Source organism: Mesoplodon mirus, assembly GCF_964341445.2.
Source record: "Mesoplodon mirus genome assembly, chromosome: 9".
In the NCBI taxonomy this organism is placed as follows: domain Eukaryota; kingdom Metazoa; phylum Chordata; class Mammalia; order Artiodactyla; family Ziphiidae; genus Mesoplodon; species Mesoplodon mirus.
Genome location: NC_138985.1, coordinates 40,171,961 through 40,313,054, shown reverse-complemented (window position 1 = coordinate 40,313,054; position 141,094 = coordinate 40,171,961). Strand labels below are relative to the sequence as shown.

Here is a 141,094-nt window from a genome sequence, read left to right as displayed (position 1 = left end):
ACTTCACTAACATGGGAAGGAAAAGAGCCACCCAAGCTCAGGAAGCTCAGAGTCCCAGGCAGGATAAACCCAAGGAGAAACATGCTGAGACACATAGTAATCAAACTGACAAAAATTAAGACAAAGAAAAATTATTGAAAGCAACAAGGGGAAAATGACAAATAATATACAAGGGAACTCCCATAAGGTTAACAGCTGATTTCTCAGCTGAAACTCTACAAGCCAGAAGGGAGTGGCATGATATATTTAAAGTGATGAAAGGGAAGAACCTACAACCAAGATTACTCTACCCGGCAAGGATCTCATTCAGATTCGACAGAGAAATCAAAAGCTTTACAGACAAGCAAAAGCTAAGAGAATTCAGCACCACCAAACCAGCTCTACAACAAATGCTAAAGAAACTTCTCTAAGTGGGAAACACAAGAGAAGAAAAGCACCTACAAAAACAAACCCATAACAATTAAGAAAATGGTAATAGGAACATACATATCGATAATTACCTTAAATGTGAATGGATTAAATGCTCCAACCAAAAGATACAGGTTCGCTGAATGGATACAAAACAAGACCCATATATATGCTGTCTACAAGACACCCACTTCAGACCTAGGGACACATACAGACTGAAAGTGAGGGGATGGAAAAAGATATGCCATGCAAATGGAAATCAAAAAGAAAGCTGGAGTAGCAATACTCATATCAGATAAAAAAGACTTTAAAATAAAAAATGTTATAAGAGACAAGGAATGACACTACATAATGATCAAGGGATCAATCCAAAAAGCAAATATAACAATTATAAATATATATACACCCAACATAGGAGCACCTCAATACATAGGGCAACTGCTAACAGCTATAAAAGAGGAAATCGACAGTAACACAATAATAGTGGGGGACTTTAACACCTCATTTACACCAATGGACAGATCATCCAAAATGAAAATAAATAAGCAAACAGAAGCTTTAAATGACACAATAGACCAGCTAGATTTAATTGATATTTATAGGACATTTCATCCAAAAACAGCAGATTACACTTTCTTCTCAAGTGCACATGGAACATTCTCCAGGATAGCTCACATCTTGGGTCACAAATCAAACTTCAGTAAATTTAAGAAAATTGAAATCATATCAAGCATCTTTTCTGACCACAATGCTATGAGATTAGAAATTAATTACAGGGAAAAAAACATAAAAAACACAAACACATGGAGGCTAAATAATACGTTACTAAATAACCAAGAGATCACTGAAGAAATCAAAGAGGAAATGAAAAACTGCCTAGAGACAAATTACAATGAAAACACGATGATACAAAACCTATGGGAGGCAGCAAAAGCAGTTCTAAGAGGGAAGTTTATAGTAACACAAGCCTACCTCAAGAAACAAGAAAAATCTCAAATAAACAATCTAACTTTACACCTAAAGGAGCTAGAGAAAGAAGAACAAACAAAACCCAAAGTTAGCAGAAGGAAAGAAATCATAAAGATCAGAGCAGAAATAAATGAAATAGAAACTAAGAAAACAATACCAAAGATCAATAAAACTAAAAGCTTGTTCTCTGAGAAGATAAACAAAATTGATAAACCATTAGCCAGACTCATTAAGAAAAAGAGGGAGAGGACTCAAATCAATAAAATTAGAAATGGAAAAGGAGAAGTTACAACAGACACCACAGAATACAAACCATCCTGAGAGACTACTACAAGCAACTCTATGCCAATAAATTGGACAGCCTGGAAGAAATGGACAAATTCTTAGAAAGGTATAACCTTCCAAGACTGAACCAGGAAGAAATAGAAAATAGGAACAGACCAATCACAAGTAATGAAATTGCAAATGTGATTAAAAATCTTCCAACAAACAAAAGTCCAGGACCAGATGGCTTCACAGGTGAATTCTATCAAACATTTAGAGAAGACCTAACACCCATCCTTCTCAAATTCTTCCAAAAGATTGCAGAGGAAGGAACACTCCCAGACTCATTCTATGAGGCCACCATCACCCTGATACCAAAACCAGACAAAGATACTACAAAAAAAGAAAATTACAGACCAATATCACTGATGAATATAGATGCAAAAATCCTCAAAAATACTAGCAAACAGAATCCAACAACACATTAAAAGGATCAGCTACATGTAAAACAATGAAATTAGAACACTCCCTAACACCACACACAAAAATAAACTCAAAATGGATTAGAGACCTAAATGTAAGACTGGACACTATAAAACTCTTAGAGGAAAACATAGGAAGAACACTCTTTGACATAAATCACAGCAAGATCTTTTTTGATCCACCTCCTAGAGTAATGGAAATAAAAACAAAAATAAACAAATGGGACCTAATGATACTTAAAAGCTTTTGCACAGCAAAGGAAACCATAAACAAGACGAAAAGACAACCCTCAGAATGGGAGAAAATATTTGCAAATGAATCAACAGACAAAGGATTAATCTCCAAAATATATAAACAGCTCATGCAGCTCAATATTAAAAAGATAAACAACCCAATCAAAAAATGGGCAGAAGACCTAAATAGACATTTTTTCCAAAGAATACATACATTTGTCCAAAAAGCACATGAAAAAGCTGCTCAACATCACTAATTTTTAGAGAAATGCAAATGAGAACTACAGTGAGGTATCACTTCACACCAGTTAGAATGGGCATGAGAAAATCTACAAACAACAAATGCTGGAGAGGATGTGGAGAAAAGGGAACCCTCTTGCACTGTTGGTGGGAATGTAAATTGATACAACCACTATGGAGAACAGTATGAAGGTTCCTTAAAAAACTAAAAATAGAATTACCATATGACCCAGCAATCCCACTACTGGGCATATACCCAGAGAAAACTGTAATTCAAATACACACATGCACTCCAATGTTCATTGCAGCACTATTTACAATAGCCAGGTCATAGAAGCAACCTAATGTCCATCGACAGACGAATGGATAAAGAAGATGTGGTACATATATACAATGGAATATTACTCAGCCATAAAATGGAACAAAATTGGGTCTTTTGTAGAGACGTGGATGGATCTAGAGACTGTCATACAGAGTGAAGTAAGTCAGAAAGAGAAAAACAAATATCGTATACTAACGCATATATATGGAACCTAGAAAACTGGTACAGATGAACCGGTTTGCAGAGCAGAAATAGAGACACAGATGTAGAGAACAAACGTATAAACACCAATGGGGGAAAGTGGCAGGGAGGGGTGGTGGTGTGATGAATTGGGAGATTGGGATTGACATTTATACACTAATATGTATAAAATGGATAACTAATAAGAACCTGCTGTATATATGTAAAAAAAAAAGGCCATTATGCTCAGAAGAACTTGACAGCTTCATATTGCTGATGTCAATGCAGCAGTATTGCCTCCGCAGGGGCAATGTGCCCCCTTTCTCAAGTAGAGTTTACTAGAATAATGTGTAACTGGAGACTTACCTAAACGACTCTTCTCTCTCTTCATCTGCCTGGTGCTTGCGGTTCTAGTCTCTTTCTCCTCATTTCCAGAATTTTCGGTGTCATTTAATTCTCCCACCATTACTACATGTTGGGGAAAAACGGTTTCAAATAATGAAAAATATATTTAAACTGGTCATAAAGTGGTAGAAGTCAATGTGTTTTAACTTAATTCCATTGGATTCCTCAAAAACCATTAATATTTCATTCATTTTAACTGCAGAAAGTTAATTGTATAATCTGTTAGAAGGGCCTTATTGCATATGAATAAAGTCATAGCAATTGCTTGTGAAAGTTAGAGGTTTATTATTAATGCTCAAAACCCATTATTCTGGGGGAAACATTCAGCCAGCTCTAATCAGAGACTCACAAACTTATCACACCCAAAAAATGGTTAAAGATATGTTTTGACTAAATTATCTGTGTCACCATTCAACCCAGGAACAATGGTATAAGTAATTTCTCCCTCTTTAACATGTTATTTTTCCAACTTTTTTAAAAGAGCACATTTCTTAAGCTTGAAATAACTAATGCAAGTCATAAATAAAAGCTTTGTTATGTTTTCACAAACATATCCTCAAGAAACAAATGTTTGCTTCTGCTAATGAATATTTTACCTCTAAAAGGAGTGAAAGCAAGGAATTTCTAAAATTTTAACATTCTGCTTACTGAACATAGACAACAGGAAGGTTTGGATCCCCTCACTGGACTCCCAGAGACCGTGTAGAAAGATGAATCACAAAGCAGTGCCGTCAACAGCTTGGGAACCACATCCGGGCATTGCTACCATGGGCCACTTTGTGCAGAAAGTGTTAGACACGCATATGTTTCCTGTGGGCTGTGGAAAGAGAGGCCAGCAGTTTCTGCCACCCGTGCCCTCCCAGCACAGTGTGCTCTGACGAGGCCCTTCTGGGGCTGTAGGGTGCTGCACCTCGCCTCTCCTGCCTCAGCCTGGGCAAGGACAAGAGATGTCCAAAACATCCCTGTCGTAGAAAAACCTAGGACACACGCAGGAACATTCGTTAAGATTCTTTTTTGTTTTGATTTGTTTTGTTTTGTTTTGATTTTGGTTTTGGGGGGGTTTTTTGGCCACACCACATGGCATACGGGATCTTAGTTCCCCGACCAGAGACAGAACCTGTGCTGCTGCAGTGGAAGCGTGGAGTCCTAACCACTGGACTGCCAAGGAATTCCCTCGTTAAGATTCTTAAAGAAGAAAGTTTGATTTTGTGCTTGGAAATATATCAGAAATCACTTAGAGGCAAACAAGAGCTGACCCTCTGCAGAGTTGAGCAGCCACCCGTCTCCTGATGTCTCCACGCTTAAAGTGCTCTCTTGAGGCTGGGGCTTTCAAGGCCTTTCCAGGCAAGGCTGCCCAGCATCTTTCTCTTTCTCCCTCCAGGCTTTGAACCAGTGATGCTCACCTGTGATGTCTCATTCTCTCGGCAAACCGTGCTGGCTGGGCCCTGCACACATGAATCCTAGGAAAGGTTAAAGGCAAGCCCAAGTTTGGGGATGGTCCTCCTGGATTGACTGACCCTCTTTCCAAGAGCGATGCTAACTTAACCAAAGGATTTCATTTATAATGGGAATTTCAGGACTCAGTGTTTTTTCTTGGGTTGAGGAGGGTGGGATCAGGGATGTTTCTTGTTCTTTGGTTCAGAATGGGTAACACTTAGTAGCAGCTGTGGCCCAGCAAAACCTCTTTTTTGTTATTTCTGTCCCAAGAACTTAGAGCAGGGTTCCCCAACCCCTGGGCCATGGACCCGTACCCGTGTGCAGCCTTTTAGGAACCGGGCGGCACAGCAGGAGGTGAGCGGCGGGCCAGCGAGCGAAGCTTCACCTGCCGCTCCCCATCACTCCCCATTGCTCGCATTACCGCCTGAACCATCCCCCACCCCCCCATCCCCATCCATGGAAAACCTGTCTTCCACGAAACCGGTCCCTGGTGCCAAAAAGGTTGGGGACCTCTACCTTAGAGCACTGAGTAAAAAATCCTTCAGATCCTCCTGATTCACTTCAGTAATGACCTATAATACTTCTCTCATACAGGCTCAGATTCTTGGGACCATCTCCCTGTTTAGTCCATACATCTTGTTTGCAGTGACTGGCAGAGAGTTAGTTGAGAAATCTAGGATAACAAAGCTTTTACTGTATAAATGTTCTACCAAAGAAAACCAAAAGGATATCATAAAGCATTCAATCTGACACATTCCAGATAAATTATTCAAATTTTACTGCAAATGTTTCAGCCTAAAATAAATGGCTTTGTTTGCAGAACTGTGTATGATACTGCACATTTGTCTCCTTACCCATCCGAAAGTGCTGTTGCCCTGGTAACTGGGGAGCTTGGCAGACAGAGCTAAGAGATCCTGCTGGCGGCAGGGGTAACATAAACTCCATGAGGGCAGGGTTCACGTCCATTATATTCATCACCCTCTCTCAGGTCCCAGATACAGGGCCAGGCACAGAGAGGGCACTCGAGACATGAGCCCATTTGCTGTATTTACAAGTGTAAGAATATGGCAATAGCATCAGGCCCTGAGCTTGTAGGGCAAAGAATAAAAAGGACAGGTCACCACTTCATCTTTCATGTATGCATGTGTGACATCACATGGATGAAAAACGAGCAGGAGGAGTTGTTCTTTTCAAAAGGAAAATATTCACAAAATATATGGAAATAGTAACAGAACTTTGAGACCATAGGTGGTTTCCCTGAGCAAGATTTGGCAGGAATCAAAAAAGCCAATTTAGCACTCTAGGCAGAAACTTGATGGTACTTGGGAATGCGAGGAGAATTTTACGGTACCTCATCAAGTGGCATACACACACACACACACACACATTATATTACAGATGTATATATACACAAAAACATACATAGTATATACATAAGTATATGTATACATATGTATACATAGTATACAGTATAAGTATATGTATACATAAGTATATGTTTGTGTATTTCTATCAAAGATCCCTGTGCTCTACCTCAGACTTTCCATGATGAAATGAGATACTTTGGTCATCAACAGAGAAATAATAAAATAATTCCCAAAGTTTGGGGAGAAGGGGAGGCTGGGGAGAAAACTGTTCCATATTTAGCATAAGACGACCAGCTTCCTAAAAAGTATCTTTCTCTACATAAACTACAAAAATCATTTCAAAATTTACCACTTTATGCTTTCCATACCTTTAACAAAACTGACATATCCAAAGTCAATATTGGAAGAGAAAAGGGATTATTTACTCACCCCCAGAGGAGCAGCCTTTCTCTCTCTTAAAAGAGGTTTCTACTTGTTGGTGGTGGTTTAAGTAAGAGGAACGGGTAAGTGGGAATCGTAGGGAGATGGGTTTTTACTCTCCAAAGGAGAATATTTTCCCCCTCACCGTACATTGCCGGTAGAATGATGCACTTGATTTAGTGCCCCAGCGGCAACTGAAGCCTTAAAGGCTCAAAGGAGTTCAAGGAAGAAGTGATGGGGAACCAGATTAGACAGAAGGTCTCTCCAAAAACATACACATTCAGTTTAGACCAATCGTATTTTCCAACCCGAAGCACTCTTCCTACAGACTCTGGCGGTCAGCGTCCTCCCAAGCACAGGAAATGCTGACATCTGTGTGCAGGCACATCTGCAGGAGTCACACTGCCTGGGCTCAGACCCAGGCTCCACCCACCGGCCATGTGGCTGCAGTCAGGGTCACTGATTTCTTCAAGCCTCCGTTTCTCAGCTCTAACACGGGCATAACAATAGTACTTACCTCACAAAGTGGTTACGAAGATGAAACAAGGATGACAACGCATGAAGGGTCTTAGGAGAGGGTCTGGGGTGAAGTTAGTGCTCAAAAAAGCACAGCTATTGTCATTCTGATTGGCAGTATTGCATATTCAGTTATCATTATTATTATCAGGAACAGCAGCATTGTTATACTCAAGGAGTTTGGTCTGACTGAAAGTGAAAGTGTGAAATGGTGATCAATATGAGGGAGAAGGTGTAACTGAACCAAAACCTGGCTCAGCTGGCCCGTGCATGCAGTAAAGTCAATCTACTGACACCAGGTTGTGGTGAAGGAAAGGGCAGTGTTTATCGCAGGGCGCCAAGCAAGGAGTCCAGGTAACAAGTGCTCAAAAAGCCCGAACTCCCCACGAAGGCTTTCAGGGAAAGGTTTTTAAAGACAGGGAGAGGGAGAGGGTTGCAGGGTATGTGATCAGCTCGTGGACATTCTTCTGATTGGTTGGTGGTGAGGTAATGAGGAGTCAACATCATCAATCTTCTGGTTCCAACCGGTCTTGGCTCTTCGTGCTTGTGGGCAGCGTGCAGTTAATTTCTTCCACCTGGTGGGGGTTTCAGTATCTGCAAAACAGCTCAAAGGATTTGGCTCAGAATATTATCTATAGCCTTTGAGGAGGAACTAAAGGTCCTCGACTTTGTTTAATGGCTAAATTATTATTGTCTTGCTTGACTGTTTTCCTTTGCTTCTGCATTTTCTCACTTCTTTAATTAAATATATTCTTTGGAACTCTGGGAAGGCCTAGGAGGCTAAAGTTTTTCTACAAACAAGAGGCAGGTAGAGGACATGTGCCAGGGGAGGGGGTGGGGGTGGAATGGGGGTGGTGTCCGGCTGTCCCAAGGAGGCCCCATAGGGTCCTGCTGAGTTATAAAGGCAAGAAGTAATTTGGGGGAAGATAAAAATTAAACCCACAAACACACTCTCACTCCTTTCCCTCTGTGCCAGACTGTCAGCCCCTACAGCTTTGAGATTAATCTAGGTATTGTCCTGAGATTAAGGTAACAAGCTGAGTTCCTCCATGCATGATCCATAGTGATAGAAACAAAGCCATCAGAGTGACACAGAGCACAATAAAAAGGTAGTTTCACTCTTTTAAACTAATTCTTAAAATAATTAATGCATAAGTAGATTCTCCTCATAAAAATACAAACAATACAGATAAGGACAAACTCTCCCTTGACCACTATCCCCAATTCTAGAGCCCTCCCCAGAGGTAAGAACTGTTATCAGGGTGGAATGCATCCTCAGACTTTGTCCATAGAAAATGTACACTATTCATTTTGGTTCACATAAATGGACTCTCTGTACTATTGATATTTGGCAACTGCTGTTTTAATTCATGAGTGTCTGGAATGTTGCCATATTTGTATATATGAACAGTTCTACCTTATTCATTCTTTTCAAAGTGTGTCTATTCCCAGTAACTGAGTGGATAGCTTTCACAGTGCTGACGAGATTCCATCCCTTGCCCCCTTCTGTCTTTTGCAGAAGCAGTTACCTCGCGGGAGGAAATGTCACTGCTTGAGAGTTTGGAGATGTGTTCTTTGGTTCTACCACTTCTGACTAGAAGTAGACCTAGAGAACTCAGTTTGCTTATCTATTAAACAAGAGAACTGGATCACACAGTTCTGATACAGCTACAATAATCCATGTTTTGGGTATTGAAACAAAAAAGCTGTTCCTCAGAATGAGGAAAGTTGTGGGAGTGGGCAAAAGCTGATGATTTCTAAAGAAGTTCTTCTTGCAGAGGTAAATGCTTTCCACAAAGTTCAGCCCACTTACAAACTAAAGTCTGATTTACCTCATTCTTTTAATGTTCGCAAACTATTCAATAGTATGTTGGCTTTATTTGAAAATCACGAGAGTCGAGATATTTTTGAGTAGCCACACATACAGAAATTCTTCTGGTGGAATTTAGCTGAAAATATTTGCATCTGGGCTGTTTGCTGGGTAGGGAATTAGGATGTTAGAGGGCAGATTTGGATGAAAGCTAAAAGGGAGAGATTTCAGTGCCCTAAAAAGGTTCATTCAATTGAATGAACACCCACATGTCCAGTGGTGAGGACACTAAAATAAAAACCAAGACAGTTAGATTTTGTACTTCCAAAATCTTCACCATTGTCTGTTCTCTACCCAAAAGATGTCTGTATACTGGAGTAGTTCTCTTGTTCCCAGTCCATTACCCAGGTACTTTGCTACTGGAGATTTCAGTCCATTACCCAGGTACTTTGCTACTGGAGATTTCAGACGAAACCTTGAAGAACTATTTGTCAGCATGGCTTTTTAACAAGGTTCCCTTAAACCCCACCATTAATGGTTTAACCAGTAAAAGAGAATGAGGCGGTTGACAGTAACATTTTCATGGCTCTTATTTATTACTCTTTATTATTTTATCCGGAATATATTTAAAATTACCATCACTGACACCAAAAAGAAATATTCTTTCACCAGAAAACAGGTAACTATTATGCTGTGGATGAGCAGTGATAAAATTTGGAGTGTGTGGGGAGGTTGAACGTGAAGTTTGCCATATGGGATGAGGGGGAGGGGAAGACCCCAGCAAACCATCACCTACCTTCTTTCCTTTACAAACCATCACCTACCTTCTTTCCTTTACCCTCTGAACTGCAGTAGGTGGCAAAGACTTGGGGAGTCCATAGCATGACTGCCCACACCCCCTGTTGCTGAGCCCTCAGGAAAGCTAAGTTCTGCCCCTTTGTCCCACACCACCACATTCTGTTGGACCAGTTCACACCCCCAACCACATTCCCACTCCCTAAATGTAGTCCCAGGGCTCCAAGGTTGAGGGGCTCCAGAACTGATTTCTTATTTCCCTCCCAGGATCAGCCTTGTCTATGGAGTTAGAGATACAAGCTCAGAACATCCCAACCCCAGCTGGCTCTCCAGTTGACTTTTAAAGAGGTCAATTCTTAGCCTCCAGTGCTTAGACTACCTGCCTGCCTGTGTCCAACACAGTTATGGTAAAGTGGGTATTGGAAAACCCTAGTTTTCTTTCATAGAGTGTTGAACATAAATCCATGAAAGGCTAAGCAAGTCTTCCCCTCCTCCATCTCCCAGCACCTTCCTCCAGCCTTTCTACACGAATCACAACATTTTAGAGCCTACAGAAATCAGGACTAGTAGTCCTAAGGACAAATGTAAGGTAGTCCCGTTGGCTTTTTTGCAGCCCCTTTTCCCTTGTGGTGACTTTCCTCTGTGCCTTCCCACTGCCCCTGATGCCAAGGGTCCCGATTCTAGGGCTCTCCACAGCAGGAGAACCTTCTCAGTTTCACCACTTATCACAGTGCCCCTTGCCAGGGTCCTTGTTAATGGTCTAGACCACAAAGAAAAGGATGGGGTAAACACATGCAACCTCATCTCTGAGCCCTGGGACCAGATGCCTGCCCTATACCTCCCAAGGAACTGACGCTGTTTAAGAGGGTCCCTGGAGGCAACAATGTTTTTAAAATTTTGTTTTTAATGATAGATCTCAAGTACTATCAGGACAAAGGAGGTCCGAGTTTTTCAAGTGGTAAGTTTTTTCTGAAGCATCCGAAATCTCCCCACATTACCCTGCTAATATCATTATTCTGTGAGTTTCTTTAATATCTCTTTTCATTCTCAACATTTGAGGGCTGAAATCAGGTAATGAAATTGCCTTATGCCTCCACTTCAGTAAAACAGAACAAACTACAAGCTATAAGTTATCTTATATGTAAACCGAATACAAGTTAAATTATCAGTAAATTAAAATTGGATTATATGGGCACTTGGCAAAAACACTTGGGACTTTAAAAAAGCAGACATTAAAACTACTATATCTGTGTTAGGCTGAAATTCTCAAAAATATCCCATGTGGACTGTTTATGTGTACATACACTCCTTTTCTTTGTTTCTTTTTCTTTTTCTTTCTTTTTTTCATTCAACAAACTTTTATTGAATGCTTACCCTAATCTAGGACAATTCCAGGCACTGGGGATACAGCCTTGAACAAGAAAGCCCACTTCCTGCTCTCAGGTTGCTGACATTATCTTTGAAGAGAGAGAAAGAATAGGTAATCAAGTAAACAAGATGATTTCAAATGGTGATGAGTGTCTCCAGCCAAATAAAGCAGGTTACTATGATGGAGTGCCTGGGCAAGGGGCCTTTTTTGTTTTTGTTTTTTTAGGGATATAAAAGATTTTAATAAATGGAGAGTTATACTATTTTTGGATTATAAAATTAAATTTGTAAGGATGCCAGTTCTCCTCACATTTATAATTTTAATGCTTTGCATCCGGGACCCCTCCTTTGCACACACTCTCCCCCCCTCCACTTGGGCCTAGGCAGCCGGTGCAGGGCCACACTCCACAAGGAGGTGTCACCTGGCAGCTTGGACTCTGCCACTCTGCTGTGGAGGCGCCCTCCTCCCATCCCACTGGTTCCCACAGTCCCTGTCAGGCTGCTGCTCTGAGGGACATCCTCTTTTCCAGGTGGCCCATGCATTCCTTTTCTGACGAATCATTCCATATATACTAATTTGATGTCAGAAAAAGCTTGGACTAGAATCTTGAAACTTCCCTTTTAAGTTAAAATATTTGAATTCTCAAAAACTTTGTTCTCAATTTCATTTTAGATAAAGAGATTAAAACGCACATGTATATTGTATATGGGTGCGAATTTAATAAAGTAATTTCTTTAGAATTATAATTCGTTTCCATTGTGACTAAGAGCCTTCTAGGTGTGGTGGAAAGATGAATATGTGAAATTGAACAGAAGGTCTAACATTCTTTCTTCCTCATTTTCATACATTTGCAACCCTTTCCGGGAGCAGGCTCTGGAAAGGGTAGTTCTATTAGAGGCGTTTACATGTAAATGCTAGCTTGCCAAGACGTCTCCAGAGGTACTGGGACCAGCAAGTCAACATCAACAGGTGCTGAAACTCACCAGGTCATTCCTCTGGGAGCCCGCAGGCACGAGGGCCATCTCAAGTTAACGGCCTTTCCAAGTTAACGGCCTTTCTTCCATCCTTATCCCTACCTGTGAACTGCTTCCCCTTCCTTTTTGTCTTAGTCACTATGTGAATTTCAGGCATTCTTATCATTTTTTTTGTTCTCACATAAGCTTGTTTTGCCCCCAACGTTGAGGCAAACAACCCTGAAAAGTTCTGGAAGCATCATTTCCACATTGTAAGTTATCATATCGTCATATTTCATCTGCTGAAATCCATTGATCACTACTTAGCTAGTCATCATGATTTAATTTTCCACCCTGCAGAGCTCTTTTGCACACTGCTATTTCTCTAAACAATAACACGCAGGATATGGTGTAGGGCAAAGATAGAACCAAACACCGGCAAGACAGAGAGGCTGTTTTTATTATTGTGATTTCCTTATGTTGAACACACTGTGATACCCAGCTAGCCGAGCTCTGTAGTTAATATTATATTTGAAATGAAAAAAATTCCAAGTTCTTCAAAATTTGCATTCTCAAAGGCTGTCTTCTTGAATTTCTACATTTTAAAAACAATCTTCTGACAACTAAGATCGTACTTAAATCGGCTTTGCAAATTCCAGCAAGAAACTGAGTCCACATCACCTGAGGATCTATTCTGTCGACTTCCCTTGCTTCTCCCTAGCCAAAAAGATAAACCATTAAAAAATTTTATATAATTACTTTAAAACTATTTTAAGGATTCAACATACAGCTAGCTAGGCTCCCTGGGAGTTATGGTACAGAAGGAGAAAGTGACGAAAGGATACAATACCAAGAGTTGGAAGAGGAAAATTTCTCAGTTGAATATTATGCCTGTAAAGCAAAGGAACAAAGCAAGCATTAGCGGGCAGACTGCCATTCTGGTTCAGCGGTATGGTTCATGTGGCAGTACTCCTTTATAGAAGATGGTTGTCCAGAGAGTCCTGAACAAGTGTGTATTCATTTGTCTAGATTATGAACAAAAGCCAAACATAAAATTTTAAATGTGATCAAAGAAAGCTTGCAGCCACTCCCCCAAGAATATGGTCATGAAAGTAGCCAAATTTGAGGAACACTGTGCTAAATGATTTTCTCTCTCTCCTTTATTTTTCTCTACTCTATGAAAACTTAACCCTTATTTGGAAGTTTGTTCTAGAATTGCAAGATGAAGTTCTTTTCCTTCTGCAGTCTCTAGTGTGAATGGATAATTTCTTTCCTAATTAAGAAGTACCCATAGATGACACAGTGATTTTCTCAAGATCTTAAGGAATGATATTAAATGCAAAATACACCAATTTATTATTGTTTGTTCCCTGCCATTATAAATGAACGAACTAACCCTGAATTAATTTGTTCAAAATGACCCCTACAGAGCTATTTTAAGGTCCCATAGTTCAAGGTTGTATGAATTCCTTTCATATGAAAATTAAGTAGCAAGATGAAAGCACGTAACCATCTGGCATAACTCTGTAGCCCAGGAAGAGAAGTGGGCTTTGGAGCCAGTTTACCGGCATACTCCTGACTTGAAATCTCTGAACATGTCTGTACCTTAGCTCTGCCTTTTGAACAATTCTCTTCGGTTATATAGATTAAAAAAAAAAAAATTCCATTGAGCATTTCCTGGCAGAAAGGAGAAGAAAGGCCTGTCTCATTCCCATCTCCCATCCTAAGCTTCTCTGCCATCTGTATTTTTTTTTCCTTCCCAAAGCGGAGTCTGCTCTGACAGTCTGGGAGTTCAAAGTACAAATCTACCATTTGTTAGCTCTGAACATTAGGCAAATGACTTAACTTCTCGACACCACATGTATTCAACAAATATTGAGTCAGTATGTGCCAAGCCATTTCCTAAGGGGTGAGGAAGACAAAGTCCTAACTCACTAAGCTCCCATTATTATCAAAGGAGAAATAATAAACAGATAGATAAAGAGGCATTTGATAATGTCAGGTGGCACTAAGGCTGTGCAGAAAAGTAAGGCATGGTGAAGGGAAGAGGGAGGAAGGGAAGTTATTTTAGATAGAGCCATCCGGAAGGGCTGTCTGGGGTGTGAGGTTGGATCAGAGACTAAACGAAGTAAGGGAGCGAGTCTGATCTGGGGGAGAGAACAGTGACTGCAGATGGCAGCAAGCAAGGAGCCAGGGTGGCTGGAGTGATGCCCATGTAAGGTCAGGGAGGTACGTGGGGCCGGGGCATGTGTGCCCTGTGGCCACTGTGGGACTTCAGATTTTATTCAGTGCCAGGAAGCAGCTGGAGAGTTTTAGCAGAGGAGTGACATGATCTGATTGCGTGTCATAAAAATGGCTCAGGTTGATTTCGAGAATGGACTATATGGGGGTAACCTTGGAAGCAGAAAGACCAGAAAGGAAGTTACAGTAATGGCTGCAGCAAGGGATGATAGTAGCTCACTAATCTGCACCAGGAGGGTAATGGTAGCGACAGCTGCATGGTGCTGCGGTGAGAATTAAATGGGACAATACATATGGGTGGTTTGACCTAGCGCCTAGTGTGGAGCAATAACTCGGTGTTACCATCGTCACTGTTATCATCATGATGATTTTGAGGTGATTCTTCTACCCCAACTGGTAGCTCCTTTCCTGAGCTTTGGCATTCCCCTTGCTCAGGGGTTCCACACACTCCTTTATCCCCTCTAAACATTTCTTCTTGTGTCCTAGAGCAGCCTTACATACAAAAGTGTTTATCTGTTTGGTCAAAGACATTCAAAAATGCTTTGTCAAGACTGTTTTTATTCTTTGTGCTTGTACGTCCTGCTGTTTATGACCGCAGAGAGTCAGGCTGGTGGACAGCACTGGAAGAGTACCGCTTCCCAGGGGTATCTGGTAATGGGGCATTCTGGATGTCACAATGACAGGGGGCCAGTACAAGTACTTAATGGGTGAGGTCCAGGAACGCTAAATGGGACAGCCCTGCACAGTAAATGACTTCCTACCCAAACTGCCCACGCTGGCCCCCTGGGAAATATTTAGGTGGCAGGAGAGTCTCCACGCAAGTTGTATACAGCCAACTCCAGGGAGGTAGTGCAGCCAGGGAGGGGAGACCTGGGGATGCTGGGGCAGAGGAAAGAGCATCAGGTTGAGGGGCAGCTCTCAGTCTCAACTCTGACAGTACAAGTCATGTGAATTTAGATCTTTCATTCATCGTTGTTGAGCCTCAGCTTTCTTATCCATCAACTGGGGGAATTTTGACTACCTCCTTGGAAAGTTAAGAAAATTCAATAAGATAATGCTGTGTATGCATTTATTAAATTGCAAATCATCATGAGGCTAAACAACCTGTCTCTCTGCACACACAAACTGCTAATACAGTCTCTGCCCTGGAGAATTTATAATCCAATCATCATCAATGGACAGCTACTAGCTCCCATTAGAGAAGAAAGTAGGAAATGTGCTTTCAAAATCACAGGTCTGGTTTTCACAAGCCAAACATTTTAAATGTAATTAAAGTTTGCAAATGCCAATTATTTTTCCCCTAATTAAGCATATTTCCCAAGAATATCCATATTCTACTAAAACATATTAAATAAGACATACTCAAATGCTACTTTGACTTTTTAAAACAAAATTATAAGTAACAATTTTTTTATGACACTTACCTTCTTTTAAAAATGGAAGAGGAAACAACCCAATAGCACAAATTAAGCTTTTTTTTTCTGTTTTGCTTTGTTTTTTATTTTAATTAATGATTGTCTCTCTTTTTAAAATTTTTATTGGAGTATAGTTGATTTACAATGTTGTGTTATGATTGCCTCTTTTATGACAAAATAATCTCATTGGGAGAAATTTTTTTCTGCTAGAATAAAATTGAACTCTCCTTTTATCAAATTTCATTTTTTTAGTCAGAAAATAGTAACTTCTATGCATTCATTAATTATTCACTTACTCACTAATAGAATATAATTATTACCTACCATAGACTCATTTTGTACAAACCTGCAAAATTTATTATAAAGGGCACTCCTAGCCCAAATAAATAATAAAATGGAAATAAGAGGTATAGTGCAGCAAACACTAAAAACTAGAGTTCATGTAATTGTTTGAAGGGGATAGTTTTCCTTAGTAAAATAAATTATGAATGACAAAAAACAAAACAAAACAAAAAAGAATTATGTTAAAGTGTACTGAGGTTAAAATTTTGGCAAAGTATATTAGATAAGATTAATTACTGTGACAGACACTGATTCTTGTTTACCCCATATTCAAACCCCTTCTTTCCTGCTAACAAATACCAACTTACTTAGGTAGCAAGCAGAGCCCCTCTATTTCACTGTAGATGGATTTCTCCTCTATTTCCAGAATATGAATCTCAATTTGTCTAACTCAGTCACTACCTGTGGACAATGACTGCCATAAAGGTAGTGATGAGACCCAGTTTTGGCCAACAAGATGGTAATAAACATCTGCTAGGTGTGGTTCCAGAATAGCTTTTGATATACTGAATTAAAAAGACAAACTCTGGGGGCTTCCCTGGTGGCGCAGTGGTTGAGGGTCTGCCTGCTCATGCAGGGGACATGGGTTCGTGCCCCAGTCCATGGGGATCCCACATGCCGCAGAGCGGCTGGGCCCGTGGGCCATGGCCGCTGGGCCTGCGCGTCCGGAGCCTGTGCTCCACAGCGGGAGAGGCCACAGCGGTGAGAGGCCTGCGTACCGCAAAAAAAAAAAAAAAAAAAAAAATGACAAACTCTGATTAGGAATGCATTTTGTAATTCCTAGAGTAACCACTAAAAATAATAATAACACAAAGAGGTGGCTAAAATGCCAACAAATAAATTACAATGGAATAGTAAGAAAAAAAATTTAAAGCAAAGAAGTGGGAACAGAAGAACGAAAAGCAGAAGGTACAAATGATGAGATATTGAAGTGGTAGACCTACATCTAACCATATTAATAATTACACCAGGTTAATGATCTAAACATATTATTTAAAAGGCAAAGACTGGGACTTCCCTGGTGGTCTAGTGGTTAAGAATCCACCTTCCAATGCAGGGGACACGGGTTCAATCCCTGTTTGGGGAACTAAGATCACACATGCTGCAAGGCAACTAAGCCCACACACCGCAACTACTGAGCCTGTGCTCTGGAGCCTGCATGCCACAACTAGAGAGCCCGTGCGCCACAACGAAGATCCCACGTGCCACAGCCAAGACCCAACACTGCCAAATAAATAAATAAATATTTTTAAAAACGGCAAACATTATCAGAGTGGATAAGAAGGCAAGACCCAAATATATACTGCCTACAAAACGCATATTTTATTTTATTTTATTTATTTTTTTGGCTGTGCCCTGTGGCTTATGGGATCTTAGTTCCCCAGACAGGGATTGAACCCAGGCCCTCAGCAGCGAAAGCACTGAGTTCTAACCACTGGACCTCCAGGGAATTCCCCAAAAGGCATATTTTAAACAAAAAGACATAAACAGGTTTGAAAGAAAATAGAATGAAAAAATATGACATGAATTCTGAAACAATGTTTAAGCAACCTAAAGTCAGACAAAAGAAAATAAACAAAAAAATTCAGAGGGAACTAATAGAAAACACTGTCTACCCTAGATACAGACCACTGGATAAAGGCCAGGAATGCTACTAAACATCCTAGAATGCACAGGATAGCTCTCACCTATCCAACAAGGAATTATTGAGGCCAAAATTTCAATAGTGCTGAGGTTGAGAAGCCCTCAGCTACAGTAATCAAGACAGAATGGTGAAAAAAAAAAAAAAAAGACAGAATGGTATTGGCAAAAAGATAGACATATAAACCAATAGAAGAGAATACAGTCTAGAAAGAGATCCGTACATATATGGTTAACTAATTTTTTTTAAGTCCCAAGGCAATTCAATGGGAAAAGAAAATTTTTTTCAACAAATGGTGCTGGAATAATTTATATCTATATGGGGAAAAATAAACACCAGCTCTTTCTTCAAATCACACACAAAAATTAAACCAAACTGTTTCATAGACTAAATGTAAAACCTAAAACTACAAAGCTTCTAGAAGAAAACAAAGGAGACAATTTTTGTAATCCTGGGGTAAAACAAAATTTCTTAGATAAGAACACTAAAATGTGAATTATAAAAGGAAAAAATGACAAATTGTGCATCAATGACCAAAGATATATAACTAGTCAATAAGCACATAAAAAAGATGCTCAATATCATTAGTCATTAGGGAAAGGCAAATAAAAACCATAATAAGATAATATTTCACACATACTAGAATGGCTGGAAGAACAAAAACAGACAACAACAAGTATTGGTAAGGAGGTAAAGAAATTGCAACCCTCATGGACTACTGGAGGGTGTATAAAAGTGCAGCCACTATGGAAAAGAGTTTGGTGATTTCTCAAAAGATTAAACATAGAGTTACCATACAACCCAGCAATACCACTCTGCTATGGTCTGAATGTTTGTGTCCTCTCCTTCCCCAATTCATATGTTGAAACTTTAATGCCCATTGTGATGGTATTAGAAGGGGGAGCCTTTGGGAGGTTATTAGGTCATGAGGGTGGAGCCCTCATGAATGAGATTAATGTTCTTATAAAAGAGAGCCCACAGAGCTCCCCAGCCCCTTCCACCATGTGAGGACACAAAGGGAAGTCTGAGACCCTGAAGAGGGTCCTCACCTGACCATGCCAGTACACTGACCTCAGACTTCCAGCCTCCAGTGTGGTAGGAAATAAATTTCTGTTTTTTATAAATTACCCAATCTGTAGTATTTTGTTATAGCAACACAAACAGACCGACACACTCCAAGGCGTATACTCAAGAGAAATGAAAACATATGTCCACATAAAAATTTGTACACAGATGTTCATATCAGCTTTATTTGTAATATCCCAAAACTGGAAACAACCCAAATGTCTATCAACAGGTGAATGGATAAACACATTGTGGTATATCCATGCACTGGAATACCATTTAGCTATCTTAACTACAAAAAGGACAAACTATTGATTCATACCATAACATGGATAAATCTCAAAATAATTATGCTGAATGAAAGATGCCAGGCCAAAAAAAAAAAGTATTACTTTATGATCCCATTTATATAATACTAGAAAATGGAAAAACTAATATTTAGTGACAGAAAGCAGACCAGTGATTGCCTAAGAATGCAATTGGAGGGAAGAATAGGTTCTAAAGAGGCACAAGAAAATTTGTTTAGTTTTCTTTTAAGGAAAAGAAAAAGTATGACATCATAGCAACAATATTTAAGCTTATATACGGATGGAATAATGTGAATGCAGAGGAATTGATTAAAATAAGAAATATGATTTGGCTAAACCTCCTCTTAAAAAAGATAAATATCTGGATTGAAAAAAATCCAACAAATCTGATGCTTTCAAGGAGCATCTTAAACACCAAAATACATAGAAGAGCCAAAAAAAAAAAAAAAAAAAAGGCAGAAAATTTTATTGTTCCAGAGGTTTCTAGTACTAAGAAATAAAAAGAAACATCAACTGGGTTCCCACTTTAGTTTGAGAAAAAACTAACTAGCAAGCCAAGAGAAAGTAAGGAAAGGGAAATAATAAAATTAAGAGTAAACATACGCTAAGGAGAAGAAAAAATAAAATTAATAACACCAATAGCTGATTCTGCAAAACAAAATTTTTAAATGAAAAAGCTATTAGCACAAATAATGGAATGGGAAAAAGAAAATACAAATTACTAGAATTAACTGATGCATAATAGATATTTGTTGAAGAACAAATTAATGAAAAAAGAACAGAGAAAACAAATATAAAAGAGTTCAAAACAGGAGAACTATAATTTAGATGTGTAATATACATAAAGTGAACATGGCAAAATATTAACAATTGTTAATTCTGCAAATCAACATTTCTGTTATATTTGAAATTTTTTATTTTAAAATCTTGGAAGAAAAAGTAGGGGAATATGATTTTCTTCTATTCTAACAAATTTTATTACGACCTAGAGGGAGACAGCTATAAAAATACTAAAAATATAATATTAAAACCGATAAAACAAAAGCAAGAAAATAAATATTGATAATATAGTAAGACCAATAAGATACAAATGTAAAAATTATAAAATCCTAGAGAAAACTTAGTAATTGAAACTTTAAAAGAATTTGTCTTTGGGATCCCATAGCACTTATTGCTGGACTGCAGAGTAAAATAGGGCATATTCATCATGCTTTCAAGAGGAAAAGGGAATAATCCACATCTTAAAAGAAAATCTTTTGTATAAGCCATCATCTTTAATTTCTTCTCAAAAGAATTAAATAATACCTTTAAAGAAAATTTGCCAAAAAGAAAAAAAGTAATATAATCTCACATCTTTATTTTATATAATTCTTTCTAATCTTTTCCCAGATGTAGATATATATTTTACATGGCATTATATATTCTGGTTTTTCACACAGGATATCAAATATGTTTCATTTCTACATGTTACTTAATAAAAATAAAAATTAGTTATGGAGAATTTCTTTAACATGACTAATAATTTCACTGCCTAATAGAAGAAATTTATTTATGGGGAAATTAAACTCTAATAGAGGGTGGAAATATACATTTATGAAGACATATACCTTGTTTCTGCCTGAGAAGACTTAAGTAAAATATTAACATGGTCACTAAGTTAGATGAAATTAAATACTAGTTAAGAGTCTCCAGCCCACTCTCTTGATAAATTAATAGCAATATTTGGAAAGGTTAGTGAACAAGACTCTCACACAGTGCCTTTGTTATTATTTGATTTTGATGATGATGACGATTAATAGTAGTAGTAGCAATAGCAATATCATCATCATAATCTTAATGCTGCCACTGCTTTTTCCAGAATGACACTGATACTCACTGACTCAGATCAATTAGTATTCCCATCTCCACTGACTCCTTATTCAGGAAGAAAAAGTTCACATACCAGTATAAACAAAGAAGCAGCGTGGGGCAGGAATAAATCAAGAGGAGGGATGGGAGATTTTTTAATATATCAGAATCTGATACATTAACTCTGAAAGTGCAGTTGACCTTTGAACAACGTGGAGGCTGAGGCGCCAACCCCTGCTAAGTTGAAAATCCACGTATAATTTTACAGTCCACCTCATGTATCTGTGGTTCCACATCCACAGATTCAACCAACCTCAGATCATGTAGTACTGTAGTAGATATTTATTGAAAAAAATCTTCATGTAAGTGGACCCATGTTGTTCAAGGGTCAACTGTAATTCCAAATAAACACTGAACACTATTTTAAAATCTAGAAAAAAATGTACTGGCATATTTACCTCAGCTATAGAATGATACATGACAAGATGGAGGCCATTTTCAGATAAATATAAAATACAAAACTTTTGTAACTATATGAAATATTAAAAGAAAAGCAACCAAAGAGAGAAATATGTAACAAGCTATAAAAGTTTACTACCCAAATTATCAAACAACAATTTTAAAGGTATAAGATTAGTGCCTTATTCTACTTGATTTATAGTTAACGTCGACAAACTATTTACACATGGAGACGTGCAGACATCAAATTACCAAAATGAAAAATGCACAGCCTTGCTGGCCTTCTTTAATAAGAAAATGGACATTCTGGGGCACAATTAAAATTTTTAAATAAGTTAAAGTTCAAGATTGGAAGTACTGGTTGGTGGAAGTTGGTTGGAGGGCAGGGAGAGTAATGCATAGATGTAATGCATAACTTAACAGCAGTGCAAAATTTTTTCATTGTTCAGAAAATCTACTTAGCAATGAGCCATAAAAGAATTAATGTCTTTAAAATGGTAATTCCACTTAGGGGACTATACAAGAAATAATTTGAACTAGTATGTTCAAAGTATTGATACTACGCCGGACAAATCATTTAACTGGTCTTGGTTTTGTTGCTCTAACTATGTGTGATGGTTGGGCTAAAGCAATGGTTCTCACATTCTGTGTGCAAGTAAATCACCTGACAAAGGCTGGTTCAAGCTCCCATCAAAGAAGAAGATGTTTGGACTTCCCTGGTGGCACAGTGGTTAAGAATCCGCCTATCAATACAGGGGACACTGGATCGAGCCCTGGTCCTGGAAGATCCCACGTGCTGTGGAGCAACTAAGCCCGTGCGCCACAACTACTGAGCCTGCGTGCTGCAACTACTGAAGCCAGTGTGCCTAGAGCCTATGCTCCGCAACAAGAGAAGCCACCACAATGAGTAGCTCACGCACCAGAGTGAAGAGTAGCCCCTGCTCGCAGCAACTAGAGAAAGCCCATGTGCAGCCATGATGACCCAATGCAGCCATAAATAAATAAATAAATAAATAGAATAAGATGTTTAGGAGAGGTGGGGAAATTTTCCTTTTCTCCTTACTTAGTTCAGGTAAGATATGTTAGGATTTTTTTTAATTAATTTTTATTAGAGTATAGTTACTTTACAATGTTGTGTTAGTTTCTACTGTACAGCAAAATGAATCAGCTATGCATATACATATATCCCCTCTTTTTTGGATTTCCTTCCCATTTAGGTCACCATAGTGCATTAAGTAGGGTTCCTTGTTCTACACAGTTGAATTTTAAAAAATAAACTTTTATTATGAAAACACATGTTAAAAATAACAAAAAAGTATCATCACCTAGTGACATCTAGTCAGTGATTGGCTGAGTGGCACATTACCTTAGTCCCTCCAGGTATCCTCAGTACAGAATCCCTCAGCCCTTCCATCTCAACCCTTGAATCTAGGAGATCTGTTGGGACAGGAAAGTCCAAAACTATTTGAAAAACATTTATTGAGGGCTTTCTAGGTGTCAGACACTTCACTGAAACAAATGTTTTCCTGGAGTTACTCTAAACAGATCATCATAAGGAAATAATTGTGAGTGTGTAAAACATTCTGAAAGACATGAGGTAGATCCAGATGGACACGCCTGTTAAAATGCAGATTTCTGTGCTCCACATGCCTCACCTATTGAACCAAAATCTCTGTTGATGAGGCTGATAAATCTGCCCAGAAAATTCTCATGCAGGCAGTTTGAGGGCTACCATTAAGATAAAAAATGGACTTAATGGAGTTTTAAGATCTTTCTTGCTCCCAACGTTTCTGAGTCTATAATTTTGTTTTTAATAATTTAAAACTTAAAAAATTTTTAACTTTAATAATTTAAAATAGCCTAAATGATGAAAAATGGGGAAATGAGTAAGGCATTATTAGTGTACAATGGAGTAGCAAAAAGGTCCATTAGACAAATTTCTTTTGGAGGATTTGGTTTTCTTTACTTTACTAGATAACAAGAGCCTTGACAACCATAGTTTCCTTTTTGCTGTGACTTCCATCGTGTGCTCAATTTAAGTAGCTTTTCTTGGTTAGATATTCTGGTGAGGCACTGTTGTGAAATACATACTCCAATGCTCCAGCACACAGACAAAACTTGGCTCTTCTTTTTCTTATGATTTTGGTTTTATCACAGCCTATTGTGGTCCTCCTGGCAGTATGTGGAAGCAAGTCATGATAAAAACCACATTCCCTAAATATGCTGGTTAATTCCATCTATGTCTTTGATCTATGTCTTCTGTTAACGATTTTTATTCGTTCTTCATCTGTCACCCTATCTGGATTCTCTATTCTGCCACTAGCCACCTTTCCAGCCTCTAAATCATTTTGTACTCCAGCCAGAATGGAATCTTCATGCCTTGGGTAGTAAAAATTGACCTTACCCAAAGAGAGGTCTGGTTTTTGCCCTAAGCTCCTGGGAGGTGATCTCTAAGCTGTTGGAATGCCCTGCCTGATAGGAGTGTCTTTGTTTACCTGGGGGCCTTGGACCACACTGTATAGTCTAACAATGTGATTTTTGGTGGGATCTTCAGGCAATGCATTATCAGGTTGACTTCCAAAGGGACTAGAGACTAGAAGTTAGCCATGCAAGTGGTCAAACATATCTACAGGACTGAGCCCTAGTAAAATCACCATATACCAAGGCCAAAGTGAGCTTCCCTGGTTGGCAATACTCCATGCGTGTTGTCCCACATCATCACTGGGAGAATTTAGTGCTATCCAGGACTCCACTGGGAGAGGACAACTGAAAATTCCACACGTGGAATTCTCCTGGACTCTGCCCCATGCAATTCTTCTACTGTCTGAAGTTAATCCGTTTCCTCTTGCTGTAATAAACTATAACCACGAGTTGAACAGCTTCCAGTGAGTTCTGTAAGTCTCTCTAATGAATCACTGAACCTATGAGTGGTCTGGGAACTCCTTAACTTTGCATGCCTGTATCGCTCTGAACACACTGAGGTCTCTAATTCTTCCCAGCCTTTCCTCCCACACTTCCCTCTATCTAATAATCCCTTCCCCATTACCCTCATCTTCCCTACTTATCTGGCAAAATCTTGTTCTTATATTTAGAATAATTAAATGGCATCTCTTGTTGAGTCCTCACCACATCACTCTTTCCCACAAAATTAGTCATCCCCCACCCCACGCTCATTGTGCTCCCATAGATCGACCAGGACACCAAGCACAAATAACCATGTCTTTCTCATCTCTGCATTATCAGTACACAACAGAGTGCCTGGTACATAGCAGGTCTTTAGTACATGTGTATGGACTGAATGAGCTACATATGGACATGAGTATTTGAAACAGGGGGAAAAAAACAGACTAGAAAATATGCACAAATAAAGTACAACTCAGTGAAAAATACGTAAGGCCATTAATAAGCATAAGTGAGAAATGTCAAATAAGGTCTATTTAACATTTACTATTGAGGGACTTCCCTGGTAGCGTAGTGGTTAAGAATCTGCTGGCCAATGGAGGGGACACGGGTTCGAGCCCTGGTCCGGGAAGATCCCATATGCCGCGGAGCAACTAAGCCCGTGAACCACAACTACTGAGCCCGCGCTCTAGAGCCCCTGCTCTGCAACAAGAGAAGCCACCACAATGAGAAGCCCGTGCACTGCAACGAAGAGTAGCCCCCGCTCTCTGCAAATAGAGAAAGCCTTCACATAGCAATGAAGACCCAACACAGCGAAAAATTAATTAATTAATTAATTAAAAAAAATTTACTATTGATTATCTTCATCACCCTGAAAAGGCTAGTTTTCTGTTAGTACGCAAAATGAGGGTAGGACTGCTATGATAAAAATTATTTAACAAAGAAGCACATATATAATTGCAGGATTAGGAACTCTAAAATATGAAGTGTAAAATGTTACAAAAATGGATACATTTTCATATTTTAAATTCATAAGCAGATTTGTTTTAGCAATCAAATTACTTTGGGAAATAAAATATATCATTACATTTTCCTGTTGCTTTCCTGGCCGACTAATTTTAGCTAACTTCTAGTGAGTTACTATAACAAAATATTTCGGGAATATGCTTATTCTCTCTGAAGTATGTTCACTCAGAAAAAAAATCCACAGAAATTATGTTGCTCTCATTATTTCACGTTAGTGTTTATGTTTTATTATGTTAAAGTAGCTACTCAGGGCTTACCTGTTTAGACGTCTACATTTTGAGTACTTGGGTTTTAGTTTAACCAAAGCCTACACCTGATAAATTTCATAGAAAGGCTAAAAGAGTAACCATGCAAAGTGCTCATTTGCATGGGTTTGGGCTTTAGGAACAGAGAGGAAGAATTTCATGACCTTTTGGCTTTTTATGATAGCATCAGGGGACAATTACTGGAACTGGATCCTAGTGGTTGCCATCAATTTGGTGGCTGCTTAGAGATTCTTAACCCTAGAAGGTATCAGGTAAACAGAGTCCTTGTAAATAAGAGCAGCAGTATGTAGATTGGTTTGTTTTGTTTTTGTTTTTGTTTTCCTCCTTGGCTCACTTGTTAATTTTTAATCACAACCAATTGCCCTGGTACTAGAGTTCTGACTGGTTTTGTTTTTATACCAGATAATCTTTGATAATCAGTCTTGATGTTTGAAAAGAACACTTCAGCAATGTCTTTGGCAGCAAGATAATTTACCCCTAAAATAGACCCTAGAGAGAAATTATTCATTGTTTTCATATCTACATTGAAGTTCAACATTTTTGAAATGTTCCTAATCCTAGTATTATATCTTTGAAGTGTATTCTAACTAAATAGCCCCAACTTAGCAAAGCAAGATATCCATCCTTTTTTCAAAAGAAAAAAACAGTGACATAAGAGAAGACAAATGTATTTAAAGATTGGCTGGTGATTTTATCATAAAAGTACAGTGACTGGCTTCACAGGAGAGTACAGAACATTTATAAGTTGATGGCAAAGTTGTTGGCATTTTGCCATCTAAACTTAAGTGAAGGTTCCACTTCTGGGATGGCAGCATGAGGAGTTCTGAGGACCTACTCCCCAGTATACAAGCATAGCTGGTAAAAACTATTTAAACAAACAACCAGTTAAAGTCTCTGGAAATTGCCCTAAGTGCATACAGCAAGTGAAGAAAATCTACTAAAACTCAGAAAAAACAGAGAAAGTACGTAGAATTTGAGTTAGGACACTCTCCCTCCCTTACACCTCCCAGATTATCTTAACGGAAGCTCCATTCTAAGTGGATATGGCCAAGAATATGGGGGCTCCTCTTTCCTAAGTTCCCAATGAAAGGTTAACTTATCTTACCAGGAGGACAGGCCTCTAGCATTTCTCATCTCCTCCAACTCCAAGTCCAAGAGGAAAAATTCCTGGAGAGTGCAGCCAAGAGGCTGGGGCCTCCATTCCACCACTCAGCACACATCTATAGCAGAGAGACTCTACCCCAGATGTGGCAGGCCAAGAACACTGGGACCCCAGTTACACTTGTTCCAGCTCACTCAAAAGGCAGTGATTCCATGCCAGGACAGGCAAGTCAAGATCACAGGTTACTGCCCCACTCAGCACTCAGAGTAGTGCTTCAGAGATTTTCTTCTAGGGGGAGAAGTAATTCATATGGAAACAGAGCTCCAAAGTTTTCCCCAAAGTAACTGACTTTATTTGAAAAAAGAGTGCGGGAAAGTTCAAGCCTAGGTGCTCTAGGAAACAACAGCTCTCTTAATTAAGAGCAATAGTTAAACCACTGGCCAGCTAGTTCACCAGAGAGAATCAAGGAAAATGACAGCTAAGAAGGGTACCCCTGGGGTCAGAAAAAAAAAAATCTGGCCTGAAAAACTGCTCCTGCTTGAAAATAAATAAATAAATAAATAAATAAATAAATAAATAAATAAATAACTAAATAACTAAATAAATAACTAACTAACTAACTAACTAACTAACTAACTAACTTCGGGGCTTCCCTGGTGGCGCAGTAGTTCAGAGTCCGCCTGCCGATGCAGGGGATACGGGTTCGTGCCCGGGTCTGGGAGGATCCCACATGCCGCGGAGTGGCTGGGCCTGTGAGCCATGGCCGCTAAGCCTGTGCGTCTGGAGCCTGTGCTCCGCAACAGGAGAGGCCATAACAGTGAGAGGCCCGTGTACCGCAAAAAAAACCCAAAACAAAACAACAAAAAAATTGCTCCTGCCTGAATTTAAGCGGATCAGACTGAAGAACGATTTATGCCCAGGGCATTGTTGAAAACAATAGAGGAATTATCCAGTAACTCATGGAGCCTAACAGTTGGATGTGATATCAAGTAAGGCTGACAGCTTAACAGAGACCAGGGAAAAGACAGTTAAAGAAAGCCCTGTTAAAACCATTGTCATCCCAACGTGACCGTGTGCACATCGAGGCAGTGTCTTCCAAGAATTGATACCACACAGTGGGAGAAAGAATCTGAAAAAGTATATGTGTGTATATATATATATATATATATACACATATATATATAACTGAATCACTTTGCTGTACACCTGAAACATTGTAAATCAACTACACTTCAATTTTTAAAATTATTTTTAAAAAAAGAAAAAATAGCCTAGATTGCCATCAGAGGGAACACAGTCCTGCTGACACCTTCATTTTGAACTCCAGAACTGTAAAACAATAAATTTCTATTGTTGTAAACCATATGATTTGTGGTAATTTGATACAGCAGCTCTATGAAATTAATACATCAACCTTGAATTGCTAGGATAAATTCTTATTGATCTGCCTCATGGCTATATCCATTATCGAAAATGGGGTATTGAAGGCTCCAACTATTATTGAGCTATCCATTTCTCCCTTCGATTCTGACAATTTTTGCTTCATATATTTTGGAGCTCTGTTGTTAGTGTGTGTTTATAATTGTTATATCTTCATGATGGATTGACCCTTCTATCATTATAAAATGCCTCTCTTTATCTCTAGTTACATTTTTTGTTTGTTTTAAAGTCTAATGGCTTGATATTAGTATAACCATTCTGGCTGTCTTATGGTTGCTCTTTGCATGGTGCATCTTTGGATCCTTTTATTTTCGATATACGTGTGCCTGAATCTAAAGCATGTCTGATCTTTTTAACAAATCCAGTCTAACAATCTCTTTTTGATTGTTTAGTCCATTCTCTAATCTGCTTAAATATATATACTGAGTTCTTAATTTTAGGTTTTGCATTTTTCAGTTCTAGAATTTTGAATAAAAAAGATTCTAGTTCTTATTAAATTCTCAATCTCGACTCATTAATCAGAGCTATTTTTAAATCCATATCAGATAACACTAATAACTGGGTCATCTGTGGATCTGCTTTTAGTGTCTTTTTCCTCATGGTTCTACTCTTTGGTATGCTTCATAATTTTTGACTTAATGCTAGATATTGTATATGATACACTGTGCTGTCTCTGGAATGTTATTTGCATACAGGGAGGGATCACCCTATTCCCTGGTAGGAAGATAAGAGTGGTGGCAAGCAGATCACATTAATCCAATCTATAATTCAGTGGATGTGAAACTAGGTTGTAATTTTTATAAGCTTTACTCTTTCTCCTGTTCCAATTTTTGTTTCTTAAATACAATGATGAGATAGATAGATAGTAGATAGATAGATAGAAAGAAAAGATAGACAAATAGATATCTTTGCTTTGGCTTTCAGGTTTCTGCCTTTTTTTTTTTTTTTTTTTTTTTAATCTTTCTGCTCTGATCAGTCCCAGAATTCAGCAAGTACTCAAGGGGAAAACCAGCAGAGTATCAGGCTCACTTCTCTGAAACTTTCTGCCTTATTGGGACCTTAGGTCTTTCAAGTGTTGGTTGGCTTGATGACCCTAAGCTTTTTGTCTCTCTAGTTCCTTGGAGTTGCTATAATTTGTTTGCTTCTCTGATTCTTAGCAGAAATTCTCTTCCTGGGCCTTCTACCCAGATTTTTGTCCTAAACTGGCAAATTCTATAAAGGAAAAAGTAGCTGCACAAGGTTTGCTCACAAGTTCTCTGGTTACCTTCTGTGTTGAGAGTCCACAAGAAAACCCTCAAATTCAGTGATTTAGTAGAACGACTCACAGGACTCAGCATACAGTCAGACTCATGGCTATGATGCATTACAGCAAAACAACGCAAAGCAATATCAGCCAAGGGAAAAAGTGCATGGGGTGAAATCCATAGGAAACCAGGCACAAGCTTCCAAAAATTTTCCCCTGTGGAATCACACAAGATGTGCTTAATTCCACCAGTATTGAATTGTGACAACTTATGTGATATGTTATCTGCCAGGGACACTCTTTAGAGATCTACTGCCCAGGGTTTGTATTAGAAGCTGTTCATATAGGCACCTTCTGCCTAGCATGTATCATAATTACAGACGCCCAGAGGAAAGTAGATGTTCAGCATAAACCATGTTGTTTGTATAATGAGTTTATACATAGTAAACTACCTTATCAGTTAGGAAATGGTGGGAACATTCCTGTAATCCAAATTCCCAGGTGCCAGCCAAAGGCCAACATTGCAAGAAGGGCTTTCTAAGGATAGTATGTCAGGCCTGCTCTGTAAACTCTTCTCTGCACACCTTCTTTCTGGGATTTTGGCTCTTGGAGTCCTGTTTGCCTAAAAGTTCTTCAATGGTTTCAAACAGAGGTTTTAAATTATTTTATCCAATGTCACTAGTTGTCCTCAGCGAGGGCTGCTCTGCTGTAGTAGTGTCTGGTTATTTCTTCTTCTCTGCTGAACATTTAATTTCAAAAATTATGGAACTTGAAACTTAAGATGTTTTTTCTTTCCTCAACAGAGTATTTGTTTGTTTGTTACCAGGCACCTAAGGGATTACTTCAGTTCAATTTCAGGATTTGAGATGATTTGACACTGCGCTGAATTCCCTGTGAATTTGGAGGGGTGGGGGAGTGTACCTTCAATTCACTTTTCCTTCACTGGTGAAGCTTTTTGGGACCCCAAACCAAAAAATGGGAGTTTTCTAAGCCCCTCCCCATGAGATGGCATGCACTAGTATCCAATTTTTGTCCTCCTAGCCTTCTGGGCTAGTAAAAGCACTGCTCATCCCCTTAAGCGCTTCTTCTAGAATCAGCCAATACCTCCAGGTAAGAAGTGGCCACAATGCTGGGCTTGCCTCTCTAGATTTTCGTATTTTAAAAAGAATTCGTTCAGATTATCTAGATGTCCATGGAAATCTTGATGTTATTACCCACTCTGCCATTAATGGAAGTGGAATTCCCCCTCTACCTTGCTTCTTACGCTATAAAGCAAGTTCCTTAGATGCAACATTTTGAGGAAAATCATTATGGTCAATAGGGCACTTAGTGTTGCACACAGAAGCATGACAGACAGGGAAGGCAAATCTAAATCCAGATTAACAGTGTCTACTCTATGAACAAATAACTGCGTCTCCATGACAAAAGAGATTTGATATAATTTGTCTGCCACTAGGCAACTATTTGGTTGCCCTAGGGCACGAAATCTTAGGGTTTGTCACTCCTGCCAGCAGACTGGGCTCTTAGCAGTGGCAGTAATAAGGGTAGCCTTGATGAAAGGAGGGCCATATTGTTTGTCTGTTATTTTATAAGTTTTTTTAAAAAATAAATTTATTTATTTATTTTTGGCTGCACTGGGTCTTCGATGCTGCGCGCAGGCTTTCTCTAGCTGCAGTGAGTGGGGGGTACTCTTTGTTGCGGTGCGCGGGCTTCTCATTGCGGTGGCTTCTCTTGTTGCGGACCATAGGCTCTAGGCATGCGGGCTTCAGTAGTTGTGGCACGTGGGCTCAGTAGTTGTGGCTCGTGGGCTCCAGAGCGCAGGCTCAGTACTTGTGGCGCACGGGCTTAGTTGCTCCGCAGCATGTGGGATCTTACCGGACCAGGGATTGAACCCGTGTCCCCTGCAATGGCAGGTGGATTCTTTTTTTTTACATCTTTATTGGAGTGTAATTGCTTTACAATGGTGTGTTAGTTTCTGCTTTATAACAAAGTGAGTCAGCTATACATATACATATATCCCCATATCTCCTCCCTCTTGCGTCTCCCTCCCACCCTCCCTATCCTACCCCTCTAGGTGGCCACAAAACACTGAGCTGATCTCCCTGTGCTATGCGGCTGGCAGGCGGATTCTTAACCACTGCACCACCAGGGAAGTCCCAGGAGGGCCATATTTTTTTTTTTTTTTTTTTTTTTGGCGGTATGCGGGCCTCTCACTGTTGTGGCCTCTCCCGTTGCGGAGCACAGGCTCCGGATGCGCAGGCCCAGCGGCCATGGCTCACGGGCCCAGCCGCTCCGCGGCATATGGGATCCTCCCAGACCGGGGCACGAACCCATATCCCCTGCATCGGCAGGCGGACTCTCAACCACTGCGCCACCAGGGAGGAGGAGGGCCATATTTTTGAAGTCCATGTATAGCCCTTTTGCTTCCAGTATCACCACTTTGTTCATTAGCTGATTGAACATGGACTGGAATATGAAAGAAAGATCTGCTGACATCCTCAGAATCATCTTGACCATCTGAGTACTTAGTATCTCCTTCAAATGGGGTCTTTGTTTAGTATTTATGTAGAAAACAATTATTCTTACAACCTGAGCCCATCTTGAGAAGTCCAACCATACATTTAGTGCCTGAATTTTATCACTCATCCTCCAACCTTGTTACTTCCATGTCCTCTACCACCTGGCCAACTATGACTCATAAAATGGGGCAGATCTGTACCTTGGGATATCTTTACCTTCTGTGCAGAGCAGACAAGAAATACTGGTCAGATTTATTCTCACTGTAAAGAGTTCCTCTCCTAAGTGTCCTCCACCACCATTGCTGAGTGGGGTTGTAGTACCACAGTTTACCTCTAACTACTTCCAGCATACTGTGCTGTAGTGCTTGTATAACCCAGCTCAATTTTTTCCTGCTTGGCAAACTGTAATATTCTCTCCTATTGTAAGTATAGTTCATGGGTTTGCTTGCTTGCTTGTTTTCTCCTTTCAAACATACCTTGCCTCATTAAATTCAACTGGGTGGATGTAAATGAATATTGAAACGAGATTCCACACTAGAATAGAATTAGAATAGAAGAGGAAGTGGTGACATGTTGTTCCAGAAGGTTACATTTCAAGCGATTTGGAGAAGAAAATGTTAGTAAAAATTATATAGCACAGCGGGCAAGACAGAAGTAGAAGCATCCTGGCTAAGTAAAGAGAACACAAGTTTTAAGATAAATGCACTACAGGTCTTCAATAGGTAGTAATGGACCTGGGATACAAAAGTTAAACATACTTGTAGCTTCTATAAAAGGAAGCAAGTGAAGCAAGAAGTGAGAATTTGTAGTGTTCAAGTTAAGTCTTTCCTACTTCATTTTCTAAAGAGTCTAGATATCACTTACGTGCACCACAGAAATATTGAAGAGAATATATAGAAAAAGAAGGTCAAACATAAGTCCAGAAAAATCTTCATGCTATTCATTAGTTTAAGTAAAAAGAAACATGATGTATCATAATTTATTTCTCAAAAACTTTTATGTAGATACTCGTTAAAGAACCAAAGTGGTCGGGCCTCCCTGGTGGCGCAGTGGTTGGGAGTCCGCCTGCCGATGCAGGGGATACGGGTTCGTGCCCCGGTCTGGGAGGATCCCATGTGCCGCGGAGCGGCTGGGCCCGTGAGCCGTGGCCGCTGGGCCTGCGCGTCCGGAGCCTGTGCTCCGCAACGGGAGAGGCCACAACAGTGAGAGGCCCGCATACCGCAAAAAGAAAAAAAAAAAAAAAAAAAAAAAAAGAACCAAAGTGGTAAAGTTTTACAACCTTCACCTTCATCTCTGTACAGATGTACATTAGAGAATCAAATGAGTTTCAAAGACTTTTCTTGAATGGAAGAGGAGCAACACAGTGTCCCTACATTGCCACTCATTTCCTGGATTGGATTTACATTCTATCTAGTAAAACAAATCTTTATTCACTATCATGTATTAGGTATTATACTAAACTCCCACAGGGCAATGCAGAAGACAGACATGTGAAAAGATAATCGCAGTACAATGTGATGAGAATTATTATATTACAGCACTTTACAAGTATAAATCCAGTGTGATAAGGGTCAAGAAGCTTCAGAAGAAATCTCTGAGATCTTCTGTAGAACCCTAAGAAGTCATTAAGGACGTCTCAATATGCTGTATTTATTTATTTATTTATTTATTTATTTTTATTTATTATTATTTTTTTTTTTGCGGTACGCGGGCCTCTCACCGTTGTGGCCTCTCCCGTTGCAGAGCACAGGCTCCGGATGCGCAGGCTCAGCGGCCATGGCTCACGGGCCCAGCCGCTCCGCGGCATATGGGATCCTCCCGGTCCGGGGCACGAACCCGTATCCCCTGCATCGGCAGGCGGACTCTCAACCACTGCGCCACCAGGGAGGCCCAATATGCTGTATGTATAGTATTGACTTACAATCTTTGAATGGGGAGAGATAAACAGACTTGAAACTATCAGTGTCAGTATGGCTTAGATAAGACTGTAGGCCCTCTACTTCAATATGAGATAGTTGTTCATTCCAGTAAACCTTTGCCCAGGAAAGAGAAGATGGTAAACAAAACAAAACAAAAGACAAACAGGAACAATCTCTAATTTTTTGTTTGCATAAGGAAGTTCCTATAGGATGGAGACAATGACCTGCTGACCTGGGCAAACAGCTAGCTTATCAAACAACAGTTTACTTATCAAGATTCTTCAAGGTCTTTATTTGTCCACCAATCCTAAACCATTTCTTAACTTTGCCAAATCCAATCAGTTCCCTGTCTTGACAGACATGTCTTAAACCATCTGGGCACAGGTCTCAAAACTCAACAAATAGCTAATTTTCTAGTTCTGAGAGACAGGTAAGCATATCAAGGTGGTACACTGACTTACTGCAGTTAACTTTTAGTACTTAATTTTGCTTTATTAGCAGGTCATCAGATGATATTTGAGAGAGTTAAACAACAGCAAAGGTTTTTTTTTAAGGATTACTCATTTAATTGGCATGTGCTATACAGTAGAATCATTTTTGTGTGTCAGGTCAATTTACCTTTCACTAACAGGTCTATGTTGATGATGTTAATCAATGTTAATTGGCTTTATCTTAGGGGGAGCCCCATTTAGAACACAAGATCTGGTCAAGAAATTTGTCCTTGCTGAAACAACGTTAAGTGTCCATCAATAGATGAATGGATAAAGAAAATGTGGTACACACACACAGGAATATTATAAAACCATAAAAAAGAAGAAAATCTTGCCGTTTGTGATAACATGGATGGACGTTGGGGGCATTATGGTAAGTGAAATAAGTCAGAAGCAGGGCTGGAAAGGTGAGCAAAATAGGTGAAGGGACTCAAAAGGTACAAACTTCCAGTCATAAAATACATACGTCATGAGGATGTAATGTACAGCATGATCACTACAGTTAATAATACTGTATTGCTTACCTGAAAATGGCTAAGAGAGTAAATCTTAAAAGTTCTCATCACAAAAGAAAAAACATTTTGTAACTCTGTATGGTGATGGATATTAACTAGACTTACTGTGGTGATCATTTTGCAATATATGCAAATATTGAACCATTATGTTGTACACCTGAAACTAATATAACATATGTGTCAACTATACCGCAATTTAACAATTAATTTTTTAAAAAACACATTTGTCTTTCCTAACTACAAACCATTACCAGAGACATAAAGATAACCAATTCATTGATGTCAGCTACTAAACCAAATGTTAAGTTTGTATAAGAATCAACTGAAAAACTTGTTAGAAATAAAGGTTTTCATGCTTCACTCAGTGATTCTGATTTGGAGGGATCAGCACAAGGCCTAGAAATCTCTATTTTAAAAAGCACCATTTTTTCCCTAATGCAGGCTGTTTTTAGATCATACTTAGAGAAATAATGCTTTCCTCCCCGCATACCAGCAAACATACATGTGCTGAACATATGTACATATATGAATATATAAACATATATAAACACACATACACCCATACTAAATGTTCTACCCAAGTCTTATAAAAATGGGATTGCTCTATGACATGTTTTTTTCAGGGAACATTCTATTAAATAATCTCTCTGAATCACCACATACACATCTGCATTGTTTTCCACAGCTACATCATATTCCACTATATGTGTGCACCATAATTTATCCAGTCCTCTATTAACAGTCATTTAGATTGTTGCTTTTTTTTTTTTGCTATTACAAGCAATGCTGCAATGAATACCTTTATACCTTATGCTAAAACTTCTGTAAAATATAGAGAGTGGAATAAACATGGAAGAGCAGGATTGCTAGGTCAGAAGGTACATGCACTTTAAAGTTTGATAGATCCTGCTGAACTGCTCATCAACTTAGTTGTACCCATTTAAGTCCTGCCAAAGGCCTCTTAAACTAATGATTTCCCCACACCTATACTAATACTAGTATCAATCTTTTTAATCCTTACCTATCTGACAGGTAAAAAAATAAACAAAATCTTAATTTAAATTTTACTATGCTTTTAATATCAGAATAACTAGCATTCAGTTTACCACTGAAACACAATTACCTAAAGCTCTACAAAACATATCATAATTTATTTTTGGAAAACTTTTATTTTGACCTTAAAACTTAACTCTGTCACCTATGAGACAGATGGAAGGAGTGAATATCAAACACATGTCTGTTATGTAGTATTCACTTAGTATGTTCTTTTACCAAGTGATAGAAAAGTGAGAGTCACAGGACCTATGTTTAAGCTCTAGCTTTCCACCCAGCAGCTAAGTGACCTTGGGCAAGTCACCTGCCCTTTTGAGAGCTTCAGTTTCCTCTTTTGTAAAATGGGAATTCTAATCATTTTATAGGACTGTTTTGAAGATTAAATGAGATCATAATTTTAAATACAAATATTAGGTATCTACCGCCACAATAACAATGTGAGGGAAATTACCAAGTGACTAGAATTATTTGTAAAAGCCTTTCTTAATAATTATAAAATAATTATATGCTGGTATTACAGATTCTATGAAGTGAATCAACTATTTATTGGGATTGCTAAAATCACTAGAAGAGTTTGTATTCCATAGGGCTAACATACTGCCTACAAAATCGTTTCTCTTGTTTTCTATGATTGCTTCTCTAATAGTAGTCAGAAAATATTTCCTAAATTACTTACTTCCTTAGATGAAATGGAATTATCCAAATATATAATCAACTATACAACAGGATTTTTTTTCAAGCTTCTAAGAGGGTTTTGTTTCTAAGCACACACAGTAATCCTATTCAAGTAATGTCATGGAGATTTCCTAGAGTCAGTAAATGAAATTTTAAAATTTTACCATAATACAATACGTTGGAGACCTTATCCTTGATTCTTTCCCAAAACTAATGTCAACCTAACTCACACATTCATTGAATGTCTCAATACCTACCATGTACAAAGTCCTATGCTAGGAACTAGGGGCATATAGTCTCTGCACTCAAGAGATAAAGACCCATATGAAAGATAAAAGGGCAAAGCACTGTTATCTAAATTTGCCTGTACTTCTGGTATGACAAATAATCAGTCACTGGTGCATGACCCATGGAGCTCATCTTCTTTTGGATGGATACTAATGAACTTGTCACACTTCTCATCCATAGCCATGTAAAATGTAAAGCCAGGAATGAGATGTCACTGTCCTATGGCTTACTCCCAAAAGCTCTCAATGGCTCAACTCACCTAAGTCTTCCTCCTTTAATTTCTTCCTCCACATCATGACTTTTGCAAAATTTTATGATGATTTTTTAATTAGTAAAGTGATCTGGAAAAAATATTTTTTCAGTTTTTATTTCATTAAAACAAGAGGCAACACTGCTGTATAAAGTATTGCATATGGAGAACATTTACACAAATATACAAAACTTCAAAAAACTAAACTCCAGTTTATTTCCATAGCCTTAAAAAGGTAGAGAGCACATAAAAATATCCAAAGTCATAATTTATTCTTTAGGAGTGTAAACTCTAGGAACACGGTTAGAAACAAGTCAATTTACTATGAAAAGATTAGTATCACTACGTGATTAGAAATAAAGATAAGAGGTACACAGTAAACTCCACATAAGAGAAAATAACTGTATGTGAAATAGGACCTTCAGTTTACTAGTAGAAACTTCATATCAAGACATAAGTACTCTAGAACTCTACTATTAAAAAACACAAAAGCATCTTCTAAAACGTTCACTGCTAATCTCTTTAGGTATGCACAAGTTACAAAATACAGAAGACGACATATTTCTGTTCTCTGATGAAGAATTTAACAATATTAAATATAAATGTGAATAACTCAAAGTATTGAGTATAATTTTACTAAGCAATTAATCTAAAAGTATAAATTCATGCTAATTAAAGGACTAGAGAGTTTATTTTTTATCCAAAGATTGGGAAGACACTATTATACATTAACTTCTATCTACAATGATTAATTAAAGTACCCATCAAATTATTCTTTTTTTAAATGGCTTTTTAAAAAATATTTTTTCAGTTACGTTATTTAACATATATATTTCCTTGATGTGCTTCCCTTTAACAAAGTGTAGACTTATTGTGCCTATAGACTTAAACGTTAAATAGCCTTACTTTAAATATATGCTGAAAATTAGGTCTCAGGGTGTATTTTTCTTTACAATTTAAATGTAAAGGTTTCAACACTTTAATTTTATTCTTCCAAAATAGACAAAACCTCTTAAAAATGGGATCATTTTTCATCCATTTTGGTTTAAAATTTTTATTTCCCTTTATTTTAACTTATTGTCTTTAAAAGTTAATAACTTTTATAATTATTATTGAATAATGTTTGCTAAGCAGTTACTTCATAATTGAAAAGAGCAATGAAATATTGCTTTTTCAAAACACACTGAAATCATTTAAGGACTGAGAATTTCTACTCTTCAAATCTACAGAGCTGCCTTTAAAAGTTCCATGGTGGTATAATAAGGAATTCCAGGGTGCTCACCTGCCCTGGGACACTCCCCTGAAGTCTTTGTTTCTCTCTGCACTTGGATTCTAAAACGGAAAAGCTGGCACCCAGCTTCGCTAGAATATCCCAGATAGTCGCGTATCTGAAGAGTGAGAGGTTGGGTAATTTCAAGAATCTTTTAGAGGTTTAAAATGTGGAATGGGACTACAATGTCTGCACAGATCCTCTGAGCTATGGGGTGCAAGGCCCCAGTTTTGTGCAGAATCCTTCTTGTGGTAAAATGTATTACTCTGGATATACAGAAGGTCTGTGACCAAATGGTCACATCAGCATCTTCTTAAGAAAATGACCTACAAAAGCCACTCCAACTTTCAAATTTGGAAAAGTGAATGGGACAAGAAGAGTAGGGATAATTACCATTGTTACCACAGTTAGCATTACCCAGTATTAATAACTGCTATAAAAATTTTCAAATGTATAATCTTTATTTGAAATAGTATCAAAGGTACTACGAAAGAATTTTACAGTTAACATAACTCCACATTCCAGAAAATTAACTGGGATAAACTACTTGAAGCAAAAATTCAGAACCACTCCTTTGAGTAAGCCTTCAGGGTTTTTAAAAGAAAAAACACATGCAGATTTGTTGTGCATTGTGTAAAAGGGTGGTACCCCTTTCATACTTAAAATTGTAGGCATCTACAGCTCTGACTCCATTTTCAAATAATAGAAGAATATAAAATGTTAACATTTTTATTGTAAAAATAAATGAGATTCATTAAAAATTTAGAATTAGGGGACTTAAGTCAGTTGACACTTAAAAAATTAATTAGCTTTAAAAACAATGAAGATTATAATGATCTAGTATCCAACATATTTGATCTAGGGCTGTGAGACCACTGAGAATTCTAAATATTATATAAGTGATTTGTTTGCACTTTGATACTGTCTTCTCAAACTTTAATGTACATAATAATCACCTGAGATCTTATTAAAAGGCAGATTATGATTCAGTAGATCTAAGGTGGCTCTGAAATTCTGCATTTTTAACAAGATGGCAGGTAATGCCAATGTTCCTTACTGGTCCTCAGACCACAATGATTTATAACAGCAATGATCTAGAATAGTAACAAAATGAGGTTCCATTACAACAGCTGAACATTAAAATCTGATCTCTTATTTGTGCCAGCTAATGTTTCCTCAAACTTATTCTATAATGTTTCCTAAGCACCTTAACTTGCCTCCAATGCCAATCTTTTAAATTAGTTCTTAAGACTATTATTAATATTGTCAGTAGCTATGCCTAGGGGAAATTCTTTGTTAAAGAATTACAAAAAGACAATAGGAAATTCACAGTAATTGTACGCAGGATTTAAATTGTAGACAGGATTTCTATTAAGTTAATACTTTATCAACTTTCACTGTCTGGTTGCTTTGCTTTTTTTTTTTTTTTCCCTACAATGTATGCCAATAGATCTTATTCCATTTCTATCACTGGCACTAAAAAAATCAAATTCACTTACATTAAAAACCATATTTTATTCAGGGTTACTGAATAAAAACTAGTTCATGCTTTTTGAAGAACTGGATTTAAAACGATAGCCAAAGCAGTTATGGTCAAAACTGCATTCATAGTGAAAATGCTTTAGCAGTCTTCAATACATAACAAATTTTTCACATATTTGAGCTCTGCATAAGCAGGTACAAGAGGAAAACTAGCATTTTCTCTGTGTGACCACAGCTAAAGACTGTGAATAAGGAAACTACTGTGTACTAACCACTAACAAGGGGACAGCTCCCTACATCTTCCTCCCCAGTCAACTTATTCTCTCATCCTCAACCCTGCTTTCTCTCTCTTACCCTAGATTATTACTTAAGTATACTTGATTTATAAGGAACCTCAACCATAGCTGAAATGACCACCACTAGCAAACATCAAATTTTTACATCCATCTGGACGTCACCTGACTCTCTATAGCTACATACAAGTTTGTTTAGCTTCTGCCATATTGCCTTTTTATTTTTATTTTTTGGTTGGGAGCAACTACATTGATTATTCTTTCTATCATAACAGAACATTTCAAATAGGCCTGTTCACAAAACAGGAAACACATTTAATATTTTTCACACTTAAAATTTTAAATTTAAGAACACAAACATATATAACCCTAAATTAGTTAATATATAAATGTCCTTTGTCCATATTTCACTATTTTTATTTTCTTTCAACGATATTTTATAGATGAAAAATTTACCTAATTTCCTTCATTTGTAGACAAACAATTCAATATGGTAAACACTGGTATCTTGAGAGATGGGTTGCAAAATTCAATGATTTCCAGAAAGTCTTCAATGATGTGTGCTCTGAATTGTGGGAATCCAAACTAAGTAGGATTTCCGAAGTCCAGCAGCAGGGTAAGTCAGTTTTATGGCCTATTACATCTTAGGAACTGAAAGGGATCTTCACCTGCTAAATCCAGATCAAACACTTCAAAACAGCACATCTACTAGCAATCTGATTTCTGTTATAAAAATGTTCCAAAGATAACAATGGAAACCCCTCTTCCCATCCCCTGGAATCATGTAATATTTTAGGTTACGGAGTTACCAGGCATTTTCCAGTGCTTTATATAAACTGTTCTACTAATCTTAAAGATGATCTGGTTACAAACATTTTTAGCAGGCACTTTTCATACATATCATTTTTGTTTTTTCACATGCCTGTTTTTCAGACTGGCTCGCTAAACAGCCAGCTGTAGAATTCCTGGAGTTGTACCGCAGCCTCATCCTTGAAAAAACTGTTCTCATGCAAGGAGATTCCCTTTTACACTGAAGGTCAAACATACAGCTACCAAAACAGGAGTTATTAAAGAAAAAGACTCATAACCTCTCATGAGCTGTAACCAAACTGATCAGACAACCTGCCAAAATGTATTGTCACACTGACAATCTTAGGGCAACAGAAACAAATAAGAAAGTAAGAAAAAAAAAAAAAAAAGACTCAAGCCAAGGGGAAAACACACAACCAAGAAATAACAAAACCATATTTCAACTTACTGTAACCTAGACATTATTCCCTTCATAAAGTCAAGGTAGCCTTCAGAATTTAAGACATCAGGGCTCCTGTCAGGAACAGGGATGAAAAGACGACCCTGGGAACTTTCATGAAGAAGCAAAGTCATATTTTCTGATTCACTGGTTACGTGAGAAAACTCTTATAGATTAATCTGTGGACAAAGTAATGCTAATACTAGGAGGTCCCTGCTGACCTGCTTGATGCTTCACTGGAAGTTCAGTCCTTTCAGAAACGTAAATAAGCGTTTCTTCTTGCAGACTACAAGCAGAAAACCTATTGGTATCTGTCCCAGTCCCACAGCCAACAGCAGATGATGGGTTATATGGGACTGTGACACCACTAACTTGTTCAAAGGATTTACTGAATACGGTCGCAGCGGTCTTAGCCAAACCATGACTACTAGGTTTAGGCAGAGATTGGCTGGTTGTTAATGTAAGTCTCTTCAAGGAGAGAAGCTCGAGGTTCTCACTTTGGGCTCTCTGAGTTTGTTTTCGAGCAAAGTGATCTTTGCAAGACTCCCCTGCAGTTTCTTTTTCTTTTCCTCCAGTTTTGTTTCCTCCTGACCGTCTCTGAGTCTTTCCTACACTTGCCTTGTTACTACAATTTTGACTACTGTTTGATAAACCCGACTGGCTGGTACTAGACGCAGCCCTGGAATAAAATCCCTCGTCAACTTCAGATATCTCCATCAGTTCTTCTTGACCTGTTAATTCTGTATTTCCTAAACAAAGAAATAACAAAGATTAATTAACATTAAGCATTTTAAGTAATTGTTTTTTCATGATTCATACCAAATCAAGTATACTTTAAATACATTAAATTTTAGCATAATATGTAAAGCAAAAGATTATAGACCAAAATCAAAGGATAATCAAAACATTCTATAAAATGTCAACAATAGTTCATTATAATTAAATAAGAGTAATTTAGAGTGTATTAAACGAAAAGCATGCCATAAACCACACCCCACTGTGTTTTTAGAAAAAGTTCTCTTACTATTCATGCAAAAGATCAGAAACAATTAGGAAAAATACCACACAGTAAAACTAGAGGTAAACTCTCCCCCAGTAGCAAAGCAGTGTAAAATCAATGATCATACAAAGGAACTTTTTAAAAAATGGTATTAAAATGTTTCAAAGATTTTTTTAAAGGTTGCACTACACATTCTAGATTATTTTACTAAGAGAAAAATATACAGACCATAAGTATCACAAGCTCAAACTTGTTAAAATTCTTTATACGTTCTCCTTCATATCAAAGATGGCAAAAATACAAAGATAAAAAAGTAATTTTAAATCTCAAAACATAAGCAGAAAATTATTTTGGAAGCAATTTTCTGCCTCATTTTCATAACTGTTTACTCAGAGAGCAGAGCTATGACTATTCCAAAGAGCATTAAGAGTCATTGAGAAACTGTGGTACATAATTCATGCATTTTGATTAGGTGGCATGCAAAATTTTTGTGACTGTGCAACTGTTGCTTAAAACATGCAGCAGTGACCCTTTGCCATGAGATACCTTGGAGTGCAGTTATAAAGTGCTCTGCTAAAACTGCACTCTGCCAGGTGAGTTTATTCCATCCTCCATCATTTTTCTTACAGATTTTTGCCTCCTGATCTCTGGCAAGCCTTTGCTCTCAGTTCTAGGATCTGTGGTTGTTTCCTGTACACCCTGTATATGCTGAGCATCAATCTCTCCTAGTGTTCTGCCTTTTTCCCCATTCCCGGTCCTCTCTCCGGCCACATTTGTGACACTAATCTCAGGAATGACAAGGATGCCCAATTCAGTAGTATCATTATTGTTGTCAGGTTGCTCTAGAATTGAAGATGATAAGACAAAATGATGGCTGAAAACAAAACAAAATAAAAATGCAAAACAAGAAAAGCAAAATGATCCAAAACAAAAATTGGACGAGTGAATGTTAGGTGTTAAGCCAAATATTTGCACTGTAGAAATTCCCATAATTTACCATACTCTGACAGCACTGGAGACAATGGGGTCATGTTCTTTAATTTCAAATGACAATGACAAAACTCAGAGCATCAATTAATGTTCTGTATTTTTTCACACACATATTTGATGTGGACTATGAAACAGAAATTTTTTTATAGTTTAAAATAGAATTTCTATTATTTTTAAGATAATATTGTGACCACTTGAACTTATGTCAAGCTTTAGGCAAATTTTCAAGGATTTACAGCCAAAACTCTAGCTCTTCTTAACATGAGGAACCAAGCCACTTAGGAATTCCCCTTGCACAATTTTTTTATTAGATTACACTGAGACTGCCTTAATAAACCATGATATTGGAAAAATGCTTATGCACTTATATCATGGTTAGTAATGCTACAGGTATAGTTTTTGTTTCACACACCAATCATCTTGTATATTAGTAAATATTAATGTGGCTGTGACATAATTAAACAGTCTATTCCTTCAGACTCATACTAATTCCATAAATTTAGGCTAATTTGTAACCGTTCATTACTAAACTGGAGAAAAATAAAAATGGATTTGGAAAAACAAATTGGCTATTGGTCCTTTATTCTGAAAATGGTCATTTGGAATCAAAACAAAGGAATGAAACTCCTAACGAGTTAATACTTGTAGACATTTTATTGTGTCTCAAATCACAAAGCCATGGTTTATTTGAAGTTGTCAAGGAAATATCCGTAACAGATGGGGAAAAAATAACATGAATATGTCTACCATGGACCAGTAATGAAAGTTTAAGTTCAAAACACCATAAGACTATGTAAAACAGTATATACTCTTTTAAAATGTAGAACACAAATCTGTGTGAGGGACATTACCCACTATTTTCAAATATTTTTCATTTCAAGGTCTCCTGAATGGTGCTACAACATGTGAAACAGTAACAGGCAAAACACTGGCGGCCAGAACCATATATTCCTGTGGGTGCCTACTTTGCTGTGCATCTTTAAGTACTACGAATGCCTGGCTCTCACCCTAGACATTCTGATTTAAACAGTATGAGGTATGACCTGGGCACTGGGATTTTTAAAAGTTCCCACATGACCAATGTGCAGCAAAGTTTAGGAACCACTGCTCTATTCTGATTCTTTCAAATTTTGAAAACTTAAAATGAAAGTTATTATGGATGCTCTGGGTACTCCATACCCAGCAGCAATATGCACCTCCAAAGGTCCTCCAAGCTTCATATTGCCCTGTGCTGGTAGGCCAATGCGCTGGTATATTAATTTCCCAATTACCTAGCGCTTCATAAACCTTTTTTTTTTAATTGGGGTATAGTTGCTTTACAATGTTGTGTTAGTTTCTGCTGTACAACAAAGTGAATCAGCTCTATGTATACATATATCCCCTCCCTCTTGGACCTCCTTCCCACCACCCCCCCCCCCATCCCACCCACCTAGGTCAAAAGAGAGCACTGAGCGGAGCTCCCTGCACTATATAGCAGGTTCCCACTAGCTATCTGTTTTACACATGGCAGTGTGTATATGTCAATCCCAATCCCCCAGTTCATCCCACACCTCCTCCCCCACTGCATGTCCACACGTCCAGTCTCTACATCTGTGTCTCTATTCCTGCCCTGCAAATAGGTTCATCTGTACCATTTTTCTAGATTCCACATATATGCATTAATATACAATATTTGTTTTTCTCTGACTTACTTCACTCTGTACGACAGACTCTAGGTCCATCCATGTCTTTTGACTGAATACACTCTAAATGAAATTTTTATTTCCTAGACAGACCAAAGCATGTTGGTGAGGCAGTATCACATTGCTACTTCTGCTTCCCTAATAGAGGTTTAATGAGACTAAGAAGTTCCAAACAAGCCCATTCCCCATTGCTAATAGTTGTCTTCAATGTGAGGGCAAGTGACACAACATTGTAAAGCAACTATACTCCAATAAAAATTAATTTAAAAAAAACAAAAACAAAGTGAGGGCAAGTAAAGTCTAACTGAGGTAAATGCCAGAGGCCACTGTAACTGAGAGTAAAATCAGCATGGCACTGTTGGTGACAACCAACAATTGTCCATTTACACTGTAGAAGCAGTTTCACAAAAGATCTATTAACGGGATCATTAGTCCAAAATAGTTATAAACTGTTGAAATTATCCAGACATAACAAAGCCAATGATTACTAAAATTTAACAAAAATTTAAAAGATAAGCATAAGTAGCCTAACAGAATAGAAAACAATCTACACACTGGTTGGCACTAAATAATTTTCTTGAGAGTGTTCACATATATTATTCAATTATATTCTCAGAATAATGTGTTAGTGCACCTCTGAAGCAGGCAATTTGACTCCCATTGACAAGGAAACTGAAGTTCAGAAAGAGCTAAAACAACTATTGTATGGGGGATCTAAACAGTAAAACATACTATAAATTCTAACTCTTCAATTCATTAAAGTCAATTTGAGTTAAATATTCTCTGATAGAGGTTTTTCAATTACATTTAACTTACTTGCTTAGATTCCTGGTCATTTCATAGAAAGCAAATAAATTACTTGGCTGAACACAGAGCAAGAGCAAATAAATCTCTAAGAAAACCTAAATAAGTCATAACTCTCAAGGTTAATTTATTTTTTTAATTGGGTTTATTTTTTAAAAGATGTCAATGAAAATTAAAATGGTGCTGCAATGTGAAAATTTAGAATTTTGCAGGAAAAACTAGAAAATGACAAGAATATTATATAAAAGAGCAATAGGCAATTGGATTGCTAATCACATTCACTGGGATAATGGTAAAGATCTGCAGCCCAAGAAAAAATAACATTAATTTTTTTTAATCATGAAATTAACTGGCATGTGGAAAAACAAGATATGTTTTTCCACAAGCAAAAATCTTTAATTCATTTATGTATCTTATCACTCAAAAATGGTAAAAACCACAAAACTTTTAAACTGCTTATTAAAGTAAATTCATAGAAAGAAAAACATGTAATTCTGCACAGAGCTAGAAAGAAAAGAAATATAATTCTCAGGAAAATTACAGGATAAAGAAAGATAATTACATAACAAACATCTGTTATGTTATCTTGCTCTCCATTATTTCTCCAACTTCTTCCCCTATATAATTCTGTGACCCAATCCCCCTACACACAACTTCTTATTGGTCTTACTATTCTCTAGGCCTGGAATGCTCTTCCCCACATAGCTATGTGGCTCATCTCCTTACTTCCTTCAGGTCTTTTCTCAAAACCTTCTCAGTGAAGTCCTCCCTGATCATCCCATCAAGTTTCAATATTCCCCATATTTCATATGCCCTCTTCCCTACTTTGTTTCTTTTTCTTCTTAGCACTTCATTACTTTCTAACCTACAAGTATTTATCTTGTCTACTAGATGTGAGTTCCATGAGGTCAGGGATTTTTATCTGGTTACTGCTGTATACCTAGTTCCTAGGAAAGTAGATTGCATTAAGTACGTGCCTAATAAACATTTGTTTGATAAGTTGAATGAATCTCCAGTTATGAGGTGAAATTATTAAAATAAATAAAGTTGAAAGACCATAAAGAAGGAATGAGAAAGGTAAGCTGGGAATGTGTTACTCAACTTGATAAAATGAAAAAATAATGTATAGCATAAAAGAAATTTTAGGGACTTCCCTGGTGGTCGAGTGGTTAAAACTCTGCACTTCCAGTGCAGGGGGTGCACGTTCAACCCCTGGTCGGGAAACTAAGATCCCACGTGACAGGTTGCGTGGCCAAAATAAAAAAAATTTTTAGATGGCAAAGAAAAGCAAAGGCTTTTTGTTTTAGAAAAGTGTAGTAGCTGCCTCTAAATGTAGGTTTAGTAAAATGCTTATTAACATCAGAAAGACTTTTTATTTTTAAATCTATAGTTCTTTTATTATATTATCCAGATGATAAGAAGAGAAAGTTATTCTTTCTTTAAAAAGACCATTTTAAGGGAATATAAATGAATAAGAAAATAGAATCTGCTTAAAAGCCCAGAACTTAAAATTTTATGCAAAATGTGTCATGATTGTTCTATACCTATAAAAAAACAGTATTTACATTTGACTTCAAATAATTTGAAAAGTTCAAAGAAGATCCAAAGAGAAACTTCTCAGACAATATTTTATTTGTATAACCTCTATAAATAGGTAATATTCTCTCCATGTATAGATATGAGGAGAGTTAAAGAATACTTTTAATAGACATTTCCAAATTGGTTCTCAAAGGCACTCAAATCATTTCTCCCCACAAAATTTCTTCTGGCTTTGAAGGAGAAAAAAAAAAAAGGTGAAACAAACTGCAAATATCATTAAAACCGATCATGAAAAGTTGTGATTTCTCTCATATGTAATTTTATAACCCCAAATATCTATTCCATTATGTCACTCATGAAACTCTTTATCCTAGCTTTAGCTTCTATTTTTTCACAGCTGCCCTACTTACTAAAAGCGACAATTTAAATAACGGAACAATTTATTATTCACAGAGTTTACACAACTCTGTACTCAGACTGATTCATAAGTCTAAAGGAATCTGGAAAAAAAAAAAAGACAATCAAGGTGAATCAAAAAAAAAAAAAAAAAGAAAGGAACCTGGTTATGACCTAAGGCACTTGCAAATTCATTTGCAAAATCAATAAAATAAGCTAACATTAAAAAAAATTAATCTGTATCATAAAATTTTGACATTAATTATGAAAAGTATTTTAGAGTAGAACCCAGAAGAAAGTCATACATATTCCTTTACAATTTATAAGATATATTTTAAATGTCATAAAATACCTGAACAATTTCATATTACCCAGTTTAATGTTTACAATTCATTCTATTCAATGGAAGACAAATGTTTTCTATATTCATTAAGCTATTCATTGCAGTGTTATCCATAATAGCAAAAAGTTAGAAACAAATTATTTAGCATATTAAGGAAATGGTTAAGTAAATGCTGGAATATAAACTCAATGTGGTATTATGTAGCCATTAAAATAATGGGACTTACTAGGAGAACTTGGGAAAATGTTTAACAGTGTTAACAAAAGCACAGTATGTAAAAAAAAATTAATTAGAGAATAACTATGAAAAGTACATATACGTATGGAATAAAAAACTGTAAAATGGTAACTCTTTAAGTACTGGGATTATAAGTGAATATTCCTCTACCCAGTTTACTATCATGTTGTTGCACTGTTTTTCAATAAAATAAGGAAAAAATAAGCAAATTGCTCAGTCTATATTATAAATTTATCATTTATTCACTTATTCATGCATTCAACTATTTCTTGAGCACCTATTATGTGCTAGACATTGTTTTAGACTCTGGGGATACAATGGCCAACCAGACAGACAAAGACACTGCCCTCACAGAACTTATATTGTAGTATGGGAACTAAGTAAACAAGAGAATTTTAGATAGTGGAAAATGCAATGAAGAAAAGAATAATGGGAAAGAGTAAGCAGGGTAGTGGGGAGAAAGTCTACTTTAGATGGGTGGTCTGGGAAAACCTCTTTGAGGAAAAGATATTTGAACTGAGATCTGAATGATGAAAAAGCACTGGCTACACAACAATGTGGAGGAAGAGAGTTCAAGCTGTCACTTATTAATAATTCAAATCTCAGCTCAAATATCCCCACTTCCTAGTACAAAGTCCCTAAGGCAGAAATGGCTTAGAACGTCGAAGGGTTAGAAGGAAAGGTGAGAGTGGTCTTCAGATGAGGTCACAGTGGTAGGTAAGACATCACCAGGGCCACCTATGCCATAGTACAGAGCTCAGACTTTGTTCTGATTGCAATAGGCAGCCATTGACAAATACACAGATAAATTATTTGGGTACTTTATTAGCATTCTTTATCAATAGAAGTCACATCTATATAACACAAAATATTGAGCACGAAGTGTGTCCTGGGTTAGAAAGAACAGCACTGTAACAGTCCACAGCCTGGGCCAGTAATTTGCAAGGCAGATTAGAGTAAAGTAAAGCTGCCATAGAAACACAGAATAAGGTCCTGGCAGTTAAGGGGCTGCACTCTGAGCAAGAACATGAATTACTAAGATTTAGTAATATTAATCCTGAAGCCAGAAGCAGAATTCCCAGGTAAGAAAAGAGGGGCCTGGGTCACAAAGAAAAAACACAGTCTGGACAAGAAGAATTTATTTACGGACACACTGGTTAGGAAATATTACCAAATTCCTTAAGTAAGAACAGGCAAGTCTTTAACTTGTGTATATAGTAAATGACACAATTCTCCTTATCGAGGTAAATTCAATTACTTGCAATAACTTCTGCCATCTTTATTAAGTCTCAAGTATAAAAAAAAATCTCTTTGAGAACTGCCAACACTGCTGCTGGATCAGGTGAACCCTCCGTGATTAAAGATCCTTATGACCAGAGAGACCAAAAACAGGCAAGCAACATCTACTAAAAAACTATCTATAAAAGCTTATTTCTTCCTCTGTGTGCATTGTACAACAAATGCTCCTTAAAAGGTTGGGGGAAGGGTAAAGCTCAATAATAAATAACAATAAATAATAAGTTCCTTAACTACAGCCAGAATTATATAAGGCATCCTTAGTAAAAAAAAAAAAAAAAAAAAAAATGTAGAACACAGTCATTTACAAACAACTGTTTTTGCCTCATAAAACCAATAATTTTAACTATCTTGCTTCTCTGTAGAGAAAATTACTTTATTTTATCTAGAAATAAACTAAGATTTTTTGTTTGCTTCTAAAGTTGGCCAGAATTCTTAAGACTACTGTCTTCCTCTTTAAGCCTAATGTTCACATGTGTCAATTGTATTTTAGCTCTCTGGTCAATATGTCCTTTTTCTCTGTGTCACCCAATATTTTCTAATATATTATTTTGTCTTCCATGAGTAAAAGGTCAATATCAAAAATGTCAGTTAAAATTCATGTAATGCTAAGTTTGGTCAGAAGGAAATGCTTATTTTTGGTTCTAATGTTTTATCATCTATATTGGAAAAAGAAAATTTGTTCCTCAAACAGCATTTTAGAATCTAAAAATAATGGAGCTTCTCAAAATGATAACAACTTTTAAAATAAAAACATAAGCATTATAAATTTCTAATTGCACATGTAGAATTCCAGTAGCCAATTCTTTAAAGTTTGCTACTTTTGAGTTTAAAATTACCATTTCTTCATTTTTCAAAATGCTTTTATAACTATCAGCAATTTTGTTTTTCCTCAAATGCTTTACTTATAAAGTCATAAAATCTGATTCACAAAATAAATGTTCTGTGTCAAGATTTATGGCATTTACCTTCTGCAATATCTAGAAAGACTAGCTTAAATGTTTTGAAATATTTACAAATAATCTTTTTTTTAATATTTAACTAAAATATACCTCTTATAATTATTCCAATTTGTTCAACAGTTAGAAAGTTATTAATGTCCTATTTTATCAATATGTTATTATATGACAGAAATTTATTAACATTTTCTAAATCAATATCCATTTTTTTAAATAATCAGTTTTAAATAAACTATTTTCCAATTGCATCTTTTTATTGTTCCATTTCTTTCTTTCTTTCTTTCTTTTTTTTTTTTTGCGGTACATGGGCCTCTCACTGTTGTGGCCTCTCCCGTTGCGGAGCACAGGCTCTGGGTGAGCAGGCCCAGTGGCCATGGCTCACAGGCCCAGCCACTCCGCGGCATGCGGGATCCTCCCAGACCGGGGCACAAACCCATGTCCCCTGCATCGGCAGGCGGACTCTCAACCACTGTGCCACCAGGGAAGCCCTATTGTTCCATTTCTTATCTCATCTAATAAGTTGGTCCTAAATCACTGGGAAAACTGAAACAAATCACATTTTTTGTCATTTTTAAAAAACATAATCGCAGGTATCTTTGAATTTTATTACAATCATTTAAACTTATTTAACTACCTTGGCATCCTTTAAATAGGAACTTAATGCTGAAAATGCAATACAGCTGTAACAACATGAAACCACTTTCTTTAGATTCACTCTATGTAAACTATATTTTGTTTCATTTTTCACTTAAACATTCCATATAATTAATGAAATACTCTAAAATTCTCAGGGTACTGATTTGGTATACTAAGTTAGAAGACTTAAAAATATATATAGTACTTATTTTCCATTCTTTTTCACTGCTTAAAACTTTGTACTCTTGGATCTCCTAAGTCAAAATAATGAAATGCAATATTATAAAAATAAACCATTTAACATATGCCAGGACCAAAAGCAGGGCAAAATTCAAAGAATCTAGATTACAAATATTGCTTTTATTGTTACACCTACCTGTTGCAAACAGTTGTAACCGTACATAAATGAGAATACAAGTTCAATCTATTCTATTTACCTGTCAATTTGGGATTGAGACAAGTATTAAAACAACATTCTAAAAAATCCTGACTGTAATGGTGTTATACATGTCAGATAATAGAGTACTATACCTCAGGGCTTTAGAAATTACAAAAAAATCATTAAACTGATCGTTACTATTATATCACATATGTATACTTTTTTGTTTGATATTATACTCAAACTAAACATGTTTGTCTCAAATTGAGGAAAGCCAATGAAAGGGTTAATCAATCACAGGATGATCTGAATAGCAAGCTGGCTAAAAAAAGCTTATCAAGAATACAATTATTGAGCAGTTAATAAAACAAAGTAAATAGTTTTAAATTAATAAAAGTCAGCCTTTACATAGTGCTTTAAAGCATACCGAAATGCTTTTCACTGACTTGTCTCATTATCTCACAAATACACAAGTGGAAAAATGGTGGGCAGTAATAAAGAATTAGGATTTCACTAGATAAGACTTTTATCAGATAACTAGTTGGCAAGAATTATAAGCACTCATTATTTGCAACCATAACTTAATTAGGGGACTTTTATGGAATGGGTATTTCAACAACCATTTTAAAAGAAAGGAGGAAAGTTGTTACATTGTTCCAAGTATAGATAATTTTTTAAAAAGTGGAAGAAGAGTGAGTCATAATGGTGGTGGTGGTGAGGAAACAGATGAAGAAAAAAATAGCAATTAAATTTGCTCTAGGAGAGGAGAAGGAATGGAAAAGTACAAGGAAATAAATAAGTATAGATTGTATAATAGAATCTTGTAGAGAATCATTCAGGGATTTAAGAAAAAGGACTCTCATAGCTGAAATGGTAGATAATGAAGATAGCTTTAGAAGCAACATTTAAGAATAACTATAGAACAGAAACATAGTTATAAAGAAATACCTTCTGTTTCCCTTTTAGCTCTGTTTATTTTTTAAACGTAATAAATATTTAAGAAAATAAAACTGCATTTTTATTATTAATTTAAAAAATTGATTATTTCACTGTTTTATCTTATTTTTTTTATTGGAATTTTCATTTTGATTCTTGTGATGGTCATAATCTACTCACATTCTTCTCTTACCTTACTTAATGCTTTTTAAAATCTTTATTCAATTATTATCTTTCTCTAATTGCATTTTACTTTCAAATTATGACTTCTAAATAGCCCTCAATCTGTAGGTGGCTCAAAAATCTAGGTTTAAAAAATACACACTAAGTGAAACACAATATGCTTAAAATAATTAACAAATATATATAAACAAATCTATATAAATATATATAAAGCTATTAATTCTGAAACTATGACCCTTGAAATTCAAAAGCAGCAACTCTACATTGTAATTTTACTTTCCAAACATATGTATTGACATGGAATTATGAATTCATTAAACCTTTCTCAAAAATTTATACACAAAGTTTAAAAAGTCTGAAAACACAACATTAAGTTAAGCCACGCCAGTACAATATTAAAATAATTAAGTGAAAAGTGGGGAAAATCAGGCCAACACACTAGTTCTCAAACATGTCTCTCCAAAACAATACTTCAGCTGAAACCAACCTTTCTTTAAAAATCACCCTATTTAGTCACTGTCTGATCAAAATTAAAATTACAGGGCCTTGCGACATCTCCCTGGCTTGGGATGTTGATAGTCAGGGCGGATAAAGCATGCTGACAGAGGGCAGTGGTCAGAGGGTATATGGCAACTCTGTACTTTCCACTCAATTTTGTTGTGAGCCTAAAACTGCTCTTAAAAATAAAGTCTATTAATAATAATAATTTAAAAATTGAACCGTCCAAAATATGATTCTAGAAATTTGGGTTGTTATTTAACAATAATAAGATGATGGCAAGGGATATGTGTTCTGAAATGTGTGGAAATGCTAAAGCTAAAGTAATTTTTTACCTTCCAAAAGAACGTTTGCCATTAAAATATAAACTATAGATAAATTCTTAACTTTAAGAAAAGAATGGCAGATCTGTGAAGCTTCAGAGAATCCTGAAATACTGATACATTCTAAAAGAGCTCAGAAAAACATTTTTGAATGCAAATGATTAAAATTGCTCCAAATTAATTTCTGAAAGACTAAACCATGAATGGGTTTTGGCTGTAAAGACAAAGAGATTTTTTCTGTTACAAATAAGAAAAAGAATACATGTGATTAACTGCTCCAATTTAATGTATTTGTTTGCATGTGCAATTTTTGGTGACTCAGATGTACAAACACACTAATGGTTTAACTATCTATATTCCTTAATGAAAAAGGGAGATGGAAAGAGAAAAAGAAGCTCTGCTTGGCTGCTTCTGTGGGACAATCTCATTTACTCCTGCCCCTCTTCTCCCCAGCGAGGATGGAAAATGGAGAAAAAAGGAGAGAGGCAATAAATAAAGACATAAATATGGAAGCAACCTAAATGTCCATCGACAAATGAATGAACAAGGAAAATGTGGTATACATACAATGGAATATTATTTATCCATAAAAGGAACTCCTGTCACTTGTAACAACATGGATGGACCTTGAGGGCATTACGCTAAGAAATAAGTCAGACAGAGAAAGACAAATACCATATGAGATTCCTTATATACAGAATCTAAAAAAACTCCTAGATACAGAGATCAGAGGTGGGAAGTGGGAGTGGGTGAAATGGGTGAAAGTGATTAACAGGTACAAACGTCCAGTTATAAAAACATAAGTCTTGGGGATGTAATGTACAGCATGGTGACTATAGTTAATAATAAGACTGTGGGCTTCCCTGGTGGCGCAGTGGTTGAAAGTCCACCTGCCGATGCAGGGGATACGGGTTCATGCCCCGGTCCAGGAAGATCCCACGTGCCGCGGAGCGGCTGGGCCCGTGAGCCATGGCCACTGAGCCTGCGCGTCCAGAGCCCGTGCTCCGCAACGGGAGAGGCCACAACAGTGAGAGGCCCGCCTATCGCAAAAAAAAAAAAAAAAAAAAAAAAAAGACTGTATGGTGTATTTGAAAGTTGCTTAGAGAGAAGATCTTACAAGTTTTCATCATGGGGGAAAAAAGGGTAACTATGTGTGGAAATGCATGTTAACTAGACTTATCGTGATCACAGTTCACAATATATCCATATATTGAATCATTATGTTGTACACCTGAAACTAATGTTATATGTCAATTATACCTCAATTTTTTAAAAAGACACAAATAAAAGAAAAAAGAGAAGAAAAAGGGAAGAGATCCAAGAAAAAAAAAAAGGGCCAATTGCTTTCTTCTTTCCCAGCACTAGCAATAACAAGGAAAAAGACAAGGAGTAAAAAAAAAAGAGTATTCCTTAAAGTTCATGTTTCTTGTCCCTTCTCCTTCCCCAACCCTCATCATCACTGCCTTAAAGTTGCATATTCCATATTCCTACCGTATGATACAGTTCAGGGTGTGGGAAGAAATCCCTCCTCCTGAGAGGGTTGGTGTGGGAAGGGAAGGGTAGGGATAGAGGTGGAACACGAAACACATTTAGCATTCCATCAAACAAAGAAACTCTAAATGTGTTTTCACACAGTCATAAACTAAGCTTACATTCTACAGTGCTGTGCTTCAGAAACATTATAAGATGATAAGGCTTTTGTGGATCACCCTGGAATCCACATGCCCTTTAACATTGTTTCTGCAAAAATTAATGTATAAATAAAATTGTTATAATTTATATATATAATTCATATGTGAATGTAATATAATAAACATAATTTATATAAACAAACTTAATTTAAAAATCCATTTACAACTTGAGAATGATCTATATATTTAAGAACTGTAGTAAAGATACCTATCTTCCCCACAAGAAGCCAGTGTCAGCTAGAGCCCAGGACAATGATAAGATGTTCAAATAGGAATCAGGACCATGGAGATGGAAAACAGAAAAGCTTTCGATTCAGCAAAACAGGATAACAATGAAAAATACTGCTCTAGGAAGGAAAGCCAAGACTACTCTAAAAAGGGAGAATGCAACCTACCTGTAGAGATAAATAAGGACCTTGGACTAGGAATATTTTAGAGTCCACTGGATAAAGAGAATTCATACTGCAGAAGAGTGGTAAACAAGACTTAGCTACATTCTACATGCGCCTGACTTGCTTTTCACAGTTCGTTCTCTTTAAATCCTCATCCTTGACTTTTTTGTTATCATAAACAGGAGTTGCTCAAGTGTTAAGAGTTGTTAAGATTGAATAAGTGGGGCCTCCCTGGTGGCGCAGTGGTTGAGAGTCCGCCTGCCGATGCAGGGGATACGGGTTCGTGCCCCGGTCTGGGAGGATCCCATATGCCGCGGAGCGGCTGGGCCCGTGAGCCATGGCCGCTGGGCCTGCGCGTCCGGAGCCTGTGCTCCGCAACGGGAGAGGCCACAACAGTGAGAGGCCCGCATACCGCAAAAAAAAAAAAAAAGATTGAATAAGTGTAGGGAGACAGGTGACAAGTAAGGTTAAGGCTGTAGCCTTAAGACACTGTGCCAACCCTTCAAGTGGTAGCCAATATAAAATCTGGAAGATATGTAAGAATCTAGTATATACAATATATACAAGTAGTCTTTTCTTGTTTTGGTAATTTACTGCTATACAATATTTCTGGAAAATGATTTCTATTTTATTGCACGGTACACATCTTATTCCATTAAATGCACTTATGGACACATACACAAATCTTCTTTCACACATACATATGTGCAAATACAATTAAACTTCAATATTTCACATTTTTAACTGCAGGACCTATATTTTTCCCCTAGTTCCCAATATGTCCACCTAAATAGAAAGAATGGAAAGTGAAAAAGGAACTAAAATTCATTCTTGCATTTCCTGTAGTAGTAATTTTGGAGCAATTATGGCCACAACAGACACATATGATCTGGTTCATTGCCTCTGTACACATTTTCACTTGCTTTAATGCTTAAAAGGGGAACATGGTGATATCTAATTAAATGACTTTCTACCTGTAATCTAGTCCCAAACTGTAGCATAATTTTCACTGAAGAAACTGATGTATGTTTAGACGCTGACTGTATGTTTTAAACAGTAGCATAATTTGCCTTGATAATGGCAAATATTTACCACCTCTTTTGTGCCTTCCTAAAGAGAATTGGTCACATTACTTTAAAAAAGGAAAAGATTGAAAATGATCATTGGTTAAGCTGGAAAATTTCATCATCATTTTTTTTTTGGACATACTGTCTCCTAGATTCCCTGAGTAGAAACAAAGGCAGCTGTTCTCATCATCAACTTTCTATTTCGTAGTGAATAATCTCACTCTTCTCACTTTTGCATTTTCTCTATAGATATCATAGAGAGAACTGGAACTATCAAATATACAAAAAGGAGCTACCATTTTCATTGCAGTTTGTAGGAAGGAGAAAACAGACAATCGATTTTGTTTTACTCCAATATATATGTTTGCTTGGAGCAAAGAAATGGCTTTTTGCTTCCCATTCTATGGTTAACTTCTAGGAAAGTGATAGTAATCTCCTTACACTGATTCTTGTCCACTACAACAACTTCTAGGTAGGAGGCGAGTTATAAAAAGAGTAAGAAATTAAATAAAAAATAATAAGTTATAAGAAAACGGAGAGAGATAGAAAGCATTAAGAAGGTCATGGTAAATAAAATTCACTTCCAGTAGAGTTTTTAAATAATAAAATGAAGCAGTCAAGAAGGGATACTAAAACAAACAATCTTACAAGAAAATTGACTTCTAGAAAATAGAAATGCCTAGAGTTGTATCAATACCATGGGATTCTTTACCAAGACGTCCAGAAGAAAATGTTAAAGTCCCTATTGGTTGTTCCATTTCAATAAGCAAGTTTACCTGCTAAAGAGTTGAAAAATCAGAAACATTAAGGAATATTTGCAAATAGTTGTGAATAGAAACCCAAAATGTATTAATAATTGAAACATGCATTTCCTACTCTCCTACTGTGTTGAAATAAAATTTAAAAGCCAATACAATGTTCAAATAAATTTTCACCCGTATATGTAACACAAGGGGCTCTGTATTCTTATTGCCTGCCACGCATGGGTAATAAATGAAAAGTTAAAGGTGATCCAACAGCTCTTCATTCGATGCCACTATGGCATTATCTACTAAATTTACAAGTTACAGCACCTTAAGTACAGAGAAGAAGGAGACAGCAATAACGATCCTCTAATTTGAGGAGTGTTTTATTTCTTACCGTGTCTTTTCCACCTATGACCTCTTATTGACATGCTGGTTACTGCATTTCTCGATATTCTAGAAGAAGTTGGTGTGATTTCAACTTGAATACACCTTGTACCCTCCTTACTAGATTTCATGGCACCATGAGGCAATGAAGCCTGTACTGCATTGGCAACCTAAGAAGGAAAAATATAGTTCAAGATTGGCATTAAACAGATGTATTATTATACCCTTAGATAAAACAAGATGCTAAATTCTTTTTTCAATTTTGTTTATTGAAGTAGAGCTGATTGACAATGCTGTGCCAACCTCTGCTGTGCAGCAAACTCGCTCAGTTATCCACAGACACATTCTTTATTTATAGTCTCTTCCATTATGGTTTATCCCAGGATATTGAGTATAGTTCCCTGTGCAAGACATTAGGACCTTGTTGTTTATCCCAAGATGCTAAATTTTAACAGATTTTTAAAAAGAATAATTCCTTCAAGATCTTTCATAAGATCCTCTAAAATGAGGAGTAAGAACGCAGAAGGAAACATGGTTAAAAATATATGTGATGAAATTTAAAATTCCAAAATACTAAATTATATTTCCAAATGCCTAATGCCAATTAATAAATGAAGCTTGAGCATGTTAATGAGAATATTCTTAGAAGTGAAAATGACTATTCATATCAGGCTAAGACGTTAGCCTAATGAAATTTTCAAATAATATATACCTTTTTCGAGTAACATATTTTTCTACTATAACAGGAACATGAATCACTGAGTATTAATAATGTATTAATGCACTACAAATGGCTACTTCTCAATTTATAGTTTTAAATTGAGAAATTTTAAATTACAAAATTTACATAAATGAGACACCTACCAGCAATGGCTCTGGATATAATTCTAGCTGGGCTCTGTATATAATATCATCCAATGCTTTTTGTGCTAGATCCCATTCTCCATTATAACTATAAAATTAAATGAAGTATAATTATTTTAAATTAATTCTATATAACTAAACAAGATATAATGAGAAATTGTTTATCTTTAATAAGGAAAATAATAGATCGTATTAGCACATTGCTTAGCCTTCCACCCTCATTAAATATATATTTCTAAATCTTTGAATTCCTTTCAACTGTATCTGAAAGCCTATTAATAGCAAAGAAAATTTTACAGATGTTCATTTCTTCTCTAAAGAACATGTCTATTTATAGAACAGACACCAAAAAGCTAGGCAATCTCGAAGCACTTTACGCTTTCAAAACAAGTCACAGCATAATAAATTATATACCTTAGAATGTTCAGAACACTTTATGGTCAAATTACTCTGTAACTCCCATGGTTTTTAATGAAAATCTACAACTACTGTGGCTTGCAGCATCCTAAGTAGTTACTTCTTTGCATTCACATAGTCATTTAGAAGTGTACATGACATATGCTGCAAACATCACAGAGATATTGGGAAAAAAGTGCATGTGTATATTAATTTTCAAAGATATGGCCAAACTCTTCCTAAAAATTGGCTAAACGATGGAATGGACAGAGAAATAATGGCTTGCTCATATGACAACAAAATAAAGAAGTGTGAATTACATCAAGCGTGCAAGTGAGGCCTAAAAAATGGAAGCAGCATTGCTCTCACCCTAAAAACAAGATAAAGCCAGGTAATCTACAAAATCATAACTTCTCATGAATCCAACAAGCAGCTAAGGTCACAGGGCAACCAAGTAGCCCGAAACCCAATGGCAGCCAGGTGTCCCTGAAGAGAGTGAGGCCACAATGCAGGTGGGTAAAAAGAATTCAGCTAAACTTTTCAACAAATTTCTAAAAGCCAGGTGTGGGCCAGTACAAGAGTACAAACACTCTGGAAGCAGATACAAGGGGACGTCACACCCACTCATAAGCTCTTCTCCACAAACCACCTTTAGGCACTCATAAGAAAAACTAAGCGCAAGGCGGGGGACCAGAGAAAGCTGCTCTTGGTAGTGCAGGCCTGAAGGAGAAGAGTGGCCACCAGAGCAGGAAAGGCACCAAGATCCAGCCAGACACTTTCAGTGGAACAAAAGTTTAAAGCCTTTGGGGAAAGAGCAGAAAAACCCTTTCACCCTGAGGGTGGAGATGAAGACCAACTCACTCTTGCTGTGAGGGAGAGAAAAAGAAAAAAAGCCTCTACATGTAGGGGAGGATCAGGAAATCATCCTATGCTGAGAAGAAGGAAGGCCAGAGGTCTCTTACCACTGGAGGAGGGGCAGGACCACTGAGGAACTCCCACCCAGATAAGCAGGGACATAGGGCCTGCTTAGAACTGAGGCCAGACAAGGACAACAGAAAACACCACTTCCCCTCCCTCCCACCCCCAACCAGGCTAGTACACATCTAGAAACATGCAGCAGCACTCTACTGCTGGAGGAGGGGCAAGAACACGGAGAGAGACCCTCTCTGAGGTATAGACACACCGGGAAAGCTAAAAGCTGAGGATGGAGCAAGAGTATTGAGGAAAAACCCTCCAGCAATAAGTAGCAGGTAACATAAAAGGAATTTGAAGTAGGTGGTGCAATATAGGTAATCATAGCAGCAACGAATCCAGTCCCAGCTCACTCCTGCCTAAAAAAACTCTACTAGTATCCCAGAAAAGAGGCATATCCATTTCCAGGCATAAATAATATTTATCTCAATCTTTACTGTCCTACCCATGAACAAAATAATGATCAATCAAATACTACAAAGCACACAAAAAGCAAGAAGAAAACAACCCACTATCAAGAGACAAAAAACAACCAAACCAAATTCAGAAATGACTCAGATGTTGTACTTATCCGGGAAATTAAAATAACTGAGATTAATATATTAAATGCTCTAGTGGAAAAGAGGGACAACATGTATGAACTGACGGGTAGTTTAGCAGAGAGATAGGAACTATAAGAAAAAGCCAAATGAAAGGCTAGAAATAAACACAGTAACGGAGATGAAGAACCCCCTCAGTTGGCTCATTAGTAGACTCAACATAGTCAAGGAAAGAATCAATGAACATGAAGATAGATCAACAGAACTTAATCAGAAACACAAAGCAAAGAGGAGAGAAAATAAAATAGATCAGAGCATCTAAGAGCTGTGGGACAATATTAATGGTCTAACACAGGGGTCAAGAAACTTTTTCTTAAAGAGCCAGATAATAAATATTTTGGGCTCGTGGGCCATACCGTCTCCATTGCAACTAGTCAACTCTGTCACTATAGCACAAAAGCAGCCAAAGACAATACATAAACAAACAGATATCACTGCTTTTCAATAAAATTTTTTAAAAACCAGGGAGCATGCCAGATTTGGACCAAAGATCATAAATTCTGCCTTCAGTTAAGAAGCTTATAATCTACTGGGGAAAATTAAGGTATCAAGTGAATATAATATAAAGTATAGTAAAATATGTGTAGTAAGAGAAGTACAAAGTAGTAAAAGATAGGGTGCAAAGAAAAATACTAATATCTCAAGTATCAAGTAAGACTGAGCATCAATATTAGAAATTAATAGCAAATTCATAATAAACTCTGATGCAAGAGGCTCTAAGATGTTTCTCAAGAATTAAAATTTCTGGAAATGGAAAAGAGATATTCATTAGGGAAAAAATGCTACTTGGAAATTACAGCAAAAAAAAAAAATTGAGTAATGAAGAAAGAAACTGTAAGTGTATTTAGGTGTCACTAATTTTCATTCTGTCCTGAATTAAAGAAAGACGATGAAGTGTTTTAGTTGGTTACAAATTCTTTGGAATATTAAAAGATATGTTTTAAATAATAAAACTATTATCAAGATATTGATTCATATTTTTTTCACAAAAATATGCTGATTGTTTATTGAGATAATAATATAGCAACAATAAAATAACAGACTATAATTTTCCAAAGAGATCAAAGGTTAACTTTGTATATGAAATAAACTTACAAGGCAAAATAAATTCCTGTTAACATCTGCACCATGAATCCTGAAGAAACCGGTATCCTGCTAATTATACCTTTGTATTTTCTTACATGTTGTCGAGGATATCCACAAACACAGATTCTAGAAAGACCAAAATAAATATATTTGTAAAATTAGTAAAAATTAAGGTAACTTATTTTTTAACATTTATAAGCTAACAATGTACGAGGTATGCTCTCATAACAAACCAAACAGCAATGAAACAAAGAATCTTTCAAAACAGAACATTTGTCTGTAACATTTTACTGAGTAAGTTAGACTGGGAAAAAATGTAGAAAGCTGGGGGTATGTTAATATAAAGTAAGTGAACCAGATTCTCAGAGTTGGTTCACTAATTTTGATCAATCATTATTATTGACCAAATTATTAATGATTTTTGGTTATCATAAAACCATAAAACATGAAGCTCAGCACTATTCATCATGAATAGATCAGTGGTATGATCCTCTATTCCCGATAAAGTTCTTGACACAAACTGCAGGCTCCAAAAAAGTATTCTAAAATTAGACTCAAACTTCATATAGTATATCTTAATAAATTTCAGATAGATTGAAAATTTTAATGTTAAAATACCATAAGAGGGGACTTCCCTGGTGGCGCAGTGGTTAAGAATCCGCCTGCCAATGCAGGGGACATGGGTTCGATCCCTGGTCCAGGAAGATCCCACGTGCCGCGGAGCAACTAAGCCCATGTGCCACAACTACTGAGCCTGCACTCTAGAGCACATGAGCCACAACTACTGAGCCTGCGTGCCACAACCACTGAAGCCCACGCGCCTGGAGCCCGTGCTCTGCAATGAGAAGCCCACGCACTGCAACAAAGTGTAGCCCCCACTCGCCACAACTAGAGAAAGCCCGTGTGCAGCAACGAAGACCCAATGCAGCCAAAAAAGAAAAAAAAAACAAAAACAAAGTAACATACTATCATCAGGGAGTGAAAAGGCAAGAATAAGAGGAATGTATAATTATCGCCACATTTATTGGGGGGTTTGGATAGCTGGCTGGCTGGTAGTGCCACTAAATCAATTAGGACAAGTAACACATACTGTTTTGGAAGGTGCTAAGTTTCAGATATGTTTATTTTTAGGTATACAATATAGGTATCAGTTTTGTCTGTCATGTCCTCTCTCCCACCCCCAATGTCTTCCATTAATAGTACCTCTATCCCTCTTACCTTTAGGAAGTAGTCTCCCCCTATAAAATTAAGTATAACCATGTGATTATGGTGAGGCTGACAATAAAACTGCCTGTGACAAGAGATTGCTACTCTAAGATCTATTTTTCCCTTCTTCCTTTTAATAACATATATAAAGGCACACTCCCCTCCACACTCCCCAACCAATTTTAACTAGAACTATGGCCACCTGCTAGAGACCATACTTCCTAGGCTTCCTTGCATCTAAGTGTGACCATGTGACTAGTTCTGGACAGTGGTCTGTTAACTGAAGTCGTACGACTTCTAAGCTGTACCCTTAAAAGGCAGCTGCTTGCCTTCCACTCTCGCTTTCTCCCTGCTTTCAGGATAGAACGCAGATGTAATAGTAGTGATCCATCACCATACAGACAAGAGTAACACCATAGGGAATGGTAGAATCCCAAGAAAGAAGGAGCCTGAATACTTTAGAAACAGAGTCAATCTGCCCTCAGACCATCTATCAGCTTGGACTTTTATGTGAAAGAAAAATAAATAGCCACAAATACACAGCCAAACCAATATTTAACCTGATACAGTACTCTTCCAATAATACTACTGCGCAACTTGGCCCTATAGGGGTTTGTATAAGCTTCAGACGGCACAATCGAAACTTTTGCTGGATTGTTTTTCATAGTGAACCTGGGAGAGATGTTCTTTTTCCTGCGTTCACTAAAGGAAGACAATGTAAGCTTTTAGCTGCCTGTGGTCACTGCTCTTACCACATAGAAGAAGCCTATCTTCAGTAAAAAAAAACAAGTATAATGCCAACAGATGAAAATGAGGTAAGAGAGAGAGAGGAGAGAATAGCCTGATAACAATTGAGCCTCTGCATCTAGTTGACCCTGAGGCCAGTTCCATCCCTACTCTTCCCAAGTACTAACAGCCAAAAACTTTCCTTTTGATATTAGGTAGTTTTACGTAGGTATCAGTCAGTTGCAAGAGAAAGAGTTCTAACTCTTACAAGGTATCTATGGGACATCTTGATGAAGATGTTTACTGAACTGGATACACAGGTTTAGAAATCAGGAAAGAAGTATAGGGTTTAAGAAAGAGAATATGGTCAGAAAAATAAGTTATTGCTGTTATTACACAATTTTTAAAAAACAACATTGCCATAGCTCTAGGATGGTCAATCAACTTTTAAATTTACTTTAGGTAAGAACTAGAGAGATAGTTCTCTCAATTCACAAAAGAAATAGGATTCCAGGTTCTCTTGTTTTCTCTACTAGCTACCTATAAGGAAATGAGCAATTATCTGTTAGAGGCTGTATTTACTTCTTTATTCAGAAGTGCAAAGGGTTAGTGTCTTAGTCCGTCTGGGCTGTTATAACCAAATACAAGAGAAGGAGTAGTTTATAAACAACAAAAATTTATTTCTCATAGTTCTAGAGGCTGGAATCACAAGATCAGGGTATCAGCATGGTCGGGCGAGGGCCCTCTTCAAGGTTGGAGAGTTCTTGTTATATCTTCACATGGCAGAAGGGGAGAGGGAGATCTGGCTAAGAACACTAATCCCATTCTCAAAGGCCCCACCTCCTAATACCATCACATTGGGCATTAAGATTTCAACATAAGAATCTGGGGATGGGGGGAACACAAACATTCAGATCATAGCAGTTAGGGGGGTTTGTTTGTTTGTTTTTTAGCAGTTAGTTTTTAATAACTACTAAAACTTTACCCAAACTGTAGCAAGTGACTTCAGGAATTTTTCATTTATCAATGAAAGATTTTTAAAAAATAAAAACTGAATTATTTCCTTTAATCATAATTTGACTTAATGGTTCACAAATCTGAAGTGGAAGAGATCATCTATCATTCATTCATTGAACAAATAGTTACTAAGTTTTTACTGTATGCCAGGCATTTCTCTTGAACTCTAAGGAGACAGCAGTGAAAAAAACACCAAAGTTCCTGACCTCATGATATTCCAGCAGTTGACAGGCTATACCAAGTGAACAAACAAGGTAATAACAGTGTTATAAGTGCTAAAAGGAAATAAACTGGGGTGGGAAGATGCTACTATAGAAAAGATGATAATGGAAGATCTCTCCAAGGAGGTAACATTGAGCTGAGACCCAAAATAATCTAGTGCTAGCCAGCTGCAGCATAACTCATAATGGCAACTCTTTACCCTCTTTTCTCCAGTCCTTTTTTTAAAAAAAATAATTAATTTTTGGCTACTTTGGTTCTTCGTTGCTGTGCGCGGCTTTCTCTAGTTGTGGTGAGCGGGGGCTACTCTTCGTTGCGGTGCGCAGGCTTCTTATTACGGTGGCTTCTCTTGTTGTGCAGCACAGGCTCTAGGTGCACGGGCTTCAGTAGTTGCGGCACGTGGGCTCAGTAGTTATGGCTCATGGGCTCTAGAGCACAGGCTCAGTAGTTGTGGCGCACGGGCTTAGTTGCTCTGCGGCATGTGGGATCTTCCCGGACCAGGGATCGAACCCGTGTCCCCTGCATTGGCAGGCAGATTCTTAACCACTGGACCACCAGGGAAGCCCTCTCCAGTCCTTGCTTTTAATAATTAAGAATTCTGATTTATTCATCAGTACTCTGAATGCTCTCTTCAAAGATATTCTTTTCGCATAGGTCCTTCACTGAATTTACATAAAATGCAGAACTAAGCAAAAACAATCAACAAAGCTACATGTCACATGAATGCCTGACTCCTCTGTTCATCAGAGGGTATCCTGAAGTTGCCTGACTTCCCTTTACAAATCCAAAACATAAGGACTCGACCTTACGAAAGAGCAGCTGAGTGGCCTAACCTCCACTGCTGTATTAAACTTACTCTGCGGTCACATATAGGAATCTCCCAAATTCACAAACTATGATAAAATAAAATTCCTTTTAGAAGGCATATTTGTCAATACATTTCTGGAAGAAGTTCTAAGTATCAATTTGTAAGTGAGGGAAACTACTGCCATAATTCTCATTCTCTGTTGAGAGATACTATCTCTTTCTTAGACTGAGAGAAAACCTGTGGGATTGTTCTCAATATACTGAATTACAAACCACAAAATGATTAGAAAGCCCAATTCCAGTGGGGCTGACTGGAGAGAGTATTTATTTAGAACTTAAAGTAGAAAAGAAAATAGATTAACTACTATCATTAGATCATCAGACCAGTGAGTAGAAACTAGCTAGAAAAAAAGGGAAACAATGATTTTTCTATTTTTTAGCTTGAGAAATATTTAAAATTTGGTCCAGTTCTATTTCCTATCCATCTGGATAAAATACATAGACTATGAAATAAAACTAACCAATTTCAAAACCTCTTCCTTTTCTGCTCTGCTTTTTAAATAGTGAGGAGAGGGGAGGTGAGGAGAAGGCCAGGAGAGCAGAAAAAGTGGGGGAATAAGGGAGAAAAGAGAAAATGGAAGAAATTCCTATACAGTAATGAGCACTTTTCTGTTCTCATGCTTCTGCTCTTTGAAATTAGGAGCCTAATAAAGGCTGCATCTTCTATCACTTTCCTCAAGAGAATACCATATACAAAAATAGTGCTCAAGTTGCTGGAGAAGAGAGATTATTTCAGATGGGTTGTAAAGGAAGGATGGAGAAGACTTACAATGGTGGAAAGGTGTACAAAGTAAATAATAAGCAATGAAAAGCCAACTGTAGGTTCTTTCAACAAGGAATTTCCTAGTATAAGATATGCTCTAGAACGGCTGGCAACTGCAAACAGGTGGGAAAAAAGAGCGGCTGTGTATCTATAGTGAACATGTGTGTTCATCATTGGGGTACTAGCTGTCATTTACTGAATGATAACAAAGTGGCATACACTGTGCTAAGAGCTTGTTCTCCCTCTCTCTCTCTCTCTCTCTATCATTTTATCAGTCAGGAAAATTAATCCACAAGATGGTTTATTTGCACAAAGCTGTCCCTAATAGACAGAAAACAAGAAGAAATCTGTTCAGTGGTCAGGAAGGCTGATTTAGGAATCAAGAGTGAGTCAGGGTTTCATTACAGATTCACAGGAACAAATACACTAATCAAGAATCCCTAGCAGTACATATTCAAGTCAGTCACCGAGGTGACTCACCAAGTGAACAAAATCAGGACAGTCCCTTAGACAATGGGGGAAAATTTAATTTACAGCTTAGTACAGTTTCATCTTTAATATTTATATTCTACATCAAAAGGCAAGATAAGTCATTTCTTAAACACAATTGTATTAAAAGAGATGCTCAACAGAAAAAAAAAGAAAAAAATATTTCCCCAAATTTAGAGGACTTAGGAATATACTAATAAAACTTATTTGTAGTATTGGTGGGTATGTTGCTTTTAGGAGGGCCATATGTAATATTTAGTACTAGCAGAAAATAAAAACTTGTTGACTAAAACTCAGTCTACCTCTTGCCTCCTTTCAGATCTCGCTTCTAGTGGTCCATGCACATAGGTAGGAGGAAAACACAGGCTATCAAGCTGGCCATCAGTATGCTTACAGTTAACTGAAGCAAAGCTTATAGTTAACTGAACAGATTTTTGACCAGTAGAATAGATTTGTATGTATGCGTGGAGGGTGGGAAGTGTCCAGGATTGTTTTAATTCCACGATTCATTACAATCAGAAGGTTAAAAAAAGAACAGAACACACTTGTCACTGAACCTAGCTCAGGTATTCCATGAAATTTTTCTGGCTGTATTTATGTGTCCTTCCTCCTAGATAACCCAGTCTATCATTTTGGTATAATTATCATCAACAACCAAACTAATCAGCAATCTGAAACAACTGCCACATGGCCAAAACAACTTGATTAGCCATAACACAGTGTGATCACTTTATTTTATTCTTCAGGAAAACCTGCACCAGGACTAAGATCATCAGGAATCTCTTGTACTTTAACTATCATAATCATTTATAACTTACTTATCACCATAGTTCTATAACTAATTTTCCTTCCATAGCTCTGGACTAGGCTTTGCTTGATTAGATACTAGTGCTTTCTAGTTCTTTGCTATACATCTTTAAAGTGTACACCTTAATTAGAATATTTGATAAATGATTAAGGGAATCCAGAGTTAAGAGAAATAAATAACTAGATTTTAAACTATTGAGAATACAGTAATAGGGAATCTAAAACAAAAACAAAAGCAAACTAAAAAAGATGGAAACGATAAATTTGATGGAGTTCCTATTACATCATGTTCTGTGGCTTAAGAGTTAGCATTATTAAATAGTTTAAGTCTTTTGAATTACATAGATCTCTTTCCTCCCTCATTTTCTTATAGCTAGTGAGTATACAAGAGATTTTCTTGTGGCATAGAATTAATGTAGTATGTTTCTACTAAAATCTTCCTCGGCCAAAATCCTATAGCTAGTTTTCAAGTAATCGGTGTTTCTATTTGTTTTCAAAACCAGCTCTTACTTGCGTTCTTAAGGGATTACCTAATTCCCTCGTTAGTTAAATTGATATATTAGCAATTTTCTACCCAGAACATAAAGGTAATTATACTGAAGATAGTGCACTGGAGTTACACAGGACAGAAACCAGTGACACATGTTCTTTCCTAACTTTGCCATCACTCATTTTAGGAAAACATCAACAGTGGTTCTTATTTAGGAGGTTGTGTTAGAACATTTGTATGTATTAGAACGTTAGAGCTTCAAGCATATTAGAATATTCCTGGGTCCTACCATCTAAAATACTGCTTTGAAGTAGTGTGTTTTAAGTTCTACAGGTGAAAAGTTCCTGCATCGAACTACTCCTTAAGCCAAAGTTTCTGAAGTGTTGGTTCTTACACTCATTTTAGTGCATAACAACATTTTCACTGGACCATAATGAAATGAGAAACAAGGAATGCTAAACATCTCACTTGTGACTTATAAACTGTTGTCCTGCCCTTCCATTCTACCCCTTTTGGGTGTTAAAATACTCTCCCCTTTCATTAAATAATGTTGACGGTAGATATTTATTATACAATGACCTGACAAAAGACAAAGTCGGCAACACCATGTAAATACCCACTTCAGCTTTTTTGAAATTTTACAGATCTGTGAAATTCAAAAACTCTGGGTACCTCTGCCTTTAAAATATTTAAAACAAGAAACATATTAGAAAGAGTCAGAGAGATGGCACACTGGTACCGTCTTCTAAGGTGCAGCAAATGTACTTGTGCTCCAATTCAGGAAATACCTGAATGACTCTCCACTTCTCTATCTTCTCTAATAAGCCCCCTGCCTTGTTACCTCCCTCTCCCTCTGGTCCTGCGTGGTTTTCTATCTTATTCAATAGAATCAGTTTAGGTTTTTTTGTTTGTTTTGTTTTGACTTCATTTCTAAGTATTGCTCTATGCACCCTCCCTCTTACTAAATTTCCAAAGCTACATTTTCTAAATAAGTTTCCCAAATCTAAATTATTTTACAAGTTCCTTAATTCTATATTTTCCCTTATTTACTTGAATTACCAAAGGCATTTTCTCTGCCTTGTTTTTTTTTTGTTTTCTTTTTTTTTTGTTTTTTTAAAAAAGGTAACAGGGACTTCCCTGGTGGTCCAGAGGTTAGGACTCCTCGCTTTCACTGCTGAGGGTGCGGGTTCAGTCCCTGGTTGGGGAACTAAGATCCCGCAAGCCATGCAGTGCGGCCAAAAAAAAAAAAAAAAAAAAAAAAAGGTAACATCGTCAACATAGAAAATGTAGAGAATGACAGAAAATCACACAGGAAAAAAATTAAAATAAACTATAATTCCACCAAGTAGACATAACTATTGTTAATATTCTGGTCATATTCAGTCAACACTGGAATCACACCATATATACTATCATTAAGTACTCTTTTAAATCAGAATTCTTAAATATTTGCATAGTATACACAAGGATTACCATAATTTACTTAACCAAGCTCTTGGCTAAATTTTTTTTAACATGAAAAGTTTAAAAACCAGTATCTCTTACTTCCTTCTTGGTACCAAATTAGAGCACAATAAAAATAACTACCTAGATAGATAGATAGATAGATAGATAAACAGACAGATAAAAAAGCAAAGAAAACAGAAACCAACCACATGCCAAAAACTGAAAGGTCATAATAGTTCCATTCTTTTAATTATATAGTATGATCCTTTTCTAATTAAATATTCTATTGAAATGTTATTCAGCTTTACCCACTTCACTGTGTGTTTTGTGACTTCATTGTGTTTTTAGGGAGCTTTCTGTATGTCAACTATGTGGAGCTTTATATTAACCTATTTAGTGTTTCAAGCAAATGATTAAACAAAACAAAAATAACGTAGATATGTAACAAACTAGCAATCCTAGATTCATCTAGTTCAATACTAAAAACATTTGAATTTTAATTTACCTTGAACAAATTTGACACAGTGATTGAAGAGAAACACTGGGCATATAAGTTAGGGCAGCATTGTAACACAACAAAAGGAATGTCAACACTTCAAACCTAAAGATAAACCAAAAGAATATTTACAAATCTTGAGAATTCTAAGAAGTCAACTGTAATTAAGCAAGCATTGGGGAGGGATATTATGTTACAGAACAGACCTGTACAATATAATCACACCAATAAGAATACAAAACTGAAAGGAAAAAGTAACAGTCATATGAAAATTATCTTAAAAATTCAATGTTCCAGATGACATCTGAAGCAAAGTATAAGTGACAAATCGGGAAGATGTGTTTTTCTCTTGTATAAAATGACTCAACATTTTAAAAATTGTTACATACAACTCATTAAACATTATTTATAAATCTACTGAAATAATTCTTAAAAAATTAGCATGGTACAATAGTAGGTTATGTCTCCACAGTATACCTATTCTGTGCTGTCAGCATCTCCCTTTGGGGGTGAGGTCCGCTGTACACAACTTTTGACAAGCCATGCTGGGATAGGGCACTCTCGGTCAGAGCCATGGACCCAATGCTGGAAGGCTAAAGAAAAGACACGTGAATAAAGAAAACAACATTCTGTTGAAGATGTGGTATTTAGAATATATACACCAGTAAGAATGATTGCCAAGAACATCATACATCTTGGAAATATTCAGACTGCCTACTAAGTATTCTGCTCAAAGATTTAACAAATAATTAAAAACAAACCACAAATAGAAATACAAAATAGTTTAACTTTAAAAATTCTACCCCAGAAATACATAATTGCCACACATAAAAAATCTAATCTTATCTGTCAGGAGAAGGGGAGAATATTTCAAAATGAATACTTTTAATAGCTCTTTTACAATCAGGTTTTAGTTTAATGATTTTGATTGCCCATTTTTACTTTGGGAACAGCCAATACTTTGTGTGGTGTTTTATACTTTTTAAGGCACTAATAAACTGATCAAATTTTTTGTCTCAATAACCAGACCCTAATTTATAGCAACTTCAAATCTTAGGACCAATAAACTTACTTTGATAAAAATGTCACTTACCTCATGATATACAGATGGTTTGGATAAAGATGGAATCGTAAAACTCAATACTTTGCTATGTCCCTGTTTGTCAACTATTTCCTACAAAAGTGAAAGAAAATATCTTACAATATTTATTTTTTATACATAAATTTAAAAGCTGAATTTAAACTGTTAGTCTAAAAAAAAAGACTTGAGAAGAAAGGAATTTTAAATTCAGCTAAAATCTTAAACTATGATAATCGATTATTCACAAATACTAGGAGTTAACCTTCTCCTTAAAATATAAGTACCATAGTTTTAAGGATGAAATACAGATGTAGTATGGTAATCATTGATTTTTTTCTCATGTAAAAAGTTCTACTTTCTAAATCAATTAACATAGTTATGAAATACATTATGAAATGACCCTTAAATTTTTTTTTCCACTTTAAAAAGTACAAACCTTAAGTATGTATCTAGAATATTGTACTAGTTAATATACAAACACTATTAGTAATGCAAACTATATATTTTAAATCAATGGTGTGAAGTCTGGAGACAGTCCAGATTTTACAGAATTATTATTGGTAGATATTAGACTAGATCTTTTCTCCCAAACTTTCTGTGAAGGTCACAACAGACAATTAATAGACAGTGGATTTTAAGTTTAAAAAATTTAAAACTCAACACTGATATTTTCAGATACCTCCATAAAATTATTTAAATGGACTGATTTTTAGTCTCCAATCAATCAAAAAATGTATATTTACATAATTGTATGTATGCCCATATAGCCTTCAACCTCCATAAAGTTATTTTTGGGAGAATGAGCTATGAGTCATTTGATGTATTAAAAATAAATATTAGCTTTACTAAAATGAAAAATAGCTGCCATTATGTATTCATTTTTGTTGAAAGGGTTATTTTTGTCAGAAAACATTTTGTTAACTACATTAAATACAAACCAAATTGTAAACCCCTAGGAGAAGAGCTTCAATGCATCCACTGCTATGCACATTTCTGCTGGCTGAGACGGCAAGGTAGCACCAAATCAGTTCTGGAAGAAACTGCAGTGTAAATCGAAGCAACTGCTCCTCTCCACTGCGATAGAATTCAAAGAGCTGGTGACAGACAGGTTCTAGCAACTGCCAGAAAGACAAAATATTCATTCAAGGACTGGACTGTATTTGAATGACACTGATGTATGAAATATAAAAGGTTTTCCCTGATTGGTAATTACTGAAATATACAAATGTTTCCATTTTTTAGAAACACAAAACTCTTCACAGCTAGCTATTTAGTAATGAACTCTAGTGGAAGGCCAAACTGCAAACTAAGTGTATACTGAAGCACTTTATAAACTCTAAAACATTCTGTAACTCGAAGGTAGTATTGTTATTAAAACCATATCTTTTAAAATTCCTAAAATAGATAGGTTGTGAGAAGTTTCTTCCTGAATATCCTTGCTTCCAGATAAAACATGTCAATATAAATGATTGGCTGTGAAAATGACTCTACTACCCAAAGCAATCTACAGATTCAATGCAATCCCTATCAAACTACCACTGGCATTTTTCACAGAACTAGAACAAAAAATTTCAAAATTTGTTTGGAAAAACAAAAGACCCCAAATAGCCAAAGCAATCTTGAGAACGAAAAACGGAGCTGGAGGAATCAGGCTCCCTGACTTCAGACTATACTACAAAGCTACAGTAATTAAGACAGTGTGGTACTGGCATAAAAACAGAAAGATAGATCAGTGGATCAGGATAGAAAGCCCAGAGATAAACCCACGCACATATGGCCAACTTATCTTTGATAAAGGAGGCAGGAATGTACACTGGAGAAAGGACAGCCTCTTCAATAAGTGGTGCTGGGAAAACTGGACAGGGACATGTAAAAGTTTGAGATTAGATCATTCCCTAACACCATACACAAAAATAAGCTCAAAATGGATTAAAGACTTAAATGTAAGGCCAGAAACTATCAAACTCTTAGAGGAAAACATAGGTAGAACACTCTATGACATAAATCACAGCAAGATCCTTTTGGACCCACCTCCTAGAGAAATGGAAATAAAAACACAGATAAACAAATGGGACCTAATGAAACTTCAAAGCTTTTGCACAGCAAAGGAAACCATAAACAAGACCAAAAGACAACCCTCAGAATGGGAGAAAATATTTGCAAATGAAGCAACTGACAAAGGATTAATCTCCAAAATTTATAAACAGCTCATGCAGCTCAATAGCAAAAAAACAAACAACCCAATCCAAAAATGGGCAGAAGACTTAAATAGGCATTTCTCCAAAGAAGATATACAGACTGCCAACAAACACATGAAAGAATGCTCAACATCATTAATCATTAGAGAAATGCAAATCAAAACTACAATGAGATATCATCTCACACCAGTCAGAATGGCCATCATCAAAAAATCTAGACATAATAAATGCTGGAGAGGGTGTGGAGAAAAGGGAACACTCTTGCACTGCTGGTGGGAGTGTGAATTGGTACAGCCGCTATGGAGAACAGTATGGAGGTTCCTTAAAAAACTACAAATAGAACTACCATATGACCCAGCAATCCCACTACTGGGCATATACCCTGAGAAAACCATAATTCAAAAAGAGACATGTACCAAAATGTTCATCGCAGCTCTATTCACAATAGCCCGGAGCTGGAAACAACCTAAGTGTCCATCATCGGATGAATGGATAAAGAAGATGTGGCATATATATACAATGGAATATTACTCAGCCATAAAAAGAAATGAAACTGAGCTATTTGTAATGAGGTGGATAGACCTAGAGTCTGTCATACAGAGTGAAGTAAGTCAGAAAGAGAAAGACAAATACCGTATGCTAACACATATATACGGAATTAAAAAAAAAAAAAATGTCATGAAGAACCTAGGGGTAAAACGGGAATAAAGACACAGACCTACTTGAGAATGGACTTGAGGATATGGGGAGGGGGAAGGGTAAGCTGTGACAAAGCGAAAGAGAGGCATGGACATATATACACTACCAAACGTAAGGTAGATAGATAGTGGGAAGCAGCCGCAGAGCACAGGGAGATCAGCTCGGTGCTTTGTGACCGCCTGGAGGGGTGGGATGGGGAGGGTGGGAGGGAGGGAGATGCATGAGGGAAGGGATGTGGGAACAGATGTATATGTATGACTGATTCACTTTGTTATAAAGCAGAAACTAATAATAATAAAAAAAAAATGATTGGCTACAGGGTTGGAGAAATTGAAATGGGAGTCCTAGGGAGTTACTGTCTCATTGCCTTCCTGAGTTATAACTAGGCAGCATCGGAGAGCAACGCCCAGTATATGTGGAGGGAGAAGCTGAATAATATAAAGCCCCTAGGTCTAGTTTCTTACTGTAACCATGGTTAATTCCCCTGGATGATCTAAATGTTGCTATCATTTTATTTTAAACTTGATTTGGACTTACGTTTTTCCCCCCACCACACTCCCCCAGTTACCCAGTTAACAGAGCTGACTGTATCTTTATAACAGACATTTTTTAAAAATATCAGAAAGTCAAGATAAGAGACTCTTATAGGTAAGTATTATCTTAAAGCATATATAACCATCACACACAAGTCATTAATGAATATGTCAGGGCTACTTTTCAAATAAGCAGGCTACTATTATATTTTCAGCGAACGGGAGTTCATTCACTTCACTAACTTAGGCAATAGATTGACGTCAATTTACGAAACAGATTTTCTACTACCAATAATTGGAATGAACAGGAACTAAAGTGGATGTTTTGATTTCAAAAAAGTTCAATATGTAAAGCAAATCGGGTATAATTAAAGTCAGTATTATAGAAAAAGTTATACTTTAATAAATATTGACTAAATCAAACTGGTCTTTCCTATTGAAAAACTATCTTCTGACAGTTAAAGAACATTTTTCCACTCTCAGAATGGTCATCAGAGTGCAACAGGTGTCCACTGTGGCATGGCAAAGGCAAAAGGAAACTGGAGGGTCAAAGGCAAAGTAACCCCATTCACAGATAGCAAGAAAAGTTTTTAGGGTAGGAATTTGGAAGAATGGAGAGGGGGATGGTGGAAGAAAGACTGGTAGGGGAATGTTTAGCTTTCAGGGTGGAGTTATAAAAATTTCTTTGTGGACCAGGGTCGATAATCCTGTATTGTGGTGTAATATCGGTCATCTCTAAATACCAGGGAAAGCTTTGATTAAATCAATTAATATAGTCTAAAAATTATTTGCAAACTTGTGAAACTTTATGCTGAAAATTTATTCAATAGGCTACATGAACACATAATCAATTTTAATCAAAACACTCCAAAAGGCCTTTTAAACTGGTTTAAAGTCTAAAATTAAATGGAGTTTTGGTTTATGAAAGCAGAACCAAATGAAGACAGACTCAAAAGGGATGCAGAAGTTATATATTGCAATGAGATTAGATGAAATTATGCATATCAAACCACTAGAGGTAGATACCAGTATCTGTGCAGGATTTTACAGCTTGCAAAGTACGTTCACATATATGAACCCATTTAATTCCCACAATATTATATGGTACAGTGTCATTACCCTCATGTATACTTTCTACATAAGGAAATTGAGACAAAGAAGCTATCAACTGAAACCAAAAAAAATCACACAGCTCACGAAAGTCAGACTGAAGCCAAGGCTTTCTAACTCCTTTATAAACATACATGAAAAATGTCGGAAAAGAATAAAACAATATACAATGTGGGAAACACAAGCAGTGTTTGACTTAACTAACCGGAATATATTTGAGACAAGCAATGGAGCATTAGAACATGCTGTATTCCTAGTGTCTTGCTTGAACTTTTGAATTATTTTCTCATGAAAACATTGTTATACTTGGTGGGTAGGTTTCTTAATACTGTTAAGAGAGAACTGCACCTCAAGTATATTTTGATGTGTTAAATGGCCTTTTTATGGTCTGATCATCATGTACCTTCTTTCCATTCTAAAATACATTCTGAATTCTAAAACAACTGAGTTACAAATGAACTTTTACAACAATCTATTCATAAGTAAGAAGCTGTATCTTAAGAGAGAATTTTAATGATAATAGAAATGTATCATAAAAATGCCTTTAAATGACTAAAACAGGGATAGAAGATGGAAAAGAGCTAAGTTTGGGTAAATTCACAAGAGAATCTTCCAAACTTTTTTTGCATTGAACAACTACTGAGAATACAGGTAGGAAACAGATGCAGAAAAGTTGGAGGGCACTACTCTTCAGGTGCCAGTAGCCAATGAACTGACCTCCTCTCACTCTGGGATTGCTATGCCTAGAAGATTTTATGTGGCTTTTTCAAAAAAAACAGCTGGTTTCATAACAGACTTGAGCATTGTTAGCCTCTAATCCTATGCCTATCTTAGTCAATTAAAAGCACTGGTTAAGGAAATTTCATTGTATCCATAAACTGCCTCTTTACAGTTTCTTGAGCCTGCCACACACACCTGCCTCAGGGCCTTTGCACTTACTATTCCCTCTCTGGAAAGCTCTTGCCCCAGTTTTATTTTCTTCCTCTAATTCACCTCCTCAGTCCCAACACATACTTCCGCTACTCTGCTTTATTTATCTTCACAGTTTTATCACTGACATTTTATTATATATTTAGGTATTTGTTTAATGTTTCTTTCACCTACCAGAATACAAGTTCTAATCTATAAGAAAAAGAATTTGTTCTATTTTGTTCACTGCTACATTTCTAAGTGATTTCTGGCACGCTATATGTGTTCAATAAATATTTATCAAATGAATTTAACTGAATAATGAAAAAGTACTACTTGTAAAATCCAAATACCAAATTTCCCAGACTTCAAATAACAGCAGAATCAACGTTCCAAATTTCAAAAATGCCAAAAGACAATGACGTCAACTTTTGGGGAATATCTCCACTTTAAGACACAAAGTGTTCTGAAGAGCAAAAGGAAGGTTATGATGTTAAAGTAGACACTGCTATATTTCAGAAGCACTTCTAAGTACACTTTTAAAGATTGAGTTGTCTTTTTAAGAATACAGAATACACACTGTCTTTACCACATTCATCAGGCTAAAAACATAAAACAAATTTACATGCAAAACCTCCTAAACCAGTGCTTCTGAAAGTGTGGTCCATGGACTGAAGACCATCTACAAACTGTTACCAGTCCTCAACAATATAAATACAGAAATTGAGAGGAAATATTTAAAAACTTTTATAGCAACTTGATATGGCTGCAATAACAAAGAGGGTGATCAGCAGATTATTATTGAACAGAGTATGGATCAGTTAGGGGTTATCAAATTTATGTGGTACCTCGCATGTGATGTGAGTTGCATACTTGTCATACACATTAGGTACACATATTGGTCTGTGAGAGATTGGAAAAAAAAATTTTAACTGGTACTTCACCACAAATAGTTTGAGATATACTGCTCTGAGTCATTAGAGCTCACTGTCATCTGAATGAAAGAAATGCTATGAACCAAACTAGCCTATCAGAAATTTACCTCTATCCAAAGCAACCTGGTAAAAACACACTTCATTAGAGAAATAATTTTTAAGTCTTTCAAAATACTGAGCAGTAAATGATAAATAAGACTTAATTTGTTAAAAAAATAATAAAGCACACAGCTATACTTGCTCCATTTGGTAAAATAATTCTCAAATAAACATGGAAAACTGTAAGACAGCTTCTACCCAAATACTTCAAAAGCTAAAACCCTTCAAGAAAACAAGCTACTATACAAATTAAGAAGCTTTGGGAAGGAGGAAGGTTGCTCTATTTAGTTATTCCAGTTAAAGTTTTTGTCTTGTCAATATAAACCCTAGTCTTTTTTCCAGCACCTAAAATTCATAATCTTTATAATCTTCTTTATGGAATAATCAGTAGAAGCTGGGTTATTCTAGACCCCCTCCAAAAGAGGTTACCTACTCAAATAACAAAAGACTCTAGTTTTGATAGTTTCATCCCAAAGGCATATAGGTCCACATAGGACTAGACGCCAGGATGTAAGTTGTTTTACCCCTAGGTAATAGGATTAGTGGTCTTAGAGCCTATCGTTTCACCTACCAAACTCAAGTATAAAAAGAATGCATACCTCATACTCCTCCTCTCTACTCCACCTCTTTCCAGTCCCACTGACACTGCCTTAGTTCAGGTTCTCAACAACCCTCCTACACTGTTGTCATAGCCTCCTAGTCTTCTTGCTTTCATTTCTTCCATTCTCCAATCTGTCCTCCACATAGCCACCTTCCTAAAACAATCATCTGGTCAAGTCATCAGCACAAAAAAAGTCTAAACTGCTTATGATGGAATTCTAGGCCCGCCATGGTTACAACCTAAACCTATCTTTCCAGCTTCAGTTCCCAACAGTCTTTCATCTCTTGTTAACTACTGCATTAGCCTATTTGCTTTTATCTGAATGCCATGCCTTTTGATTTTCCTCACTAATTCCAATCCTTACCTATTATATTTCTACTATGAATGGTGGGATTTATAAGCACCAGAATCTGGAGTATAGATCATTTTGTCACCTTCAAAGTAAATTTGCTATCTAAAAAAGAAAAGGAAATGCGGGGTGGGGTGGAGGGGTGCACAGAGAAAAGAAGAAAGGACCGGGAAAAACACCAGCAGGACCAAACTACTTGCTACTCCTCAAATTCCTCACATTTTCTCAGGCCTCCATATACTATCCCTACAGCTTGGAATGTCCTTTTACTTTCCACACCTGGAAAACATGTGCAAATCCATCTAGACTCAGTTAGGCACTGCCTTGAAAGCATGTATTTACATATTTCCTCCCTTTCCTCTTATGGGATAAAGACCATGTTCTACTCATCTTTGATTTTCTGTTGCCTAGCACTGCAGCTGGCTCATAATGGGCACACAAATATTTGCTGAATGAATAAATGAATGCAGTGACCCAGACTTTCCAAGGCTATCTCCAGCAAGATAGATATATAGATAGACAGATAGACAGACAGATACCTACACACATAATGCATAGGTAGATGAGCAGGAACATGTTCAGAGGTGGCTTTGGAATATGGTAATAATTCTATTTCTTGGCCCGGGTGATGGTACACTGGATCTCATTTTATTATAATTTTTTTTATTCTGCCATTTTTCTGCACATAATGTATTCTTCTCTTATCCCTCTATCCACTTCTCAAAAGAAATCAGCTAAACACTCCAGAATATATATTACAATTCTTTAAACTATACTTTTCTTACCCTTTTTAATATATGCATTATTTTTCACAGTAACAAATTAAAAAATCAATCAAATGAATACTACTAGCACAATAAACTATTAGAGTACTTACCTCACTTTGTGGCTCCTGGATAACTTTATAGAGAGATGAAATTAAAGAATTCTTGTCTTTCAAATTTGTAGCATAACTTGGTAAAGATGTTTCTGGTAGTGTCTAAACAAATTTAAAAAAATACATTTTATTTTTATGAAATGTCCAGAATAGACAAATCCAAATACAGGAAGCAGATTAGTTGTTGCCAGAGATTGGGGGACGGGGAATTGGGAGAAGGAAGAATTGGGAGTGACTAACCAGGTATGGAGTTTCTTTTGGAGGTGATGGAAATGTCCTAGGATTAGATGTTTGTGTTAGTGGCACAACATTGTAAAACCACTAAAAACCACTGTATTTTCATCTTAAAATAGTGAATTTTTCATTATGTGAATTATATCTCAACAAAAAAATTGTAAAAATAAAATAAAAGACATATTTAATCCTCAACATCAACAGGGACATAAATTAACATCAGCACTTCATATTTGATCACAGTTTGGGGTTAGAAATAAGAATACAAATCATTTGTAAAGCCAGAGATACATTTTTTGTAGCATTATACAGGTTACCAATCTTATTAGCAGTATTTTATCCTGTTTCTTAATAAACATGTTATATAAGGATCTAATGTTTCAAACCTTAAAGCCACAGATCATCTATCAAAGTAACTCCTGAGTTACATGTTGGGACTGTTAAGTAAGACTGTTCTAATTTACAGAATTGGGGAGAAATTTTTTACTTCTCAGAACTGGAGAAAAAGATAGCCACACTACCAACAAACTAGTGTTCTTAATGCCATTTAAAATATCAGCAATTAATCACAGAGCCACCCTTTCAGAAAGGACACTATAACCAGAGAGGAATGGGAAGAGATAAAACTCCAGTAGTAAGTCAGATGGTTTAGGATAAAAGTAGTAGGGAAATCTGAAGAAAAACAAAAAACAAAAACCCACTTCATCATAACAAATGATAAAAACCTATCCTTCTAGAGTATACCCCTTCCTTAACAACTTCTGTCTTCCAAGTCATTATTTTTTCCCATGAAAATTATTTCTATCAATCAACCAATTAATCAACAATGTTAATCCTGCAGTAGATATAATGTCTCAAGATACTGCTAACAGTCATTCCAAGATATACACTATTTCTTACATGTCCCACATCCTAGTATTTCATTATTTAAAATGGGTTATGGGTAGTGTATATAGGTGTGTGTGTGCATAAATAGACATAGAAAATTAAACAGCATTAATTTTTATAATAAGGACATTTGGTTCATTTTTACCCTACTGTGAACTCCTTGAGGGCAAGAACTATCTTATCTCTCCATCCACAGCATTCAGCACAAAGCCTCGTACTCAAATCTTTGCTGAAGACATTTATATAGATGAACAAAATAAGAAATAAATACTGTCACTGTTTAATCTTCAGTAGATTCTTTAAAAATAGGTCACATTTCACCTTAGGATATATAAGTGAATAGCTTCTTTTTTTAACTTATTAAGATAGTTTTGTTTACCAGAATGGTAAGTAAATGTGAACTATCTGGGAACCTTCCACAATTCTTCCAGGGCGGGGTGGGGGTGGGGGGAAGCGGGGAGTTTCACTGCAGCTGCTTACACAAAGAGGAGATTAGGGCTTTCTTCAGTATTTCAAAAGCATGTAGCAAAAGATCTCCGGGCAACATTCCATTTCCGTTATTTGATCAAGAGTAACCTAATATTGATGGAATTTATATAAAAGGGAATAATAGTCAAATAAACAACAGATTTCCAATCACCTGAATGATAACGAACCTAAATGTACATGTAAAACACATTAATATATGTGTGTGTATGTGCACATGTGCACATGCGTGTCTAAACATAAAATTTTAAACCAAGTGAATTGAAAAATAAATCTTAAAAAATGATTAGTGAATAGAAAGATTATTACATATACTATCTAGGCTAAAACTGGAAGAGTCATTAAAAATGTGAACTACAATTTTCAGTTTACATACCAATTTTACGTCATGAGGTAAAATATTTTTTGTGAAACAGCAAAAAGCAAAAGGACAGCTCTTTTCTGAAAAGACAAGTTCTAGAAAATATCCTGGGCCTAGGCTACTACTGCTAAATGAGAGGAAGGATCTCCTAAAAATTAGTGTAGTGAACTATTATATTTTATCACAATTCTGTCATTATTTCATTTTGTGAATGTGGGAAAAGTTACTTTTGTCTATAGAAGGAGAGAAAATACAATTGCTGTGTTTATGAACAGTGTTTTGAAAACCTTAAGATCTAAAAGAGCCTATGGATTTAAATACCATGACAGCAAACCTTTAAATTTTCTAACACTGTACTAGTTCAAAGGTACTTGCCTTCTTAAATATCAGCTAAGCTTTCTCACTTTTCAGAAGGCAGAACTGGAGACAAAAGAAGTTATAATGGGAAATTATGGTAGGAAATTAGTCTTGGCAAAATTTGAAGAAGACAGATGCTTCATACTAAAGTATCATTTGGCAGATGGCTTTTATAAAATGTAAGGAAGTGATATGGGTTGGGTGGAAGAGAATTAATGAAGATGGCCAGATGGGTGGAGAACCAATAAATAAAACAATTCTGACCAACAACATTACACATAAGACTAGATTTTGAGTCACATATTGTGATTCAGTGACTACCAGAAAATCAAAAATCTGGCGGATAAATCTACATATAACATTAAGAAAAACACAATACAATCTGAAAGATAATATTTTATAAATAAATATTTGTAAAGACAAAGACTGAACTAACTATTCATGAAACCTTAAAATAATGAAGTCTGAGTCTAATTCTCTTTGTTGGTATACTAAGAGAATATTAATGAGGGCCCATAGCTAGAGTAAATACTAGTTTTTCCAAAGGCAAAAAAGAAAAAAAGAAATAAAAATTGCACAAAGCAAACTGCATTGTCTTTGTGCATTTGAGAGAATGTTGAGTGAGGTTATGAGGTTGGGAGTTCAGACTGTACCCATGGAACAGTGCACAGCTAAAATCATCTTCAAAGACCACCTATTTCAGTTTTTCTGGTGAGGATACTGAGACCCAAAGAAGTTATGTGATTTGTCCAACATCGTAAAACCACCTAGAGGAAAAATTATAATTAGACCGAAGGGTGTCTGACTTCTCAGCCCCATGTACTCTGTACCACTTACTTTATTAATCACGATGACCTTGGCCTTATTAGCACCACGGTTATTAGATTAAACAACCAAGCAGAGGCATAGATAGATAGATGATAGATAGATAGACAGATGATCCCTAAACTTTATTTCTTAAATATTTTCACCAAAATATATAATTAACATCACAAATCATTTCAAAAGACAAGATATTCAATTTTAAAAGTATAGTTGGGAGATTTGTTCTCATGCACTTTCCTATCTTCTATCACTTTTACTATGCTGCTGATTTTGTCTGGTAACCTTAATCTCTTCATCAAATATAAACAGAGCTGAATTCAACACACATTAACACAATTCAAAATAATTTTCAGAAATGCCTACCAAATTAACCAAGGAATATGAAATATCTTCCCTTATACTTGACAATAATTTAAATCATTTGTTATGTCAAATTGATTGAAAAGTGGGTAAATTTAATTTTGGCGGGTTAGGGGAAAGTTAAATAACCTTTTATTTCATGGGGCCCATGATCTTACTCCCCTCCTCTCAAGGAAAAGTTTCCTTCCCAGGAAGGGAAGGAAATAAACAAAAAGATGGGAAGGGAAGAGAATTAGTCATGATTTTCAGTTATTTGCCTTAATAGTTGATCCTCCCCTAAGCCCCACATCCTTTATCGAGCCCTCTTGACACAACTCCCATAGTAAAGAACGGCTAACTGGCTCTATTTGCTTTTGCAAATTTTACTTCATTATTAATATAAGAATGCCCTAGAAGTGGTATTCAACTGTTAAACTTGACAATTTTAATCAACTTTCCAAAAAAAAAAATCATGGTAATGAACCATATTAAACACTCTTGAAGCAGGAAAAAAGGTTAAAAACACAAAGACAACATATGTAAGAAAAAAAGGCACACACCAGATTTAATCAAACTATTAAAATATGTATACTATATACAGTGCCCTTTTATAAGTGCATGTATAACTACATCACTTTATGATGAGTTACGGGACCCATAGAAAGATATTCAATTCATGACTATAAAAGCTAAGAAAATGAAAACCTTTGTCATTCATCAGGATGAGATAACGACGGGTAAGGCCAGCTACAAAATTAACAGGAAACATTGCTTCTCTCAAGGACATACTGCAGCTAAAAAGTGTCATAACAACCTCCATTTTTGAATGACTACTGTATTCTTACTCAGTGAGAAGCCTTGTAATCTAAAATCATAGATATCAAGAACTTTGACATTTAAACATATATCAGTTAAGAATGAAACATCCTACTCTTGGCAGGAGGATCTAAGTCACCTAGACACAGAGAAGCAGGCTTCAGATAAGGGGTTTCTGAACCAAACATTCCACACAGATGTTAACTTTGTAGTTCCCAAGACAACATGACCCTGGGTCCTCTTCACAGTCCAGGCCAGATTTTAACCCCATTACACATAGCTCTGCTTTGTTTTGAGTCTATCAAAATACTGTTTCATTTAAATTTCACCTTTTCTGAAAATCCTTTAACAATTTTATTTTTTCCTTTGTTTGGTGAGATGTCTACAGGGTACCTATTGTATAGTCTCCCTCACTGAAACAAGCCAATAAGTCTGACTTTTGTCCGAGGCCTTGGGCTAACTTGGCTGGACAAAAAATGACAATTTCAGCCCAAACCCTTCCTTCCTGTGGTTCATGATCAGGAAGCTCACATAATTATGTGTAACAACAAGACCCAGAGGACAAAAAGAAGTTAGTTAACTGGTTAAAGGAATACTATTTTAACTATCATAAAGAAGAGTTCATGAGACAAGAAAACAGAGTTTTATATTTCTTCATCAACTAACCAAGAGTTATATACTGCTTATACAGGCACTGGGTTAGCCAACTAGAGAAAGATGCACTGATAGAAAGTTGAGCAAATATCTTCCCATCTTCTCCTCATCATTGATCTGCCCACTCCCAGTGCCCCCCAAATTGGGAGAAACATTTCAACAGTAAATCTTTCATAGTGGTTGGAGAGAGTAACATCAACTTTCAGAGACTTTAACCATTCTTTGTGGTGTTGCCATAAAAGGGAGAAAACAAACTAAACTACTTGGTGAAAAAAGGAGTCAATTTCCTAGGAAAGATTACTATGTGTAAATAATTCCTTAATAAGATTTTTTGGAACCTTCTTTTGCTTCCACAGATATTTAGCTTTTTAGTCATTAAAAAAAAAAAAGTCACTGGAATTTAAATCCCAGATACAACTTCTTTGGAATATAACTATTATATTAAAACAGTAAATATTACCTTAAACTCTGACAACCATTCCTCCACAACCCCTTTCTCTGAAGTGAACATCTTTCCACATCTGTTCTAAACATTCAACCTGAAAATTAACATAGAAAAATGTTAAAATTTTGAATATATTTTCTTTATAGTCAGATTACCAAGAATAAAAGTAATCCTATAAAATTTAGCTACTTTGTTACTTGTGAAATTAAAACAGTTTCAAACATAAATTACTGGGTTCATTTCAAAACCAGTGTGCACAAACAAGCATTAAAATGCAACAATTTTGACAAAAGTATAAACATCATAACATGATGAAATTGGCTCTGCAATTTTTCATTCAGCTTTTAGTAATACATACTGGACATTTTTCCCTAGTTTCAATTAAATAATTCCAAGTAGATAATGCATCTTAAGAAAACTGTAGAGGGACTTCCCTCATGCCGCAGTGGTTAAGAATCTGCTTGCCAATGCAGGGGACACGGGTTCGATCACTGATCCAGGAAGATCCCACATACCGCGGAGCGACTAAGCCTTGTGCCACAACTACCGCGTGCTGCAACTACGGAAGCCCCCGCGCCTGGAGCCCGTGCTCCGCAATGAGAGAAGCCACCGCTACGAGAAGCCCGCGCACCGCAATGAAGAGTAGCCACCACTCGCTGCAACCAGAGAAAGCCTGCACGCAGCAGCGAAGACCCAACACAGCCAAAAATAAATAAGTTAATACATAAATTCATTAAAAGAAAACTGCGAAAAACATTTTAAAACTGAAAATATAAAAAGACGTGCATCCAAAACTAACTTCATAGAAAGCATTAATTTAATTTGCTTATATTTCAGTTCTTTACTACAGTAACAATCTATCTAGGTAAGCCACTTGGTTCCCTGAAAGCTTAATATTCATAAATCAGAAGTAAAAGTGGTAATATCCAAGAAAATGACCTTAGTCTTAACAATAGTTATTCATAAGATTGGAATTTACTTAACTATAAATAAGAAAAAAAGGAAGCTAAAGGAAATGCAAAACAAATTTATCTCAAGCAAAACTTTTGTCAAAGTACAATGTAGTTTTCTTCACCCATCCATCTATAGGAGAATAAACTTAAAAACTGTTTCTTGAGGGGAAACTTTATTAGCTTTAGCTGAATTTCCTAACCTCCTAAGTCAGGCACAAACCCTGCATTAGCCTTCTTAATTTTAATCAGCATTATCATGTAGTAGAAACCGGGACAGAATTGACAGAAACTGAATCCTGATTCTATTCTTACTTATAGTATAACCTTGGGCAGGTTATTTGCCTTACTTTTTTCATTCACGAAATAGGGATAACCACAGTACCTACTTTCAATGGATTATTGTGAGAATTAAATGAAAAAATGTAAATAAAAGCACTTATTACAGTACCTTGCAATAAAAGTGTTATTACTATGCAATATTATTATCAAAGAATATCAACTTGTATAGCCACTGCTCAGCTGTCTATCAAAGTATACAGATACTTCTTAATGAACAACATAGGTTCTTGCAAAGAATACATTCTAATGTTTCTGTTGTCTAATTTCCATTAAAAAAATGGTTAAATATATATATATATTCACTAATTCATTTATTCATACATGAAGAATTACTTGAGAGATACGCATTTTATTTTTTCAGGATAAAAAAATAGCCCTTTTTTATTCTAAATTTTATCCTTGGATCAAGCCACACTATTAGAAAACCACATATTTGTACCATATTATTGATTTTATAGAACTGTCCATTCAAATAAACTGGGCTTTGGAATTATGCCCAAAATGTTACTGAAAACCCTGTTAGATCACGTTCTTCCCTTTAAAATCCAAAGGAGGAGAAACATCACATCTTTCAATCACATTTTTCAATACCAGGAAAAACTCTCCTTTAGAGTAACTGGTTTACTTTTTCTTATTTTTTTTTAAATTGTAGTACTGATTTTTAAAATTTATTTATTTTTATTTTTATTTTTGGCTGCATTGGGTCTTCGTTGCTGTGCACGGGCTTTCTCTAGTTGCGGTGAGCGGGGGCTGCTCTCGTTGCAGTGTGCGGGCTTCTCATGGCGGTGGCTTCTCTTGTTGTGGTGCACGGGCTCTAGCCGCGCAGGCTTCAGTAGTTGTGGCACGTGGGCTCTGTAGTTGTGGCTCACAGGCTCTAGAGCGCAGGCTCAGTAGTTGTGGTGCACAGGCTCAGTTGCTCTGCGGCATGTGGGATCTTCCTGGACCAGGGCTCAAACCCATGTCCCCTGCATTGGCAGGTGGATTCTTAACCACTGTGCCACCAGGGAAGTCCTGGTTTGCTTTTATATTATGGATACTGTGAATCTCATTACAGATTCTCTTTGCTTTGATTTTAATAAAATGGGAGTCAAAGTTTCCGCCCTAACTCTGTAAGCAGGCCAGGATTAATTTTATTTATCATTTTATATTATACACTTACCCTTGCTTTCTTTCTACCTAGATCTACTTATTTTTATCCTGTTATACATATTTGTGAAGCAAAATGAAGCAAGGTAAATATAAATGCAGATGAGTTTTCTTTTGTATTTATCCACTGTTTATCTAGTAAATTAGGACAGAAAGCGATCACAAATAGAACGACACTACATCAAGTTACAGAGAATTGGGGAGGTAAAATTTTTACAAAAATTCAAAATAATCCTCTACTTAAAATTTATTTTTTAAAGGTTAAAAGGAATCAAGAGGCATATGCAAATGGATCAAGAATAGTCAAAGCAATCTTGAAGAACAACAGAGTTGGAGGACTTGGATTTCTAAATATCAAGGCTTACTATAAAACTTACCAAAACCATAGTAATTAAGCCAGTGTGGTATTACCGTAAAGTATTATCATATTATCATCATATTATCATTACCAAAAAAGAAAATGGAACAGTTTAGAGTGACCAGAAACAGACATACACATACATTATCACCTGATTTATAACCAAAGTGACACTGTAATTCAGTAGGGAAAGGGTAGTCTTTATTAAAAAATGGAACTAGGTCAACTGGACAGCTACATGGGGTACAGAGTGGGGAGAGAACCACAACCTATAGCTCATGCCATATGGAAAAGTCAGTTGCAGCTGGATCACAGATCTAATTTTAAAAAGTAAAACAAAAATTTTAGGAGAAAACATAAGAGAATACCTTTATAACCTTGGGATAGGCAAAAAATTTTTAAATAAGAAGCACAAAAGCACTAATCATAAAGGGGTTTTTATAAATTGGATTCATTAAAAGTAAGAACTTCTGTCTGCCAACAAATGAATGGATAAGAAAATGTGATACACATACACACAAACACACACACAATGGAATATTATTCAGCCTTAAAAAGAAGAAAATCCTGCCATTTGCAAAAACATGGATGAACCTGGGAGACCTTACGCGAAGTTAAATAAGCCAGACAAAAAAGACAAACACTGCAAGATCTCACTTGTACATGGAATCTAAAAAAGTCAAACTCATGGTAACAGACAGTAAAATGGTGGTTTCCAGGGGGGTGGGGGAAATGGGGAGATGTTGGCCAAAGGGTACAAACTTTCAGTTATAAGATGAATAAGTTCTAGTAACCTAATGTGCAGCATGCTAACCATAGTTAGTAATAATGTATACTTGAAATTTGCTAAGAGAGTAGATCTTAAGTGTTCTCACCACACACACACACACACACACAAATGGTAACTATGTGAGGTGACAGATTTGTTAATTAGCTTGATTGTCGTATATCAAAACACCACGTACACCTTAAATATATATAATTTTTATTTGCCAATCATACCTCAATAAAGCTGGGGGTGGGGGGAAGAGAAAAACTTCTATTCATCAAAAGATACTACTGTGAGAAGGAAAAGGCAAAACCAAAGACTGGGAGAAGATACTTACAATTGACATACCTGACTAAAGTCCCATATCCAGAACATACAAAGAACGCATAAATTATTAAGAAAAAGGCAGAAAATTCAATAGGAAAAGCAAGCATGTCACTTATCCAAATGGAAACTTAATATAAAAGGTGCTTAAGTGTGTTAGTCATCAGGGAAATATCTCTCTCTCTCACACATACACACACACACACACACACACACACACGCACTTACAAGTATGGCTAGAATGAAAGAGATAGTACCAAGTGCTGAAAAAGATATGAAGCAACCAGAATATTTATACACAGCTAGCCTGGATGTAAATTAGTACAGTATCTCGGAAAACACTTTGGCAATATCCTCTAATTGAACACATGCATACTCTAACAACTCCACACATAAAAATATACCTTACAGGGCCTCCCTGGTGGCGCAGTGGTTGAGAGTCCGCCTGCCGATGCAGGGGATACGGGCTCGTGCCCCGGTCTGGGAGGATCCCATATGCCGCGGAGCGGCTGGGCCCGTGAGCCATGGCCGCTGGGCCTGCGCGTCCGGAGCCTGTGCTCCGCAACGGGAGAGGCCACAACAGTGAGAGGCCCGCATACCGCAAAAAGAAAAAAAAAAAATATATATATATATATACCTTACAAGGACTTCCCTGGTGGCCTGGTGGTTAAGAACCCGTCTGCCAATGTAGGGAACGCGGATTCGAGCCCCGGTCCAGGAAGATCCCACATGCCGAGGAGCAATAAGCCCGTGCGCCACAACTACTGAGCCTGTGCTCTAAAGCCCGCGAGCCACAACTACAGAGCCCATGTGCCACAACTACTGAAGCCCGTGAGCCTAGAGCCCATGCTCCGCAACAAAGAGAAGCCACTGCAATGAAAAGACCCAACACAGCCGAAAATAAATTAATTTTAAATATATATATATATACCTTACAGAAATGTGAATATATGTCTCTGAAAGATATGTTCAGGAACATTCACAGCAGCAGTTTTTGTAAACAGTCAAAAACTAGAAAGAGATCAAGTGTCCATCAAGAGTAGGATGGATAAATTATAGTATATCATATATGGAGTTCTACATAACGACAATAAGCAAACTATAACTACATCAATGTCACAATATTGGGAAAAGGAAGGCAAACAAGAGTAGTGCTATACAATTGCATTTATATAAACTTCCAGAACAGGCAAAATTAATCAATTTTGTTAAAAATCAGAAGAGTGGTTGCTCTTGAGGCAGTTAATTCTTGGGTTCTGGTAATATTATGTTTCTTGATCTAAGTGCTGGTTACACAGGTGTGTTCATTTAGTGAAAATTCATCAAGCTGAACACTTATGTTTTGTGCAGTTTTCTGTGTATATATTATACATTAGTAACACCAGACAGCTCCAGGCCTCTTATCATTCACTTGATAGAGATCAAATGGGAGCCCTCTATTGCATAACTGAGTTCACATGAATACTCAGTAAAATTGTCCCTCTCCATACTTCTTTGCCTTCCTCTGCAGAGCTCAAAAGGGAGACCTCAAAACAGCAACCCCCCAGAAACTTTCACAGCCTCACCACCACTACCTGCCTCCACCAGGACTAAAGTCATTTTCCCTTCCCCGCTGTTGATGTCAGGAACCATAAGAAAGTACAGCTCCCAGGTTACACTCAGCCCTTGCACACTGATCTTCGTAACTCTTTGCAGGCCCTCTATTTTATCTTCATCTCCTATTCCACCCTAATTCTGGAAGGAGGTTCTCTTTCACTGTGCCTTCTGGAATTGACAATCTGTTACCAGCAAAATTCTCTATATCTTCAACAGTTCTCTCACTGTCACTTTCTTCTTGTTCTAACAAGAAGCCTGGCTCTTCTCTGAAGACACTGCTTTCCCTGCAATCTTCTCAAAGAGGACTGCTTTTCCTCTCATAGCCCTGGAAGAAACCACTGGCCCTAGAGGTAACATTACCATTTCAGATCATTCTCCCTCTCTCCCCGCGAACCATCCACCCAACGCTGTTCCAAAACTCATGAAGCTGTCATCTACCATTCAATCCCTCCCTTTCATTTCTAGATGATTTTAGCTCTGGCTCACTGTCATGCTTTGAAACTACTCTTCCTTCTCACTCCCTGAACTCTTAATTCCTAAAAATCTCCTACAACAATACTGTCTTCTTCCTGGCCTCAGCAACTCAATCCTATGATCATAAACTAGACCAAACATTTACACTTTTAAATATTGAGCCAACCTGAAAGAACCCCCAATGGTCAAAGTTGGAAAAATTTGAGCAACAGAACAAATAACGTAGGATGAATTATTACCCAAAGTATAAAATAAATATACATGAGTCCATATTGATATAAATAAATGACTAAATAAATAAATAAATATTAGCGAATAAGAGACAAATATTTTTTTCAGAAGAATTCCAAATAATATATATAGGTATTTCCCCCTCTAGGAGGAGTTTAGTCTCTGTCGCCTCCCCAGTGAGAATGGGCTGGACATAGTGATATCCTTCCAAAGAAGAGAGTATGGAAAGAGGAAAACAGTAACTTTATAGTGGAGAAATCTGATAAACACTGCCTTGATCAAGGTTAACATCATCCATGATGTCATGTGAATATCATGTACCCTTGATATGATGAGAAGGGCACCTTACCTCTAAAAAGCCATAAACCCAGTATAATCATGATATAAACATTAGAAGAAACTCAATTTGAGGGATGTTTTACAAAATATCTGACCTATATTCCTCAAAACTAAAAGGTCATGAAAAATTAAAAATGCTGAGAGACTCACAGACCAGAGAGACTAAGGTGACATAACAACTAAATGCAATATGGTCTCCTGGATTGGATCCTAGAAAAGAAAAGAGATAGTAATAAAAAAAAAAAGTCTGAAATTTAGTTAATAGCAAAGTAATAGTAATGACAAATGTACAATGATAATATAAGATGACATTAGGAGAAACTGAAACTGGGTTTGGGGTATACAGGAATTCTCTGTACTATCTTTGAAAATTTTCTATAAATCTAAAATTGTTTAAAACATTATTGAGGCTCTGATGTATTTCTGTTCTAGGATCTAATCCAACTGACATTTACTGTATTCAAAAACAAAACAAAATTTAAAAGCACAAGAACATATGAGCACATATTTCATTAGTCATCACTTATCATGTAGCCACTGTCTACTCATAAATGGGAGTGAAAAAGACAAAAGTCCAAGTATTATTATGAAAATAGTTTTGAGCTTGCAGACACCATGAAAGGATCTTCAGGACCCTGAGAGGTCTCAAGATGATACTTGGAGAACCATTACCTTAGTCCTTGTCATTACCCACTCTGATCGTTCCTCTTATCTTTTCGGCACACACTTTTATGTACTCAGACCCCAAAACGTTTTGACCATACCTGAATCTAATGTCACCTTCCAACCTTCTCCTTTCTCTCCTTACCCATTTCAAATTCTTTAGTCACTTATAATCACCATTTTGAATATGCTCCCTCAACTCCTTTGCTCTTACTAGTTTTACTCCTTTAGCAAAAATATAATTTTGGTAAAATCCAACTCTCCACCTAGTCCATGTGAGCACCCATGCAGCTGAACAAGGTGGAGAAAACAACTAAAACAACACCGAAAACTTATGACTAAGAACCTGACTTGAGCTCTTACTGCTGCCTGGCAATCATGCAGTGTCCTCCTCCCCATAGTCCATTCACTTTGCTACTGTCCTATTTAATTGTTTAGTGCATTCTACCTGATCCTCAAAACCCAAAACCATCTCCCCATTCCTACTCTCAGCTGATGATTTTAATTCCTACTTCACTGACCAATCAGAAGAGAACTTCCACAAAGTCCCAAATGTCTACCAATCTTAAAGCATCTGTATCTTTTTACTCCATCTTCCCTTCTGTTAACTATAAATGAACTGTCCATGATCCTATCTGCAGCCAATCCTCTGAATTACACACCACAACCATCCTTTCTTGTCTACCTAAAGAAATTGCTCCAACGAGTCTCCTTCTCTCACTAATTAAATTTCTCCCTCTCTACTAACTCACTCCCCCTAAAAAACTCTCAACCTTATTTCCTCTTCAGCTATTTCCACATTTCTCTGTTTCTGTTTTATACTCAAACTTCTCAAAAGAGTTGTATGCTTGTTTTTAATTCCTACCTCCCCTCACAACATTTTTTTTTAGTTTTTAGAAATCAACTTTGAGGTATAATTTATGCACAATAAAATGTACACATTTTAAGTGTACAGTTCTACGCATACATCTATGCATACATCATTTTTTATGTTTTTTTCCTTGTAATTCATTTCTAATCTCATAGCATTGCGGTCAGAAAAGATGCTTGATATGATTTCAATTTTCTTAAATTTACTGAGGCTTGATTTGTGACCCAAGATGTGATCTATCCTGGAGAATGTTCCATGCGCACTTGAGAAGAAAGTGTAATCTGCTGTTTTTGGATGGAATGTCCTATAAATATCAATTAAATCTAGCTGGTCTATTGTGTCATTTAAAGCTTCTGTTTCCTTATTTATTTTTATTTTGGATGATCTGTCCATTGGTGTAAGCGAGGTGTTAAAGTCCCCCACTATTATTGTGTTACTGTCGATTTCCTCTTTTATAGCTGTTAGCAGTTGCCCTATGTATTGAGGTGCTCCTATGTTGGGTGCATATATATTTATAATTGTTATATCTCCTTTTGGATTGATCCCTTGATCATTATGTAGTGTCCTTCTTTGTCTCTTGTAACATTCTTTATTTTAAACTCTATTTTATCTGAGTATTGAGTATTGAGTATTTGCTACTCCAGCTTTCTTTTGATTTCCATTTGCATGGAATATCTTTTTCCATCCCCTCACTTTCAGTCTGTATGTGTCCCTAGGTCTGAAGTGGGTCACTTGTAGACAGCATGTATATGGGTCTTATTTTTGTATCCATTCAGCAAGCCTGTGTCTTTTGGTTGGAGCATTTAATCCATTCACGTTTAAGGTAATTATCGATATGTATGTTCCTATGACCATTTTCTTAATTGTTTTGGGTTTGTTTTTGTAGGTCCTTTTCTTCTCTTGTGTTTCCCACTTAGAGAAGTTCCTTTAGCATTTGTTGTAGAGCTGGTTTGGTGGTGCTGAATTCTCTTAGCTTCTGCTTGTCTGTAAAGCTTTTGATTTCTCTGTGGAATCTGAATGAGATCCTTGCCAGGTAGAGTAATCTTGGTCGTAGGTTCTTCCCTTTCAACACTTTAAGTAGATCATGCCACTCCCTTCTGGCTTGTAGAGTTTCTGCTGAGAAATCAGCTGTTAACCTTATGGGAGTTCCCTTGTATGTTATCTGTCATTTTCCCCTTGCTGCTTTCAATAGTTTTTCTTTGTCTTTAATTTTTGCCAATTTGATTACTATGTGTCTCGGCATGTCTCTCCTTGGGTTTATCCTGTATGGGACTCTCTGCACTTCCTGGACTTGGGTGGCTATTTCCTTTCCCATGTTAGGGAAGTTTTCAACTATAATCTCTTCAAATATTTTCTCGGGTCCTTTCTCTCTCTCTTCTCCTTCTGGGACCCCTATAATGCAAATGTTGTTGTGTTTAATGTTGTCCCAGAGGTCTCTTAGGCTGTCTACATTTCTTTTCATTCTTTTTTCTTTATTCTGCTTTGAAGCAGTGAATTCCACCATTCTGTCTTCCAGGTCACTTATCCATTCTTCTGCCTCAGTTATTCTGCTATTGATTCCTTCTATTGTATTTTTCATTTCAGTTATTGTATTGTTCATCTCTGTTTGTTTGTTCTTTCATTCTTCTAGGTCTTTGTTAAACATTTCTTGCATCTTCTCGATCTTTGCCTTCATTCTTTTTCCAAGGTCCTAGATCATCTTCACTATCATTATTCTGAATTCTTTTTCTGGAAGGTTGCCTAGCTCCACTTCATTTAGTTGTTTTTCTGGGGTTTTATCTTGTTCCTTCATCTGGTACATAGCCCTCTGCCTTTTCATCTTCTCTATCTTTCTGTGAATGTGGTTTTTGTTCCACAGGCTGCAGGATTATAGTTCTTCTTGCTTCTGCTGTCTGCCCTATGGTGGATGTGGCTATCTAAGAGGCTTGTGCAAGTTTCCTGATGGGAGGGACTGGTGGTGGGTAGAGCTGGGTGTTGCTCTGGTGGGCAGAGCTCAGTGAAACTTTAATCCGCTTGACTGCTCATGGGTGGGGCTGGGTTCCCTCCCTGTTGTTTGTTTGGCCTGAGGCAACCCAACACTGGAGCCCACCTGGGCTCTTTGGTGGGGCTAATGGCAGACTCTGAGAGGGCTCACAGCAAGGAGTACTTCCTGGAACTTCTGCTGCCAGTGTCTTTGTCCCCATGGTTAGCCACAGCCACCTCCCGCCTCTGCAGGAGACCCTCCAACGCTAGCAGGTAGGTATGGTTCAGTGTCCTATGGGGTCACTGCTCCTTCCCCTGGGTCCTGATGCGCACACTACTTTGTGTGTGCCCTCCAAGAGTGGAGTCTCTGTTTCCCCCAGTCCTGTCGACATCCTGCAATCAAATCCCACTAGGCTTCAAAGTCTGATTCTTTAGGAATTCCTCCTCCCATTGCTGAACCCCCAGGTTGGGAAGCCTGATGTGGGTCTCAGAACCTTCACTCCAGTCGGTGGACTCCTGTGGTATTAAGTGTTCTCCAGTCTGTGAGTCACCCACCCAGCAGTTACGGGATTTGATTTTACTGTGATTGCGCCCCTCCTACCATCTCATTGTGGCTTCTCCTTTGTCTTTGGATGTGGGGTATCTTATTTGGTGAGTTCCAGTGTCCTCCTGTCGATGATTGTCCAGCAGCTAGTTGTGATTCTGGTGTTCTCGCAAGAGGGAATGAGAGCACATCCTTCTACTCCACCATCTTGGTTCCTTAATGGTATTTTTTAAATAACAGAAGGTTTTAATTTTGATGAAGTCCAATTTATCATTTTTTCTTTCATGATTAGTATTTTCTGTGCCCCATTTAAGAAATGATTGCCTACCCAAAGAATTCAATTTCTCTAATAGATGTAGAGCTATTAAAATTCTTCTATTTCTTTTCATGTCAGCTTCAGTGAGTTGGTCAGTAATACTTTGCGTGTGTTGCTGCAGTTCACTTCAGGAGAAAAAGTGTGTTCCATGTGATCACTATGAGGGAGGACTTTGAAAGCTTGTGTCTGGTTTCCTCCTGACTCTACCTGATGCATCTTTTTCCTTTACTGATTCAGCTTTATATGCTTTCACTGTAATAAAGCATTGTGTGTGTAATTGCCTGAATCCTGTGAGCTCTTCTAGTGAATCATCTAATGTATGCATGCCATGAGATATCTGAAATAAGCTTATATGAAGCCTAAATCTTCTTATATGAAGCTTTCTCTTCATTTTTGGTTTTCAGCAGCCTATGATAAATCTAGGTGTGTTTTTCTTTGAATTTATCCTGCTTAGGTTTAGTTGAGTTTCTTGTATCAGTAAATCAAGTCTCATAGAAAGAGCTCATATTACGCCTGGAGTCAGCTAAATCCAAAAACTTTTCTCATGCAAACTGCTTCCAAACCAGGTTACTCCTATCTTGTACTTATTATCTAATCTATTCTTTAAAATCTAAGTTACAATGTAGCCTTTTAAACTGACTCACACTTAATAGATACATAAACATTTGCTCAGTGAATGAAAAAGTTAGCAAACCTTTGAACCTTTGCTAGCTTGGGCCCTGAATTCCATTCTGTGTTTTGAATATAACATTTACCTTGTTAATTAGCCCTCCATGGTAGCTGACACCATAGTATGCAATAAAAGTGATCCTGAAAGCAAGAAATTTTGTACTAGAGAAAAAGTAAGGAATCAGAGCTAGAGATATGTTGTAAAACTATCCATGAATAAGCAATAATGTAGAAAGACACCAGCCAGGGCCTCCCTGGTGGCGCAGTGGTTGAGAGTCCACCTGCCGATGCAGGGGATGCGGGTTCGTGCCCCAGTCTGGGAGGGTCCCATGTGCCGCGGAGCGGCTGGGCCCGTGAGCCATGGCCGCTGGGCCTGTGCGTCCGGAGCCTGTGCTCCGCAACGGGAGAGGCCACAACAGTGAGAGGCCCGCATACCGCAAAAAGAAAAAAAAAAAAAAAGAAAGACACCAGCCACTGTGGAGAGCAGATCTGAAATGAAAATTAGTACATTTCTAATTTTTAAAGGTAAATTTATTTTACCATATATAAAGTAATGTAGTATACTATCTGCCACAAGTGTAATCTGAAAGCACCTTCCAACAGTGGGATTAAGATCACTTCAAAGATATTCATGTCTTCTGATATTCTATACCATTCTTCATTAAAGCTTCGATTTCAGTAACTTTCATAATACTTGATTACACAAGGGCTTCTTAACCCTAAGGGGCAAATTCTTTTCAATTATAACTTATTCTCTGCACTAAACTGAGGTGACAAAGAGACTAATTTATAAAGAGATTTCTTATCTAGTTGTTGTTGTAAGTTAAAAAAGGAAAATAATTACAGTACTGAATTACAAACATGAATGAAAATTCAAATCATTAGTTAACTTATCATTAGTTGTGTTTTCTTTAAGAACAGTAATATACTCAGGCATTTTAGCTGTCTTTACATGGAGTCAAAAATCTTCAGTACAATGTATAAATATTTTTAATTAAATGTCTAATTTCAGAGAAATATTAAACTATACCATAAAATTACAAGAAGAGAAAATTTCAACTGGCATTCATGTAATTTTAAATTACCAAGTCAAGCCAGTTCAAAACAAATCTAAATATGGTAAAACTTAAAAATTCTCTCAGATGACAAGTTTTTATAAATTTCAAAAAAGGAAAAGTATCTTAAGAAAAATAGAAAATGTACAAAGACTAAAAATGGGACCTGAAATATTAATGTATTATATGAGAAAGAGGTTAATGGAATTTTATAAAATGTAGTATAAGTAGCTAGAGAAATAGAAGATGGAAAACCAATAGTGTGTGTCAGTTTACAGAAGTTTTTCTTTGTCCTTACCACACACTGTGACCCTGTAAAAAAATTTTCTTTCCATTAGACCTGGGTTCCATGGTGAGTAAGTTATGACTATAGGTACCACTAAAGACTAGGGAGGACAAGAAGCAAAATGACCACAAAATTGAAACAGCGATTTAAAACCTTTTTCTCTCCACCAGTGCTCAGCAAAAGGCTCTCTACAGTTGCTATCCCACCCCCACATTTCATATCTAATACGTAATCTTTTAACATTTATGGCAAAGTCTTGATTACATAACTTTAAAGTTTTATAAACCTAATTAGATCTCTCAAGCAGTATTCAACATATACTCTCACATTAAAAAAATATTCTTCTCAAAGGCAAAAGGAATAAAATTAAAATAGGTATTTCATGCTGTGTATCTAACTTCCTATTTTTCTCAAATATATCTTGGAACAGAGTACTTAAAATTATATTAGAAAGCTCTCTAGGATTCTATGCAGTATTTCACAAGCAGAGTTAGTAATGTGTGAAATTAATTTTTTATATTTTCAGTATGTCATAAAACCTTTCTAAATCTAATGTCTTTTTCTTCAATCCCCCACATTATATTTTAATTTTAACCCTAATAATGATTCCTGAATTCCTCAAGGAGCTTTCCAGAAAGCATATCATAAAAATGTTGTCACAAAAGACATATAACTTATAAATGTTTTACTCTTATCCAATTAAGGAAGAACATAAAAAGAAAAAAATGTACTTATAACTTTCACTGTAAAACTCTAAAAAATATTTTCACTATTATTTCACATCATCCCTTGCATCATGAAGTATTAACTATAAATTACTACTGAATCTTTTAAAACCATTTGCTTTATATGTCATGAAAATCAAGTTTCTATAAATCTAAAGAACAAACAAATTTCTATAAATGGATTGTGACACATCACAAAGTTTTAAACTTCTGTCCTACAAAATGGGGCCATTGCAGTAAATTAAGTGCCACCAGAAGATTACCAAGATTCCTAGCTGAATTTCAGGAAAACAGAGCAGAAGGAAATGTTCAGATTATGTTACAGAATAAAATTAATTTAATCTTAGTGATTTTACTGCTTAGAAAATAACCACTCAACTGGAGAGCCCTATGAAACAGGAAGGTACCTGTGCTGGTGCTTGAAAAGAAGTGCTGCTGATTGCCTCACTGCCTACTTGAGTCCCCAAGTGAATAAAGTTTCCTCTCAGGGCACAGGGAGAAGGAATAAAATTTATAGGCCAGTAGAAGAGGTGTGAGAAGTCTTTCCAAAGACCCATAACTTAGGCCTATTTTCCCCATAAGTCACAAACAAGTTTCTGGTTATTAAAAATAGAGCAGAGATTTTTACTATGTGAAATATTTTTTGCATTCAACTTCTTTTGCCTACCCCAAGGACAAATAAAATCATGTTGGGATACCAATGTATTACGGCAACCAGGCCAGTGTGTTTCTTTTGGAAAAGGGAGGACAATTAGAAGAAAGGTAGCAATCCCTCTTCTCATTTCTCATTTCTATCTTTCTATTCTTTTCAAATCCTCCAGGACTTCAGAAGAACCTTTTGTCCAGGGAAAGGATATCTGATTTGAATTTAAATCATACAAGTGAGAAAAAAAACACTTTGATATCTGGACTAGCCCCATGTGCTGCTTTCACCGAAAGAATGCAGTGAACACAATGCTGTGAAACTGCTGAGGCCAGGCCTTAGGAAATCTGCAGCTCCCACTTTCATGTGTTTAGAATCCAAACACCATACTGTAAGAAGCCCACACCATCATGAAAGGTTGCATGGAAAAGAACTGAGGCCCCTGCTGAGCTACCAGCTAAGAGTCAGTACCAAGTACCAGCCACAAGACTGAGCCATTTTGGATATTCCAACCAAGCCAAGCCTCCAGATGACTGTAGCTTCAGCTGACAACATGAAGTAGAAGATCTGCCATGCTAAATCTAGTCGGCCTCAGATTTGTGAGAGATCAAAAATATTTGCTGTTTGAAGCCACTAAGTTTGGGGATGGTTTGTTAGGCATCAATAGATAACCAGAACACGTATCTTAATCAAACATATAGGACATAATTTTTTAATGCAAGACAGTGTGCTAACTCCTATCAGAGAATATTAGATTTTTCAAGACATGATCCCTGCCATCAAGGAATTAGATTTTTCTCTGAAAACTTGTAGTTAAACCTATTATAAACAGGATATAATCTACGAATGTCTAATAAATGTGTTTACATTCTGCTGATGTGTATATTTTTTGCCTGATCCTACTGTTAATAATCGCAGACATTGTGATACAGTTGGCTAGAATTCAAAGTTTGGAGAAGTCCATAGCCACAAAGCAAAACAAAACCCACTGACTAATAATCATCCTATCTTAAATGCTATGTTTAATCAACGGAGCCAACTTATCACAGTAACCTTCACAGTTCTCACTATATTATATAAAAGTTGCTTTTAATAGCACAGGGAGATCAGCTCGTGCTTTGTGACCACCTAGAGGGGTGGGATAAAGAGGGTGGGAGACACAAGAGGGAGGGGATATGGGGATATTATGTATATGTATAGCTGATTCATTTTGTTATATAGCAGCAACTAACGCAACAATGTAAACAATTATACTCCAATAAAGATGTTTAAAAAAAAAGTTGTTTTTATTCATTAGGTATAAACAATCTTAAGTTTGTACATATGATGAGGCCAGCACCTCAGAATTTTCCTGAGATGTCAAATACTTTCATTTAAATTTTCAGTTTAAAAAAATCAAGTTTCACCTTGATATTCTTCTTTATAGTATAGATCTTTGCAATTTTGAAACTAATAAAAATTCTAATTTAAATGATACAATAAGGGATTCAGGTTTGATAAAATAATTAATAACCCTTATTATTGGAAACCTCAATATAAAATAGGCTACTGAGAGAAAAGATACAATTTCCAAAATTCTTTAAGATTATGATAGATTTCTCATCTGTCCAGGATTTTATAAGTAATATCTCAAGAAAATTGATAGATAATCTAGAAAACTCTTAAAATTCCTGCTCATCCTACATCCATATATAAAAATTAATTATTCAAAAGAAAGTTTAGTAAACTGTTACAACAATGTACCATCTTAATATTACAGAAAGGGATATATGCAGAAGACCACAAAAGCCGTATGTCCAATTCCCACATCTCAAAGCATAGGATGAATATAGGTTGCTTTCATAGTGTTGATGTTCCATTCTTCATTTGCTGAATGGCTTTCTAACTTACTCATCCTGCCTATGTCCCATTATGGCTATTCTAGTCGTAATTACCACGACCTTTCTGCTCCAGACACACACTCTCCTCTGCACCAAATCTGCATTTCTCAATTTCCCAAATCTAAATTCTTCAAATAAATCTGATTGTACCAGTTCCTTATTTTGATCATGACCACAACTCAACTAGCCACCCTGGAAATTGGCCAGCCTGAAGACTGCCCATCCTTTGGACAGATATCTCCCCTCGGTCCTACAGTTGAAATCAAAGAAACAGACGAATATAGATGTAGGTTTATTTCGAAGGGGCTTTGCGTGAGCAGGAATGGTAAACATATCTAGTATCTACTATAGATATAATATCCCAGGAGAAATCTAACAAGCTGAATACAAGGATACAACATTTCAATCAGGGAAACCTAAAAATTTTTTTTACTTTCCTTTGTAATCAAGTCTCACAGAAAGAGATGATATTATGCTTGCAGTCAGCTAAACCCCAAGACTTTTTTCATACAAACTGCTTCCAAACTAGGTCACTCCTATCTTATACTTATCCAATCAATTCTTAAAAATCTAACTTACAATTTAGCCTTTTTAAACTGACTCACACGTAATAGATATATAAACATTTGCTCAGTGAATGAAAAAGTGAGCAAACCTTTGAACCTTTGCTAGCTTGGGCCCTGAATTCCATTCTGTGTGTTTAATATAACATTTACCTTGTTAATTAGCCCTCCATGGTAGCTGACATCATAGCATGCAATAAAAGTGATCCTGAAAGCAAGGAATTTTGTACTAGAGAAAAAGTAAGGAAACAAAGCTAGAGATGTGTCGTAAGCTATCCATGTATAAGCAATTATTAGTGCAATGACAATAAATGACTTTTCCCAAAGTTGACACAGGCTAAGTACAAGAGGCCCCAAACTAAGTAAATATCCATGATAAAAATCCAATTTCAATGTTTATTTTTTTAACATCTTTATTGGAGTATAATTGCTTTACAATGTTGTGTTAGTTTCTGTTGTATAGCAAAGTGAATCAGCTATATGTATACATATATCCCCATATCTCCTCCCTCTTGCGTCTCCCTCCCACCCTCCCTATCCCACCCCTCTAGGTGGTCACAAAGCACGGAGCTGATCTCCCTGTGCTATGCAACTGCTTCCCACTAGCTATCTGTTTTACATTTGGTAGTGTATATATGTCAGTGCCACTCTCTCACTTCATCCCAGCTTACCCTTCCCCCCCCCATGTCCTCAAGTCCATTCTCTACATCTGCGTCTTTATTCCTGTCCTACCCCTAGGTTCTTCAGAACCATTTTTTTTAGATTCCATACATATGTGTTAGCATACAGTATTTGTTTTTCTCTTTCTGACTTACTTCACTCTGTATGACAGACTCTAGGTCCATCTACCTCACTACAAATAACTCAATTTCGTTTCTTTTTATGGCTCAGTAATATTCCCTTGTACATATGTACCACACCTTCTTTATTTATTCATCTGTCGATGGACACTTAGGTTGCTTCCATGTCCTGGCTATTGTAAATGGTGCTGCAGTGCACATTGTGGTACATGACTCTTTCTGAATTATGGTTTTCTCAGGGTATATGCCCAGTAGTGGTATTGCTGGGCATTGTCAATGTTTAGAATGAAGAAAGAATGGGGGCCTATGCTGAGGAAGGTTCCAGATCAGCCAATGAAATAGAAATCTCTGAAACAGATAACAGGAGAAATATCAAGGAAAAAATTAATAAAAGTATACAAGAATTACAACAATGAATCTTATGACTGTCCAGGAAGACAACACAGAAAACAAAATATTAGTTCCAACAGAATGAAAGCATTAAAAGCCAGGGCTTTCATTGGGATCTAATAGGGAAAAAAAGAAAAGCAATGCTATAGGCAGTATATTTACAGTTATGACAGTAAGAAGAAAAAATTACTTTTGCTTGTTGTCAATGAAGACAATACCATTAAAATGGAAATTTTCCGGTCTTTCTCATCAACACACTAAGGTATAAATTATTTATAACATGAAGATTTACCTCCATTGCCTCACTCTGCCCTCATACTTATATTCCAATATGCAAACTATTATGTGTTATCAACATAACTTAAGGAAAATATTTATCTTATAAGAATGCTTAATGTGGCTCTTTGAGTGGATTCATAGCTACTTTTCTTATTGGCTTTAACCAGAGAAAATGACCTCGAAATCAAAGTACTTTTCAGTTTGTTTTAAACCAACAACCTATTTTAAGCATTGCTTGATGCAGAAATCATACTAACAAGATGCTAAAAGTATAGCACAGAGTGATAGTTGGCATTATAAGACTGTAATGAAAAGACTTTTTTATGCACTAGAACATTCTATTTTGGGGGGGGCAGGGGGGCCGCACTGCTTGGCTTGTGAGATCTTAGTTCCCCGACCAGGAACTGAACCTCTTGATCCTGGGCCCTCAACAGTGAGAGCTCGGAGTCCTAACCACTGGACCACCAGGGAATTCCATGTGCTAGAACATTCTTAATTGTTCACAAATATAAATGCAAGCTTTCTTAAAAAATAAAGCCCTCTGTTTAAGAACTTCCATTTGCTTGCCAGAGGATTTCTTATATGTACAATTAAGTAGCTGGTTTCAATTTGTTAATCAAATAAAGTACAAATTATTTTGGAAGATTAAGAAGTGTTTGCTCTTCATTTTAGAAAGGTCTAGAAGATTAGCTATTTTTAAAATTACAAATCACCAGAAAAGAGAATAGTAAGAACTTCACCACCGGTGTACATAATTTTAAAGCTTGAAATTGTATTGTAATTATAGGCAAAGTTCAGTCCAGATATTAGAAGCATAAATATATACAGTCAAGTATTTAATATTTGTTGAGTAAAGGAATAAATTTCATTCTTCATAATGCCTGTCAAATTTGCCATCTGCTCTCCATCTCTATAGCTACACCCTCAGTCTGGGTCTTTATTGCCTCTGCAGGCTCAGTTTACACAGCCTTCCTGCTTCTGTTTCTTCTCCAGAACACCATATGCATTACTGCCAAACTAATCCTCCTGAAACAGTGATTTTCTCCTGAATCATACTATGACACTTTTCCACATCGTACCTATCAGATCTTCTACCTCAAGCTCCCCTTATAATACAGCCATAATTTACCTATCTAAATTTTACTTACTGCTATTCTCCAAAATGCACCATGCCACTCCAACCTCCAAGTCTATATGCTTTTCTTCTCTACTATATCTTCCTTTTACTCCTGTTTTTTACAACCTACCCAGGAAAAACTCAGAGCCTAGGCTGATGAAGTGTATGGGTAGCAAGGAAAACTGTCAGGAGAGAACTATGGCACTGCATCTATGAGCCACAACAGCATCACCTGATTGATTGGTTTAAAGATTGATCAACCTTGACTTAGAAAATATTACTAGAATTTTACAAGAATTCTAAAGAGTCAACTAAGGTAAGTTATGCATTTCTTTAAAAACAGAAGTATCAGAAATTGAGTTATTTCAAATTTAATATTGGGTATAAATCTACAAGAGCAATTATTGGCTGAAATAAGATTTTCTAAAATGTTTGTAGCGTCTTTTACAAAATATAATTACAGTATATACTGAATGATTCAAGTATTACTTCAGTAAATCAAAGTCCATGAAACCATGATAACTAAGACACAAATTGTAAAGTTTATGTTGACAGATTATAAAAGTTTCAAACTACAAAAATTACCTCAATACCATTCATTGACATGATTATTGTATAAGTAATAAGTAAGTAGTATAGTGATCAGCACTGCTTTTTACATATTCACTAGACCAGGACCTCAAGTTGATACAAATTAGTTATACATCCCCTGTCTAGCTCATACAATTTACCCAGACTGTAGGGCAGGCAGGGTCAGAGTGGGAACAAAAAAAGAGAACAAGACTAGGCAAAAACAGACATCGGATGAGAATCGATCATGTGTATAACTCACTCAATATTTTTATACATGCAAAAAATCAATATTACTATATATTCAAATTGCAACGTTAATAATTCAACAAGCCCTTGAGTGCCTACTGAGTATAATACAAAGTGTTTCTATTACTTTGAAAAGAACAGTAAAATATGATCTGTGTCCACAGGAGGCTGTAATCCAGATGACAAAGGAAGGGAGAAGCATAGCTGAGGGGGAAAATGAATCAAGACGGCACCCTATACTTTCTACAGGAAAAATTACAAGTACTAGAATCATGATAAAATTATGCGAAATACACAAAATCAACAATGTAGAGTGTAAAACAGGGTTCTGCTTATTACAAAACTATAAAAAAATTACAAAATTTCCATTAAGAAAACAAACCAAAAAACTATAAACACTTTCATAGAACATTAATCTCCCATCTCCACTAATATTTTTCTTTATTGGAGTTTTCTTTCATTGCTACACTTAAATCTTTTCCACATAATTAAAAGAAATGTTCATCCGTCTCACTGTTGCTATCCCACTCTTCAAAGGAAAGCACTGTTGTACTATTTTGTATTATTTCAAACTTTTTTCTATGCATATACCATCAATATATAATCAGCAGTTCTCAAAACTCCTTACTCTTAAAAATTATTGAGAACCCCAAAGAGGTTTTGTTTATGGTGGATATATTTACTGACATTTCAATCATATTTGAAACTTTTAATGATAAAATTTTAAATTTTATTACAATAATAAACCTATTATATATCAACATATTTTTATTTTTAATAATCCCTAAACAAAAAAATTATTGAGAAGAGTGGTTCTGTTTCACATTTTTGCAAATTTCTTTAATGTCTTGGCTTAATAGAACATAACTGGATCTTTATAACTGCTTCTGCATTCCAACTGATGATATGATGGTCAATTTGTGTTTTGATTTCCCCTCTCCCCCCTAAAATGGAATCACTCTCCAGAGAGACTTGATCTTTTTCCATCTACTATATCCTGGACATTTTTCTTCATGTGAGGTAGACTATTACTATTATATTTATGGCCTTCAACAAACAACCCTTCCTACCATTTACACCTTTGTGTAGTCCTCTCCCACACTGATGCTGGGCTTGGCAATGTGACCTGTTTTGACCAGTGGCCTTTACCAAACATGATGCCAGCAGAGGCTTAACAGAAGTTTGCATCTCAGGCATGTCCTCTTGAAATACCCTTTTAGAAGGTAGTCACCATGCTGTAAAAGCTCAGGGATAGACATGTGAATGAGAAGCCATGTGAAGAAAGGCCTTGGAAGATGAGAGGCCACATTGGGGATTTCAGACACAGCCAAGCTCCCACATGAATGCAGCTGCACAGTGATTTCAACTAGACTGCTTTTAGCCGTGCAAAGACAAAACTGCCAGCTGAACCCAGTCAACCCATAAAATCATGAGAAAAATACATCTTTGTTATTTTTAAGCCACTTGATTTTGGGGTAATTTGTTACACAGTAACAGATAACTAAAACACCATAGGACACATTCAGAGAAATTAGGTTTTTGTGGGGAAAAAAAACCCTGACTATTACAATTTTAGCTAAATCTATTAAGTTACAGGTATTTCCCTTTTTTGAAATTTTTTCCAGCCCTTTAAAATGGTTTTTTCCAATTTTTCTGTTTGAACAATGCTGTGACAAATTTTCTTGTATTTCTACAAGTACTTCTATAGGACAGACTCAAGAAAGAGCATTGCTGGGTCTAAGGTTACTTGTGCATCTTGTTATCTAATAGGGTTTAATTTATACTGCTATTATAAATGAGCTCTTTGTATTACACCTTATATTTTTTCTTTTTAATTGTAACTGCTTATTTCAAGTATTTAGTATTGTTTAGTAATTTAGTATTGTTTTCCTATGCATTCGGTTTATTTCATTTCTAATAATCCTACTGAAATATTTATCCAAAGTTCCAATAATTCTTCAGTCTATTATCTGAAATACTCTAGATAATCATATTAATTATATATAACTGTCCCACATGACAGTTAAATTTTTTATTCTACCTCAGTGTTAATCCCCAATTTAATTTTACCTATATGAATTTTGCCATTCAGTAGGCAAATCATATTTTACATTTCAAACATTTCAAACGTGCAAGTATTAAAGTTTGCTGCTATGGATATGATATGAAGAGATGTTGGCAATGCAGGTGAAATGAAAAAAGTTTCATAAAATGTTATTTTATGAAAAGATTTCTGAATGTTTCAAAAATAAATAATCCAGGGGCTTCCCTGGTGGCGCAGTGGTTGAGAGTCCGCCTGCCGATGCAGGGGTACGCGGGTTCGTGCCCTGGTCTGGGAAGATCCCACATGCCGCGGAGCGGCTGGGCCAGTGAGCCATGGCCGCTGAGTCTGCGCGTCCGGAGCCTGTGCTCCGCAACGGGAAAGACCACAACAGTGAGAGGCCCCCGTACTGCCAAAAAAAAAATAATAATAATAAAAATAAATAAATAAATAAATAAATAAATAATCCAATCAGAAAAATATTAACCTTTATAGCTAATAAAACCATTTGCTTGTTTAGTTCATAATTAAATGAAAACTATCACTACCACAGACAACCTACACCAATTCCTTCTCAGCCCTCACACACTCACAAACAGGCACAAACATTTTAGTCATGCTAACACCTATACGAAGGACAGTCTTGTGACAGCTTGGTATCATGCATTTAATCTCAAGAGGTAAAGCTGAATGGAAATTAAATGAAGACCATATAGTTGAGTCTAAAAAATGAACTGGACAAACAATGATGGGGGGAATATGACTATATACAGAAATTTAGTGCTTAAAAAAACAATAAGAGGATTTTCAAAACACCAGGCTACATTAATAGGAAATATTTAGGACAAGGGATTTGAATGAGTGGCACAACAGAAGACAATATTCTAAGGATGCTGAAGAACAGCACAGGGAAAAATTACAACAGCAGCTGGGGCAAGAGTTCTGTTTCCACCAACTACTCCAAGGTGACCAGGCAAACATGGAAACCAAGACTCAAAGTTTATTTGACTGTTAAGTGACATTGAAATGCAAAAAATAATAGCTGCCCTACCTACCACACATAATAGAAAAATAAAGAAAATAAAGCATGTGAAAACACTCAATTACAGAATGATAAATGAATAAATGAATATAAGGTATCATTACTAGTACTGGTTTAGGGAAATGTTATTTGACAAATTATCTCTATTTTTTTTAGAGGGATGTGGTTTTTTTTAATTGAAGTACAGTTAATTTACAAGGTTATGTTAGTTTCTGGTGTACAGCAAAGTGATTCAGTTATATATATATTCAGTCATATATATATATATATATATATATATATATATATATATATATATATACACATATGTATGCTTTTTCATATTCTTTTCCATTATGGTTTATCACAGGATATTGACTATAGTTCCATGTGCTATACAGAAGGATCTTGACCTTGTTGTTTATCTATTTTATATATAGTAGTTTGTACCTGCTAATCCCAAACTCCTAATTCATCCCTCCCCCACCCCCTTTCCCATTTGGTAACCATAAGTTTGTTTCTTATGTCTGGGAGTCTGTTTCTGTTTCGTAAATAAGTTCATTTGTATCATTTGGTTCCACATATAAGTGATATCATAATGGTATCTGTCTTTCTCTTTCTGACTTACTTCACTTAGTATGATAATCTATCTCTAGGTCCATCCATGTTTCTGCAAATGGCATTATTCCATTCTTTTTTATGGCTGAGTAGTATTCCATTGTATGTATGTACCACATCTTCTTTACCTATTCCTCTGTCGATGGACATTTAGGTTGCTTCCATGTCTTGGCTATTGTAAATAGTGCTGCTATGAACATTGGGGTGCATGTATCTTTTTGAATTAGAGTTTTCTCCGAATACATGCCCAGGAGTGGGATTGCTGGATCACATGGCAGTTCTTGAAGTTTTTTGAGGAACCTCCATACTATTTTCCATAGTGACTACACCCATTTACATTCCCACCAACAGTGTAGGAAGGTTTCCTTTTCCCCACACCCTCTCCAGCATTTATTATTTGCAGACTTTTTAATGATGGCCATTCTGACTGGTGTGATGTGATACCTCATTGTAGTTTTTTTTTTTTTTTTTTCCGTACGCGGGCCTCTCACTGTTGTGGCCTCTCCCGCTGCGGAGCACAGGCTCCGGATGCGCAGGCTCAGCGGCCATGGCTCACGGGCCCAGCCGCTCCGCGGCATATGGGATCCTCCCAGACCGGGGCACGAACCCGTATCCCCTGCATCGGCAGGCGGACTCTCAACCACTGCGCCACCAGGGAGGCCCCCTCATTGTAGTTTTGATTTGCATTTCTCTAATAATTAGCGAAGCTGAACATCTTCTCATGTGCTTATTGGCCATCTGTATGTCTTCTTTGGAGAAATGTCTACTTAGGTCTTCTGCCCATTTTTTGATTGGACTTGTTTTTTTGTTGTTGAGTTGTATGAACTGTCTGTATATTTTGGAAATCAAGCCCTTGTCAGTCACATCGTTTGCAAATATTTTCTCCCAGTCCGTAGGTTGTCTTTTCATTTTGTTTATGGTTTCCTTTGCTATGCAAAAGCTTATAAGTTTGATTAGGTCCCATTTGTTTGTTTTTGCTTTTATCTCTATTGCCTTGGGAGACTGAACTAAGAAAACACTGCTATAATTTATGTCGGAGAATATTTTGCCTATGTCCTCTTCTAGGAGTTTTATGCTGTTGTGTCTTATATTTAAGTCTTTAAGCCATTTTGAGTTTATTTTTGTTTACGGTGTGATGGTGTGTTCTAACTTTATTGATTGACATGCGGCTGTCCAGCTTTCCCAAAACCACTTGCTGAAAAGACTTGTCTTTTCTCCATTGTTTATTCTTGCCTACTTTGTTGAAGATTAATTGACCACAGGTGTGTGGGTTTATTTCCAGGCTCTCTATTCTATTCCATTAATCCATATGTCTGTTTTTGTGCCAATACCACGCTGTTTTGATTACTACAGATTTGTAGTATTGTCTGAAATTTGGAAGGGTTATGCCTTCATCTTTGTTCTCTTTCCTCAGGACTGCTTTGGCATTTTATGGTTCTATATCAATTTTAGGATCATTTGTTCTAGTTTTGTGAAAAATGTCATGGTTAATTTGATAGGGATCATATTAAATCTGTAGATTTCTTTGTATAGTATGGCCATTTTAACAATATTAATTATTCCAATCAAGAGCATGGGATATCTTTTCATTTCTTTGAATCATCTTCAATTTCCCTTATCAATGTTTTATAGTTCTCATCATATAAAGCTTTCACCTCCTTGGTCAGGTTTATTCCTAAGTTTTTGGGGGGGTTTTTTGTGCAATTTTAAAATGAATTTTTTAAAACTTTCCCTTTCTGATATTTCATTGTTAGTGTAAAGAAATGCAACAGATTTCTGTATGTTAAAAATGATTTCTATTTGAGGATAGATTTTATTATTTTTTATTTAAGTTAGGCTACAAACATCAGAATGTGACAAAGTAATCTAAATTAAGTATATTAAAAAAAGAAAGAAACCCAAACCTCAACTTCTTAACCATATACAGAATTTGAACTTGCCAAGGAATTCTTTTTAACCAGATTTCTCAAAGCTTCTGTAGTTTTGTTAGTGACTATTTCTATAATGAATTTGATATCAGGGACTTGATCAGGAACATAGCTCCTATTCCTATAACTTATTTGCAAGGCTGGTTGTATGACAGTTGGTACTAAGGCTGAAAAAAAGTCAAATCTAACAGGCAAGTTATTTCAATGACAAATCTTTCATATAACCAGTTGTTTACAGTCATTTTCCTCATTTACTTTGTTACTTTTAAAAGGCACATATACAGGCTAAATACAAGATCACTCTCCTAGGTAGTTACAGAAATTCTACTAGAATCCCAAACTCCTGGCTCCTTCCAACTATACATCATATTGTTATTGTAGAGTACAAATAATTGGGGAAAATAAAAAGATCACTATCCATATTAATTCACTAAACCAGGTAAACACAGTATAAATAGTTTAGGCAGTGCTTCCTAAACTATCGTTAGAACTGTTCTAGGACTTCCCTGGTGGCTCAGTGGTTAAGAATCCGCCTGTCAATGCAGAGGACATGAGTTCAATCCCTGGTCCAGGAAGATACCACATGCAGTGGAGCCACTAAGCCTGTGCACCACAACTACTGAAGCCCGTGCACCTAGAGTGCATGCTCTGCAACAAAAGGCACCACAATGAGAAGCCCACGCACCTCAATGATGAGCAGCCCCCGCTCGCCGCAACTAGAGAAAGCCTGCACGCAGCAACAAAGACTCAACACAGCCAAAAAAAAAAAAACCAACCAAACAAAAACAAACCGTTCTAAAAGATATTAACAGTTGTATCAAAGAAGAAAAGGCTTTCCCTATTAAAATTTAGCTATTCAACAAAGTTAGAGTTTTCTTTCTTTTTAATCAAAGGACTCGTCAGAGCCTTTTTTTTTTTTTTTTGCGGTATGCGGGCTTCTCACTGTTGTGGCCTCTCCCGTTGCGGAACACAGGCTCCGGACGCGCAGGCTCAACGGCCATGGCTCACGGGCCCAGCCGCTCCGCGGCACGTAGGATCTTCCCGGACCAGGGCACGAACCCGTGTCCCCTGCATCGACAGGTGGACTCTCAACCACTGCACCACCAGGGAAGCCCTTCGTCAGAGTCTTTTAATATGCTATATCTGTGTTAATGAGTCTCCAAGAAAGCTATTTAGAATGAAATATTTTCCCAAGTGTATTTGCCCATTAGATCCTTTATGGTCCAGACACAACTGGCATCACTGGGAATACAGTGTAGAAAACAGTGTGAGTCAAATGTGTCAACAATGGACGTCCAGGGATGATATTGTTATAACGATTAACATTTCTCAAGCACTTACATGTCTGGCACTTTGTTAAGTGTTTATGGGAATTTTCATTTAATCCTCACAGACTTCCTAAATGGTAAATTAATATAATCTCCATTTCACAAAAAAAAAGGAAGCTGAAGCTTAAAGAAAGCTTAAAGAAAGAAAACTTGTCCAAGGTCACACACTAGTAAGTAGCTGAGTTAGATTTAGAACCCAAGCAGCCCAACTCTAGAGTCCCCACTCTCAATCACTCTTCATGCTATCAACAATCCTTACCCCCAACACACAACAGTTCACAGTTTATAGTATACTGTTTCATGAATAATTTACTTTTATTCTTTCCTTCTTAATATTTTCATTCTAAACAGAAAACTAGAATATTTTCATCTCAAAATAAATTGGTAGGGGAAAATAAATTACATGGGTGATTCTATTCGGCACCAGGTTGAGAACTACAGGGCCACAGAAAAACATGGTAGGGTAACAGAGCAAAAGTCTTCAATTTACAATGAGGCCCAGCTCTGCCACTTGTTAGCAAGTGACTTTGAGAAAATTCTTGGTTTCAGTATTTTTCTCAACAACTGGAATGAAGGAAAAGAAAGGGGATGAAAAAATGTATTACTGGTATTTACCACAGTAACTACAGGCTGTTAACAAGGGTGCTCTAGACTGTGTGGATGTGACTGAAGCTTAAATGCCAAAATTAGGTTAAAATTCTTACTTGCCCATAAATTGGAGGGTTTTGTTGTTTGTTTTGTTTTGCTTTATGGCAAACAATTTTTTTTTTAACTCTAGGACTGAGAGCTTTATTCAGTTTGCTAGTTAATTTAGTTTACCCGATTCTCAGTACTCTGGTAAACAACTTCCAAATGATGATAGAGCAAGTGTTCTTGTTTTGTACACGTCCAAAATCTTCTCTTTCAACTAAGTGTCTCAAAACACTATAAAAGACACATTGCTCTGCCCTGTTGATTATAACACAGGCAAAGTAATGTTGCTGAGATTATGCGCAAGCAATTAGTTCAAATTAATGTCACAATAACTATTTTATTCAGTCTTCCTCTTCCATTTCCATACTTTGAAAAAGCAACCAGGTTTAGCAGCAGCTCTTGAACACTTAAACACAAATAACTCATAAACACTTCCTCCGTGCCAAACCAAACAAATTCAGTTGAACTAGAGAATGAGCTAGCTGCTTGCCATTGACTGTATTGGTAGGAAGGTGGAAGGAGACAAATAGTTATAGTTTATTTTATTTTTAAATTTTATTTATTTATTAATTTATTTGAGATGTATAGTTATTACTTTCTCCCTTAAGCCATACAAATTTCTCTTTCCCATGTCTTGCCTGGGGGAAGAGTAAAAAGTTCTAAGGTTTTGACATTGAGTGTAGCAAATTGTTCCTTGGAGATAGGCAAATTAAGGGTATCAGATTTTGCTAGAGCCAAGCATACAAGCCAGCTGTATTAGTTCATTAGGGTTGCTGTAACAAAGTACCACAGAATGGGTGGCTTAAACAATAGACAGTATTTTCTCACAGTTCCAGAGGTTAGAAGTCTAATAATCAAGGTGTCAGCAGGGTTGATTCCTGCTGAGAGCCGTTAAGGAAAGGTTCTGTTCCAGGCCTTTATCCTTGGTTTGCAGCCATCTTCTCCCTGTGCCTTCACATTATCTTCCATCTGTAAAGTCATATCCAAATTTCCTCTTCTTATAAGGACACCAGTCACACTGGATTAGAAGCTACCCTAATTACTTCATTTTAACTTAATTTGTACCTCTATAAAGACCCTATCTCCAAATATGGTTACATTCTGAGGTACTGGGGATTAGGAATGGAGTGGGGGAACAGACACAACTCAGTCCATTAATGCCATCAAAGCTGCATGCAATTAACTAGGATTGCAGCAATTAACCTCTCGTACTAGAGGCGCTTAAATATCATCCATTTATTTATGAACTATTAAATGTCTTCTATGTCCTAGATGCTAGATTTACAAAAATGAGTATGACATAGTTGCTGACTTGAGGGATTCACAGTCTATTAGGGGAAACAAGTAAACCTAAAACACAGCAGAAGTGAGTGTCCTTTAATCCCTTTTGAAACAAATCAAGGCAAATCAGGGTATAAGCAAATAAAAACAAATGCTATGAGGAAAATGAGGAGGAATGTTGAAGAAAGTCCAATGTAAATATTATCTCGCAATCATTTTGCTATCATTCACCTCTCTTTCCTCTCTCTTTCCCCAAAATGATAGCATATAGAAATACACTTTTTAAAGCACAGCTCTATTTTAATTCCTTTAAAGTTTTTTGCATTCTTAAGCAGCAGTTTTCCCTTCTCTAATGTTGGAGACAAAAGAAGAGAGAAATGTTAGGAGAACCAAATTCCAAGTGACTCATGGGTTGGGTTGAGGTCTTAGGGTGAGTCACTGCCCTTTCAAAACTTGGAATGAGATGTTCAACCATTAATGACATCTGCCAACAGAAGTTCAGATGTTCAATTAGAAAATGTGCAGACAAAGGGAGGGTACAATGAAAAATGCAAGTAAACAGTTAATGGTGGTAATGTAATAGAGCCAAAATAATACAGCCATAATAATAAAAGCAACATAATAATAAAATAGAGCCATAATAACAAAAGCAACAAATCTTAACTACACTACAAAATTCTATTTGATTTGTCTCAATCAGAAACTCAGTGCATCTTATTAACACAGTTGTTTTTCTTGGCTTAAAAAATTATAGTGACCAAAGATGAAATAAATAGTTCCGTATGATCATGTTTTTTTGTTTTAATTTATTTATTTAATTTATTTATTTCTTGCTACATTGGGTCTTTGTTGCTGCGCATGGGCTTGCGGAGAGCAGCGGCTACTCTCTGTTGCAGTGCACAGGTTTCTCATTGTGGTGGCTTCTCTTGTTGTGGAGCAAGGACTCTAGGCGTGCAGCCTTCAGTAACTGCAGCACATGGGCTCAGTAGTTGTAGCTCACAGGCTGTAGAGAGCAGGTTCAGTAGCTGTGGTGCATGGGCTTAGTTACTCCGCAGCATGTGGGAATCTTCCCGGACCAGGAATCGAACCCAAGACGCCTGCATTGGCAGGCAGATTCTTTTTTTTTTTTTTTTTTTGCGGTATGTGGACCTCTCACTGTTGTGGCCTCTCCCGTTGCGGAGCACAGGCTCCGGACGCGCAGTCTCAGCGGCCATGGCTCACGGGCCCAGCCGCTCCGCGACATGTGGGATCTTCCCAGACCGGGGCACGAACCTACGTCCCCTATATCGGCAGGCAGACTCTCAACCACGGCGCCACCAGGGAAGTCCCAGTATGATCATGTTGATTCATACTAACTGGGGTCACAGTCAATTTGTTTTAGCAGAGGCTGAATTATAAAATTATTTTTTAAATAAAGTTTTGTTTTGTTTTTTTGGCTGCGTTGGGTCTTCGTTGCTGAGCGCGGGCTTTCTCTAGTTGTGGCAAGCCGGGGGCTACTCTTTTTTTTTTTTTTTTTTTTTTTTTGCGGTGTGTGGGCCTCTCATTGTTGCGGCCTCTCCCGTTGCGGAGCACAGGCTCCGGACGCACAGGCTCAGCGGCCATGGCTCACGGGCCCAGCCGCTCCGCGGCATGTGGGATCCTCCCAGACCGGGGCACGAACCCGTTTCCCCTGCATCGGCAGGTGGACTCTCAACCACTGCGCCACCAGGGAAGCCCCGGGGGCTACTCTTTGTTGCGGTGCTCGGGCTTCTCATTGTGGTGGCTTCTCTTGCTGTGAAGCACAGGCTCTAGGCGCGCGGGCTTCAGTAGTTGTGGCTTACAGGCTCTAGAGCTCAGGCTCAGTAGTTGTGGTGCATGTGCTTAGATGCTCCAGAGCATGTGGGATCTTCCCGGACCAGGGATCGAACCTGTGTCCCCTGCATTGGCAGGCGGATTCTTAACCACTGTGCCACCAGGGAAATCCTCTAAATAAAGTTTTTAATAATATTAAGTCATACACTAGTATAGCAAAATGTAACTTAGATGTTGCTTTGCAGCTGAATGTGAAACTAAAATTAGTACAGCAAAAATTTCTATGTTGGTTCCTCTCAAAGTACTTGAAAGTCCTGTGAGGATGTTTAATCCCTAAAGTAGTTTAAGTATTTCTTTTTAGTTATGCATTCCTTCCAAAGAAAGGGTTTATAACAGAAAATTAAACATTTGTTTGGACTCTGTCACCAATAACCTATTCCTGACTGATGGAATCCAAATTCAATAAATCACATTATACTACAATAAACTCTGAAGCTTTATAATCTGGTGTCATGAAAAATATGTGCCCTGATTACCATCTTGTGACAAGCTCAGTATGATTTCCATGAAGAAGCTAAACTTTCTGAGGTGCTACCAAAAATTGTATAACATACTTGGAGCTCTCACAGTGAAAAGAACAATTCATACGCTGCCTTTTTTTTCTTTCTTTCTCCCTTTGGCTGCGCCACACAACTTGTGGGATCTTCGTTCCCCGATCAGAGACTGAACCTGCACCCTCGGCAGTGACAGAGTGGAGTCCTAACCTCTGGAATGCCATGGAATTCCCATATCCTGACTTTTCTTGACATCATCTTTCTTGGACTGTACTTCCTTTCCCCTCAACCAATCATTATCATGGATAAAAAGAACATTTCATCTCTAGATAAAGTTTTTAAAATTTAAGTATTATACATATGGTAGAGGAGCTTATTGAAATGAATCCTTTTATAAAACATTTTAAATAGAAAATATAGTTAACACAAATTACAGCAAACATAACTAAAATTTCTCTTCCACTCCTTTCTATAAGGAGAGGAATCATACCTTATATTCCTTTTACAACCACCCCTTCTCCAAGTGTTTTTTTTTTTAATTAATTTTATAGGAGTATAGTTGCTTTACAATGTTCCCAAGTGTTTTAACACAGCTCAATAAACAGAAGAAGAACATGGCATAATGAAGTGTCCAAACAAACCAGGCCCACTTTCCAGCAAGTTACTTAAACTTCCTCAGTTTCGTCCACTGTGAAAAGTAGGTGATAACATCTGTATTACAGGAATGTTCTAGGGATTAAAAATAATACAACTAAAGCACTGGCACACCACAGATGCTCAATGATAGTTCAAATTATCACTAACAAAATATTTTCAATTGGACAATTTGCACTTCATTCAGTTGGACAAAATGCTTTTCAGGATCTGTGGGGAGGGGGTGGGGGGAGGGATAGAACTGGGAGAGAAGCTTCATTAGCTTCTAATGCCCTCCAGTTACTTTCATCCTTATTTATTCTTCACTGATTAGCTTTCTGATTTAGTAGCCTTATCTACTGCCACTGCCTCCAATTATTTCACCAATTTATTCCTTAACCCCCTTTACAGTATATATTTGGTTCTCATCATATACTCTCCATGACCTCAAAAATGACAATTCTATTCGTTCTCTCTCGATACTCATTCCTTCTCTTTAACCTTGCCACAAGCATCTTCCTTTCTGAAACTCTACTGAGAAGACTTCACTGACTTCAATATTCTGCTTCTATCACCCATGTAACCCATTCTTCTGATTTTCCATACTTCTCTAACAGTCTATTCGATTTGCACATTTCTACCTTTCATACTTAGTTGATGCATCTCCCCCCACCCATTTCTAAAATACTTCCACCTTCCTCTACATTCCTTTATCCAGACCCACTCAAAGTTTCATAATTTCCCAAAACAGTCTCTCCCTCTTCTCAACTACTAAAGTGTGCACTGCTTTGAGGACTATGTGGTCACTCTGTCCACCACAATAATATCTATGGATTAACAAATCAACAGGAACTTTGACATTTAGATCCAAAGAGGATGTTATGTGCCAGGTCAGACTGGCAGCTTCTTCTGCCCCCTGTTAGTGGAGGTGGGGAGTACAGTCTGTGTATGTTGATTAGAACCAATACCCTAATTGAATTAATTAAATGTTACTTACATCTAAAGGGGAAAAAAAACCAGAGGAGCTCAAAAAGATAGAAACAGAGTTTACAATTGCTTGCCCAACTTAAGCACTTTTAAGGCTTACATTATTCTCTTTAATTTCCAAGCCTGTAAATTCCTCTACAGAAGAGGAATGTATATCTTCCAATATCTGAAACCTCAAATAATTTTCATTGCACAGTTTAAGAACTCACATATAATGTTTTCACTAGGTCTAGTGCAAATAACTGAATGAATGCTTATGCATTTATATGAGAAAGCAACTAATGTTCATCTGCTAATCAAAAGACTCTTTGTTCCAGAAAGCACACACGAAACAAATATCATTTAACATTTACTACTAAAAGGCTACCCTGATGCAAGCTTCAACAGTGACAAATATTTAAACTAGAATGGAAGAGTACTATTTCCAAAGCTCCTTGATGTGTTGCGCTTAACATTCCTTACAAGGTAAAAACAGGATTCAGGAATGCAAGTTGATCTTGAACACCTGACAAATTAAAACATGAATTATATAAAGTGCATTAAATAAATATCATCCCATTCCCATTCCAGTATCTTCTGTCATAACCATACTGGGCTGTATTTATTAAAACAGCAGAAGATACGATATCAAAACAGAACAAACCAGTAATAATTAAGATAGGGTTACCAAAAACTGAAATTAATTGGGCAAAGAGGAAAACACTTAATAAGACACTCAAATAAAATAATTAAGTTTACTTCTCAGTAAGAGAGAATAAGGAAAGAGTCCCGATTAGGAAAAAATTAGGGTACTGATTAAAAATCATGAATCATGGCATCAGATAGGAATTGAGTTTAAACTCTCTCTACCACTAACTCGCTGTTGCTCTTGAACAGGTATCTTAATCTCTCTGAGTCTGTTTCTTTATCTGTAGAATAAGGATAATAATACTTATCTTGCAAAGCTGCGCACAGATAAATGAAATTAACTATGCAAAGTACTTAGAAAGTAGCAGATATTAAAATCTCAACAAGTTGTATTTAATCCAAAAAGACCTAGACATTTTTATAGCTAAACTATTTCAGACCATCAAAGAAGAGATTGCCAGAGCTTATAAAAAGATGGAACACTTCCCTCTCTCTCTCTCTATTTTACAAAGCTAGCATATTCAGAAACCAAAACCTCAAAAAGGTAATACAAAAAGAACACTAGAGATCTTACAGAGCAGCCAAATGTATCTTTAAAGAGGTATGCTATTATCAAGTTGCCTTTATTCCAAAGAGACAAAATTGGTGAAATCCACTAGGAAATCTTCTAATATAATTCATCAACCAATAGGTAAAAGAAGAAAAACCATATAATTATCTCAATATACATTATGAGAGTATGTGATCAAATATATTTTTCCAATTTAACCTCAACTCCAAAAAAGGGGAATAGAAGACTATTTCCTTAACATACTAAAAAAAATTGTCAAAAAGAATACACAACTGTGAAACCCTAAAGGCATTCATTCAAATGAGAAATGAGCCAAAGATGCTCACTATTCACTACTATAATTTAACAATCTTCTAGACATTTCGATCAGTGTAATTTTTTTAAAAAGAAAGGGTTAAATATTGGCAAGAAAACAAAATTATCATCATTTACAAAGGCTATAACTGCCTTATTACAAAATCCAATAAAAACTATTAGAATTAAGAATTTTGTAAAATAACCAGTTAGAAAACAGTATACACAAGTCACCAACTTTTCTACATTCCACCAGGAAGATGCAATAATCTTTAAAATACATTGAAAAAATACTCCACTCACAATAGCAACAACAAGCTTTAAAATACCAAAAATCAACTTTAAAAATAGGCAGAACCACATAAAGAAAACTACAAAACACCGAGTCATAAAAGATGACTTGAGGAAATTATGAAAATATTGTAAAGATATCACACACAGCTATCTCTAAAAAAATTAGTTTAGAAATTCCAATTGGGTTCTTTCAGGGTCTTAATAAGTTGAATTAGAGGCAATCTGAAAAAAAAATATATGAGAAACGCTGAAAATGTTTTGAAAAAGATAATAGGAATTCACACAACCTTATAGTAAGATACATTAAAAAGTTATTAATAATTAGAACTGTTTGGAGTTACTGGAGCAAAAAATATAGCCCAATGAAGCAGAATAGAAAACCTAGAAAAAAATCATGAATTGGTATATAAAAAGGACAGCATTTAAAACCTCTGGGGAAAGATAATTATTCAATAAATGGTATTAAAATAATTGACTTGCCACTCTACCTCAAAATACATTCCAAATAGATTAAAGATGTAAACGTTTTTTAAAACTCTGAAAGTAATATAAGGAAATAGAGGTAATTACTTAAATAATTTGGGAATGCAAGAAGGCTTTCCTAAGCAGGCAGATACCATAAAAGAAAAATGTGATAGATTTAACTACACTAAATGTTAAAAATCGGTTTAAAAAGAAAGAATTCACACCAAAAACAAAATTAGGATGCAAATGACAAACTGGAGAAATTATTTGCATTGTAATTTGACCAACTTCTAATAGTTTTATATACAAAGAGCTCTCATAACTCAGTTTTTAAAAGTTTCCATATCATATCTTTATATCATAATAAACAAAGTACAGTAATAGATAATTCACAAAAAATACAAATATTTAAAGTAACTAATAACCAATGAAACAAAAAAATTTATAGAAGATACAACTCTTCATATCAAAATGGCAGATTTTGGGCCTCCCTGGTGGCGCAGTGGTTGAGAGTCCGCCTGCCGATGCAGGGGATGCGGGTTCGTGCCCCGGTCTGGGAGGATCCCATATGCCGCGGAGCGGCTGGGCCCGTGAGCCATGGCCGCTGGGCCTGCGCGTCCGGAGCCTGTGCTCCGCAACGGGAGAGGCCACAACAGTGAGAGGCCCGCATACCGCAAAAAGAAAAAAAAAAAAAAAAAAAAAAAAGGCAGATTTTTAATACGGAGAGGTTGCTGGCATTCTCAAGCACAATTAACAAAAATGAATATTAATTAAAACTTTCTGGAAGGCAGTCTATTAATATCTATCAAAAATAATTAGGGCCTCCCTGGTGGCGCAGTGGTTGAGAGTCCGCCTGCCGATGCAGGGGATATGGGTTCGTGCCCCGGTCTGGGAGGATCCCATATGCCGCGGAGCGGCTGGGCCCGTGAGCCATGGCCGCTGGGCCTGCGCATCCGGAGCCTGTGCTCCGCAACGGGAGAGGCCACAACAGTGAGAGGCCCGCGTACCGCAAAAAGAAAAAAAATAATAATAATAATAATAATAATAATTAAAATATGATACCTTTTGATTTCAGAATTTGTCTTAAGTAAATAAAGATATGGGCAATGATTAATCCATCAAGAAGCTAACTGCTACATGATTCATTCAAAATTATTGGAAAGAGTTTAAATTTTTAACAATTGAAATGCTGGTTAAATAAATAACAGTAAATCCATACGCTGGAATATTAGCCACACATTTAAAATGATGTTACGTTGTAAAAAAATAATGTTTTATTGACTCGGGTAAGTATTCATTCAATTATGTAAAAGTAAGCTAGAAACAGAACAGCATGAACAACAACAACAGAAAAAGAGCAGTTACAATATGGGGGGCGGGTCTTGTTAAAAAAAAAGAATAAATCCCATTAAAAAGGACCTATAAGGATATTCACCAAAGTGTAAATAATGATTATCAATGGGTGAAGGTATTATAAATGTTATTTATCATTTATGCTTTCCTAAATTTTCCAAATTTCCTACAATTATTACGTATTACATTAGTAATTAAGAAAATAGAATGTTTACAATATTGCTTTGAATATAGTAACAATAGTATCCAAACTCATGTTAACATTGATAGTCCCACTCTTTTAGGCTGCGCCAAAACTAGGGATGCCTACCCTCTCTAGGTCTGATCATACTTTTATACTATAATCACAATGAAAGAAATTTTCAGAACTCTAGGAAACAATCAGACAAAAATTTCCACCCCACCTTTATTTATGCTCAAGTGCAATGTCAAATAATATTTAGATATTAACCATTTGCTTTCAGCCCCCTGCCAAAGGTAAGAAACAAGAGTGAAGAACAAACCCTGGACCTCAGAACCAGTGTGGCTCAGCTTTCGCCTACATCCAAAACCTGAGCCAGAAATTTAAAAAGAAAAGAAAAAGAAAAAGTGGAATGGGGGAGTGGGGTAGGATGGGGGCGTAGAATTACCTTTCTCAGGATACAAAGTGTGGGCCTTTTAATATTTATTTATTTATTTGGTTGCACCAGGTCTTAGTTGTGGCAGGTGGGCTCCTTAGCTGAGGCTCACCAGCTCCTTAGTTGCAGCACGTGCGCTCCTTAGTTGCAGCACGTGGGCTCCTTAGTTGTGGCATGAGAACTCTGAGTTGCGGCATGCATGTGGGATCTAGCTCCCTGACCAGGGATCAAACCCAGGCCCCCTGCATTGCAAGTGTGGAGTCTTATCCACTGTGCCACCAGGGAAGTCCCAAAGTGTGGGCCTTTGACAACTTCTAATCACAACTCTTCTCTGTCTCATTTGGGACACAGAAGGATTTTCTTCTCCAATGTATTTAAAAGGCATATATCCAAAGGGCAAGCAAGCAAGATTTCTTCTGAACAAAAATACTTTAAACAGGAGATTTGTAAATGTTAAATGTTCTCTTTCCACAGTGCAGATATGCAGCCTAACTCTGAGAGGGCCAAATAGATTCTAGCAGTACTTGGCTCTTAACAATAAGCAATAGTCAAACTGTTAATTCCATCTGCTCCCCTCCAAAAAAATGACAAAGCATTACATGGTGGTGTCAGGGGTCTCAGGCTGCATTTAAGGGGTTTTGCTGAGGGGCATTCATTTTCATAATATTAAGATGCTAATTGTTTTTGAGTACTTCAGAGAACTAATCTTGATATTACATGTGACAACATTGATGCTGATAACAACAAAAAAAATACTATCTTTAATATCATATTCTTTGTTAGAGATGTTGCTTCCAGAATTGTCTTCCTTTCCTACCGGTCAAAGCTCTAAGTTCCATCTACTTCTATCTCCTCAGGGACTTAGTTCCAATAGATATCTTTCCTAATCTCTTACTTCTCACTTTCCTTATGCATATAAAAAAATCAAGCATAATATCTCTTCAACCCATAGCCCTCTGCAGCAGTTTCAACTATGGCTATAGAATTACCTAGGGAGCTTTAAAATATCTATGCAACTAATCTATAGTAACAAAAAGTACATCAGTGGTTTCGGGGGATGAGAGAGAGAGATTACAAAGGGGCACTAGGAAACTTTTGGAGGTGATTTTGATTGTGGTGATGGTTTAATGAGTATAAACACATGTTAAACACTGAACTGCACACTTTAACTATGTGTAGTTTATTATTTGCCAATTATACTTCAATAAAGCTATTGAAATAAATACGGATGTCTGGGTCCTGTCCCACTCCCCAAATTGGTATAAGAGTTCCCCCTTGAAATCGGGATTCTTAAAAGCTCCCCCAGAAGATTGTAAATGTGTAGGTAAGATTGAGAACCACTGCTCTATAGCTGTCATTCTCTCCCTTCCTCAGTTTTCTTAAAATGCCTCAGGCAAGCATGTCTACTTTATCATCATCCATTCTTTCTCAATCTTCTGAAGACTAGTTTCTGAACCACCACTCAGCTAAATCTGTACTTGTCAGTCACCTATGGACTCCTGACAAATTCACTGGTCCCTGAAGTCTCTCATTTGACACCTCTTTAAAGAATTCGAAATTGTTGACCCATTCCCTCTCTATTTGAAAATTTCTCCTCCCTTGGCATCCCTCTTGAAGTTCTTCCTACCTTTCTAACCACTGCTCCTCTCTTTCACACTATTCTTCCACCTATCTGCTTTTTATTTGTCTGTTCTCTGACTGCTGCTTTCATTATGCTAAAGACTCCCAATCTGAGTCATTCCAACATACCCAAGTCAACGCAGCTTCTTCAATTCAACCTCCACTCTTCCCTCTATTCCTGATTTCCTTTACAAGTTTCACATCCTAGATCCAAACATCTATCTACAGCTTCACCTGAACATTCCACAGCTTTCTCAAATTCAAAAATATCCAAAACAGAATTTGTCATCTTCCCTCCATCTATGTGTTCCTCATTTCCAATCAATGGAACCAAATCAAATCCTCAGTCTTGCTTCCTCCTCCTTTCTTTCCCAAGGTGACAGCATCTATCAGATTCTACCTCACTCTGGCAGAGTGAGGATCCAAAACACAGATCCATTAAGCAGTTTCTTACCCATCACTTTCAGCGCAACCCCCTTGGCCAAGGATACAAGGCCCTGGTCTGGCCCTCTACCACCCTCGCTGTTCTCATCTTCCACCATTTCCCCATCTCACCCCTGCATTCAAGTCACATCAACGTTGCTGGCTTCGGACTTGTCACTGACAATGACTTCTCTAAACTACCAGGGTTTCTCATGCCTCCTTGCTTTCTCACTGACTATATTTATATTCTCTTCTTGGAAAGTTATTCACTTACATCCTGCACTTGGCAAAATTATGTCATACTTTAAAACTCTACTGTGTGCCCCCGACTTTATATACATCCAAGCTGAGTTAGCCATCTCCTACCCTGCTCCCTTACTATACTAGGCATACCTCTATTCACACTTATCAGAGGGTATTATAATTGTTACTTTACTTATCTGTCTTGTATATTACACAGTAAATTCCTTGATGACAAGAGTTATGACATTTATTTCTGTATCCCTAGCACCTATTCAGGCTGGGATAGTGCAAATTTTATGTTTGACATAATTTCCATTATTTACAAAATGTAAACTTGATAACCCCCCAAAATGGTCTTGATACTAACATTTTTTAAAGATTTCTTAATATTCATTATAAAATAAATATCAGACAACAGGATCCTGAGTAAAATAGTTGACTACGAGATATATTTAAACTCTGACTGTCAAAACAACACCACTCTAAAAATGCAACCAAGAGCAGATTTCATAAAACAGGAACACAACAAAGAAAGGAAGCATAGCAGGGATAACACACTGGCCTAGCCAATGCCTCATCTGGCTATCCATACCCTGTTAATGCTGATAACTAAGAGGGTTTATAATCCCTCTATGGTTATAACTATAGTAAATCAAAAAAGGATAAATACACCAAATCCAGAGTTTATTTTCTAAAACAGGTGATGATTTTCTCCCTTGCAACTTTGTTGAAATGAATTATTAGAATAACTGACTTTGAAGCTACTATTGGCCAACCAAGCATATCCTACATATTTTTTTTTCTTTCTTTCTTGCCTGCACTTCAAAAATATGGTGCTTTGGACTTAAAATGTATTAACCTAAAGAAAAAAATGCTTCGAAATTGGGGGCCGGGGGCGGGGCGGTGATCTATGGATGTTAGGAGAATATTCTTATGGAAAACAAGCCTCCCAGGACTATCACATTGACTCAAGGTTAGACCAATATTTATGACTTTATGCAGATAAGATTTTAAAAGCTGAAAATTTCAAACTGTAAAATGATACACGAACCAAAGAGGTGTCATACCTGCCCCCAAAACTACTGGCTGACACAAAGGACAAATAATTTGCCAAAGGACAGCCTGGCCCGACTGCCAGTAGTACGGTCTCTGAGATAAGCAGAAGCTGCCAGCGGAATAAACTCCCCCTACCTGAAGAGAGTGTGATAGTGTATTTAACAGAGAACCGATTCTGCAGAGTACGAAAGCACCAGGGTAAAATTAAAAATTATCAGGACTGTCTAAACTCTGAGGGTACAACGCACACATTTGCACACCGAAGGGCGGATACCCAGTTTTGTCAAAGTGTGCAAACTTCGGCGGGTCTTTCAATGCAACAATTTTCAGACAAAACCCTGACGATTCTCGAGTATGTTAGAATCATCCTAAGGAGAGGACTAACTCTTAGTAAGAAGAGGGCAAGGGCTGAAGAAGAGATCTCCGGTGTAAATAACCAAGGAGGGAATCGTGGCTGCTTTGTGAATCTGTCCGACCGGGGGGGGGCGGGGCGGGGAGGGGGGAACCGAGGCGAATGCAGCTTTCAAAGACGAGGGGGGCGACAGTGACCGTTTTGGCCATTAGACTGAACGGATAGCGGCAGTCTCGCTGAACTGGCAAGCCGGAGTAGGAGGGGTGGGAGGGGTAGGAGAGGTCAGGCCGGAGCATCAGCCGCGGCGGGGGTGGCGGGGTCCCACCCCAGGCCAGCCCCGCCGAGGGGCGGCGGGTCGGGCCGAGGCGGCTACACCCCGGTCACGCCCGGAGGTCGGAGGGCTCCTGGCCGGGGAAGGAGAAAGACCCGAGTCCGCGCGCACAAAGCTGCCGCCGCCGCCCAGGCAGCAGGCGGGCTGCGCCCAACTTCTGGGCGAGAAGCCGCCGGCCGCAGCCCACCATCCGGTCCCGCTCCCCAGACCTCCAGGCGCCCAGCACCGTCTCGCGCCCAACCGTGGCGCCTCGCGCGGGAGCCGTTACCTCCAACGAAGCCGCCGCCCCGGGGACAAACTCCCGGTGCCCTCCCCGCCGCCGCCTCGCCCCAGCTCCTCCCTGACAAAAAAGTTATCGGTCGCCGGCCACCCTGGGGGCCCGGCGCGGTTCGCTCGGCCGGACTCACCAGAGCGGCTCTCCAAGCTCCACCTCCAGAACCTCGACTTGTCTGGTTTGCAGCGACAGCGACGGCTGCTGCTCTGGTTTCTCCCGAGTAAGCAGCACCACCTGCCCCCCTTCTTCCTAGCAGAACGGGTCCCCGCGAGCCATCTTCCCCCTCAGCTCACTGACTGGACAACCCAGCCCTGAGAGCCGCCACTGCCGCCAGCTACCCTGACGGGCAACGCCAGGGACCCGTCCCCAGGCAGCCAACCGCCACCGCCCCACGCCAGCTCGGCCTATCGCCGCTCGCTGGGGCGGGACCAGAGCAACTTCTCCACCAATGAGAATCTTACTTTGCTGGGCCTGGGGCGGAGCCATGAGGTGGGAGGGAGGGCGACTTGGTGGGCGCGGTCTGAGCAGTAGGCGTGGTCGGGGCACCCAAGGGGAGATGATTGACTAAGATTGCGGCAACAACTAGGCGATAGTGATCAGAGAAGGTCTCTTGGACTCAGCCATTAGGATTTACAGCCCTCCCAGAAGAAAATAAGCCTTTCGGAATGCTGTTAACCGTAATCACAGAAGAGAAATTAATTGATATCTTAATTTCTTGGTCAGGAGGATTTACTTCCCAGTAATTCGAGTCACCAGAATTTCTCAAAATTTTATCAAATCCTCGGAGGGGAGAAAAAAATGTACGTTTTGCAAAATGGTAATAAAAACTCTTCTCACCTTATATCATTGCTTTTGGCCTTAGTCTGGAAAAAGTCAAACAATTCCACAATATCCGTTCCATGAGCTGTTTTGTTTTGTTTTGTTTTGTTTTTCTTCATCTTCCTTCCCTACTCTTCTCCCAAATACACACTAAATATTTTATGTAACGACTTGAACCTGAGCACATCTGAACTATTTCCTACATACAGTTCCTCTGTTTCGACCTTGTCGATTCCTCCTACCATATCCCTCGCAAGTCCAATCAGAATTGATTAGAAGAAAAATGAACCTTCAACCTGGAAGACAGGAAGCCACTTTAGTTTTATAAGAAAGGGGAAGGACTTCTCCTAAAGCACCAAGATCTTTTCAAACATAGCACACACATAAATAACAAGCAAAAAGTAACAAAATTTATTACTTGATATTGAAAGGGCATCAAGCAAACAACTTCAGGTAATCATTAGGGTAGATCTATAGAACAATCAGGATCCCCCATCCAAGAGTATAGACAGATTTATAAGTAAATAATAACAAAATATGGTGATAAGGGCAACAGAGCTAGGTTCAATGAGCCAGAGGAACACAGAAGAAGAAATTATTGTGTTTAGGAGAGTCAGGGAACTTCACAAGGAAGGTGATATTTGAGTTGGATCTTTTTTTTTTTTTTTTTTTTTTTTTTTTGGCCGTACGCGGGCCTCTCACTGCTGTGGCTTCTCCCGTTGCGGAGCACAGGCTCTGGACGCACAGACTCAGCGGCCATGGCTCACGGGCCCAGCTGCTCCGCGGCATGTGGGGTCTTCCCGGACCGGGGCACGAACCCATGTCTCCTGCATTGGCAGGCGGACTCTCAACCACTGTGTCACCAGGGAAGCCCCTGAGTTGGATCTTAAAAGGTAGATGGGAGTTTGCCAGAGAAGGAAGTCAAAGGGCATTTCAGGAAGCGGGAACAGCAAGTTCAAAGGCATGAAGTGTGAAAGGGCACTGACTGGGCTGCAGAACACTGAGAAAGTTGGTGGGGCTGAAAGGTATGTAGCCGCCAAAAATTAAGCTAGAGCAAAACACTGAGATGAGATTATAAAGGCCATATGAACTACACTAAGGTATGTAGATGAGCACTGTCCAACAGCGCTTTCTTCAAGGATGAAAATGTTCTATATTCGCGTGTCCAATATGATAGCCACTAGCCACAAGTGGCTATCCAGCGCTTGAAATATGGCATAGTGGAGGAACTCAATTTTTTAATTTGAATTTTAATAACTCCCATATTGGACAGCTCAGGTTTAGACTTTATTCTACAGGCAACGAGGGACTCATAGAAGCTTTTAATCATGTGGACAACCTTAAAGACAGTGTAGAGAGTGCCTGTTCTGTTTGATGAGAATCTTGACAGATCAGACCAGGGTACTGGTGGAGGATTGCAGGATAACTTAGGTCAGCTGAGCCAGAGCCTGGCCAGGGGAAGTGTTTACCTGAAGGAATAGAAACAGGAATATCCAGAGAGTGTGTTGTACTCTAACATCTCAAAGAATGCAAGCAGTCAAAATCCAAGAAATTGAATTCTGCCATCAAGTCCTGACAGAATACGGAGTAGGAGAGTGAGGGGTCAGAGAGGGAAAGAAAGCCAAAAGGTCAGCTGATCAGAAAATAGGGAGAGAGCGAGGGTGAGCAGACCAGTTTTACTGACAATCAGTTTTACTGACAATTAGCCATGTGGGCCACTGATGTGTTGGCCTGATTTAAAGAGCCAGAGATTCCGTTGGCAAGAAGGTCCACTAGGACCAGGGCAAGACCCCAGCAGACATGAAGGGCCAAACCACACCTTCGGAAATGGGAGAAAAGGACAAATACTTATTGACTTCCTGCACTACACAAGACACTCAGCTTGTCAAGGATACAAAGGCATGCCAGAAGCTCACAGTATGGGTCCCTGGGTAACAGGTGAAAAGTAAAGCAAAGTTTAATCATTTATCACAACAATAGAAGAGATAACACAAAGCAGTACATGATTGATTCATTGTTCAGATGATTTTCTAGGCAATAACGGCTGTGTGAGTTCAGAAGAGGGAGCAAGCCCTCCAGTCAAGGATGGTCAGGGAAGGCATCATGGGAGAGGTAAAAACTGAGCCAAGTCTTGAAAAATGGGCAGAAATTTGAATCCGAAAAAAAAAAACATGTGAGAAGGAAACTCTTGGTATGCCTGGAAAAGAAACAGAAGAGGGGAAATATAAGCAATGTACAGAGGACACGGGGAGCCGTATGAGCTGGCCAGACCCTGGCAAGCTAGGTTGGAGATGGATAATAGAGTGCCTTAAAAGCAAACTCAAATGTTCAGGTTCTGTCTGCTTGCCTAGTAGCTTCCTCTCTGTTCCTTAGAGTTACTTGAGATGACTTTCAAAAATATAAATGCCGAAAGCATACCCACGTCAAATAAATCAGAAAATTGGGGGATGGATATAGGGTTTATTTCACAAGCTTCCCAAGTGAATCTAACATACACTCAGGGTTGAGACCAGGGGAATGACATCATAACTTTTTACTAATGCTAAATCAAGACTGTACATAAGATGGATTGAGTGGCGAGAGACTGAAGGCTGTCTATTTATATTCGTATATTTGTTTCCCTTCTGCAAAAAGACAGAAAGCAATTTATTGCCTGACCACTTCCTGTTTTGAAGTGGTGAGATGATATAGAAGGCAATTTGAGTCACCTTCCCTCTAAGTCAGAGTAAAACCAAAACACAAATTTATGTTTTCGGTCCACTCTCCTTTCTATCACAATTTGTGCAAATAAAAATATTTTCCAACAATAACAGCCTGCAGTTAACAGTTACACATAACCATTTGTATCTGAGCAGCAAAGCACCAGGAAAATGCCTGAGAACATTGTTTCAAAAGGGAAATGCTTTTAACCTACTTTATGAAAGTCAGCATACTCCAGACCTTAACTACCCAACTTTGCCAGTCTCCAATATCTGTACGCATAATTCTACATTAACTATTAAAATGTATTTACCTTCTTGCAAATAAGTTGAACATTTTAAAGCGTGAACGTTTTCCCCATGATGTTAAATTTCAGAAACCTAAGAAAAATTTAACTCAAATATATTTCTATTAAATTAACCATAAAACAGCTAGGTAACATGACTATTTTCTTCCAGGTTTACTGAGATAAAATTGACCTATAGCATTGTGTAAGTTTAAGGTGGACAATTTGACAATTTGATATATAGACTGTGAAATAATTACCACAGTAATATTAGTTAACACATCCATCACTTCACATGGTTAACTTTTTTCCTTTTTTCTTTCTTTCTTTCTTTTTTTTTGGGGGGTATTGTTGTTGTGAGAATGTCTAGGATCTACTCTCTTAGCAACTTTCAAGTATACAATACAGTATTGTTAACTGCAGTCAGCACGCCGTACATTACATCCCCAGAACTTATTCATTTTATAACTGGAAATTTGTACCAACATCTCCCCATTTCCCTCCACCTGCAACCCTTGGCAACCACCAATATATTCTTCATTTCTATGTACCATGACTATTTTAAATGACAGAGTCAGGAGAATTTTATCTTGAAAAAAACATGAAGAATACGTTACTTTAGTGGCAAGTATGTTAAAACATATTTTTTTTTAAAAAATTAAAACAAAAAGAGTGTGCCTAAGAGGTCATTCTGTCTGCTGTGCCAGATTCCCCTTCTAAGAGAACCACTCCAGCCAGTGTCCACAGCAGAGGCAATAGCCATGATCTGTGCCGTACAACCCCCTTCCTAGAACCATATAGGCCAAGGGAAGCCAGGCCTAATGATGTGAACACTCCGTCCAAACAGGGATGGTGGTAATTACCTAAACCCATTGTCTTTCAAGAATGTGTACTGGAAATGGTTAGAGAAAATCACTCACGTGGTGGGTGCAGAAGCTAAAAAGTCAGGCAATAGAAGGAAGCCCTGAGAAGCCCCAAGAGGGGCAAGTTATGAGGAAACTGAAGCCATTAGGCAGTGACCAGAGATAAAAAGTAGAAGATGAAGTAATTGGTAACAAAGGAGCAGTAGAAGTAGAGACAGAGTAGAATGAGTCACCATAACAAAGATGGGGATCAATGAAATCCTGCTGTTGAGGGGACAATGAAATAATCCATTTCCTACAGCTGCACTGAATCACACCAGTTTCCAGTGTTTGCGTTCAACATCTGTGAGATCTAACTGCAATTGTTTCCAGAGTCCTATAAGATTCCCATCTGCACCACCTAAGATATTCTAAGTAAATTGTTGTACCTTTCATGCCTACAATAAGTAGACTCCCAGAATCATGCACCAAGTGAAAGAAGCTGGATCAATTGCATTTTGCAAAGTGAATTTTATCCTTCAAGGTTGATTCCATGTTTTTCTAGGAATAACATCCTAGAAAGAAGACAACATTCTCTACATCTTAAAAAAAAAATTCATAAGTTAAAATTAAAATTTCAATATCTTTATAACAGATGTTTTAAGGGAAAAAAACATTTTTTCTCTTAACTTTTAACAGCAGACCCTATCTTGTTCATATTTATAAAAAGCCATATAGATAGGGGGGGAAAGCCTAATGACTAACTGCTACCCTCAAGCCATTAGAAATGAAAAATAGCCACTTATATCTTCTAAGACATTTTATTAACCAGTGTTTTCTAGAAGAATTATTGTTGGGAGAGTCTTGTTTTGCAGGTTTTATAAATCATGTTTTTGAAAAATATTTTATGACATGGGAAAAAGATGAAAAATGGGTACAAAACTGCATACGTGGGACTTCCCTGGTGGCACAGTGGTTAAGAATCTGCCTGCCAATGCAGGGGACACACGTTCAAGCCCTGGTCCAGGGAGATCCCACATACAGCAGAGCAACTAAGGCCGTGTGCCACAACAAGAGAAGCCACCGCAATGAGAAGCCCGCGCACTGCAACGAAGGGTAGCCCCTGCTCACCGCAACTAGAGAAAGCCCACACAGCAACGAAGACCCAACACAGCCAAAAATAAAATACATTTAAAAAATAAAAACATTTTTTTAAAGCAGTAATCTTTAAAAAAAAGAGAGAGAGAGAGAGAGAGAGAGAGGCAGGAAGTGGCACACCTGCAAAGAGTTTTGCCAACCCGTTCACTCTGGTTTGTTACTCTTGGGTTAAGAGAGTCCAATGTATGAATAATACTATTTTTCAATTTTGTTCTCATCTACTTAGTCACCATCACCACACCCTGATTTATGCAAAAAAAAAAATGTTCCAGTGAGCAAATGCAGCATCATCACCAATGTTCAGTAAGGGCAAGCCTGTCACCCATTTCCTCCATCGCCATGTTGAAATGACTCAGTCCTCCATTAAGCTGGTCTTTCTTGATACCCATTATGTCAGCAGAACCAAGGAACACCTTCTGTAGACTTCTCTGTTTACCTGAGGCAAAAACTCAGCACAGGCATGGGACGCATGTCCAGGCTCAGCTCCCCTGTGTCCTTTAAAGGGTGTCATTCCCCAAAAAACCACTACCTCTTTGGGCTGAACCATGGTACTAATCTTTAAAGTCATTCTCGAAGATGTTTTTCAAATTTGAATTACACCAGGAAGAAAAGAAGTCACACTGGTCATCAAAAAATTAGCAGAGATCGGGAATTCCCTGGCAGTCCAGTGGTTAGGACTCTGCACGCTCACTGTCAATGGTCTGGGTTCCATCCCTGGTCAGAGAACTAAGATCCCGAAAGCCTCAGAGCTTGGCCAAAAAAAATTTTTAAAAATCAGCAGAGATTAATTGATCATATCTCTAAGACAGAACAGGGCTTTAGGAAAGACAATGGAGAGGACGGATGCAAGGAATGTAGATATTTGAGCCTGGGACAGTAACTAGGGAGCTCTTTCCCTCTGGAGACCATGGGCAGTAAGATGCTATGGGGAGCTGAGAAGAATCAGGGGGACCCTTGAAGGAAATAAGATACGTTGAAGGGGTCAAGGAGGGGCAGGCTATTTTGACTTGGACCAGTCCTGCCAGCTCTGCAATTGTAATTTTGTTTTAACAGAGGTATAACATACATATAGAAAAACAGAGAAAACAAAAATACGATGACCTCAGTGGATTGTCACAGGTGAACACTGCAACCACTGATCCATGTCAAGAAAAAAAAAATTGACAACAATTCAGAAGCTCCCTTGGGCCTGCTGCCATTCACCACTTGCTCCTTCCTTCCCAAAGATAACCTCTGTTTTGACTCCTATTGCTTTAATGTAGCTATACTTATGAAATTTGATGTAAGTGGAATCATACAGAATATACACTCTTGGGTCTTTTTTTCCTCTACATATTGTTTGCGCATTCCATCCATGTTTCTTTTACTTATAGTTTATTCATTCTCATTGTTATATGGTATTCTACTATATGAATATGTTACAATGTATCTGACAATACTACAGCTGATGGACATTTGGGTGGTTGTCAGAGGAAGCCTATTACAAATAATGCTGCTGTGAGCATTCTTGTACTGCATGGCTCTTAGTGTACATGTATGTGTACTTTTTTTTTTTTTTTTGCGGTACGCAGGCCTGTCACTGTTGTGACCTCTCCCATTGTGGAGCACAGGCTCCAGACGCACAGGCTCAGCGGCCATGGCTCACGGGCCCAGCCTCTCCGCGGCATGTGGGATCTTCCCAGACCAGGGCATGAACCCGTATCCCCTGCATCGGCAGGCGGATTCTCAACCACTGCGCCACCAGGGAAGCCCCATGTATGTGTACTTTTGTGGTATATATCCAGGAGTAGAATTTCTGGTTATAGGGTCAGCTTATGCTCTCCTTTACATGATACTGTCAAATCATTTTCCTAAGTAATTGTATCATTTACATAGTTATCAGTGGAATATGAGAGTTCCAGTTGCTCCACATCCTTGTCAATATTTGTATTACCAGCCCTTTAAATTCTAGCTATTCTAGTGGATAGGTAATGGTATCTCACTGTGGTTTTAATTTGCATTTTCCAGATGACTAATGCAGACCTTTCCATGTTCAGCAATTTTAAAGGATCTCTGCATGTCTGTTTCATTGCAAATCACTGCTAAGTCACATTTTGATTCAGAATCAACAGTCTTTTTTTAATTGAAATATATTAGACATACAATGTAAATTTAAGGTGTATAACATATTGATTTGATACATTTCTATATTATGATTACCATCGTAGCTATAGTTAGCACTTCCATCGTGTCACATAATTATCATTTCTTTTTTGTGGATGGAATAATTAAGATCTAGACGTAGCAAGTTGGATGATTATAATACAATATTATTGTCTATATTCACCATACTGTGCATCAGATCTTCAGGACCTATTTACCTATTAGTTGCAAGATCAACAATCATTCATTAAGTCCCTACTGTGAATCTGAGACTACACGTGTTACTTGCCTCCAATTACATGGCCTGAAGATGGTGGTGAGAGATTTTTCTGGACTAGGTGATTTCTGGTCAGACCTGCTGGTTTAGATCCAGTATATTTTCACTGACATTGCAAGGAGAACACTACTGGGAGAAGAATATGCCAGCAGGGCAGGGAAGGAGGAAAGGAGTTGAGTATAAAGAGTGAAAACCAGCTGCGTTTCCAAACTTTACAGCTTGAAAATAGTTGGTGACCGTTTCCACAAGGAAATAATTTAGCCTGTCAGCCATAAAAGAGGATGATTATTAATACTGATACAGATAATACTAATCCTTGTAAGCAAGGGAAAATTGACCTTCGACAGGTGTTTGACGGTATTGTAAAGTAAAAATCTCCTAGCAAGATCTTTCTTAGAATGACTCATAGCACAGCTTCTCTAAAAATGTGGGTAAACCTCTGGGAACATGAGGTTCTTTGAAGGCCAAAGAAAAGTTTACTTGGCCTCAAATCCCACCTGGCAGTTTTTTCCAGAGCTGGCAATAGGGGCTGATGAGAAGCTCTTTTCTGTTCCAGAAAAAGAGGCTGCAAATTATCTTCTTCTGCACCTCAATCAAGAGGTGGTGCTAGATGACCTTCCCCCGCTGCTGCCTGTCACAGGTTGACTGGAGTGTATGAATATTCCACCAGAGGGTCTATTTATCAGACTGAGGTGCTGTCACTGTGCAGACAGTGGAGAGGGATGTGGGGAGAGTATTTGGGCAGGGTAACACATTAACAGGCTACTTAACAACCTCGAACAATTAGACACACATTTGTTTAGCAGATCTGCTGAAGTCTCACTGAAAAGGAAACCCTAAAGGACAGTAGGCCTTGACTGAGGAGAGGGCCAAGACAGTCTGAGCTCTGGGCACGTTCAAGGGGATAGGAAGACCAGCTCCTGCCTAAGGCGGGAACTAGCTCTTGGTGACCGGGAGTGAAGGGGAGGAAGAAACCTGGGAAGGAGTGAGCATAAGGCAACTGAAGGCAAAGGTCAACCATTTCCCAATTTTCCCTAAGACTGACCCTGAAGTATTGAAACCTAAGTGAACTGAATTCCCTGCAGTGAACCTAATAACAGACCCAGCATTTTGGCCACCTTAATTACCCATTCAGATCGCCCCAGAACACACCTGTGGTGCATTTGGAAGGACAAGTTGACCTCTCCTGGTGAGCCAGGTCTTTCTTGTCCACCCACCTTGCCCAAAGGGCTGTAGTTGAGCTTTCATATAATCACATTTTCATTTCTACGCAACTCGCACCTTATTCAGGTGAACAGTCTACTGTTGGTGGCATATGTCTGCCCAGAGATGAAATCTTCATCTCTCTTTTCCTTCTCTAGAAGACACAGGAGAACTGAGAAACTGAATTTTGAGGGAGAAGTAAGATAATGAATAGACCCAGAGAGTCTAAAAGATGAAGAGTGGCCGCATGGAAAAGACACATTGCGGAACTAGAAGGCAGGATTGGGCTGACACCTCACATTGACCTTGTGTGACTTTAAACAAGCTCTGTGGATCTCAGTTTTCTCATCTGTAAGATGAGTGGATTGGACTCTGAGCTGAAAGTAAAATGTTCGTTTATTTGACATACTGGAGTTTTGCTCAAAGTTTTTACCCAGAAGGTAGATTGTGGAGAGAGAGGCCTAATTATTCTCCATTTTCTCCCCCAGAGCCTTGTGTGCTCTGGTTCCAGAGAGGCTCTCACTTACTCACATTGCACTTCCTGGGCTCTTTTGCTCTCTGGTTCTATCTGAGTTTGGTTAGTAGGAGATACCTGGAGGAGAACTGAGGACTGAATGAGAGAAAGAGAGAGATTTCTTTCCTGCTTCCTTCCTGCTTTGATGTGCTGTGTCCACAAGTCCAGCTTCTATGGGATGGCCCTTCCTCCAGCTGGTAACACCTTTACTCTCTTTGCCCCCTCAGACCTACTAGAGGTAATAGCTTCCCACTGTCGACAGTCCCTGGTTACCTTAACATCTTTGCTGGCTCTCTTGACCTTGCCCTCATCTCTGTACATAGTCCCTTTACTAAAACCTCTTCCACTGAACTATTTTGAGTGGAGAATTCAGTTTCCTACCAGGATCCTGGTTAATACAAAAATTTTCTCTTCAAAGAGAAAACTATGAATTACAGAACTTCCTGAGTCCCCCCTCTCCCCACTTGATGCTAGCTATTACTCTTTTTCCCGTTTCCAGAGAATGATGAGGTCTGATGGGTGTATTTACTTGGAGGAGGGAAAGGAACACAGGGTTAAGAGGTCTCCTTCTTTTTATTACTTACACTATTGTTTTCCTTTTTTTATTGAACGGTGGTTGGTTTACAATACTGTGTTAGTTTCAGGTGTACAGCAAAGTGATTCAGTTATACGTACATATATATAGTCTTTTTCAGATTATTTTCCATTATAAGTTATTACAAACACTATTGTTTTTCAAGTGGACTTCATCAGTGCAGCAACTCACAGCAACGTGCAGGTACACACTTCACGTGAAAGAAATCCAAGTTGGGAAATGGTTAAGTTATTTGGCTAACACAAATGCCGAATTACATGATCCAAGCTCCAAAGACCATTTCCTCCCTCTCCACACCTCCTCCAACAAGAATTATTGGACTTGACTTTGAAACATGACGAGGTTAAGCAGGCGGTTTCCAAGTTTTCCCTTTCACTTTGCATCCAGGATAAACATAATCCATGACTTTAATTTTTATACATTTTCGTTTCAGTCAGGAGTTGGCAGGTTTTCAGCAGGGCTGCACCAAGTTTCATCTGTTTACTGAAATTTACATTTTTTACCCTTTCTGGTTATAACCTTTCTCCCTATGTCCTCTTCTTCCCTCCTTCCCCAGTCGTTGTGGATCGAGGACACTATATCATCCAGGGATGAAGGGATTTGAGAGGCTAAATGTCTTTCATAGACATATCCAACTTGACTAGAAGTTTCTGTGAGGTCTGAAAACTAGACATGTTGAAGACATATAAGACTGTCAGGGAGGTGGGGAGTTTGCAGTTGTGGAGAATAAAACCCGGAGTTTTTAGAGCATTAGAGAGATTTGAAGTAAAAGGAGGAAATGAAAAAACTTTTAAAAGCAAAAATAGCTTGGATAAGTCTCTCCTGAAGTGTGTGCCATGGAACCCTAACACTGTACCTTCTGTGCGGGGTGCAAGTTGCGGGGAGATTATGATCAAATACGTTTGGGAAATAATACAAAATGTGGCACCTCTTTGGAGAGCCCCAAAGCCTACTAGAGGTACTGAGAACTCCTGTAGTAAAGAATTCTGTTTAAGGGTTGAGTCGCCACATTTCCCCGCAAAATTCTTAGTCATGGAACTTTTAAAATAACATCTATTTTCATTCTCTTGTGGAAATATCAAGGAACAAACTTTGAAAAACATAGTCTGTCATACTGGGAGGAGAAACTCAGGGAATAAAAACAGAAAAACCTGATTTGTATCTTCTCTTTCTTTCTTCCTGGGCAATAGGGCTCTTGCACTAGGATTCAAAGTCAGACTGCTGCTCTTTTCCACCCTGATGAATATTCTAGCTGAAAACGGCCTATATAGTATATAATACCAGACTGGCAAATGTTAAGTGTTCTGTAAATGTCTCTTGAATGAATTCATGATCAAATAAAATGAGTTAGTCCCTGTAAACCATACACAGTGCCTGACACAGAATAAATGGCAACAAATGCTATTATTACTATTCATCATGATCTCTGGTTTAGAGGAAACAGAAAAACTCAAAACTTGTTACTGTCCCCCCCTTCAAAATAACTTAAAGACTTAGATGGGCTCTGTCATCAGGTAACATACATTTTCTGAAGGAGAACCAAATGATTAAGCCACAATAAAATGACCTTTCACACAGAGAAGTCTTACGTGGAAATATATCAGAATCACAGACAAAAAATTCTGTTTGCTTAGAGTCACAAACAATGAATGGCATGTTTCTACAAGGAAGACATGAACTGGGTAAAATAAATATATACATACATACATACATATATATATTATATTCCAATTCTGTGATGCCAGAAGGAAGAGCTAATTTGTTGAGAGTTTTGTTTTTTATTTTTAATATCCTTACCATAGTTGCCATTACTTACAATAACAACATAAAACATGAAGGAGGTGAAGTAACTTATTTCACTTCTACTCCTACCTCGATTTATAAACAGAATGGAGGCTCTAACAAACTGCAAGTGTTAAGATTATGTGGATCAGCTTCCTTAGAAGGAATTTATCTTGTCTAAGAATCTCAAGCATTTCCAGAGTTAGTAATGTACCAGTTTGTTTCTTGCTGACAACTATTAACTAATCACATCAAATCTTTGGAAAGAGAACTGTCTTTCCTGCCCACAGTATATCACGAAAACATTAAGAATAGGGTCATGCTTTTATTGAGCACTTTCTGTGATTTTAAACCATAGAAATAGATTTGTATTTATATATGTATTATCTCATTAATGAAAGATAAAGTTGTCAGTTACTTGGAAGAGGAAAAGCTCCAATAAATAAAAATATTACTTATTTCAAGTGCATTTATTTTCATTTTATTGAGTTTTAGGAATTTATGTAACATTAAGTGTTACAGTTAAGCATGGCCAAAGTAAAAGAAGCTCTGATTTGAAGTTGCTTAAGTAAGGAAATTTGCATAACCTCACATACCAGGAGGTACAGCGGAAGATCAAGTCTCTGGCTTGAGGGATTCAGTGTCTCAATGATTTCATCAAAGGCTTGGGCCCTGTCCCTCACTCTGCTCTGCCTTCTGCCCCACTGGCTGTTTACTGAGGCTGGTTCTCTCCTCATGATAAAATGGGTGCCAGCAACAAATAATCATTCATTATTCATCTACAACAGGAGAGAGTAAATCTTCCAACCAAGGAATATGCACCTTTGCCTTTAGTCTGATCGGGTCGAGTTATTACACTTGTCCATTCCCAGAACAGAGGAATGACATTGATGGTCCTAAACCAATGATTCTCAAAGTACAGTCCCCAGATCAGCAGCTTATGCTGCTGGGAACCTGAAAACCTATTAGAAATGCAAATTCTCAGGCCTCACTCTAGCTCTACTGAATCAGAAATATTGGGGTTAGGGTCCACCAATCTGAGTTTTAACAAATATGCCATGTATTCTAAAGTTTGAGGATCACTGCTTTAGACTAAACAGAATATACTCCTGGTGCAGGGGGAAGGGGTGGACACCTGGACCAAACTGGGGTTATGTTAGGAGGAGGAAGTTATGCCTGTTGAACTACTAACAGTGTTCACGTCCTGGATTTCTCAAAAACAACATTGGTTTCAAATATTCTGTTCCATGGGGGTTGCAAAACATGGTCCGCCTTAAGATGACTATTTCAAAAACTCTCTCGAAATCCTCTGGTGAATGTACTGTGTCCTGGAAAGACAGTGAGAATATATCAGAAATCAAAAGATCTAAATTCTAAGTCTAGCTGTGTCACTGTTCAAGCCAATGTCCTTGAGAAATTCACTTAGACTCTCTAAACCCCAGCTTTTACTCCTGTAAGGGTGTTGAAACAGAGAGTCTTTAAATTCTTGAAAACAAAAACAATTGTAGCCAGCAGTTACTGAGCACTTACTCTACGTCATACATTGCCAAGGATTTTATTTGGCATGCTATCATTGAATACTTAGAATAGCCCCTATGAATGATGGGTGGATGGATGGATAGATGGGCAGGCGGGTGGGTGGAGGGATGGATGGATGGATGGGTACATGAGTGGGTGAATAAATGAATAAATTTTTTAAAAAAAGAGAATAGCCCCTATGAAGCATGTAACTTGCCCCAACTCAGTTGGCTGCTGAGTGAAGAATCTGAGATTCAGGGCTATCTGACCCACGGTCCATTTGCTAAGCCACTATCCCACATATAGTGGCCCACTCTCCCTAACCTCCACCAAACTAACTCTTTGTGATTCTGCAATTCATTTGGTTTCTTATGGTTTAGCTCATTATGCTTTTTAGGAAACATGCTTTTTAGTATAGTGAAAAGAATGTGGGCTTTTAAATTCAAGCTATATTGGAATCTCGGCTTCACCACTCTCTTGATCTATGACTTTGGGAAAGTTATTTAACTTCTCTGAAACTTTAATTTTCATTCTGTAAAATACCATTTTGCATAGCATT

At 37.4% G+C, this 141,094-nt stretch overlaps 1 protein-coding gene across 4 annotated transcripts; it reads right to left on the bottom strand.

The window, feature by feature from the left end:
* Positions 1-37,371: 37,371 nt before the first annotated feature.
* Positions 37,372-127,041, bottom strand: HYCC1 (hyccin PI4KA lipid kinase complex subunit 1). 4 transcript variants are annotated; one of them, XM_082631926.1, is made up of 12 exons: positions 126,833-127,036; positions 85,209-85,287; positions 79,789-79,890; positions 72,417-72,596; positions 71,491-71,571; positions 70,875-70,990; positions 70,407-70,502; positions 61,881-61,997; positions 58,819-58,906; positions 57,965-58,124; positions 43,020-43,315; positions 42,090-42,222 (listed from the first exon to the last, which is right to left on the bottom strand). In XM_082631926.1, the coding sequence occupies exons 2-11, from the start codon at positions 85,257-85,259 to the stop codon at positions 43,047-43,049; spliced, it is 1,260 nt and encodes a 419-aa protein (XP_082488052.1). In that variant the 5' UTR covers positions 85,260-85,287; positions 126,833-127,036; the 3' UTR covers positions 42,090-42,222; positions 43,020-43,046. The 4 variants fall into 4 exon arrangements, with proteins under 4 accessions (XP_082488050.1, XP_082488051.1, XP_082488052.1 ...); XM_082631927.1 differs by having other exon boundaries at positions 42,106-42,222; positions 43,101-43,315; positions 126,833-127,038; XM_082631924.1 differs by lacking the exon at positions 43,020-43,315 and having other exon boundaries at positions 37,372-42,222; positions 126,833-127,040.
* Positions 127,042-141,094: the final 14,053 nt, after the last annotated feature.

Excerpts from the sequence above, each read along its gene's own strand:
- HYCC1 (XM_082631924.1), bottom strand. The coding sequence starts at position 85,259 with ATGTTCACTTCAGAGAAAGGGGTTGTGGAGGAATGGTTGTCAGAGTTT. Across the intron at positions 79,891-85,208 it reads AATGGTTGTCAGAGTTTAAG|ACACTACCAGAAACATCTTT; the intron begins GTAATATTTACT and ends AAATTTGTTTAG. Across the intron at positions 58,907-61,880 it reads ACAGGAATTTATTTTGCCTT|TTATAATGGAGAATGGGATC; the intron begins GTAAGTTTATTT and ends TTAATTTTATAG.